At 42.2% G+C, this 144,179-nt stretch overlaps 1 protein-coding gene across 9 annotated transcripts; it reads left to right on the top strand.

The window, feature by feature from the left end:
* The first annotated feature begins 50,690 nt into the window (after nt 1–50,690).
* FGFR2 (fibroblast growth factor receptor 2) lies at nt 50,691–139,160 on the top strand. Of its 9 annotated transcripts, none has more exons than XM_076339144.1 (19): nt 50,691–51,128; nt 55,522–55,778; nt 71,410–71,676; nt 72,364–72,438; nt 79,664–79,833; nt 86,969–87,092; nt 105,075–105,265; nt 107,879–108,023; nt 110,197–110,393; nt 117,227–117,295; nt 119,930–120,081; nt 123,551–123,672; nt 124,313–124,423; nt 125,196–125,386; nt 128,937–129,059; nt 130,432–130,502; nt 132,343–132,480; nt 133,302–133,407; nt 137,196–139,160. In XM_076339144.1, exons 2-19 carry the CDS (start codon nt 55,604–55,606, stop codon nt 137,358–137,360), a joined length of 2,592 nt encoding a protein of 863 aa, XP_076195259.1. In that variant the 5' UTR covers nt 50,691–51,128; nt 55,522–55,603; the 3' UTR covers nt 137,361–139,160. The 9 variants fall into 9 exon arrangements, with proteins under 9 accessions (XP_076195259.1, XP_076195262.1, XP_076195260.1 ...); XM_076339141.1 differs by lacking the exon at nt 107,879–108,023 and adding an exon at nt 106,104–106,251 and having other exon boundaries at nt 50,692–51,128; XM_076339143.1 differs by lacking the exons at nt 50,691–51,128; nt 107,879–108,023 and adding exons at nt 52,896–53,279; nt 106,104–106,251.
* Nucleotides 139,161–144,179: the final 5,019 nt, after the last annotated feature.

Here is a 144,179-nt window from a genome sequence, read left to right as displayed (position 1 = left end):
TTAGCACAGTGTTTTCAGAGCATTAGTGTTTCCTGCAGTAAAGACTTGATTCACTATTGTGTCATACCATGACTCCCCCGATACCCCTACAATGATATTTTTAGTTTCAAGTGAGGGTTCTGATGTTGTGCAATGCGCCGTGGTCACAAAACTTCTATTTTGCTTCCCCTAAACACCTCTTTATATCTTTGTCTTTTGGATCTTGTCTGCTAGTGGAGACCGAGGTCAATACTCTTCAAAATAAAATTGGACGGCATAATTATTGTTCCGGCTCAGTTAAAAGCTTGAATGTTTCCATATTAATGTCTGTCATTCTCTTATTTTGAGTGACAGTGCTTCTGACTGGGAGCTGCCAAGAACAGTTTGAACATTAAAGATGCATGAGTAAAAACACAGTATTTTTTTAAGCCGGTCCATTTGAATGTCTTAGAAATATGTGTTCATATCACATCAAAACTGCCAGCAATGGCAGGGTTTTTCCTTCACAGAAAGGGGGCCTTGTAAATAGTTGTATTCATTGGAGTTAAAATTAGGTTTCTGTGGTGTTGACTTGCAGCCAGCTTTTCCCACAGGGCAATTTATTTAAAAAAAAAAAAAGCCCTAAAATAGTAATGTGCATATGACATATTCTGTGAACTTGAGAGTCCATTTGGACTAAAGCTTTCTTTGTATTTCTTTCATCCATGGTACCTTAAAGGAAAACTGTGGCAGTAAGCTAACCTCCCTTTCTAACGCAGGGAGTGTGCAACATTTTTCTCTAATTTGAGCTTTTATAGGTGTATTATATGGGATTATAGTTAGAGAAAAGGACTGAAATTCTTCCTCGAACCATTGATCTGGGAGAGTTTGCCCAGGGCTTGTCCATGGAGATACCCTTGGTTCTCTCACTGTGTTGCTTGGATTTAAAAAAAAATAGGATTCAGATAGATGTCAGTGTATTTTTTTAAAAAGAAAATAGTAAATTTTATGAACTGACCAGTGCTTATGTGAATCACTGAACAAGTAAACTGGAATTTGTATTGCACATTGTGGTTTCCTTATTTTGCTACATTCTGAAGGCAGAAGTCCTCTGTTTCCCCACAGAACTGCCCACTTGGGTAACAATGAGAGTTTTCTTCCTGCCTTTTGGCCAGGGTCAGAAATAAATCTTGGACTTTCTCCCAGGCAGATATTGTTCATTTTACCTCTGTCTCCTGCTTTCTTCTGGCACGGCTCCACAACGCCTAAGAGCGTGGACTGCCAGCACACCACCAGAGTCCTCAGGAACAAGGACTCTCCCGTATCCCTACATATAGGAAGGGAGATGTGGTGTCGTTGACTTTCATGGGGAATTAGGGTCCACTTGCCGAGTCCTCTACCTACCTCTGATCTGGTCTGCCAATTGATCTTTTGCACAAGTCACAGGTGGATAATTATTTTGATTTCTTTTGTGAAGGGTCTTGTGGATATTGGTGGAAAAAGTGACTTAAGGTTCAGGTATTATTATCGTATGGCTAATTTGTCCATCCTACCGAGTATTTCAAGGGGACGAAACACCAATACTTGTATCTTTTGGCAGTATCTGCTTTGTGCAAGGTTTCTTATCCTTAAAAGCTATCTACTCACTATCAGTCCCAGATGGTGTTGCTATACCTGCAAATCAATTGCAAGTAAAATGAGCCTCCACATATGCACATTACATTATTTGATTTTGCAGGGAGAAAAATGTGCCAAATAAGGTTAGATTTCAACCCTCATTTTTTGGTTTCTGCTAACATCCTTGTCTGACTCACTGCTACAGCTGAACGTCGCAGGTTTCCCTGAGCAAAGTGCAGCCAAGGTGGAGTCTTAAAGATGGTCATAAATCAACCGAGATACAATAGCTCTCTTTTTGACACCTCCCGTAAGCCCCTTGTGAATTCCACTGGGTTAATTTGCAACATACTGTAGTTTAAAAAACAAAATCTGCATTTTGAGGGCAACGTTACTGAAGAGTCATTCATAAAGATCAGTCACCCAGAAAAAAACACACATCAAAGGAAAATCTTTGAACAGGACCTATGTTACTAACAATTATAAAATGAATGCATGATTCTTTATTATCAAGGAAGCTTCATAAATTTTATCATGGTATAGTAAGGCAGCATAACTAACTGCAGTGGCTAAATCTCCTTCCAGTAGTGGTCTAAATCATGAGGTCATAGATATGGTAATGCATGTCTTCTGTCCTCTGCTCGCTCTTCGGCTCAGAAGAAATACCTTCCCTTCTATACCTCCCACCTTTTTATTTTTCATTAGCATCCTATTAAAGGGAGCCAAAGAAGTATGAGAAACAGCATGTTTTGTTTCTTAGCATGCAAACTCCAGTTTGTCTAAAAGACTTATACTTATCTTGCAGACTACACCTAATTTTTGTTCATTGTTATTTGAGGTTTCAGTAGACCAAGAGCCTCTGAAGCCAAGTAGCCGTATCTGTCTGTATGAAGGAATACAGAATGGGCATATGAAGGTGTACAAAAGGAGTAGGATCAATAAACTGAAATGAAGATGCACTGAGAGTCCCTTACAAAGCTACTGAGATCTGTGATTTTTTGTTGTGTCAGACTTTGTCTAGGTTTTGAAGGGTTTGTTCTAAAAAATGAACTTCTCTACTTCTCATTGAATTCAATTAATGGCAGTGAATAAATGTGAATAAATGAATAAAGCATTCTCCACTCCTTTATTTTTAAAGCTTTGTCTGTGGTAAAGTCTCTCTGCATCTTGAGTGGAGAAAATGAACTATTCTGCTTTTCTTTTTTTTTTCCTTTTTTTTTTTTTTTTTTCAGGGTATGACAGCTAAACTAACATTTCTGCCTGCCAGCTTGTCTTGGAGTGTGAAATTGAATTGAGGGCAAGAAAGAATAGTATAGAGTCTGAAAAGCAAGCTTTTTTTGACATTTTAGGTGTGTAGAAAGACCTGTTTCTGTTTGCGTTACGCGAAACTTGTAGGGAGGGCTTTGAAAGTTCCCCCTTGCTTGTTTGCATTGGCAAGTATAGCAGTAAAGCTATTGAGCATCTGCCATCAGGCTTGTGTTTCTTCTGAACGGTGGGCTTTGGGAAGAAGTTTTGAAGGGGCTGGGGGGTAAATTCAGATTTAGCCAACCGGTTGGCTTTTTATTTATTTATTCATTTATTTATTGAAGAAAAGGGAGTTTGACCAGCTTCTTGGGCAAAGCCTGCATTTTAATCTGGCTCAGTGGAAGCAGGGACTGGAGCCTGCGTGGCGGGTCGCCTCCTCTCCGGCCGAGCTGGAGTGCTGGCATTTCTAGTGGAGGCAGAAAAGCCTTTCCCTTCCGCACACAACCTTTTGCTTCTTCAGTGCCAGTAAAAATAAGAAAACGGGATGGCTTAAATAGCAGACCTCCCTCAAAATAACTCTGTGGTCATGAGCTGAGGGCAGAAATTGTTCCTTCTCTGTAGCATACGTGAGATAAATGATTTGCGTGATTATTTCTTTCCCATGCCCCTTTTTTAAAAAGAGGGTTCAGATTTTTTAGCGGTTTCCTTCAAGGAAGTGCATGAGAGCTATTAAACACATATTGCTCTTGGAAATATCACTGGAGCCTTCTTTTCCTTGCACTGGAGAAAAGAAGTATATTAAAATATTTTCACTGAATGGAACTTCATTGTACTATTTTATTGGGTTGTTCTGCTCAGTCTTATCTATTCTTTGCCATTTTTAGCTGAAGTGGTTCTTCTGGCAACAAATCATTTTTCCTAATCAGATGATCTAGCCTGGGAATTTCTCTAATTTACTTCATGACATACTTCAGTAGGTGGAGGAATAGGGAAAACTGAGGAAGGCTGAAGCGCTTCTGCACACCCCCACTTACTGGCATCCTGAGATTAAAGTCCTTTTTCTCACCACAAACCCCTGACCCCTCCACTTTCTTGTAACTCAGCATCCTCTAGATGGCCCTTAGGCACAGCTTACCGTATGATATGTGCAGATAGCTTAATAATAGAGCTTCCTGCTGTGAGCGTCTTATGGAGTCTGTGAAATCCCAGAGGGATTCAAGGAAATCTGCATTATAATGCACTGTTTGGTACAGGTCTGTGCACTGAGCGGGTACACAAAAGGTAACGGAAACTAAATGTGTCAGGCATCATCTTTCTAATCCAATGTGGGGTCTGTTTAATCTCTTTCAAAGGATGTCTTAAGAACTCCCAGTGTCTTCATTGAGCGCTGGGCTTTCACCGCTGCCTGTATGGGGGCTGGGGCTGCTGCATGGCGGGGCTCTGCTGGCCGCTGCTCCACATCGTGGTGAGCTGCCGTAGATGGAGTTTTGCTTAATTAACACATAGAGGCACGTCTGCTGCTAACCCATCCTCGCCACTTGATTCAGCCTGGGCAGGAGGCTATGATACTCGGTCTGGAGGAAGCATCTGTAATCCTATAAACAGCGCGTTGAGGGGCAGGAGGAGAGAACTGGGAATTCACTCTCTTTCTGTCTCAACTAGGAAAAATAGAAAAGCCCTTATACCTGATACAGTCAGGGCAGAAAGTGTCAGACCATCCCAGCTAAGGTGATGCTAGCACTAAACTCCAACACCTTCATACATCTATGCTTTCACAGGCACCAGCTCACTTTACAAAAATTTAAGGCCTCCTGCAAAGGCCTCTGGCTCAGACCCCAAACTCTAGACTCAAGGTTCAGTCTATGCTTTTTCCTGTGCAAATGTCAGTCTCCTAAGCCAGCTATGGAAAGCTGAATGCCATGGGAAAGTGGAACGGTGTTTGGAATTGGGGGGTGGGGAGGGAATGTGTGTTGAATAATAATAAAGTCTTATGGCCCTGAAAGCTCTAGCAAGCCTGCAACTCCTGTTGGCTTCTGGAGAAGTATTGCACTTCTAGCGTAAGCCCTACTGCTTATGGAGTTATATTATGCCATGTTATATTATGCCATGTTATGTTATGTTATGTTATGTTATGTTGGAACCTGGGGAGGAGAAAAGTCTGGATTCTTGGAGGACTTAATGCGATGTTAACCAATAGTAAAGTAAGAGTAATATACCAGGAAGAAAATGGATGGGTTGAGTAAGCAAAAATGGATGAAAAAAGAAGAATTGGTACAGGCGGGCCAAACTTTTATCAATATTGATCTTTGCCTGCTTGTGTATTTTGCAATAGTAACTTTTGGCTAATTTGGACAGCATAATGTGTGAGAGCAAAGAGTAAAAATAAGGACCACAGGGGCAGAGAATGAGAACGGTGAATACATCAAGCAGCCTTTTTTTCTCAGTACTCAGACACCATCTTTATTGTAAAATTCTGAGTGAGCCTAGGAAGAAAATCTGAATAATTGTGCTGGTTTTGGCTGGGATAGAGTTAATTTTCTTCATAGTAGCTAGTATGGGGCTATGTTTCGGATTTGTGCTGAAAACAGTGTTGATAACACAGGGATGTTTTCGTTGCTGCTGAGCAGTGCTTACACAGAGTCAAGGCCTTTTCTGCCTCTCACCCCACCCCACCAGCGAGCAGGCTGGGGGTGCACAAGAAGCTGGGAGGGGACACAGCCGGGACAGCTGACCCCAACTGACCAAAGGGATATTCCACACCATATGACGTCATGCTCAGCATATAAAGCTGGGGGAAGAAGAAGGAAGGGGGGGACGTTTGGAGTGATGGCATTTGTCTTTCCAAGTAACTGTTACACATGATGGAGCCCTGCTTTCCTGGAGATGGCTGAACACCTGCCTGCCCATGGGAAGTAGTGAATGAATTCCTTGTTTTGCTTTGCTTTGCTTGCATGCGCAGCTTTTGCTTTACCTATTAAACTGCCTTTATCTCAACACATGAGTTTTCTCACTTTTACTCTTCTGATTCTCTCCCCGTTCTCACCGGGGGGAAGTGAGTGAGTGAGTGAGCGGCTGTGTGGGGCTTAGTTGCTGGCTGGGGTTAAACCATGACAATACTTAAAATGGCAAAAATCAGCAAAGGACACACAGTCCAGTGAAGAGTACACATCCTGCGGTAACTAAGAGCTGGCTGTACTGGTTGTGACTCAGTTGAGCTACACTATGTCTATGTATAAAAAGCTATAGACTTTGCAAAGACACAAAAGAAGGGGGGGGGTAGGAGAAAAATGCAGAATCCCTTTCTTTTAATCCACCTTCCAATGTTTGGCTTAGCTACAGTGTAAGTAATAACAAAAGAACAGTGTGTATTTATTAACTGAATGCTAAAACTTGTATATAAATGTCTATAGAAACAAGAAAACGATAACACTTGTGAAACCAGTCAAGCTCTGTCTCTCCTTGTTGGCACCGGGACCTCCAGTTTTGTCCAATTGCTGTCTAATAGGTCTTCAGCTGTGCTCCTGGGACAAAGGAGCTACATCTTTCCAGGGTATTGACCACCGCCACCACCATCTCCATCACCAACCTGCACTTCCTCAGACAAAGTGATCTGCTTCTTGGTCTGAGTCCCTGCGGCTGTGCCCAGGGAAAACCTGCACCAACTCCTATGGGGATGAGCCCATCTCTGCATTCAGCCAAGAACAGAGATTGCAGCAGAACCTTTGTGCATCATTAGTCTCAAATTGCCTCGGCCATTGCACCTCCCACCTTCTTCGTTCAGCTTTCAGTAGCACAGAAAGTGGCACTTTGGGTGGCCAGAGCCTGAAACGTTGGAATTGTTTCAGGGATGACAGTCACCACATGGGCCTTGATCTTCCAAAGACCCACCTGGAGTCCTAAGTTACTTTCTTAAGTGGTGCTTAGGGTGACGTTGTGGTGGTAGATACACCAGGAATGTCCAGCAGAGGAAGAGGCTAAAGCTGTTACCGTTGGAACCAGTATGTCAATAAAGCTATATATCAATACCTATTTACAGATTGACAACTTGGGACAAATTCTAGACTTTAAACGTTTCAGTCAATGCTTTGGCACTGGTCTTCACCACTCGAGGGCAGAGGCCCCAGGGTTTACTAGCAGGGCTTTTAGTTACCTTAATACATTTTCAGCTGATGACAGGCAACTGGAGCATACAACGTATTGCCCTTCTATATCTCTTCTGGCCTTTTCTGATGGTGTTGTGGTCGGAGCTGGTGGAAAAGATTCAATTGCAAAAGAAAATGTGAAAATACATTGAATATTTTTTAAATTGCAGACTTTAATAAAAATGTAGCTATCTCTTCATTTATTTGTTTTAAATAGCTCTTTCATGTGTTGGGACAAAGGGACTTTGTATTAATTGTGAAGTGTGAAATGTTTTTCTTCTTTGCTTGGGACAACAACTGGGAATACATGGATTTGCCTATTCACACTTTATTGTTATGACAACATTTTTTCACAAAGTATTTGAAAGCCAGCACTATGAAAGGAATAAAGTTGGCTATAAATCTGGAGGAGTTTCATGCTTTTGTTTTAAGCTTGCATGTATGAGCTTTGTCAAAATTGTGAGTCTTTCATCCATGGTGCCTGCCTGATTCAAGGGTTCTTTTCTTGTTCAAATATCCTTTAGTAAACCCCATTTGACTAAACGCTGTGCAAACATGAGCTGGCTATGATAAGAGTTCTACATGAAATCTTTAACATGCTTTGTCAGCATGAGTTTTTTTCAGCTGCGTGCCCTAGTAAATATTTTTTTTTCCCCTCTACAGTAAGTTCATTTTCTTGAAGTGCATTTCTTATTTATAATTGCTGTAATTTTGTGATGGATTTATGACAATAAGCCATTATGCTTTACGTGAAATGTTAATCCACTGTGGATTAGTGTTAATTGAAAAATACTGCCCTAGTCCAAGCTGTGTTACTAAAACAAGCTGCATCAGATCTTAGGTCCCAGCCATGACTGAGTTTGCAATGGATCTATTTTCTATGTCTCTCTCTCCTAAGTAAGTGAGCTGCCTGTCAAGCTTTCTTTAGCACCGAAATGCTAAAAGGCATTGTGAGGAATCTAATCCTGTAATTTTGCTAAGCACAGAAAAGGTGCTAGAGGAGAACACATTAATCAGCTTAATCAAAATTGAAAGACATGCTTTTTCTTTCAAATGTGGTTGTCATATGTGAGTACGTCATTGCACAGGCAGGAACTGAGAACAGAAGGGTTCATTTAAACCCTGTCTCAGCTCTGTAACATCCAGATAGTTGTTGAAAAAATAGCTGTTTGTCCTGTAACAAACTATTTGTATCATGCAATACGCAACCTATTTTCTCTAGCTCGTTTGGTTCTGCAACTGGTTTATAGGAAGAAAGAGAAGTAAAACTTTTCTTTGAAAAACTCTTTGTTTCGCTGCTGTTCATTCCTGTGTTGCTGTTTTAAAGCCTGAGCTTTTCCAGCTCCTATTCATCTCCGCTTACCTTTGCTTTTCTTGGTAAAAGTCTACATCGGCATACAGCTCTAAGACAGGAAAAAAGGAGAGATTTTACCACATGCCTCTGCTAAACACTAACTAATAACATGCTGGATATTTTCCACTCCACCCAAGCTGCATAATTGTTCACGATATGAAATGAAGTTAATTCTGTGTAATGTTTTGATGAGTAATTTTAATCAGGGTTGTGGAGAAACTGCTCTCAAGTCTGGAAATGTAAGTGCTTCCTGTAGTAAACAAATCTTGTGGTTTTAGTATTTCACTTAATTTGATTTTTCAGATGACAGAACATGTTCCTTCTCTTGCCCTATGGTCTTCAAGGCTTAGGAGCACTTTTGTAGCCCAATTTAATTAGTTCCTCCCTTAAACCAGTTAAAGGGGAGAGAGAAAAGAGTAGTTTTCATCTTTTCTCCTGACAAGTCAGAAGAAGTCTTGACTGTGACTTCTTTCATTTTACCTGTCCTTCACACAGCAAGTACGTGAGTCTGTTGTGATGTCCTCTGAAAATTAGTAGCTTCTTTGCAGAGTGCACACTGGATCAGTGTCTTGTTGGAAGAATACATGGAGAAACTGGTGAGTGCGAGTTGATTTGACACTTTTCAGCACATGGCAATGACTGCAGGCACCTGGAGCCAAATGGATCTACCAAGTAAATCTCTTGACTTCTGGCAGTGGATGCCAGGATGAATTTGGTCCATAGGTCTTAAGCAATGTTTATTGCATGCCCTAAGCTCCCTGGTGTTTTCAAGGCTCCTAAATACACAAGCTTTGTTCCAGTCTAACATCTGAAAGCAGTAAGAAGTTGCAAAATGAGTGGCTGGTGAAAGTATTTCTATTGCATAGTAGTTAACAAAGAGTTGTTCCTATTTGGGATGGAAGAGCCTGATCTGTTTTCTTCTTCGGCTATCCCAGACAATCTGTGGCTAAAAAGGCCAAGGTACTTAGTTGTCCAGAGAAAATATAAAACAGAAATTTGAAAATTAAATTTTTGTTTGCTAGGCATGTTATCCACAGGTGAATGAAGTAGGTCATAAGTTCTGTAAGAAATGCAAGAAAGCATTAAGGGAAAAAATACCCAGGTTGGTGGGTATTTTATTATAGCTATATTACAGTTTCAAGCTCCCTATCTCTATAAGCTCCTGTGTGCTGCCAGGCAATGTATCCAAGTGAAGGGGGAGCAGGGAAGAACAGACCACAGGTCACTGTGGATGTAGTGTATGTATTTGTGTGAACACCCAACACTGGTCACAAATGCAACTCTTGGAAGCAGATTTCCTGAGAAAATGTGAATGGTTGCAAATCAGGAATTCACGTTTTAAAAACACCCTCCAATATTTCCATGTAATTCTTTATTTTTATGATTTTTTCCATTAACAATCTCATTTCCCAGAATGTTTCCAGAGACGAAACACAAACAGGAAAGTCATGGTCATTTTAATATATATGTAAATAGGAAGACAGTGGTGTGACGCAGGGGTATATTAGCATTTAGCAATACTCCTCCATTTACTATCAGTAAGCATCATTTCACACCCCTGTTGGAAGCTTAAAGTACCGGTCCCATGAGCTATCCTGTCTCCCACTTTTATTAAATTTTTTGTCATAGATTTGTCCTTTGCCAAACACATTACCTGCTATTTTAAAACTGAGAATCTCCAGATGTTAATTTTTTGCTAAGCAGATTTAATGCCCCCCCTGAAAAATACCACGGCAAACAAAAGATGCATGCTGTTACAGAAATGACAGGTTTTTTTTTTTGGCAGGTATTCAATAGGTTGGGAGTGCAGGGAGTGCCTGTTGAAGTTCATGATTCCCAAATCGCAAGAAATGTCTTTTCATTCGACACTGCAGCGAATAGGGATGTGCAGCTTTTGCTACTGTGCAGCATCTGTGGTGTGGGCTTGGGGATCTGAGGGCAACAGGGGAGAAACTGACCTACCTTCCCCTACAAACAGCTCTAGAAAATATTTCGTGAAATCTCCTCAATTCTTACATTTATTTCAGCCTTAATTTGCTAAGAAAAAACATCTGTGAACAGTTGACTTGATGCGTTGTGCTGTGACATCCAGCAGCATCATAGCCTCAAACTGCAGAACTGCTCCACCTGCCTCGCGTGGCGGGTCAGCTACAAGCTAGTGAGGAAAAATGCTGCAAAGCTTGAAAGGGCTTGAACCTCTAGTCATTGGACTTTATACCTTAAAGCATTTCTCTACAGTAATTGTCCTCATTAATGCAGCATCTACCACTCGATGAGGTTCTTGCTGTCGCACCTCCCTCCGTTTGGGAGGGAGAACCGCACTGCTCCCATTTTACAGAGAAGACCTGAAAAGCAGAATTAAATGGCTTGTGCAATGTCTCAAAGGGGCAGAGGTGAATTCTGAACTTTGGTCTCCCGAGATCCTTGCCAGCATCGTAATTCCTTTTCCTTGTTCCACAGGTTTCTGCTGAATAAGCCCAAATGGACGAACATTATCCTGGGGTGGTATGCAGCCACTTCTGCTTGGCCCAGAAAATGCTGCTGGCTGGTTGGGTGAGGTTTGCAAAGGTTTCCCAAATGATTGCTGTCCATGCAGTGCTGGGTAGGGATTCATGTTACATCTGAAGTGCTTGTCAAATGCTCAACACAATAACTTGGGATGTGGAGATTGCAAAAAAATCATTGGGCTGGAAGGGAGTCCAAGGCATGCATGCTGCCAGGGTAAAGTGTGTGTAAAACATGTATTTAACAGAAGAGTACAACACTGATTTTCTGTGATCTGGATGACTTCACAAATCATTTTGCCACTACATTTTGTTACCTAAGCTGTTTAAGGAGATACTGCATATCCATTAAAAAAACCTTGTAGCTCAGCCTTCGCTTGTCCTTCATTGCATAAGCATGCCTGAGCTGTATCCATTTCATCTCAAAAGCATCGTCCAATACTGCCCTTCCCTGTTAACCTGATTTATTTCTTACTACATGAAACACTAAATTTTTCATTCAGCCTATTTCTTTTATCACCGGCATTTTCTTTGGTTCTGTTGATAACACAGTTACAGCAAAACAGAGGATTTGATAATATTTTAATATATTGGTTTCTTAAACATCATTAATGATTTCAACCTGCATTTTCTACAGACAAAGTGGGTTCTGATTCTGTCTGCAGTGTAGGGCTTTAACTTTGGTGAAGCTTAGAGATGTACGTTAACTGTACTCTTTGATCTTCTCCTCTTTCTTCATAAGTAACCTTCAGAGCAAGTCTGCTGGCAGAGAAGCTCGGCTAGAGGACATAAGTCTGGCTGCTTCATTTACGTGCAGAGACACTGGATCAACACCTGCAAGACACAGCTAGGAACGAAGATCACATATTGTAACATTCACTTCCCGGAGCTCCCCTGCCTACGTGGGGACAGAACAGATTGTCAGCTTCTGTTGCAGCCATCTAATAACCCACCATCTGTTTTTCATTTTTAATTTAGACGCAAGCAATAGACCTGAATCGAAACTGTGGTTCCAGATCCCATGAGGGTTGCTAGAAATTCTTCTGAGTTTAATAATTAAATAATCAAAAATTATTTAATCTCTCAGCAGAAATCCACCGAGCTGTGCACGTGCCTGCCATGAGCAACTGCACGCTCATTACCTCATTCGTTCCAGCCCCCGCACTGTTAGGACTTGTTCCTTGTCACATCTCAACTCTGTACCATAATTTCTTCAGGGCAAGGACTGTGTATGTTTGCCTGGTAACGTATCTATGGGAATAACATAAAACACTAATGGTATTAACAGCAAGTGTGAAAGGTAATTTGGAAACTGGAATTAATTTTGAAGTTTGGCTCTTCAGTTCATCTCAAGTAATCAGGCAAAAATCAAGGAGAAGAAGGAAACATCCTGCTCCAATATACTTAAAATTAGGATTTGAAATCAGAAATGCCATCAAAGCCATAATTGCTATCAAGGAAGTGACCAGTGAAATCAGCAGCCATGCCTGCACTGCTCACGAGCCCAGCTCAATGCCACCCCAATGTGGACACCAGGACATGTGCTTCCCTTCGGTGTCTCAGGGCTACAAGCAAGGGTGATGTGACCGGGTGGGAACAATGCAGACCCAACTAGGGATGTGGCAAGCAGCTTGGGTACAAAAGGAGGAGAGGTTGTGTTGGACTGCGGCATTGTCTTTGGAGCCTGGTTTTGGGATAAAAAAATGTTTGCCGGGTAGAAGTGATGACTCGGAGGGACCACTCCTGCTCCTGATTCCTCTCCTGTCCAGACCTGGTTCTCTCCCTACAGCCTGTCATCACTTTCTCCTCTTCAGCCCTGTTGATGCATTCCCAGCCTGCCTGCTGGCAGCCTACGATAGGTGTCTACCTGGAAAACTGAAGGAGCGTTGGTATAAGAGAATAATATTACCAAAATACAGGATTTGAGGGTGAGGCTTTCCAGGGACTGTCTCAAGTTACTCAGGACTGAAGAGTCATCAGGGTCAAGCTTTAAAAAGGAGCTAGTTCTTAAAAGGCCTTTTCTGCTGCATAAAGTGGTAATGCTAACAGGAGAAAGAGAAAAGGGAAAAATCTATGCTCCTGATGTGCATCACTTGGAGATAAAAAAAGCTGAACCAGCTCATATCGCTCCATGGACTTTAATGGGGCATTCTAGCTCAAATTTTGTGTTTCCAGAAGTCTGACACTTCCAGCATCTCCTAGCTCTGTCAAAATGAACGAAGGAGTTCATCAGTGGTGTCAGAGGGTTGAAAAGCATTTATGGGGTGAACAGGTGAATCTCTCTACAAGAAAGACAGTGAATGGTCCAGTCCTTTGCTTGCCAAGCATAATGCATATATTGACCATTGTGGGTCTACAGTACCCATTTTTTGTCGTTCTGTCTCCAGTTTGGGGAGCCAAATGCTACCTTGGGATTCTCAGCAGCATCTCAGACAGCTGCCAGTCCTCAGTAAAGAAGTGGATGTCATCAAATGAGGTAGACCTTCTAAAGGACAGAGTCCCTGACCTTGCTGCAGGGACTTCTGCTGTGTGCTCCTATGCTCCTTGGGACAGTAAACAGGGCAGAAGCCAGACTCCCATGGAGTGGAGCCAGGTTACAGGGATGAAGCAGAGCTGGATTTGCTGCAGTGCTGTGTCATAGCAAGGCCTTCGTCTGAAGACTGCCGGTGGGAGAGGTCAGCTGGAACTCCATGGCTGGATGTTGGCAGGGTGATGAGAGATGTCTCTCTCCTTTCGGCATCATGAATAGTTTTATCTGTTTTTATTTTTTTTTATCTCCCCTGACATGCCAGCATGGTAAACAAGCTGACAGCATTTGTCTAGCACGAGTACCAGCAGAGGAGAAGGGGAGTGGAGCAGCAGAACTGCTGAGAGTCATGAGGAAATTATTTGGGGCTGGGACAGACTTCCCTCTGGGTCTTACCTATGTTTTAAAACCTGGAATGTAGTCTCAGAGTTGATTAGAGGGAGCTTCTACCTTCCTCCAGCTCCAGCCCTACCCATGAGACGGTATCTGAGCTGCTGAGTTAGAGGGACTATTGTTGTCCCAGTGCCTCTGCTATTATTTCCCCCTAGGAAAACAAGTATGTGGCTCTGTGCATGGCAAGAGAGGATTTGAGCATTGCGTTCAGGCCTGGATCTCTGAATGGAAAGACTGAGCTCTGCACACCACTGAGCGAAGCTCCTTGCAGCTTTCTGCCCAGAAGCCGCGTCTCCTGTGCCAATCCTCAGCCGTGCCCAGCTTTCCCAGAACGTCCTGCAAAACCATCCTACTTTCTGCTCCTAATTGCAAGGAGCTCAAAATTAGGATTAGGATATGTGGGTATTGTCACGGTCCAGCTTTGGAAAAGCTGGTTGATAGGAGTACACCACTGAAAATATCCTCTATGGAGGTGATCCTGCAGAGGTCATCTAATGTGAAGGAAACAGCTTTTGTCTGAGTCTGCCAGACAACAAACGAAAAGATTTTTTTTTTTTTTGACGTTTCAGCTTCTGCCTGACTGTTGCTACCGTCCTATTATTTGCTGCATCATTCTTCATCCTTCAGCAGGAGGGACGTGGAAGGCAGCCCTGCTGTTTAATCACTTGCCTTTACTGCTCACTTGTGGCTAATACTTGCTCCTCAGCATTGCAAGTGGAATGCAGTAGCACTGCTTTGTGTTACCACCGTGTAGCTAAGAACCAGGCCAATATAATCAAAATCCAAGGCATTCCTTTCCCAAATGCACTTTACATGGAAAAGTACCCTTAGCTCTCCCTAGCCCTGAATACCAGGCTTGAGGGCTTCTTTACCTGCCAGTGATGCTGGGCAAGCTTACAGCCCAGATAAATCAGGCAGCTGGGGAATGGGCGGTGGCTCTTGTTTCACCACTTGAAAGGCAACTTTTAAAAATTGGTTGGAATTCAGCTTTTAATTTTGCACCCACAGGTTTGAACCCATAATCAGATGTGAGCTTGGATCTGCAGATCTCATCTGCTGCAGTATTAATGCTGTCACTATGCATATTGCCTGCCTAATACAAAAGAACAGTTAGATAATTAAATGTCTAAATGTCTTTAGTTTTTCCCACCACTACTTATGAACAGAGAATTAAAAGGTATTGGGTCCTCTGCACACACCTTGGGTAAGCAGATTCTTGTACCCCTTATCTCCTGGCCATTGATTCGGTATCTGTAAGTGCTCCCTGCAGCTTTCCCGTTTATCCCAGGCTGCTTTCCTAAGAGGAGCCCTCTGACATGCTACTCCAAATGGAACTGTCTGTTTTAAAACTAAAAACAAACCCCCAAACCCACACACTTCCCAAAATGAGACTTAATTTAGAGGGGATTCTTTAAAACATATTTATTTTCTTTCCTTTTCCAAATCCAAACTTCAGGAAAATTTAAAATGCAGCACAGGCAGTGTTCATGGCTCGGGGCTGTGCCTGTGGGCAGCCAGAGCCTCGGCATCGCTTCCAGGGGAACGCTGCTCCATGCAGACTGGCAGAAAATTGTCATTTTTACTGGCATTCCTGCCACAGCAGAATTTGGAGGAGGGCACGGAGAGGCTTTATAGCACTGCCCTGTTGTTCTTGTTGTCACTGGTGCAAAAAGTCAGTTAAATTAAAATACTGCAGCCTCTGTTCTCCACTAATGATGGGAAAACGGTTCTTTGGTCTGCTTCCTTACTTGAAATGTCACTCCACACCTGAAAGAAAAAGTAATGGAAGTAAAATGAAAAAAAAGAAACATGTTTTTTCATTTCTTTCCTAAGTGTATGTAATAAGTATGAAAGGGGAAGGTATATTTTTGCTGGGACACTAATTGAAGTAATCACTGAAATTTGCCTTTACTGCTGGATGACATCATATTCAAACAACGTCATTCACAGAATGGTGGACTTCACTCATAGAATGAAGTTGAATGGAGCAAAATGACTGGGCTTACCTTGAAGTAGGTGATTCTCACAAGTACTGTATTATTTTATTAAGAAAAATTAAAGTCTGCACAGAAGCAACCGATGCTTCATCAGGTTTTGGACGTCCGCTCACGTCTCCTGTGGGAGTACGGTCTCAGTGATCTGACTGATTTCCAGCTGGAAGCGAGTTGTCTGGGTGTGATGCCAATGCCCAAACACACTAACCGTGGTTGGTGGCTGGAGACTTCTCCAGAGAAGCCAGCAATGCCAGGAAGACATCACTTACAATGAAGTCATTGGATGGGAGTCACATTTTGTTCTGAGGTTGTGGTCTCAGCCGCGTTTCTCAGTCTGGATCACGATTAATGCTGTGTCCGGGCTAAAAATTTACATTTTTTTATAACTGGGCATTGAATTTGCTTCTATTTCCTGACTCATTTAAACCTGTGTCAGGCAAAGCCTTTTTCCTTCCCTGGAAAAGCTCTGTAAATGTCTTATCATGCATCCTTTTTGGTAAGCTTCTGATTTTCCTCTCCATCTTGCCTTTCATTCTGGAACTTGCAGCACATGTATATTTGTCATAAGCATATACTTCTTTCTATGTCTTGAGATTCATATTCTCCTCTCCATCCTTCAATTGCATTCATTACCTTGCTTTGTTGCAATTTAGACTGTGAAATCTATGGGGTAGGAAATTTTATTTGTGTGTGCAAAACACACACAGTGGTATGCAAACAATAATGCAGAAGGCATATTGTGTATTTTCATGGGCTACCAGTGTGTTTTCAGGAAAAGCTCTTTTCTGCAGATGGACAAACAGCATGAAAGTCAAGTGGAATTTGTATCTTTGTAACAAGCTCCCAGAGATTAATTACTTTGTGCTCTTTGTCACATTCGAACTATATGGAGCACCAATATCAGTTATCATGTAGGCAGTAGCTGGGTGGAAGATCACTCACAAAAACTCCAGGATTTGGGCATTCATAATGTTAAATCTAATGTTCATCAATTTGCTAGGAGCCATGAAGTGCCGGAGGTACCCACCTCCCCGAGGAGCTGTCACAACAGGACCCTGATCGCTCGCAGCCCACTGATGTTTCCATAGAGGGATGCTCACTCCAGCCTCTTGGCCCACTTCCCAGTAAGGATAATTGGATTTTTTTTTTCCTACTTGCATTTCCACTGCTTGTTAAATGCTATACAGTATTTACTCCACATTTGCTGGCCTTAACTGTTGAGCGGTATTGCTGAATGCTGTTACCTGTCCCCATGGTGGAAGTGGTGTGGGGTTTGTGAGGCTGTGCAGGCTCCTTCAAGATGAAAGACCCTGTCTTAGGAATATCGGGTTTTATTATTTATTTAAAGGATGTTTTCATGACACTGCAATTTCTAACCCAGCATGGTGAGGCCATAAAATAATAGTGGGTCTGTTTAGAAGAATGTGTTTTATTTGGCACATTTTGGGAATAGCAATACAGAGGAAGAAAATAAAGTTGCAATGTTTATGGCAGCTGGGTTCTCTGTCCGTTGGTAACCACTTACCACAAATAACTGCTTGCTGGTGCCCACACGTGATATTTTAAGATCTGAGCTCTTAAAAAGAAGCTCTTAAACATCAGCAATATTTAGTGCTGTACAGCCTTCTGGCCACCACATAATGACTGCAGTGTTTTTTATGAAAATGAAACTCATCACATTCTGGGCTTTGCTTTAAGACCTCACATCAATCACTCAACCCCAAGCCGTGCCTCACACCTTTTCAATTCCCACAGCCTTGTTCTTTCCGTTACGTTAGTCTTAATGTCTCTTTTCTGCCTTCTTCCTTGTTGCCTGCTCCTTGAGGAAATATGCTCTCTCCAAAGCTGTTTGCTGAACAATTCTCTTACTGATCCGGAGGAGAGAGGGAAACCTGGTCAAGTCTAGAAGGCAGACATTACCAGAGCACGGTTATTGACTGTTTCTTACAATAAAAACTAACAGGGCATAGGTAATGAAAAGATCAAGCAGCAGGTAAGACAAGTAAAGGAAAAATTATTTTTGTCCCATACAAAATTAACTGTGGGACTCATTGCCACGGGATACTGTGAAGAACAGAAATAGAAAGGATTTAAAAAAGGAACTAAGCGAATGAATGAAGTCTGGATTCATCACTTGTTATGAAACGCAATGACTCAGATGAAACAAGCTGCTGAGAAAGCCCCCAGAAAGCTGGTAGGAGCTGTGAGGATCAGGCATCCGCTGCTGGTCCTATAGGAAGTGGGGTGGATCTGACTCAGTCACTCTTACGTACTTTTCAATCATGCCATCCATAAGGCGTAAAACAATTACAAAATGTAATTACAAACTGTTACAAACTATATAAATGCAGTTAATTTAAGGTAAGCGTTTGCCTTACTGGTGAAATGACCCAGTTCTTTAACTTTTTAATCTCTCAGTTTCCTCCTTTCAGCCTAATAATTGTCTTTCTCCTACTCTGCCATGATGAGTTTTGCTTGCATGCTCCTCAGGGCTATGACTGTGTCTTTCTTTCTGTAAGGTTGTCTCACGCAACTAAAAAAAGTACAGTAGCTTTATTTATTCGCTCTTACTTTCTTCCATTCCTTGATAACCCCATACACTATGGCTCTCCCTTGCTCCTTAGTCTCCTCTCTAAACAGTGGACAATAAATACTGCACAAAGTCTTTCTATCAAGCAGGCAAATTGGTTGGACCTTTCCAAAGTGCTTGGTCCTGGCATAGACCCTTGTCACAGAGCCTCCTGGTGAAACTGGGGTTCAACAAGCAACGAGGCCAATGCTGAGTGTCTGAAAACTCTTCCCACCAGTCTATTTTGCTTTGAAAACCTCCCACCCACTGGTTGTTTTGAATTAAGGTTTTGGCCTGGGATCACTGAATTACACAACACGGCATGAGAATATTATTGCAAACAGAATGCAAAGCTGTTCTGTGGCCATTAGTTGCCTACACGGTACCTTAGCATCACTATACGCTGTGACTTGGATAGTGCAGGCTGCAGTCAGCTGAATTTCTTGCACTGAGACTGCGCTCTTTCCTATCTAGGATTACGATACCGTGAAGGAAATGAAAGGAAAGATAAGCCACTGCTTCAGAAACCTCATTTATCTTGTCCCTTCTCATCTGAGATGCTGGTATACAAAGAGATACTGATGAGCTTTGTTTCAGTGCCTTGTTGAGGACACCGGGCGGTTGAGCGATGCTTAGTGCTGCTAGTCACCAGATGTCCCGATGCTGCAGAGTGGGTGCGAATGCACCCACAGTAAACAACCAGGGACAATGGGGACTCTAAGGAGGAGGAATGGGTTTGTACCAGGGCTAGTAACTGTACCTGAAATAACAAAGGGGCAATTCAGCTCATTGGGACGGCATACTGCAGCACAGTGCAGAGAGAATGAATGAGGAAAGATTAGCAAGGCTTGGCTTGTGCAGGCTGGCACATGATAACATTATTGGTTCTGTCATTTGATGCCGGGTGAAGAATGCAGAAAGAAAGTGCTTTTAGTCAGCTAAGTTAGCATATGATGTTGGTAAGGTTATTTTCTGGTATTTTCTGCTCTGTTCCCTTTTTCTGTCCCCCGAGTCATTCCTCTTCTTTCATCTGGTGATATTCCCAGTTATCAGGCAGCAACACGACCGTGGGATTCCTAGCATAGCAGAGTCAGTGCTGACCCAGTGGGGATCGATACACTCACAAACTCCCAGGGTGGCTTACCAGCAGTTTGGGCAGATTTTGAACACATCAAAAACTGGGTGTCTGGCCTGGGGCATTTGTAATGGAGGAAAGGTAACTGTAACATCTGAGGAAAAAAATGGTCTGATGAAGTTTTGTACGCTGAGAAATTGGATAGCTCTGTTTAGGAGGGTGAGCATACATTGAGAAACCCAACATCGAGCATCTGGGCTTGAAGATGGTTTATACTCTCCATGACATACTTTGTAAAACAGCAATCTTATTGTAAATAGTAGCAGATAAAGGATTTTTAAAATGGCCCATTGCCATGAAGAAAAGGAGTTGGGCAAGCAAACAAGCAAATGCAGCTGAGAGAATGAAGGTCCCATAACTCACGGTGCATTTGTTTACTTACTTTGGCATGAGACGCAGGTGTGAGTTCATTCTTTGTTTCTTTCTGCAGGCTGGAAGAAAGCCTGCCTGCTCCTAGCCATGCAGGTAAAATAACTTGAGTACTGAAGAATATTCTTTAAAGCTGTGCTTTGCCACCTTTTTTTAATGAAAAGACACATGCCTTTTGGAAAAAGAAGTGCAAGGACCAGCTAAAGTTAAATAAATAAAATCTGCAAACTGTTTCATGCAAGGCTCTAACAATGGTTTTCATTTATTCTCCTCACCTCTCCCTGAAATAAGCTAAACTTTCAATGTTCATGGATTACTCTCCCCATTTTTGCTTCCTGGCATGGTTCTTTGCACATTTTCACCTCTCAGGTGTTGCAAATCCCCATGGCCCCCCTGACCACAGCCTGCAGACTCTTTACACACTCTTCTTGGTTATATTAGTCTTTTGAATTTTAAACCTTTTAAGGATTTTTTTATAAATACTTTTTGATCTTCACCAGTGTAGACCCTTTTACTGAGAGTGTAGCAGTATCTTCTCTGAGGGCACAGAGAATTTGGCCAAGTGTAAGAGCAGTAGTGAGGATGGCTGAGCAGAGCCCAGGTAGGAGCTGCTGGCTGCACAGGAACTGGTTTTGGGGAGGACTGGACACATCCAGCCCCAGGAGAGGGAGTTTAGTTTTCAGAACAAAATCCATCTGTGGGGAAGCTTCTCCTGGAGCTCCAGGTGGGCGGAGGTGCGCTTGCAGGGCCTGCTGGATCACAAGAAGACAGGCACTCAGGCCAGCTGCGTAACCTGAATACCTCTCTTGTGGGATGGATAAAGGGGAAAAAAGGAGTACTTGGAGACAGTAGAATCATAGGATAGTTTGGGTTGGAAGGGACCTCTAAAGGTCATCTCGTCCAACCCCCCTGCCATGGGCAGGGACATCTTCAACTAGATCAGGTTGCTCAGAGCCCTGTCCAACCTGACCTGGAATGTTTCCAGGGATGGGGCATCCACCACCTCTCTGGGCAACTTGTTCCAGTGTTTCACCACCCTCAGCGTAAAAAATTTCTTCCTTATATCTAGTCTGTATCTATCCCCCCTTTAGTTTAAAGCCATTCCCTGTTGTCCTGCCACAACAGGCCCTGCTAAAAAGTTTGCCACCATCTTTTTTTATAAGCCCCCTTGAAGTACTGATAGGCTGCAAGAAGGTCTCCCTGAAGCCTTCTCTTCTCTAGGCTGAACAACCCCAACTCTCTCAGCCTTTCTTCAGAGGAGAGGTGTTCCATCCCCCTGATCATTTTCGTGGCCCTCCTCTGGACCCGCTCCAACAGGTCTGTGTCTTTCTTATGCTGAGGGCTCCAGAGCTGGACGCAGTACTCCAGGTGGGGTCTCACCAGAGCAGAGTAGAGGGGCAGAATCCCCTCCCTCGACCTGCTGGCCACGCTTCTTTGGATGCAGCCCAGGATACGGTTGGCCGCCTGGGCTGCGAGCGCACACTGCTGGCTCATGTCCAGCTTTTCATCCACCAGTACCCCCAAGTCCTTCTCGGCAGGGCTGCTCTCAATCCCTTCATCCCCCAGCCTGTCTTAATACCAGGGGTTGCCCCGACCCAGGTGCAGGACCTTGCACTTGGCCTTGTTAAACCTCATGAGGTTCACACAGGCCCACTTCTCGAGCTCATCCAGGTCCCTCTGGATGGCATCCCGTCCCTCTGGTGTGTCAACCGCACCACACAGCTTGGTGTCATCTGCAAACTTGCTGAGGGTGCACTTGATCCCACTGTCTATGTCATTGATGAAGATATTAAACAGTACCGGTCCCAAAACAGACCCCTGCGGGACACCACTCATCACCAGTCTCCATCTGGACATTGAGCTGTTGACCACTACCCTCTGGATGCGACCATCCAAACAATTCCTCACCTGAGTAACCTGGGTGGACTGAGAAGCAATATCTGGTGCATGGAGATGCAGCGGCTGGAGAGCAGGGAGAGAGAGGAAGAGCAGGGAAAAAGAGGAAGAGCAGACAGCTGCTCTGTTGATGGTCTACATATTTGGCTAATGATGCTAATAAAATAGGATTAGCTGCTAGTCCTGGATTGATGGCCATGGCAACTGCCAGACACTCTGCTTCTCTTCTATGAGTAAATGATGGTGGTGGCACGTGGAAATTACTTTTTAAAGCTAATTAGCTGGGTGTTAAGTCTCATCAGACAGTTAACGTTTCAGGCAAGTACAACCTGGGTATAATTGCAGACCCAGTAAATTTGTTTGCCCCATTAATACCTGTCACTATCAATTATTTAATTCCTCCTCAGCTGTTTGAATGTTTGTTTCAAACCAGGCTTTACATGGACTTATTAATTTGTTTCTGGTACTGCCAGATATCAGGAGCTTTTTAAACCAGAAGGAGATGTGTTTCCTGCTCCATGAGCTCTATAATCTGGAGGTAAGAGATTAAGTGAGAGACTTGAGAAAGACAGTGAGGATGATGTGCTGATACATCTTTGGTTTGATGCTACAAAACCCAGGGGAGATTTCTAGTGGGAGGGCAAGTCCAGGTTTGAAAGGGTTGGTGTTTGGAGGACTTGGTTCAGGTCTCACAGATGTGACTAGGAGCTCCCACCGAAACAAACAGAGCCTGAGTCACACAGATGACTTCTGCTCCTGTTTATACCAGCAATGGGAGAACCATAGCAGCAGGAAAACAAACTCCCGGAGAGAGGACAGACAAATGAGACAGCCCCAGGGAGCGGAGTGAGTAGGAGCTGGACAGGGATGCCAGAGGGGAGAGAGGGTCACCTGCTCTGGAGCACTGGGGAAGTGCAAGAGGGGTGATTCGTCCCTGCCAGCCTGATAAGGAAAATAATAATCAGGAAAAATCTTTATTAGAGCTGACTCAAACATTTTTACCATATCTTCAATTGGAATGTTTGCTTTTACTGCTGTTGATTTTCTTTTTTTCTGGCTGCTGTGTCTCTGCTGAAATTTTTGTGGCACAGATGGCTCCCTGGTAATTTGTGTGTACGTCCTTTCAGGAAAAATATGCTCCTCCAGGACAGCTTTTTTTAATTTTTTTTTTTAAGTGACACCTGTTTGATGTGAGTATTAATTGAAGAGAGCAATAAACAAGTGGGCTGACAGGTGAAAACCTTCTCTTGATCTCCCTGTGCTTATCTTTAATGCTTTTAAGCTTATGGTATCAAAATAATTAAGGTGGCATTTCTGTGGTCAAATGGAGAGTGCTCATTTGGCTCGCAGCTCTTCGCAGCTGCTCAGCTGACATGTAACCAAGCATTTCTGTGCAGTGCATATGTGGCACGCTGCAGTCCTGGCGACCGAGTATAGGAGTTTATTTTGGAGACTGCTAATGGCTTTGTTTGCACATTTATTCCCTTTGCTGAGAGAGGCTGCAAGCTGTTACTGTGACCTTTTGTGTTACTATGATAAGAAGCTGTTTTGGAGGAAAGTAGGTCTGGTGCTTTGGACACCCAGGAGCCTTTGCAAAGGCCTTCAGCCCATCTACGCAGAGGGAGCTACAATGCTGTTTGCAGCTGGAATCCGTAGGCCGGATAATATTTGCTAGGGTATATATTTAGAACTTAGGCATAGGAATTCAGAAATAAAAAGAGGCTAATGTATATACTTATTCAAGGAACTGGATTGCTCATTTTGAGGGTCAAGTTATGGAGGCATCTCCACCCATACCAGGACTGCTTCAAGTTGATTTCCAATAAAGCAGAGACGCATGCGGAGGGCAATGCGCCTTCCTCCCATCTTTGCAGTGGAACCCTGCAAAGCAATCAGATGCCAATAAAAAAGGGGCTTTTTAGTTTCTAAAAGGAGAAATAGCAAACCACCCTGAAGACGGAGCAGCAGCAGACCTCACGAAGTGTTATTCTGTCTTCAGACCATCTCTTAAACATAGCTGCAAAAAATTAAAGTTTAAATGTTAATTTTTATATAAGAAACAAACTATAAATTGTGCTTGTTCTTTATTTTCACACTAGAGCTGCAATCAAGACATGTCATATTGCCCTCATAAATTGACCCCAAACAATTAGCTCTAATTTACTTTCAAGTTTTGGTAACATTGGTTTCCATATGTGTCCCCAGCTTCTATTAGTAAGAAAAGTCTAGTTATATGAATCATAATTTATGACAGGGAAAACTGAATTATGAAGACATTCTTACTGAAGGTTCTATGTGGTTTTTTTCTTGGTTAAATAAGTAGCTTGGAACTGGTCATTTCAAAAAGAAAGAACAGTGCCTGCTGCTTTTGCAGTGTCCTTTTCCGATTATGCATATAATAATATATAAAACGAGGCATATTTCCATAGCTGCCATTCTAGAGTGAACAAAGCTTGTTATTAGATGTCTAGCCTAGTTTGTTTGATTTGAACTGCAGTCAGAGGGATGAGTGCATGCTTGACATTTCTTCCGCAGTAAAATGTCTAAAGCAATGCCAGCCTGGGCTCCGTTATGGGAAAGTAGTAAAATCCATTCAGTATGTTCATGAACAACAATTCTAACTTTTAATAAACTTACAAAGTATATAACCGCTTTTGGCCACATATGCTCCATTTTTCTACTTTTTGATGTTTAAAAATAAAATAGCGTATGTTTTCTTAGATATAGAAAAAATACTAGCAAAATCCATATTTGTTTTATGCAGCTGAGCCTGTTTATATTGCCCATGCTAAGGATTATGTGCCCTCAAACGGGAGAGGAATCTTGTCTACAGCTGTTGTGGAGAGCCGTTATTGTAAAAGATGATGGAGAAAAAGTGAAGAACTTTCTTAATGAATATATTAGTAAGGAGAATAGAAGAGAGATCAGGAACAGTGACCTTAGCTCAGTTCCTTGAACCCTGGATGTACTTTAAGTACATCCCTGAGCTGATCCCTGTTGAACAAATAACATGAGCATATCTTTAAGTTTTATTAGCTTCAGTGGGGCTTACACATATGTTCAATAACAATGTATAATAAATGCTCTGCTGAATTGGGACTCCAGGTTTGCTTTTTAAATAATGGATAACGGTATTTGTCCAGCTTGTCCTGATAGATACAGATAAAACCACTCTCTGTGTTCAAAGTAATATTATCCATGCTTAAAAATGTTAAAGAAATAGACAAAGTGTATTTCTCCCTCTCGGATTCCCTGGAGACGCCTGTCTCATTTGACTGATGGTTTGCCATCCTTGCTGGTGCTTCTCAGTGCATCAACTTGAAGTATGGTGCTACTTAAAAGATCTCTGACTTGCCTTCTCTTTTAAGCCCTAAGATCTTCACACTAAGGATGCTCTATTTCCAGCTCTCAGTCCAGTTCCAGTAGGAAGTGGCATTTCACTGAAGTCACTGAGGAGCCACCAGCTGGCTAATGGGATCTACCTAAAATGTGGGCAGACTAATGTCACTTGTGCTAGAAGTATAAACTCTCTCTCTTGTTCATGTCCTAGGAAATCAATACTACAGCTGGGAAAAACAGCAGATCCTAAAAAACAGGGCAGCTATTTCAAGCTTCTTGATGCTACTGTAACTCAGTCAGGAGGGTTTGGCACTGTTGGGGCAGAGGAACACAAGGAGCTCCCACCTGGGACATTTGCACTGTAGGCATGCTCTTTGTTTCTTCATTCCCCACCCACCAAAATGCAGAGGAGAGAAAAGGGGGATAAAGAGGGAGTAAGTCTAATACACCTTCCAAATCCTTTGCTAGGTGATTAGCAGAACCTAAACTTTCTGACAAGAACTTAATATGCCTTTTGAGTCGTGGCTAGGATAGAAGATGCTATGGATTGATATCATAATCAGATATTCATTACTTTAGATATTGCTGTACAAGCTCCAGGCATTGCTGGTGTAGCTCTTTTAGTTAATGGAATTATTTATGTATCTTTAGGTATGCACAAATCTTTTTTTGTTACAGCAGTTAGTTAACCAGCCTAAAGGCCGATATAAATGGCAGATGACTAAGACCAGAAATTGGTGCACAGAAGTGGCTTGTACCACACACCTTTACTGCTGGAGCCCTGTCAAGGCTCCCTCTGACAAGGTATGTCGGGAAGGCTGGAGGGATGCTCTAACTCACACCCAGCGGCTACAAGCTCAGCCAAAACTGGTGTTGCAGGAGGCATCCTGGCTCTGCCTCTTTCCAGCAGCAGCAGGAAGCGGTTTCAGAGTTCCTCCTTTGGGTTCATGCCACCCAAATATGGATACTTTTTTGGTAAATAAAGAATGCGTGCAGCTTACTTTACCTTAGTAAATACAGCGTAAGCTTGACGCTAATGCAGAGTTCATGGCTTTGAGAGGCTGGTCTGGCAGCTGGGGAGCTACCAGCAACCACAATCTGATTTTAGGGTTTCAGTCTTTGCAAGCAAAGGCGGCAATATTAATGCCATCGAGGCTGATGAAGCACCACAACAACCATAGCAGGTGTTAATGAGACCAGTGCAGAGAAGATAATAATGGACCAAGAGCAAGAAGCCTACATATATTTGAGATCCATTTCTAAATGAAGAAAAAAGAAACGTTTCCATGCCAACTGCACTGGCACACGAGCAAGCCTGGCACAGCAGAAACGCATCCTCCCAGCGTTCACCTTGGGAGAGTGTCCTGGTTAGGGATCCCCCTCTCCACCACAGGGTCTTACTGCTTTGGGATTTTCTAATCGATTCCCTCCTCTGACCTTAAGTGAACCATTTTGGCCTGGCTCTGTAATGCGAATGTGTCAGCAAGAGCACTGGTGTGATGCAGGAGCTTCCATGCACAAGCAATCTCTTGGGAGGAGGCAGAGCCCTGCCAGGCTGCTGAAGGCTAAGTCCCAACATGCCAAATAATAAGGATAATCAATAAAAACTCCAGATGAGGAGGAGTGTACTGGTGGCAAAATGCTGGATGATGTAATTAATCTGTGGTACTGTAGTGTATGCACAATAACAACAAATCCATACGTTTTCCTCAAATTATGGAAGAAGTTGGGTAGCTGGGAACATAGAATAGAATCATAGAATCACTGAGGTTGGAAAAGACCTCTAAGATCATCGAGTCCAACCGTCAACGCAACACCACCAGGCCCACTAAACCATGTCCCTAAGTGCCTCATCTACACGTCTTTTAAATACCTCCAGGGATGGGGACTCCACCACTTCCCTGGGCAGCCTCTTCCAATGTTTCACCGCTCTTTCAGTAAAGAAATTTTTCCTTACATCCAATCTAAACCTCCCCTGCCACAACTTGAGGCCGTTTCCTCTCGTCCTATCACTTGTTACTTCGGAGAAAAGACCAACACCCACCTCGCTACAACCTCCTTTCAGGTAGTTGTAGAGCGCGATGAGGTCTCCCCTCAGCCTCCTTTTCTCCAGGCTAAACAACCCCAGTTCCCTCAGCCGCTCCTCATAAGACTTGTTCTCCAGACCCTTCACCAGCCTCGTTGCCCTTCTCTGGACACGCTCCAGCACCTCAACGTCCTTCTTGTAGTGAGGGGCCCAAAACTGAACACAGTATTCGAGGTGCGGCCTCACCAGTGCCGAGTACAGGGGCACGATCACTCCCCTAGTCCTGCTGGCCACACTAGTTCTGATACAGGCCAGGATGCCATTGGCCTTCTTGGCCGCCTGGGCACACTGCTGGCTCATGTTCAGCCAGCTGTCAACCAGCACCCCCAGGTCCTTCTCTGCTGGGCAGCTTTCCAGCCACTCTTCCCCAAGCCTGTAGCGCTGCATGGGGTTGTTGTGGCCGAAGTGCAGGACCCAGCACTTGGCCTTGTTGAATCTCACACAGTTGGCCTGGGCCCATCGATCCAGCCTGTCCAGGTCCCTCTGCAGAGCCTTCCTACCCTCGAGCAGATCAACACTCCCGCCCAACTTGGTGTCGTCTGCAAACTTACTGAGGGTGCACTCAATCCCCTCATCCAGATCATCGATAAAGATATTAAACAAGACCGGCCCCAGTACTGAGCCCTGGGGAACACCGCTCGTGACCGGCCACCAACTGGATATAACTCCATTCACCACAACTCTCTGGGCCCGGCCGTCCAGCCAGTTTTTCACCCAGCGCAGAGTACACCTGTCTAAGCCGTGAGCCGCCAGCTTCTCTAGGAGAATGCTGTGGGAGACGGTGTCAAAGGCCTTGCTGAAGTCCAGGTAGACCACATCCACAGCCTTTCCCTCATCCACTAGGTGGGTCACCTGGACATAGAAGGAGATCAGGTTGGTCAAGCAGGACCTGCCTTTCATGAATCCGTGCTGGCTAGGCCGGATCCCCTGGTTGTCCCGCTCATGCCTTGTGAGCGCCCTCAAGATGAACCGCTCCATAATCTTCCCCGGCACCGAGGTCAGGCTGACAGGCCTGTAGTTCCCCGGATCCTCCTTCCGGCCCTTCTTGTAGATGGGCGTCACATTGGCAAGCCTCCAGTCGTCTGGGACCTCCCCCGTTAACCAGGACTGCTGATAAATGATGGAGAGTGGCTTGGCGAGCTCCTCCGCCAGCTCCCTCAGCACTCTCGGGTGGATCCCATCCGGCCCCATAGACTTGTGAGCGTCCAGGTGGCGTAGCAGGTCATTGACTGCTTCCTCTTGGATTATGGGGGGTTCATCCTGCTCGCCGTCCCTGTCTTCCAGCTCAGGGGGCCGAGTACCCTGAGGATACCTGGTCTGCCTGTTAAAGACTGAGGCAAAGAAGGCATTGAGTACCTCAGCCTTTTCCTCATCCTCAGTGACAATGTTCCCCCCCGCATCCAATAAAGGATGGAGATTCTCCTTGGCTCTCTTCTTGTCATTAATATATTTGTAAAAACTTTTTTTGTTGTCTCTAATGACAGCGGCCAGATTGCGTTCTAGCTGGGCTTTTGCCTTTCTCATTTCTTCTCTGCACGACCTAACGAGATCCCTGTACTCTTCTTGAGTCGCCTGCCCCTTCTTCCACAAGCGGTAAACTCTCCTTTTTTTCCTGAGTCCCAGCAAGAGCTCCCCGTTCAGCCAGGCCGGTCGTCTTACCCGCCCGTTCTTCTTACGGCGTACAGGGACAGCCTGCTCCTGCGCCTTTAAGACTTCCTTCTTGAAGATCGTCCAGCCTTCCTGGACCCCTTTGCCCTTCAGGACCGTCTCCCACGGGACTCTCTCAACCAACGTCCTGAACAGGCCAAAGTCCGCCCTCCGGAAGTCCATGGTTGCGGTTTTGCTGCCTCCCCTCCTTACTTCACCAAGAAGCGAGAATTCTATCATTTCATGGTCGCTAAGCCCAAGACGGCCTCCGACCACCACATCTCCCACCAGTCCTTCTCTGTTAGTAAACAGCAGGTCGAGCGAGGCACCTCCCCTGGTAGGCTCACTTACCAGCTGTGTCAGGAAGTTGTCTTCCACACACTCCAGGAACCTCCTAGACTGCTTCCTCTCTGCCGTGTTGTATTTCCAGCAGACGTCCGGGAAGTTGAAGTCCCCCACGAGAACAAGGGCTAGCGATTGAGAGACTTCTGCCAGCCGCTTATAGAACGCTTCATCCGCCCCTTCATCCTGGTTGGGTGGTCTATAACAGAATCCCAGCAGGATATCTGCCTCGTTGGCCTTCCCCCTCATCCTTACCCATAGACACTCAACTGTACCATCATCACAATCGTTGAGCTCTAGACAATCGAAACACTCCCTAACATACAGGGCCACCCCACCACCTCTCCTTCCTCTTCCTCCTTCCTCTCCTTCCTTCATACATCTATGAAGTGACTTTTGCATTCAAGTCTGGATTGTGAATACAAACTGTGACTGGGTTGGTTTCACTTAAAGAATGAGAACAAGATGTCACAGATCGCTGTAGCACATGCAGCAAACTGGGCTCTTAGTCACTGTCAGTTGTTTTTCTGGTGGCTGGCAGCTATCACTTGAATTTTCCTAGCTAACTAGATTGAGTCCCAACCCTTAATGAATTTGTTATGGGGAAGAGACTGAGCTCTTTGTGCATAAAGATGTTTTTATTAATCACTACAAATTCATGTTTCTTTCATGAAATCCCCACTTTGGGATGTCTGTGGTGTCTTTAAAGTGTCTGTCTCAAGGAGTTTATATAAAGACTCAAGGTTAGTACCTGCTAGTAGTAGTTTTCCTTAATACTTCACATTAGACACTGTAACTAACATTTTACTATTTATTGGTTTGCTGTCTGGGGGAACCTTTACTAATTTTTTCTCTGAAGATTAATCAGGTCATCCAAAACAGACATTAATATGAGGATGAAGTCTTCTGTAAACAGAATTGTGTTTAATCTTCCCACTTCCAAGTGGTTCTCAGCACTGTTCCATTTCTTAAATCCTCACTGTGGAGTTCCTAACAGTTTATGATGGCGTGATGTTTTTAGTCTCTGTGTAAGAGCATGGAGCTACTGCGCTGCCATTTCTACTGTCAGCTGTTAGTCTGTGTTCACCACTCCTTGAATGCAATTAATTTTTGCATAAGGCTTCTGTTTTTCTGAAGATAAACTAATACAGTTTGCATGCATTTCCATTCCTTTTATGGATTTTTTTGGTGCATTTTCATTAAGATAATCTGTCAAATAAGTGTGTGACTGGCAGTGACAAACTGGCCCTTGTGCCATTATTGGTTCCTGTTGGGATGTTTTCAGTAGTGGTCTGGTAGCGTTAAAGATGAAGACGAAGGAAGACAATATGGTCCCAATGAAGCTAATTGGAAAAACTCCCATAAACTTCAGCAGAATCAGGATTTAATCCCTGCTATTTTACAGTAAAGCAAAGCTACATGGGAGAGAAGCCTTTAAAAAAATATTATTAGAGAACAGTTGTGATCTTACATGTCAAATGTATTTAATTATAAGGATTTTTCCAGTATCTCTAGAGAATTTAGGGACATTCAGTGGGACCTTCTTTTCTGTTTGGAAAATACTTTGCCCATTGTGGGCACTAGGAGAGGAAAAAATTGAAATAAGCTGTCTCCAATTGCAGTTGGAAATGTAATACAATGGGAGAGGGCTGAGACCCACAGGGAAGCCAGTGGCAGCACTCCCATTGACCTTAATGGGAGCTGGACCACATCCCACACGGCCTCGGAGACATTTGTGGGAAAAAAAGTCTACTGTAAAACTGAAAGATGAGAATGAAGAAACGCATGAATTTCAAAACTCTGTGGCTCAGGTGGGGCCAGTGCCAAAACCCACTGAAGCAAACACAAAGTCAAGGGTCAGGCTGACTTTGTTTGACTCGGTTATGTATGTCTTTTTGTTTTGTGGAAAATTTTGTCAGTTCGTTAGCTACTACTCTTAGAAAATACCTGTTCATCACGCCAATAATATACGTTAGCAACATTTCTCCTTTGTGTAACTGATATACTGGATTTTATCCAAAATCATAGGAGAGAGGTTATTTGTGTGTTTGCAACCCTCACTAATGAAGTCCATCAGGGGCTTTTGACCTCCGCTCTCCAGCAGTTCCCCACCTGGAGGTCCTCGGGGTTGTCTCCCATGGGATCAGCCAGCATGTGATGTGGGCAAGGGGGAGGCTGGCAAAAAGGGGCTCTACAATGATGGGGTCTCTGCTACTGCAAGGTGAGGTAGACCATGGTGGTGCTGCCATCTCACTGGTTTTAAAAACAGCAGAAAAATGAGGAGGAGTTTTCATTAGAGGTAAAATATTTTCTGGGTTTAAAATGCAGCTGAAGAAAAGCTTAATGCTGAAAAGGCATTTGCTTCATGTAGAGGAAAAGGAACGCCTAAAGGACTGCAGAAAGGGGGTGAAAATGTCTTCTACATCAGCAGTTCAGGGCCAGCAAAGGCCAGAAAGCCCTCAAGCTGCTAGTCTGTTTGCCATTTTGTGACATTATGGAAAAAGATCTCCATCACGGTTCAGTTCCCGGCAATCAGGTGTCCAGTGTACAAGTGTGGGCAGCGGAGAGCTGAAGACAGTATGAACACAGACCCTCATCCTGGGTACCGGGACAAGCTTTGCTCTGTGTTTCTCCAAGTGCATTAATTCTCCAAACTACATGAAAAAGTTTCCAGAACTTTTGACAAAGCAGGACTCACTAACACCAACTTTGCAGGAAATCTGGGGGGTCCTCACCCCCAAACAGCAGTCAGATAGGCAAAGACCGATTAAGGCATGGCAACATGCAGAAAGAGCACAGCTCCTGAGAAAAGGGTTGCTTGTGCTTTCAGAAGAACTTGCTAGAAGCCACAACGCGTCTTGGAAGGAATGGGGATCATATTTCAGCCTTGGATTTTAGGCACACGTTGTGACAGCCTGCGGCAGACATGCCAGGAACTTCATTCCGTAAATCACATTTCTTGCAAAGGAGGCCTCTGTGCTCAGTAGTAGTAGCATTTGTTTCTTCTTTTTCTTGGCTGCTTTGCTTGGAAGTAGTGTAAAGACTTAACCCTGGTGAGAAGGACCTGCAGAGAAATAATGGAGTATGTGAGAGCTCCGGCTTTTGCCTTGTTAAATGAAACTCAGTCTATATAAACACCCTTGAAAAAACCCACTGGTAATGCTGCAAACACAGGATTCAGCAGTGGGCTGTTTTCATTTAGCTTTTTGGCAGCATTTTTAACAAGAATTTGTTTTTTGCGACTTTCAAACCAGACACATCATCTTGGATGAACTATAATGGTAATAAAAGCATTGCAAATATCTCCATTTCTAACCCAGGTTTTGCTGGAAACATCTTACTACTTAGAGGAGAAATAGAGCCTTCATGTACCGAGTGTAACAGCTTGCTTAGAAGTGAGTGCGTACTAAAGCATATTCCTGTCTTTACTCACACCCCAGCTTTAGTCTTAGTGTTCCTCCTTTGGTTTGCTCAGTATCACACCATCTTGTTATGGGTGGCTTTTACTTTCATCCAGCCATACTGCAGAAACTTCAGAAGGCAGTGACCTTATGTACCTTGCCTTTTCCCTCTGAAGTATATGATGTGTTCAGTGTAATAGTGTTTCGTAAACACAAAGGCTAGCATCTCCATAAATGATCTGTTTGTGGAGAAAAGTATGTTCAGTCAGGTGGCGAGGGTGAGGAAGATCTCTGTTGTCAGGAAAGAAGATGCTGCAGTCTGCAGCAAGGTCTGCTTCAAACAATTCTGAATAAATATTTTGCGAAGAAACGTATATATGGAGCTATGATGTTCAGCTTGACTATAGTGGCGACCCTAAAGAAAATGGTAGTGGAGACAGTCATCATGAAATGGGTTTAATTAGCAAAAGCACCCAGCGATTTGCAGAACAGATGCAAGCAGCTGCGATTCAAAGTTCCTGCCTCTACCGGAGATCCTGAACCCCGTCATCAGCTCTCACAGGCAACCACCTTGTGTAATCCTCTGTGTATCTATCTAGCTCCAGACTAAGGCTAGGTAGGAATTTGCCCATCTGGAAATTTCTCTCTTCAGAAATTTTCTCTCTTCTTCTCATCTTCAGAATTTCTCTCAATAGCTAGAAACTTTCTAGCGTCCAGCTAACTTCCATGTCTTCTACATTTTCTTGTCATTGCCAGCTGATAAGCTTGGCACAAATTGTCATTGTTAATCCTGAGCAGCACAAGTCTATTCATCATGCTAATAAATTCAGTCTACTTTTTTATTCTGGTCTGTTCTGATCCCATTCTCCCAGAATGGATATTCCTATCTTCCCCTATTTGACAGTCCTTCCCAATCTTATGCTATCAGCAAAATTCATCAACATGCTCTAATTTCCTGTGCCGAGAATATTAATGAAAATATCTAATGTATTCAGCCCCAAGACCAAGTTCTGGGAGCTCTCCTTTTTGACTCCCTTCATGCTGATGGTCCCCCTTTCAGTTTCAGATGGTACCTCCAGCTTCCTCAAGAATTTCCCTCTGCCTCTCTGGTGAAAGAATTGCCAGAAATGCTGGGCTCTACCCATTCTTCTGCCCAGAAGCTGGGGGAAGCCCCCCAATGACCTGGGATGAGACTTCTGGCTGTTGACTGGGGCAAGAGAGGCTCTGCTCCGGCACGCTCCTCCATCCCTGGTGCCTCATGCCCTCGTACCCTGCTAGTTACTGAGCAGCCGCTGAAAGGTAGTAATGGTGGGTCACCAGACTTAAAATGGCCAAGGGTTTGATTTGTGTTTTAATTATTTTGCTATACAAAATACTGTAAGAATGTAAAGAAGCCCTAAAAAGACATAATTTCCATAGTGAGTACTCTGTTAGTATAGAAATGAGAAAAGTAACCAACTGTTGACTTCAGAGGCTCTGCTTCTAGAAGTCTAGAAACAGGTGAAGGAGGGAGTGAATGGGGAGATGACTTAGGTAAGGCAAACTCTGCAATGCTACTGTGTTTTATAGTCTCCTGAGGTGGCTGAAATATGCTGTAAGCCTTTGACATGCAAGGAACAGCCTCACTCTGTAGTGCAAGGCCGCGAAGTACATCTTTTTAAAATAAAGATGATCAGAAAATGCAGAACTCTTGAAGCTGGAACTCTCTCAGAGCCAAAACACATCTTAATAATGAAGAGTTGAGCGTGAAAATAAACTGCCTCTTCCACAAAATTGCTGGGTTTATAAGAATCATAGGTAATGGGATGTTTATCACCAAGATCCCTCCAGTACCTCATTGCTTTGCATAAAACACAGGCTTGCTGTCCATGAAGGTATAGATTCGGTATGTCATCAAACAGCTGCTTGTTACCAGTGCAGCTTTTTTCCCTTGAAAATGTGGCATCTGCACAGAGGAGCTTCCCCTGCTTTGGAGCAGAGCTTCCCTCTGAGGATGCCAATCGTGCCACTCTGCGCATACCCCAGCCGCTGCAAATGCAACCACCATTGACCTTAGTGGAAATCATCGCCTCCAAACTCATCACCTGTTCTTGTGCAGAAAACCAGAGACCTTGCTGTGCCCAAAGCTGTGTGTTTACTTTTTCACCTTTGCCCATCAAAGTGAACGGCTGTCAAATGTCAATGAATCGCAGCACATTGCAGGATATTTGAGTGTCACAACCTGAAGGAGTGAGAGTGCGATAGTATTGTTGTGCTGGTCATTATTTTACCCCGTGCAGTGTGCCATAAGGCATGCAGTGAGTTAACTTTGTGCTGTGCTATCGCTTGGAGTTACAAGTCAGCCTCTTTGCATGAACGCTGCCCACACAACTGGGAGAACTGTCAAGCTGCAACACGCCGGAGACACCGAGACACACCTATTGGAACGGTGCTTCGCCTCCCCCTTCACCTTTCCTTGCATTAGCCTTCAAAAGTTGAATGGAAAATAACGATCAGGTGCTGTATTGTTTATTTTCAATTTTCCTGTGCCAAACACAATAAACATTCACTACACTGTGAAGCGTAGACAGTCACAGAAACAGCCCATTTGCAGTACCTTTTCCTGCTGATTTGTGACTATGCATAGCTATGGCTTTTTGCACTTTGGGCTTGTGGTGACAACAGTAGCCTCAGCCCTGTGTATGCTGCACTGGGGTGCTTCAGTTTTATGTTAATATTGCAGTTTAATGATGTTTGATGCAGCATGGTCTATAGTAACATGGGAGATGGGATGGGGGGGCTCTCAGAGAGGTGCCTAAGCCCTTCTGCGTGAGCTGTGATGGTCTGAGCGCATCACTGGGGACCAAGAAATGCTGAGACACAATTTCATCCCAAGAGGAGTTGCTGTTGGCACTATTTTGTGTCTGCTTCCATAACCCATTTGCTGCGAGTCATCTCTCTCCTCTAGCCCGTTGGGGTATTTAATTGAAAAAGAAAATTGTTACAGTAGTGCTATAGGTGTGTAACCACAGGCTTGGCAGAGGGAGATGGACAGTACCCCAGCATATGAGGATAACCTCCAAGAACGAGGACTGTGCAAGGAGTCCTTGGCGGTGGGAACAAGCCCCCCATGAGCACTGCCCTGTGTGGCATCTGTGCCCAGGGCCAGGGAGTGGCCGGGGCTGCATCTGGCCCTGGGTTGGTGCCCTTTGGTTGGAGTGTGGGGACCAGGGAGGGAAATGGGGGAGCAGGAGTGACATATGGCTCTGAGGGCTCTTTCCTGCCTGGAGCCACCAGCAAACCTGGGATGTGCTGTCCCTGCTGTCGGTCATACAGCACAGCTGGTGCATGCTAGAAGCATGCTCCCACCACACTGACCACGCTTTATTTTCTTTCAAATGTTAAATTGGTCTAAATAAAAGATTGGATAACCAACCTTAATTTAGGTTACTCAGGAAATTCCTGTATAGTAAATTTACACTGAGTTTACTGGCTATTCCATATGAACTCTCTCTGACAGTTTGTGCGTCTCCCCACGCTCCTCTGCGCGGACAAACCATTAGTGCAAGGGTACTTGTGTGGGGAAAGGGTTCTTTAATGAAGCAAAGTCATAATGAGGTTCTGCGGCTGAAAGCTGAAGCTGAAGAATTCAGACCAGTAATAAGGTGTGCATTCTTGGCCACTGGAGAATTTAATATCTGAAACAATTTGCCTAGGGACATGATGAATTCTCTCTTTGAAAATTTAAATTAAGATGGGGTTATTTTTTTCTAAACAATCTGGTTCAACCAGAAGTTATGGTCTTGATGCTGGAGGTACTGGGAGCAAGTATGTGACCCAGGCGATGTAAGAGTTCAGACCAGACCCTGCAAGTCTCCACTTGGATGAAATAAAATGTTTTGAATGGTATATTAAAACATTGCTTACCCTTGCATTTTGAATCTTAACTCAACCTCCCCTGCATGAAGAAATGGGGAAAAAGTGAGAAGAAATGACATTTTCTGAATTGTTTCTTCTGTGATATATTTTTACTTTTTTTTTGTCTATTCCTCCAATAATTTCTCACTGACATTAAATGTGCTTGACCTAAAAGGAATCGAATCACCTTTGTAGAGCTTCCTGATCTCTTTTCTTGTCCTGGGGAATGGGTTACTGCCTGCCTGGTAGAATACCAGCACTAAGGGATAATTCACCAGGAAATACCCCAGGCCAAGTAATGAGCTGCGCAGGACAGCAGGCCTCTTTCTACTCATTTTCCTGCAAAAACAATCCATGTGCTTAAATATTTAAGGAATGCAAAATAAAGTGGTGGTAGTGAGTTTGAGCTATTAAGTATATTTTTTCTACTCTTCCCTCAGTATACTGCTGCATAGAGGGGAGTTTTACAAAAGCCCCTATGTCTGGCGGGGCGCAGACCTCCCTGGCTGGAGCAGGACTGCTCCTTCTCCTCCTGGTCCTTCATAGAGGAGCTGTAGGTGCAATGCAGTGACATCCAAACCACTGCTACCTGCCCGAATGGCCCCTGAATCCATGATCCCCTGCAGATGAGCTGGGACGACTATGGGCATGGAAATGTTTACTACACCACTGGCAGCTGGCAGGAGCTAACAAGGCTGTTACCATGGCTGTGCTGAACAGTTAGTAACAGGTTTTTGATGAGAAGGAAGAAAAAGGCGAGTGAGAAGAGGATCTTTGATACAATCCCATAGAAGCATCCCTTGCAACCCAAGAGTACCCTACATACTCTTTCAGCATTGTATAGATCTAGATTAATCTGGTAATGATGATCTAGATGAATCCTTGTGCTTATTATTTCAGCTGTTTCTATACAAGAGCCCTGAAGAAAAAGGAAAAGAAAGGCCTATATACGAGGTCTACTTGACTTTTCTCTGTCGCTAATGATAGTGGTGAATGAGTGTATACAGTGAGTGCCAAAATTAATTGTGTTGTATGTCAATAATGAGTCTTCTCTTAATACTCTGGAGTTAGTAAGTAAACAAGAAAGTGCTTTTTGGGGAAATCAATATAGTGACTCCAGTATGTCCCATGATTTTACATTTAAATTTATTCAGTCAGCTGGTTTGATTAGCCCTCAGATCATGTCCCCACAACTACATCAGTCAGACTCCCTCTCGTGCTTTAGGAAATCATTATAAGAAATGTTGCTAGTTATTTTAACTTGTTATTTTACTGTGAACAGAGCAGGGCTAGAGGAGAACTGAATTACCAATTTACTTCATGTGAAGGTCTTGTGGAAAGCAGGTAATGCCCAAGGGACAAAATACTGGAAAATGATTCTTAGATTTGTTATCATGTTAAAGCCAGGACCCATCATTTTGCCAATGCTAAATTATTCTTCGTTGTTTATAATGCAGCTTCACAAATTGGTATTACTTTTTCAAGCTTATTGCCCAGCAGCTATTGAAACTAACAGAAGAATTCATGCTTTCATTTCAAATATGGCGCACTTTGGGAAAAAATATATTTACCGACAAGAATTTTCATTTTTAAAGGAAAAAGAACACTTTACTGAAGAGTGTCTTGGGGAAAACTGGATGTGTTTATCTCCCTGTGTTTACAGAAAAAAAACCCCCAAAAACAGAGAGAAGAATTTTCCTTACAGAAGTTCCCTTTACTGGCAATGAGGTGCAGACCTGAAAAGCTCTGCTGGGTTGTGATCCCTGGTTGGCACTCAGGGCTGGCAGCTGGGAAAGTTTTTATATTCTTCTGCCTTCATGGCTTTCATCAGCAGAGACGTGCAGGGTGGCATTTTAAAGTTGTAGCGTGTCAGGAGACTATGTATTAAGTTGGGAAGAATACCCTCTAGACAGGCAAGGCGGTGAGATTTATACAAGGAATTTCAAAGCATGCAATTGAGAACTACGTGTAGGTAATTTTTGTTGGGCAGATGTTTCTTTATTGGCCTGAGACACACGCTGCATTTTAAAATGCTTCATGCTGTTTGGCCAGTAAATTATTTAATGGAACAAACAGTTAATCTTCAGTGTCCTAGCCTTGACTCTGGCTCTGCTCTTCAAGCTCATACTTACTCTAGAGCAAATGTTTCTGCTGACAAATTCACAGTGATTTTTCATGTTGTTGGCGTGGTCTGGCACATTTCTTCGAGGAAAACAAATCTTGATATCAAAAGGGGAATATTCATCTAAGGAGAAACTGAATAAAGGCTGACTATTTAGGTGTACCTTCCATCAGAAGAAGAAACTTGTCCTTATGTTTAAATCTTGAAAGACTTTACTGACTTTAAACAGAAAGAAAAAACATCTTAACATGAAAGAAAGCATGCCGTAAGCTCCTGACAAATATGTAAAAGCCTGTATGTTTGTACTCCTTCACAGACCAGAGCTGGAACCAAACAATGAATAAAGACCATCAGTAAACTTCCAGTAGATGAGGCACACGTGCGATGGCCAGAAACCCTCATCACAGACAAATTAGATGGTATTGCCAACTAGCTGCTTATACCTTTTTTTTTGATGTTATCGTAAGATGTAGAGGGCCTGGCATGCTAGATACATGCAAACACTGTGTAAGAGACTGCTCCATCTCAGATGAGTTTACAGTGTCCCCAGGACCGATAGCAACAGAGCTGGCACTAGACCCCAAGTCACGTCCAGACATTTTTGTCTGGTTGTAAAAAGGATTCCAGATTGATTGAAGCTTTTTTTCTGTATCCATTAACATTAACTGAAAGTGTCATTAGCATACAAATATTTCTTCCTTTTGCTGCTCTTCCGATTAAAGAATTTCCCATTTCAGGTTTTAGTCCAGCAGGTAATAAAATATCCATGTTTTAACTAACGAGGAGTGCTGACATGGGAAGGATGGTCATCAACTGGGTTATCAGGTGTGACCCTCTTGGGATGTGGGTTTCCCCGTGATTAAAAGCTCATTGCACACAACCTGCCTGTGCATTGGTGCTGTCACTGTTATCTGTGATGCTGTAGGAGTAAAGGGAGTCATGGCCCTGAGGTGCTCCCTAGTAATAGGGTCCACCCAATAATAAATTGATAGGAGCAGACATAACCAAGTGTGTATTATTGAGCCTTCCCCGCAGTACGATGATACGCTGAATGGAAAACTGATCTCAGGGAGATTAGTTGTAAGAAAGCGATACCCAGCCCTCACACGGAAATAATTTCCATTGCTTATCTGCAAGCCCCTCTGCAGTGTGGGTGACTTGAAGTCAAATATTACACTTTAAAAGACAATTACGTGTTCTTCACTTCCTCGAGCCCCTCAAAAGCCAAATAATGCTATCTAATCTAAACCACTCCAGCTCTTCTCCATCCCCTCAGACACATGCTGTGCATTACGTTTCTGCAGAAATTCATTGCAGTTTGGTTCAGCAATCCCTTTGAAGTCCTTGGGAGCTTAGCTGTACTCCAGCAAGCAAGGGTGTGTCTCCCAGCCAGCTTGCAGGTGACTGTAAGGCAGAAATTTATCCCAGAGGCCACAGGTGCCTCTCTGGGCATTTTTTTTCCGAGTATCAAGAAATCTCCATAATTCACCCCAGAATAAAGGGCTGCATCCTGAGGCTGCCACTTGGCCTGAGGTGCTGCTGAGTGTGAGTGGGAATGTAGTGTGGGACACATCACAGTGTCTTGTGGGCATGATCCATGAAAGCTTCAAAAAAAAAAAAGCTTCAAGAAAGCACTGAAAATGGTCATAGCTGTCTTTCGGTACAACCGAGCAGGTAGAAACAAAAGGGAGGTGGCAGGAGGCATCTGGCTGGCTCCCCAGCAAAATCCTGGCATTTCAGAGCACCGCAACCCCCCCAGGTGCACCCACCAGCATCAAACTTTCCCTGCCCAGCTCTGTTCCTGCTCTCCGGAGGGTGTCTGGACCCCGCTCCCCCTGCCCCTACCCCCAGGGTCCCACATCCATCACCATTCTCCCCCGTCTTTCCTGGTAACCAGAAATGCCTTAGCTAAAAATGCTGGAAAAATGGTTTTAGTGCCACAGGACAGAAGAAAAAAAAAGTCTGACATTAATCCTGAGATGAAAATGGCTGAGCAAGTATTTATGTTGGTTTAAGGCTGTTCTTGTTACATTCTTGAAACTACTGAGGTTATCTTGTAATCCATCTGAATTGCAGCTTGCGGCATTTTGAGCTAATTTTCAATTGTGCTACGTTTAACTATTCTTTACCTCCTTCTGCCTTCCAGTATATGTGGAAAAATGTACATCAGATTTTGGAACCCCGAACCTATGGCCCCTGAGGTGTCTCTGCATCAGAAAATGGAGACAGAGCATTCCTTGAGAAGAGAAATTTTGGGGGCTGAGGGGACTTTTGACTCTGCTGAAAGGTGACATTTTTACAGTGCTGGGTTTTGGCTAGAGGAGGGTTCAGTTGAGCAGCACTCTCTGTTTATTTTCTGAATGTTTTGAGTGAATGCACGCCTCTATAGATGTTTAGAGAGAGGCAGCACTGGAGATGAGGTTTATTTATTCACAAGATATGTATCATGCGAACAGCTGCAAACTGCTTCTCCTCACTGCTCTGTTAACACATTCAACTCCCACCCCAGCGGACCACCCGATCTGGCAGGGAGAGGTAGCGCAGCCTCCCCAAGAGCCGAGATCTGCATCGCCAGGAGGCTGCTGCCTCTTCTCCAGCAAGTATCATCCTGTTGAGCTTACCAGCTCCTGGAGCTGGAGCTCTGTGCAGCAGGCTGAAAAGTGGGTGAAAAGCTGGACATGAGCCGGCAATGTGCGCTTGCAGCCCAGGCAGCCAACCGAATCCTGGGCTGCATCAAAAGAAGCATGGCCAGCAGGTCGAGGGAGGGGATTCTGCCCCTCTACTCCACTCTGATGAGACCCCACCTGGAGTACGGTGTCCAGCTCTGGGATCCCCAGTACAAGGAAGACATGGACCTGTTGGAGCAGGTCCAGAGGAGGGCCATGAAAATGATCAGGGGGATGGAACACCTCTCCTATGAGGAAAGGCTGAGAGAGTTGGGGTTGTTTAGCCTGGAGAAGAGAAGGCTCTGGGGAGACCTTATTGCAGCCTATCAGTACTTCAAGGGGGCTTATAAGAAAGAGGGAGACAGACATTTTAATAGGGCCTGTAGCGATAGGACAAGGGGTAATGGCTTTAAACTAAAAGAGGGTAGATTTAGACTAGATAGAAGGAAGAAATTTTTTACGCTGAGGGTGGTGAAACACTGGCACAGGTTGCCCAGAGAGGTGGTGGATGCCCCATCCCTGGAAACATTCCAGGTCAGGTTGGCCGGGGCTCTGAGCAACCTGATCTAGTTGAAGATGTCCCTGCTCATGGCAGGGCGGCTGGACTAGATGACCTTTAAAGGTCCATTCCAACCCAAACCATTCTATGATTCTATGATTCTATGATTCTGACATGGACACATGGATTTTGGAAGTCTTTTTTTCCTCTGGTGAAGTTAATTTCCTTCTCCCACCATTCTCTCTATTAACAGAAGAGCTTCAACTGGGTGACAGATTTGTCAGATTTTTGGATGCAAGGCATGAGGAGGAATTTTCTCCTGGGCCTGTTTGGTGATCTTCTCGGCATCCAAGAAAAGGAAGCCTCAGTACTAAACCCTGGATGTGACATATCCATGGACCAGACAGTTCTTCCTGGAGGACAAAGCAACTGGATATCTCTAACCAGACAGAATCATAGCATGATTTTCCTCCGGGATATTTTGCAAGTCATTTCCTGAGGAAGGTGGGGTTAACCCCATTATTTTTCACATCCCTTTGGAAAATGCTCCTGGTCTGCTCCTTACACCCAAACCACCAGAATCAAGCAGGCCAGGGTACGTGCAGAGAAGCCTTGTATTTCCACATCATGTCCTGGCTTCATGACAGTTTTAGTGGGAGCACCATACGAGTGCCTTCCTTCCCTCCTTCAGCTTCTTTACCCTTTTGTCCCTTCTTCTGCCTCTCCCTAAACCAGGGGACGTGCTGACCCCTGGGCCCCACTGTGGCATGGGAGGAGACTGATCGCTTGTAGTTACTGCTGCCTGTTTGTTTGTGGAGACAGGGTTAAACAGTGTGTTATTTCTTATCTGTAAATAATGTTTTTCCTGTTGAGCACAATTACAAATGTAGCTCCTTTGCTTTTAGCTCAATTTTTCACCGCTTGCTTTCACCCCTACTCCCTCTTGGTTGCATGCTGGAGATCACAGTAGTTTCTGTTTAAAATGTTTCAGCTTCTCTGTTTTCCAGAATTTAATTGGGAGCCTGTTGCTACATGCTGAGCAGGGTGGGACCGCCGATTCCTTTTTTTTTTCCCCCTTAGAAAGTAGATTGCTGAATGTAAGGCTTCAGGGAATAAAATTTACAGGAGAGAAATTGCCTTGTATGTTTTTACCGTAGAGCTACCTCGCTGGCCAACACAGCATTTCACCCTTTGCATGCCGTGAAAAGCTCTTATGAGTGCTAAAGTTTTCTGTAACTGAGTGTTCAACGTTTTTGCAGTTCCTGACTCCTTACTACACTTTTCTCATCCTCTGTGGTGAAAATGAAACTCGTTGTTTTCAGATTCATTGCTGAATTGCTCTTATTTGCCTGTAATGAGGCTGAATATGCGAGTAAAAATTGGAGCCTTGTTTAAAAAGCTTGTTTTGGGAGATTTATCATCTGTCACTGATCATCATTATGGCCCTTTTCAAAGGACATGCAATATTTTGGGACCCATCCAGCCCAGGGAGACAGGGAGAGGAGGTGGCTTGTAAGAGGCCATCTCTTGCGAGCCCCCCATGGGGCACGCCCATAGGACAGGGTCCTGGGAGTCCCCAGCCAGGAGCCAGGACTGCCTGTCTGTGCCCAGGGTGAGGACCGCTGTGCGGGACAGGGGACAGCACAGAAGGCCACCCCCGTCCTCCCGCACATGCCGCTTCCTTGCAGGAAGCATCGTGGGGGATCTGCTGGGATGTTTTGCTTTTTTTTGCCTGTGTTTATGCTCTTAGGACCTGATCTTCCCAAACAGCCGAGGGCCGGGGCCAGGAAGCACTACTTCTTGTTGTGCACAGCCAGCTGGAAGGCAGTTCCGAGCAAGGTCCCCGAGCGCTCGGTGCTCACTCAACACTTCACAGCTGAGGGGAAAGCATGCGCTGCAAGGTGGGATAAGCAGTGTGCCGGCTTCACTGGCATCTGGTCAAATCGATGCTGGCTGGGATGTGTGATCTGGGACACAGCCATCACCTTTCCACAGCAGGGCGCGATGGAAAGCGCCGTGCGGTTTTCTCAGTCTCCAAGCTTTTGTGCAGCTTGCTCTCAGTCTTTGCACTCATGATTATTTCAGACTGAACGAGCAACAGCTCTAAGACTTTATAAACCTTGTTTATAACAGTCCTCTTTGCCCAAAACGCTCATGTTACCTGCTCATCAAATGCAAGGTGGTCAGATAATCAAGTCCTGTTGGCTCTACAAGGCTCTCCTTGGCAAATTAAAGAAGCACTACCTCTAGCTAACATTAGCAACCAGCAAAAGCATTTCTGCACATCCACACAGACCTGCTGTATTCCTCCCACTAGAGGACGGTAGCTGGTGTATGCAGCCATCAGTAGCATTTTAGAACAGAAGCAAGAATAAAACAGCCCTACCCTTCCTGTAGAAACATGTTCCTTTCTAGTGGTTTTCACATAATGAATCCCAGTGAATATTTAACTAAGTCTCCCCTGTAATCAAGTTTCTGGCCTCCTTACTTGTATCCACAATGTAAAACATTTCCTGATCCGTGGCATTCAGCAGCCCTGGGAGTCTCTGGCAGTATCTGTTTCTTTGCTCAGTTGACATCAGAAGAAATGCACAATTGTTATTGGGTTTTTCTCATCCAGCAATCACCGATACAACCTTTGTTATCCTTTAAGAGATGGAAAGGATCTTTAGGACCTCAACTTGGCCATCTAAATCAAAAGCAGCCCTGAAATGTTGCTGTATATTCATACATATATGAATATTCATTGCTATGTGTATGAATATTCAGTAATGCAAGTCTAGATTTCATGCAAACTGAGCTTCCCTGCAACCCTTCCTTTAAAACACAAAATTATGAAAGAGAAAAGTGTGTTTCTGGGTCTGTGTGAACAGGGAAAGAGGATGGTTTGGGTCTGTATGGTGACTTGGGGAACCTTTCTACGATAAAACCTAAGACTTATCAAGCATTGGAACAGGCTGCCCAGGGAAGTGGTTGAGTCACCATCCCTGGAGGTATTTAAAAGACATGTAGATGTGGCACTTAGGGACATGGTTTAGTGGTGGACTTGGCAGTGTTAGGTTTATGGTTGGATTTGATGATCTTAAAGGTCTTTTCCAACCTAAATGATTCTATGATTCTATGACTTTTGTTTAAGGAACTCCACATGCCTGTATCAAATAGCAAATCCCTATTTGTGTTTGGGCTTTACCTGCCTGACCATTGCCTTTTTATCCCATTTTTGAACTGCAGCTTGTGAACGTAGTTACAGAGTTAACAAACAAAGGCTGTTAAACCTCCATGCACCTCTGTTTACGTGAAGGCTTTCTTGGGCAGGTCACTGGCTTCTCTCCAAGGCAATCCAGTTTCTCAAGTGAAATTGTGGGTACCTTAATCACCTGGCAAAGTGGAGGAGGAGGTCATCTTACAGTGGGGACTGGAGCTGATAAAAGACATGGCTTTCACTGAGAGAGAGACACAGGAAGAAGCAAATTCCTGTGAAAACTATGGTAGGAGATAGAGGAGTAAAATTACGTGCAAAGGACAGGGAGAGAAGAGAGATTATGAACTGCTTAGGGAATGCTGACTTAAAGATGTTTGAGGGATGAGAAGAATGAGGCAGGGAGACAGTCAGAGGCATTTAGTGCTTCATTACCCAGGGTTGTGGAAAATAAAAAATGACGTTTATTTCATTTTTTTTTTTTAACTGCTACAGAGTGACTGTGCCTGTTTGTGTCTGCAGCTGGGCCTCTGAAAGAGTGAACTGGAAACACGGAGCTTGGCACTGCAGCGAAGGGTGTGGGAAGCAGAAAGGGTGTGCAGGGATTCGGTGGTGTGGGATGGCTGGGTCACAGGACCCTGCCCAGAAAGAACAGAATGCCTACACTGTGGATCCCTGCCGTATAGTTTTCTGCCCTTCCCAGGGTTTAAACTGTAACACGAACCCTGGGTAAGCCTGACTTCACACCTACTCTGAGGTTGTGCCTGAAAGTCACAGCACGCTTGCTGAACCCTGTGGTGTCACCAGAGAAGAATCTGATCTGATGTAACGTTGCATGGGAAGCTGCCACAACCACCAGTTGGTCTAGTTAGACACCAGAGCTTCAGTAAAAGAAACCAGCATGTATTGATCAACTGGAAACAGAAATAAGAAGTGCACGGGCCAACAAGCCAAATATATCCAAGATCCGTAACAGAAAGACAAACTGTCTTTGCAGCCTTTGTCTTCTCATTTTTGTAAGTCTGGCTCTGTCTTGCTGTGCCCTGCTCGGTGCTGAAAAGGGGTTTATTCACATGCTTTCTCTGAGGCCAGCTTTAGGGGAGCTCACTGTTAAAAGATATTCTCCGATGGATGCTGCTTTCCACTCTTTGAGAAAAGATACTATTCCCCAAAAGCCAGAGGTGCTCCACCAGGACAGCGCGTGACAAATTCTTTATGAGAGAATACATAATAAATTGAGGATTTTCTTTTATTTTGATTATTTAGTATTCAATATTTGCATTATGGAAGTGCCTGGAGGTTCCAGCTGAGATCAGTGTCCTATTGTTCTAAGCCATGCATAAAAACATGGTCAGAGATGAGGAGCTTACCATCTAAATAGATGAAATGGATAAAGGGTGGGAGACAGGAAGCGTCTATTATTCTCATTTCATAGCTGGAGAGCTTGGACACAGACAAATTAAGTGCCTTTCCCAGCGCTGCGTAGGAAAGCCGATGTAGAAGGGCAGAAAGCATCAGATGTCCAGTATCCCAGTGTAATACCCTGCTCATAACATGCCACATTTCCTGTTTAAATATATCTTGCAACAGTGTAGTAAGAACAACAAATATTCTTTGAATCTTTTCTGTAAGATGTACAAAATGAGAGGAGTACCAGAAAGGTTACATGGCTACAAGGCTTAACAGTCTGGAGGGAGTGTTGATACTCAAAATGCCATTACAAGACACTGACCCGATGGTAGTGAAAATAATCTTCTTTTTTCCAACTGCTTGGCCTTACTGCCTGAAGAAATATCTCTTAGAAGATTCTGCTGTATATAATGCAGAGAGAGATCAAAAACTGATAGGCAAAAGTAATTAATTTGCCACATTCTGTAGCTTAGCCAACATGAGGTTTTTTTTGTTGATAAACACCCAGTAAAACTATCCCCTTATGGGCTGGGAACTGCAGCCCTCGCCCCCCACCTTCCCGTATACACACTTTGCTGCAAAACAACTTGGTAGCCCATCTGCTGCACACTTTTATGGATAATTATTAGATCTACTGGCATTAAAATAAAGAAATTCTTATCTCAATTTTTCAGTTTAGCAGCATCTTGAAGTAATACATCGTGAGGACTAGTGATGGAAGTCTCTCAGTAGCAGTTTTTATCTTAGAAAGGGTTCGCATTTATATGAATATGACGTGACTTTCCCCTAAGACATTGACAAATATATGGAGCAACTTTGCCTACCTTTGAAAATAAAAAGATTTTCAGAAGTGGGTTCCTATGATTTGCTTCTTTGGCACCCTAAAAAAAAGTTCAAAGCTGCCAGGAAAGGGAGCCATAAATACTTTGGAAACCAGGTAAACATTTCAGCTGCCAGAGTTTGGGTTTAGGCACTTAGCTTTAGAAGAACTTTAAAAAAAAAATAAATCTTCGACAAGTATTTAACTGTATCCAGCATAGTCAAGCAAAAATTTTGGACAAGACAGCTTGAATAACAAGGAAGAAATGTTGTTTCCCGTTGTCTTCCATGGAGAAGCTAAACCCTCAGTGATGTGTGTGGCTGAATTAGGACCTAAAGGATCTCTCCCCATAGTTCTCTAAAACTTTAATGTGTGGGTTTTCTTTTTTTAAAAAATGTATTTAATTTTCTGTATTATATTCCTATTTTCATCAGATAGATAGAAATGTGACACGTTAGCAGGTCCAGCACCTGGAGAATAGACCAGTACTGGAGCATTTGCTTCCCTCAGGTACCTGTGGCCTCCCTTGCCATCTGTCTGCAATGTGGCAGGAGCTGGGGCTTGTTCCTCGCTGGGTTCCCATGGAGGAGCTGGTTTCCGTGGAGCCCTGATACACTAATATCTCCAGCACTTAAAAGAAATGTCAGAGACTCTGTAAGGATTCTGCGGAATGCTCAGAAGCTCTGCATTATGTTTTTTTCTAAGGTGACTTTTCCCACATTACTCAAAGGCATCGGTTGCCTAGCTCACCTCATCTCTCTGTAGACACAAGCTTTTTGTCTTCTGCTTAACCTTCTACCTTCATCCCTAAAAGCCCTTGAGTTGGGCTCTTGTGGATCCAGCTCAGGAGCAGCCTGAAGTCAGGTGCATCTTCACCTTACCCTGCCAGGTAAAAGAGATGCCAGGTGGAAATTAATTCATCTCCTCACCTCTGCCTGCTCTGCTGCGGAGATTTGGCTGAGCCCAGCTGTGCCCTCCCTGCAGCTGGAGCCCCTCGCTTGTACCATGCCCCTGTTGAACATTAACTGTATCCCTGCCTGCGTGCGGAGGGGGGACCAGGGTCCAGCTGACAGCAGTGACAAAGAGCTGGCAGGGCTGAAAGATTCAATTTAACTTTCTTTCTCCTCCCCCGCTTCCATAAGCGAGGGGGGACAGCACTGTTCCTGCTTTTGAAACTTGCGGTGCAAAGGAGCATTGGTGTCCTCATTTTCCTTCCTCCCTATTGATGTATCATTGCCAGGATGAAAAAGGACGTCTCAAGAGCTTTTGAAAAAATGGGTGACTACTCAAGACATTTTATAAAGGAGGAAGAATGGGAAAGAAAATAGGACTCGGTAGGGGGTAGAAGGAGCCTGAATGTGTGCCTTGTCTGTCTATTCTTTCACTTGAAACCTGGAGCTGTTGTTCCTATTTCAGTTCAAACTGTCACCTTTAGTTCATGATGGCTTTACTGCCCTTGCTCCTGAACCTCAACAGATTGGGGCTTATTTACCTATTCACACTCTGCTGTGGAACCTCATTAATAGGCTTATTAGCCACACCATTCACGTGCAGGAGGGCTCACAGAAAAGATCCCAGCCACTTTGAGAGGAGGAGGAAAAAACTGTAAAGAGATTATGCTCTCATTCAGCAGCCTAACTGCTATGAAAGGCTCCCTGGGCCCACTGAGATCTCTTGAAGCCTAAATATGATGACAGAATTGATCCCCCCCCCCCCCCCCTTTTAATTCCAAACATGCTTCTGCTTTTCTCAGATTGAGGAGTTGGGCTGTTGTGGGCCACTTTAGGAGAATGTGGCTCATTTAAGAGAAAAGGCTGCTCTTGATAGACTGCTATCTTTTCATCCCGAAAAAGAATAAATTCTGACAAGTGCTTCCAGACATTGGAAATAGGTGTTCTGATTTGTCATTTTTAGTGGAATGCTTCCTTTTCTTTCAGAGTATGCAACGATATCGATGAATGGGGAAAGGTATTGCAGCTTCCTGTGTCGGACAATAATTTATGTGAGAATGCATTAACAATGTTTTCAATGGGCGCTGGACATGCCTGGAGCTGGGAAAATTGGTTCTTGACTGTGACATCTCAGCTTCTCAATTAGAACATTCAGATGTCTGTTGCTTTAGGAACAAAAAAAAAATTAAACCTGTGTTTCTAATCAATTACAAATTTGCCTGCCGTCCCTCATAAAGCCTGCATTAGTGCTGGTGATGGTGGGAAAGTCCTTTCTGGGAGGTTAAGTACATATTCTACAGAAAACTTGTTTTCAAGTTTTCAGTGTCTGGAAGTATGCAAATAGAGAGTTACCGTGGCTGTGCGGCCACAGTCCTTGAAAATCCCCTTGATCAATATTGCACACAACATATAAACGTACAGTAGGGCAACGCTTAAATAAAGTAACATTAAATTGATCAGCACTGATTTAATTTGAGGCAACCAGCACTTATTGATTTTGTTGTCAAGCTGATTCTACAAAGCAAGCATTACACGGACTCTGTATTAGCAACCTTTTAGTTAATGGTAGCTAAAGCAAATGTTTTATTAAGCAAGTATCAAGCTAAGTTATACTGAATTTTGAATACCAATATTATGCAGTTTTAAATCTGTGTGTGCAGGCAAATGATGTTTGCATAACTATTTGACAGCTTTCCCTGTTTGGGCACCACACAGACAATTATTAAAGGTGCACTGTCAGACAAATTCACAAGGCTGTTGAAATCACGCTTTGCACTGAAAGGCTCCCAAACTGAGGGTGATTTTTTGAGTGGGTGTTATCCAATCATCCTCTCTAGCTGGAACAGGCCACAGGCCAGCCGTGGTTTCTGAGCCAAAAAAACTTCTGGAGAGGTTTTCGGGGAAAGTTGTTGGGCTGGTACCATTTTTGCGTGAGGATTTAGATGCTGCCCTGCATCACCCCGCTGTGTGCAGGGAACCGCCTGGGCCCAGGGAGGCACCAAGACGGGTTGGCAGCGCCACAGGCCAGACCCAAACCAAGCCCCCCCGGTGGGACGTGCCGCGCTCCCCATCTTTCCTTTCCAACCCGCTGGAAAACTTTTAGTGGAGCAATCCAAGCGGAGCTGTGCGGGATTCCTCCCCCTCCAGCCCTGTGACGGCTGTGGGATGCGCTTCCCCGCTCCCCTGGGGACGCGGCGGCCGGAGCAGGGGCACTCCTGCTCCCCTCTTGCCCGCTCTGTAATGCTGCTTCTTAGCGGCCACCTCCCCGCTTCGGTTCTGCTGAACCACGCCCCCCCCCGTCCCCGCCGGGGAAGGAGCCCCGAGCCCCGGCTGGGGTGGCGGCTGAGCGCAGCCCTTCCGCGGGCTCAGCTCAGCTCGGCTCGGCTCGACTCACCTCACCTCACCGCACCGGGCCGGGCCGGGCCGGGCGGCGGGGGAAAGGGCTCCGCGCCGCGGCCGCCGCCATTGGCAGAGCCGAGCAGCGCCGTCCAGGAAACGGCTCGGGTTGCAGCGGGGGGAGTGACCAGGGGAGGGAGGAAGGGAGCCGGGGAGTTGCGCCGAGAGAGGGAGAGGGGGGAGGAAAAAAAAAAAACCCAAAACCCACAACACCCACCCACCCGAGGCGGGTTGTCGGCTTGACAAAGCTGCGGCGGCTCGGGGAGGGCGGCTGGATGGAGCGGAGCGGGACCCGCGGCGCTCTGCTCGGCGATGCCCGCGCGGGGGAGGAGGCTGCTGGCGCCGGGCACGGCGGGCTCGCCCCTCTGAGGCGGTAGCCGCTGCAGCCGAGCGAGGGGACGGGACGGGACGCCGGGACGGATCCTGCCTCTCCTCGCCTCGCCTTCCTCCTGCTTCCCCCGGCCGCGTCCCGCGGGGGATGCGCCCCGCTGCGCCGCTGCGGGCTTGCCAGCCGGCCCGGCCGGGGCTGCCTGCGGAGTGACCGCGGCCGCGGAGGAGTTTCTCCCCGTCCCGGGGAGCCGCTGCTCGGCACCGCGCCTCAGTCCGCCTGTTGCGGGGGAGCGGACCCTTCCCGCGGAGCTTTCTCGCTGCAGGTAATGGCACCGGGCTGGGCTGGCCGGAGGGAAGGTGCAACCCCTAAAAAGCGAGGCGGTTGCAAGGTGGTGGAGGGCTGGGAGTCCCGGCGCTTCGCCCGCGCCGTGTGCCCGCTGCAGCGCTGCGGCTCCCGGCGCGGGGCCTCGCACCTGGTGGACGCCGGCACCGGGGCGGGCTGTGCCGGTGCGAGGCTCGGGCAGCCCCCGGGGCGGGATGCGGCGGGGCGGCGCGGGCTCCGTTCCTCCGCTGCTCCCCGGCGGGGCTGCGGGTCGGTCTTTCTGTCACTTGATCGTCTTTGCGGTGCGGGGGGGAAGCCCGAGCAACACCGCTGCCCGCTGGGTCCGTGCCGGTCCGTCCCGTCTTCCCCCCCCCTGCCCCGGCCGTGGATGCACGGATGTCTTTAGGGACGGTTTCCAGCGGTGACAGCAGGACGGTCAGCGGGGGGTGAAAAAGGGAGGCTCAGCCTCGGGGGAGCAACGCCCCGGTTCGGAGGCCGGCACCGGCTCGACGGGCCGGCCGGAGCCCGGCACAACCGAGAAGCGGGAGGTCCTCCCCCGCCGTGCCCGCCGCCGTGCTCGGGGGAGAGGGGCCGGCGGTACATAACTGCCCCCGTCTGAGATAAGGGGGAAAAGAAATCCTCAATGAAATATATATTTAAATGCAAAACGGCCCGTTCAAACAGGGACCCATTATGCGTTCGGTGTGAAACGCTATCAACATTTAAAACTTCATTGTCTCCTTTGTACCAAATCCCTGTAAATCTTCCACTAGCCTTTACTCATTTTCATCTGAAAAGCCTGTTTGGGCTGAATAGACAGCAATCAGCAGCCTCTGGACTTCTCTCTCTCTCTGGAATGTCAATTAAAATGCAGATTCCCCCCCCCCCCCCCCCCCGATCTCTTAGTGGCAAAAGACTTGAGAAAAACAGGATAGTCCTGGAAAGCAAATGAAAGAAGTTCAAACAATGAAAAAGTACTGAAGCTGCCAGCCGGTTCCCATTAGTCTTCCAGAATTAATGTTTAATAGCTGTGATGCTCAGATTTGCTTGGAGATTGAACTATGATGAAAAGTCTTGTTAGAGATATATGTGTGTATATATATATTTATAGGTGCACATATATCTCTGTGTGTGTATATGTGTCTGCGTATGCGCGTATATAAAGCTGTTAGCTTTAAAGCTTCATGTACCTGGATTTTTCTGATGAAGCTACTGGGCTTTTTAGGGCACTTGAGATTTCTTTGTGGGGGGAAGATCCATATTTCATTCAGATTTTGCTATTCCCTGCCTAATAGAAAGATGCTGAAGAGTTATACAATGAGCAATGTATTGATTTGGTTAACATACTCTACAAATTGTACTCTCCCTGGGGAGTGATAAACATCTTATAAACAACAATGGAAGTAGATTAAAAAGAACACCGAGCATTGAATTTAATTAATGCCACTGCTGAACAAGTACTACTTGTTTGTGTGTGTGAGTGTGTTTAAACTGAAGTACAGCTTGGAGGAATTTGGTTGGGCTCCCAAACCAGTCTGCTTTCCCATGCTTGTCAGTTTGGCAAAGAAATTTGGGCAGGTATGTGACGAGGTGAAAATTGACTTGATGAGCAAGTGGCAAGGAGAGCCATCAATCATTGGAGGCTGACAACTCCTCCCCAAAGTGTAGGCTGAGAAGAGAGACAGAGTTCCCTTTCAAGGGGAAAAATAAACACTACGTGTGGCTTTCACTGAGTTTGAGACTCCAGGAGGGATTATGGTATTGTAGTCAGGAAGCCAGAATTGTGGAGGCCAAAAAGCATGCTGGGGCTGTGTTCCAAACATTGAGATAGAGGTACATAATTATCCAGCGCAGGAGGTCTTTCCAGAGACTCGTCCCCCAGCAACTGTGGCGATTAAACTATGAAAAGAATTTGGTTTCGTTTCATCTTCGTTGGACTCCGCTTCTTTTGGGAAAGGGCAATCCTCGAACCCTGGTCACTGTCGTGGTGGTGAAAAGTGGTTTGGCTCCATGGATGGGTTCAGCGCTCTGATTTTTGCTTTGCTACACCTTTGCAAGCCACGGTTTTGAATTTTCTGCTGCCCTGTGGATGAAGAGGTGCCTTCTTTCTGCTGGCAGATGTTCAGGTGCAGAAGCTGGCAAAAATCTTCAGGTGAGAAGATGCATGGTCAAGTAGCCTCGTGCTGCACTTCAGGACTTAGGATGAGGGTAGGAACCACAAACGTCCTTTCAATGGTGTTTAATGTAGCCTAAAAATCTTAAACAGCTGAAATGTAAGTGGAATTAATGCTGTTAAAAAAGAGTCCGGAATATATGCTAGCATTCTAGTATGTTTTCTTTTTGCAAAATTATGATTAAATTTTACATTTATATACATAGCCTTTAATCGGGCTTTACAGGATGATTTATGGAAATTAAATTAGCATTACATCCAGTCTGTTAATTAGCGTTTCTACCCGCTTTACAGCTGGATAAACTGAGCTACAGAGCTGTGCCTGTCAGACAGCAAGTGGGGCGGTTGACCTGGGTGGTAGAGTCCAGGAGGGCTTGCTCCAGTCCTTAACCAAATGCAAACCGGTCCTGGAGACAGAGCTCTCTTCAGTTCTACACCTGCTCTGCGCTTATTTAGAGAAGTGCTGGGGAAGCTCTTTGCAAATGTTTTTGCAGTGGTCTGGTGGTGTTTTCACTGGAGATTTAATAGTAGTTGCTAGCTTGCGGTCTGGGATGCTCATGCGATGCTTAAATCTCTAAAGGAGGGACAGGGCTTTGAGCTGATACCAGCTGAGGTGAAAAAAGCTTGCCCTGAAGTATCAAGGATTCGCCTGAAATACCATGTATTAATTATTTTCCCCAAGTGCCTTCTTTATGTCATCTAAAATCTGTTTCTACTGACTCCAGAAGTTATTGTATGTAGTACCCAAGATAAAAGATGCCTCAACAGCATTTCTGTCCTTAGCATTGTGAACTTGCTTTGTACGTGCAGGTAGCAAAAGGCTAATAAAATCTGAGTAAACTTTTTAATGGTTGGCTTTATAAAGGGAGAATATTTGTCCATGTTTGTGTACTGTATGCTGAGGTACCACATCCAAATGACAGGGAGTTTTGAGAAGTTTGCCTTTATGGCTACACTTTCCCTTTTTTTTGGTGTTTTTGTTTGTTTGTTTTTAAAGGGTAAGGGCAGGAGGGAAAAGGAGGGTTTTTTATGTTATTTTTCCCTTCAAGATGAGTGCTCTCTAAGCTTCAGTTGGGTTTCATCACATCTAAGATTAATCATTGGCCAGATTAGAACAATTGCTGCAGTTACTTGTTTTATCCATTTACTGAGGTTTACCATCTTTTATTTTTGAAGCAGAAAATCAGGTCTAATTTTCTGGTCGAGCTGTTAAATCAGCCTGTGAGGATGTTCTTCTGCCCCTCATCTGGCATCTTAGTGTCGTGGCAACAGGGTCCCCTGAAGGGAGTGCCAGTTACTTTGGTACCGCTTCTCTTCTCTCTTCCATCAGCCCATGCCTGGATTACCAGTTAACTCCATCCATTTAAATTAGTTTTACTGTGAATAAAATAGACTTTTTTTTTCCCATCTGAAAAATATATATCAACAAGCATCATTGAGAGAGAGAGAGAGAAGAGAAACGTGTGTGCATGAAGTTTAGCGTATATGAATGGAAAACGATGCTGGGGAGGTCTCCTGAGAAACTGCAATCTGTACCACACTTTATACAGATTTTAATTGCCTGTGATGCAATGTAGCTAACCAGTATCCCTGCAAAGACTGGAGCCTTTCATCTGTACAGGACTCTCAGGCTTTAAAAGGACACTGAACTGAGTCAGAAGGTACGTCCATAGGGGAGCTGGAAGTCCTGAGGTGAAGTAAAGTTTTACAGATTATCCAAGTCTCAAGAGTATTTTTCAACTGTTTTTCTCGTGGAAAATTACTGAATTGTTGCGAACAGAGCTGGCTGCAGAACTGCCTAAGCGAAGGAATGAAAAACAAGGCAAACTTACATAAACCTTCAAACAATAACAAGAATATAATTTGTATAATTGTGGTAATTTTGCAGCATTACAGGTTATGTGCCTGCACATGTGTGTCCGTCTCGTTTTTGAAAAACTGTATATTTTTCTGTCAGTAAAATAGCTCTCTAAATATGTGCTGAGAAGTGATTTTGTGAAAACAAGGAGGACTTGGTTACGCCTCAGGTGATGATGGAAACTGCTAACAGAAAATGAAAAGTCACTCACTTTTCACATATTCTTGAAGCTGGAAAACTATTTTCCCCATCCTCCTCCTCCCCTCCCTCTCACCTCAGCTCTGTTCGGGGCTTTCTGAAGTCTTTTGGTTTGTGTTTTAAGATGTTTTCGCTGACAGTGTTAAATCTCTCTCCTTCCCACAGCAGCCGCCGTCGTTCCAAGGGAGGAGGTATTACCCTGGCCGAAGGCACTGCTTTCTCTCCATGCTTCTCTAGAGGTGTTCAGATGGGATTAAAGTCCACATGGAGATATGGAAATGGACCAGGAATTTACTCTAAAAAGATGGTCAGCTGGGATTTGGGTTGCCTTATCTGCCTGGTGGTGGTCACCATGGCTGGACTTTCCCTGGCTCGACCTTCGTTTAATTTAGTTGTTGAAGACACCACGCTGGAACCTGAAGGTAAATCACTCTAGAATCCTTAATTCCACAAAATAAGTTAATTTTAAATGCCTGAACGTCTGAAATAGAAGTCAACATCTTTATGTGCTTTGGTAAGTCTAAGGCAAGTAACAGATTAGCCCTCAAGAGTTATGTTTTTTGACTTTTCCTGCTCACACATGGGCTGTGTTCATGCAAGCGTGCCTTTATTTAATCTTACGCAAGCAAGCGGTGTCAGTGATTTCACTTGTATCGCGTTGTATAATCGAGTGTATGGCTGAAAGTTTTCAGGAATGGGTCTTTAAGGAAACCAGTCTGTTGCACTTACATACGCGTTACATGTTGCTATCTCAAGGAACGAAATGGCTGTATAGCTGCATGTCTTTGTGATTGTCTTAACCTGAGAAGTTCAGAGAAAAATAAATCCCAATAGTTTTCAATCATGTGGCCTGAATGTTTAATTTTGCCAGGCACTCTGCAAAAATGGTGTTGCAGCTTTATTGGTGTTTGTACTTAGAATAAATTTCCCTATCGCTGTTAATATCCAAGAACAATCGGTACAGTGTCTGGATTGCAAGTTCTAGAAGTGTAAATGTAGAGATCTGAATAGCAAGGACTGCAGTTTATTGCTGTGAAAGTAAAGGCTAATTGAGACCTTTACATTGGAAGAGGTATTTTGATAAAATCTGCTTTTTTGAGCCTGCACCTGTTGGTATGTTCTTCTAGGTATATCCATTCCTCAAGCTTTGCAAAGTGGTTTTCTTCTCTAAAGAGCTAAGCAGAAGCTGCTTTTTTTATTGTCGTGAGCTGATTGTATTTAACAATGATTTTACTGTATAGTGTAGGATCTTTCCTGCTCTCTGAGCACCTTGGGGGAAAGCGAGGCTTCCTTCATAAGGTTTTATCTGTCCTTTGGAGGAGCGATTACATTTCTAACTCAACTGTCAAACCAATATAATAGTCCATAGAGCATTTCTGATCCGGCAAGCTTGCTGGAGAGAATTTCGCCTTTACACATTCTACTACTCAAATCCACGGATACAGCTTTGTTTTTATTTAATACATTTTCATGCAAAACTTATTTGTTTCTATTCACTGCCTCTAAAAATAGATGTCACCAGCTAACATAGTTTTAGAATCCGTTCCAAGTACATTTTTATTGATGGCAGGGGATGAACTATTTAGAGACGATGAGCCCTCCTCCCTAGCAAGCATTCCTGAAAAAAATTAACAAAGTGTAGCAATATTGTCATCTGTCAGCCATAGAGATTGTTGATAGCAAAGATTTTTTTTTTTTTTTCCTTTTGAAGGTAACTCAAGAAATTTAAAAAAAAAAAAAAGCGCCCAACTCTTGTCACCACTTACTGTATGATTTGTTAATTGCAGATCTGGTGCCTTTTTGGCTCTTCAGAGGAATGACAAAATCATGAATAATTGTGATTTCAGATTAGCTGTTTGTAGTGAGGTCCCCTAGTTTTAGGGTTAAATCAGGAAGAATGTGATTGCATGATTGGTGGAGTATTTTACAGGGAGAATAGTAATATTTTTTTGAATGATGCCTGATAATTTTTCAGCTTTTCAGGGAAAGAATAGCTTTTATTATTTTAAAAAGCACAGTTTAAAGATATGTTTCTTCCACAGTGAATATCCGGGGGGTAGAATCTGGGTTTTATCAAAGAGTAAATTATTAAAAAGGATTTAAAACTTCTTCCATGGGCAGGAACGTTACTGACATGAAACAATTTTAGACGTGAGAACCTGAATCATTACCAGAAATGAGGGGGGGGGAAAAAACCAACCCCACTTCTAAGTTAATGTTATAATAAGAGCTTTTATGCTGCAGAATACAGGGAACTGTGTGGGATTTATATCTGAGATTTGGGAAATAAAACCTCCTTTATGTACTTTGTTAAACCCCTTTAAAAAAATACCAAGTTTTTACACAATCGCCTTCTCTGGGTTCTATCACTGCCACCCACAAGCTCTCCAAGCTGAAAACAAAACAAAAAACCCTTCAAAAAATCTCTTCAAAGACAAAGCAGACTTCTTTTTTAATTTACTAAATGCCAAACATTTTGGCCACAGTTAATTTAGGGGGTCAGGTGCTCTAATAATGTAAATTTTCGGTAGGGCTGCTGACTGTGCAGTCATTAGAGCTATGACATTTCATACCAGCTGAAAAGGTCGACAGGGCCATGACCTTTGGTGACATGTGTTGATCTGTTCCTTAGTCTTCCTTCATGGACGTGCCCTAAATTTTGTCTTTGTTAGGTGCTTTTATTGTTATTATTTATTGTCTTAGTGACTCGGAATATTCAAAAAGCTGTGTGCAACGTTAACAGGAATTGAGATTGTGGCTTTTCGTTCCTTTGATTGTAAAATGAATATACTCTTGTCTCTTATCTAAACATAACTTTAGGGACATTTGCAACTGTTTTCTTCAGAGTGTCTGGTTAAGTATGTACTTTAGTACAAGCAGTATTTATCTAATAGGATATTAGATATCCTATCTAATATATCACAATGATGTATTAGATAGGATATATCCTATCTAATATATCCTATCTAGATATGATAACCTGCACAATGGATATGTGCAGGATAGGTGCAAGACGCTGTCATGTATCAGGGTATTTTTGGTCATCCGCAGTCAGTCTGATCTCTTTGGTAGCACGCTTCTCTCAGGTGCTTTTATAAAACTCTGGATTTGTTGAGCTCTGAATCTCATCTGTGGCCATTAGATATTACTCTGGTACATATGAAAGTATTTACACTGAAGATGATATCTTGAGCCATTGTAAATTATAATGTCAATATTGATATCATGGGTGCTCACTAAGGGCTGGATCCCAAGTATGGCTGTTAATGGTTGTGGTGCTTTCTTCCTTAAGCAGTGATGGTAAAATCTGAGGCTGTTAAGCAGTGTGAGCAGAAACAGGACCTGTAGGAGTTAGTTTGGGGACTGTCAACTATCAGATTATGTCTTGCATCAAGTGTTTACATATATGTTTTTTATCCTAGGGAGTATAAAGTCTTTCTGCTTTTAAATATTTAGAAATAAGTCTACTTAAGTGTGTACAAAGGAGCCATTCTCTTTCTGTGTACCCAGGCTATGAAGGCCTTTGATGATAGTCAACATTTCAAAAGGGCTCTGACCGCACGCATAGGTTGAAGGGTTACTTTGTGAACTGAATAATTAGTTTAGACATATATTTGATAAATAGCAAGCTCTCCCTTGACCTTCCCTTGCCCAAGCTGTGTGTTATCGTTCTGCTGGGTAGCTAATTTAGTCTCTTCCCCACATGCAATGCCTTGATGCTGTCCTTGGAGCACCCACTCAGAGCCCTTGCCTGGTGTAGTAACAATGTGTTTCAGTTCTTTTAATTTAGGTCAAATTTCAAAGGACTAATTTAAGCCTTCCGCAAGGGACAGCCTAATTCTGTGTCCCTTGAAAAACACAGTAGTTCAAAATGGCCTTAAATGTGCGTTTGGGAGGTTCCTAGGAGCAGCGGTGAAGGAGAGACCTTCGTTAATGATATGTGCATATGGTGGGCTCTGAAGTGAGTAACGAGTTGTCATTTGGGTTTTAACTCAGTCACAGCTATTTGCTGGCACTAAACAACATACAAATATAAACACATTCAGTGCAGTACCCAGAGCAATACCCTCCTTTTTGTAAAAATGTTGCAAATATGAGCAATATACCTTCATTTTTGTAAAAATGTTGGCAGTGCTTAAAGGTTAATGTCACCTGTGGTCACAGTGGATAGCACAGTCCACTTGGAGATCCTTCGTTAGCTGCTGTGACCTGCCTGGATCAGGATGTAGGGTCTTGTGAGGTGCTTCTCAGGTTCCCAGGGAGTGGGCAGGGCTGCAGCATGTGGAGGAGGGATGCTGCGGTGGTGGGATGTCCCCTGTCCCACAGGGAGCAGCGTGCTCCCCATCCTGGGGTGCCCCCATGGGTCCTCTCCATGCCAGTGCCACCCTGCTGCGAGGTTGCAGGGCTGGTGGGACCCTGCGCAGTGGTCATCATCCCCGGGGCAGAGGCGATGGAGAAGTACCAGCATACTGCTTCCAATTTGGTAGGAAAAATAAAGCAAAAAGTTCACCCAGGGTTCCCTTGCTACCTTTTTTTTTTTTTTTAATAAGAGCAGTGGTTTTGATACTGCAAGTTATGATTAACAATTCAAACCGATTAGTTAAATTGGAGGGTTGTGTGTGTGGGGGTTTGGGTTTGGTTTTTTTTTTTTAATGGAAGGGCAATTATCACAGCCCATTATGGAGGAATGTGACATCCCCACAGCTTTGGGTGAGGGCTGGATGCCCTTTCAGAGATCTGGTTCAGTAAGTTATTTGGCCCAGTACAGGAATTGCTAGCTGAGATTCTGGGGAATTGTACAAGCAGCCAGATTAAATCAGTCTTAATGTGTCCATTCTGCATTTAAAATCCGCAGTCCTTTAGCAGAGGCATGGTCTTGAGTTGCAGACTTATTGGGCATGGGTAGGGTTGTTATTTACAGTCAGTGTTGATGAGACACTGGGAGTTGGTAATGTGTCAGTGTGGCAACTATTTTGCAAAGTAGCACAAATAATTGCACATTTCAGGCTTATCTGCCATATTTTACAACTACAGCTTTTTGAAGGAAAAAAAAAAAGAAGTTGACTTTTAGGAATTTGATTCCTTTAGTGATTTTTTTGGAGCCAGAAGATTTTCAAAGATGCTGAGTTGTGTGTTGTTTTTTGTTTTTTTTTATAAAACCACTTGTATAGATAAAACCCCAAACCAGCTACCAACTCCAATGGGTGCATAGTTTTCTAATCTTAAAATAGTCCTTCCTTGGCAGAGAGCCTGAAATTTGTTGCAAGTTATAGTAACTTTTTTTACAGGCAGGTTACAAACTTTTGAAAGCAGAATTTACAATGAAAATGCTGATAACTCCAGTTAGGCAAGCTTGTGTACGCATGAGATGATGGACTATTGTGGTGTTTTAATAATAATCATAGCATAGCTCTTAATGAGCATATTTCTATATCTAGCTTCCCAGCTTCAGTAGAAATGATCACTTGCCTTTATTCAGATACATTCAAAGATGATTATTTTCTTAGAATTAATATTTAGTTTAGGAACAGATGGGAGTGCGAGAAAAATACTTAACTGTCCCTTTTTCTATCATTAATAGAGAAAAATTCCTTACTAGAAGGGTCAGATTTTTAAGTGTTAAACATTTGTGAGTCCTCAAGGTTGAAGCTTTAGAGTGAAAGCGGAGACCTTCTTCGAAGCAGCACTCCTTAGGAATATAAATCCGTGTTTTTAAAAGAACCATCACCCACTTAGGCAAGTTATGTCTTGTCTATTTGTAATAGTGCACCTGGTGTGACTAGAAGAGAGAATTTACTTCAGTGTAGTTAAACAAGTGCAAAATTCATGCTGAAAAGACATCAGGAACCCAAAACATGTCTGAAATGAAGAAGGGTCTGGAGTTTTGCACCAATGTGACTGAGGGTTTGGTTCCCTGGTCACAGGCTGGACACACTGTACTCCTCCATCTCAGCTGGTCAGGTGGGAGCATCTTCTGCAGGGTCAGTCAGGACACACCGATTTGTGTTTGTGGTGGCTGTGGGAAACTGGACAATACTTGATTTGGCATGGAGCCTGCCAGGGTAAAATTATCCTTACAGCAATTTGGGAACCGATTTGAAATTCAGACCTTTGCGCTGTGTGTCTGTAGCGTTTTCTTTGGGGGGATTTGGCACAGCGTGCCCTCAAAATCAGAGATGCCATCTTGTAGTACCGGGGACTAAACTGGCTTTTAAACTGATTGAAAGAGAAGTTGGAGCAACTTTGAATACAGGCAAATCTTAAATAAAGACCAGATTTGCAAGAGTGCAGCAGCCAACAGCTCCTGTTATAATTACGAAACGTGCGCTGGGAGCGCTGAGCTGTTCTGGAAGTTTGGCCCTTCGGGTTTCAATCAGTCGAGAGCGTCAGCGAAACTGCGTCGGCATTTACTGCTTGGGGACTGTGCCTCTCAACGAGGACGGTTGCAAAATGAGATATTCTGTAAGAGGGGTAAATATTTATGTGGATTTTTTTTTTTTAAACTTTTAAAACCAGCTTATAATTCATATACCAATTATGTACATCTCCAGGTTATCCTGTCCCATCTCTTAATTATCACTGCTGGGTGTGTTGTGTGTGGGTTTTTTGGGTGGTTTTTTTTGTTTGTTTTTTTTGAAAAAGACTCCCTTTCTTAGGGGTTTTGTTTTTCTGAACCTACTTCTTAATATCAGAGTAGTAAGCACCTGGTATAGAGATGTTTCATGGGCTTCACTTTCTGCTGGTTCAGGTCCTTTTGCTGCTTGTCACCACACAAATGACATCATCCATATCGAAGAGAGGGACAGAAAGGCAAACTAAGTGCTAGCTGAATTCTACCGTGCTGCTTCCTTCACTTGTCATGCTATTATTATTTTAATTGTATTTTTAAAATGACTGTAAGTGAAAGCATTTGGTGAACATCAGCAAAGCTGAAGAGTTGTCAGATCTGACCTACTTTCATTCCCCTCCTCACATGCCGTTGCAAGTTGTGTGTAATTATTGCTTTTCCTCCCCCGCAGAAGAACTGGCTCATCAGTTTGGGACATTAACTGATGTCTAGCAGTCTCGCAAAGCGCCTTACGGTAGCAAAGCCACAAGAACTGAGAGGAGGGGAAAACTCCTTTGTACCAAGGAAACGGCTTGCATTTGTGAGGGCTTACTGGGAGGGCAATGTGCTGGGGGACTGGAGGGGAGGAAAAGGAGGATGAGAAGCTGGTTGGGGAGGAGGAAATCATATTTTGGCCGTATTTTAATTTTTTTTTTTGCTCCTAGCTTTTAATGAGTTTCTATTTTGAAAGGAGTTTTGTGACATGGTAGTTATCACCTCAGGCTGTCTCCCAGGGGGCTTGTGGCTGTTTCTGAGTGGGGTTTGGAGTTGGATGCTGTGGCTGGGCATGCCTTAGCAGTCTGCGCTGACCAGGACAAGTCTGTAGGAGGTTAAATTGTGGTTGGATGGAACAGAACTTGATCAGAACACCATGCTGCACCTTAGTTTTTTAAATGTAATAAAAAGTTGTGGTGTAGAAAAACCTCGTAAGGTTCATGATACTCTTTCTTTAGGATGGCCTATATAGGTGTGCAGGGGTACAGGTGAACTGCTGGCAGGACCGGCTGCTGGGCAGCAAGGGAGTGTATGCTTTTGCGAGGCTTGATTTGCAAGTTTGGAAAGTGCCCTGCTCAGTGTCTCTGTGTTGCAATGTTTAATTTGTTTCAAAGAAAGTAATATGATTTATAATTCTGAATGCCACCCAACAGTTCTTAAAAATCATTTAAAAACCCCAGTTTAAATTTTGAGCAGTTCTTGAGCTTGGTTCTATTAAACATAGTTTAATAATGAAAAATAATCCTGTTTAGATATTACAGTGTTGAAGTACCCAGATTTATCTGATATTGTTTACTCACCAGGGCAGCACAGGTATTTTAGGCATGCAGGATTAACATGGAGGCTCTAATAAATCTGCAGCGCACCACTACTCAGTAATAGCCCTTCTCCTAACAATTCCGAAGCATTTGAACCATCTTCCATTAGTATGGCAAAGTGCCCAGGAGCCACTGCTACAGTAAGGAGTGACAGAGGTGTCTGCAAGTTAAAAATAACCCTTGCAATGTAAATGGTTGTGGGCCACCTGGAAGTGCAGATAGCCAGCCTAGCTTTTAACTTCAGGGCTTGTTCTGCTGCTCCTTCCTTGTCCCCAGGTGCCACTGGTGACTGTTCTCTGTGAGGAGCTGGAATTAAATTAACTCTGATGTCTTTTGACTAAATGTTGCTCTTCGTTAAAAGGGAGCCTGATATGCCTTGAAGTTTTGGACTATTTGGAGAATATCCTATGTTTTACATGCGTTGTGGATAGGACTTTCAAAAGTGCTGAGGGGATGTTTTGGGGATATTGTTTCCAGTGACTTCTTTCAAATCCCACTTTAGGAAGTGGGGGAAGATGAATTTCAGGGGAACAGGCAAGATGAGACTTCCAGACGAGCTGCTAAACTTAAGAGGATTTGTATAGTCAAGTAAAAATGGGACCGTGTACAAAAGAAACAACTGCTGACTTGCTTATAGGGAATCTGAATAGATGTTCTCTGCATCCAGAACTAACACTCGAACATGAAATTGTGCAATTTTTAACCTCACAGTTGTAATTTATTTCTTTTGCATGTTGAGTGGTAATAGTCCCGAGCGTGGCCTTCTTTCTGGCTCCTTCCTTTCCTGGAAGGAAAAGGCTGTGTCTTTATGTTTGGATTTATGCTATGTTCTGTTATGTTTTTATGGTGCTCTTGAAATGCAAATAACCTGAAAAGAGCTACAGATTGAAATAGATGCAAGAAAATATTAAAACCAAGAAAACCCCTTTGCAACTAAATATACGTGCTCATACCTTTTCCCAAGGCTGTGTATTTTATATGGAGTCTTTCCCAAGCAGACTTTAACACTAAGTTGGACAATGGGAGTTGGTTAAATTGCTCTGCCGCTTGGCTATGTGCAGAATACAGTCAGGAAGATTCGATGTTCTGCTGTTGCTTAAAGTAGAAACAATGAGAAAATGATCCTAGTCTTGGATTCTGCTTTTTAGAGAGAGAAGGTTAATTTTTTTTCAGCTTTTCATTTGAGGTTCTGGCAAAAGGTGATACATTTCCCCTTTGTATTGTATAATAGATTACATGAGAAGACTCTTCTGTAATGAGTTTGAAGAGTAGTTAATTATTTCTGAGATTGCGTTACATGTGTGTTAGGTTTGTATTGTACTCCCCAGTACACTTAGCACAGAGACTATCACTCTGTTACTTTAGGCAGCTGATGGAGCTTATGGCTTGAACAGAAATGGTCAAGATTTGGTGCCTGGAGCCAAAGGTTCAAATCCTGGAAATGGCCTGGAGTTTCTCATCATACTGGTGAAATTATAAAAGGCAGCACAACAATTTTAGGGGTTTTGGCGTGGCTGCTCAAGGTTGGGTGTTTTCTCCCTCCCTGGTTACCAAGTCTTTGTGCAGAAGACATACTGATGCTTTGCTGTTTCTTGCTCTGTCCCCTATCTGGAGATAAATCCTATGGTGACTATTGTATAAAGAAGTCTTCATCCTGTAAGGAGTGGACTGTGAAGAATGGGGACAAACAGGAAGAAATTGCAGGGCAGTTCCCAGCAGCAGGAGGTGGCCTCGCTGGTCTCTTTGCTGTTTACTTTGAACTTGGCATGCTCTGAGTCTTCCCTGGCTTGACTTCCAAAAGCATAAAGCACACAGCCAAGCCCATGAGCATGTGATACTTGGCATTTTTGATGCATGTTGCGTGGTTGTGCAGCCATAACTTAACAATCACAACTATAAAGACAGGTAGGAGCAAGCAGGCTACAAGTTGTAGGAATTTTTAATCTCGTCATGAAGCCTAGACAAGTACAGTTTTTTTTCCTTTTGAGAAGGAGTCTTCTTCCTTTAACCATGGGGTGAGACACATCAACCCAACTGCTTTGCAGCCATCAAAACTGTGCTGAAATAGTTCATGCATCTCACCCCATGTCAGCCAACACACCAACATAGCACGGGACCTCATGAGGTTTGCTCCCACTGCTCTGTTCTGCTGGGTGTGATGAGGCCCTTGTGTCTGTAGCCAGGGCTAAATGCTGCTTGGGGGTAGTTAGCTCCAGGAGTTGCAGTTCCATGATTGCTCATCTGCCAAAGAGCATTACACAAGGCAGATAGATGGAATCATGTGGGGATAACTTTTAGGTGCATATGCAGAACTCTTCTCTTGGCCAGGGGGTCCTGCAAGTAGTGAAACTCTTTGCTGCTCACCAGAATTATTTACTTTTCTAAGTCTTCAAAGCTTAGGAAAACAAGTTAGTGCAGTGTAATATTTTCCCTTACCCGTGATGACATTGGCAAGTATTTCAACTGGAGGAGATTCACTTTTTGTTTATGATTTTAGTATATGTAACACTCAATAGGAGTTGACATGATGGTGGAGGTTCACGCTCTGGCAGGTCAGTGTGTCTGGAAGTTCTACACTTGCTAGAGTACCAGGCATGTATTATGTGGCAACGCTTACTTCATTTTGCAAATGTTCATTTCCAGGGCAAAAGGATTCTTCCTCTTCCTCAGATACTTTTTTATGGTCTGGTTTCATCTCTTCCACCCATCAGATGACTAGGTCCTTATAGAATAAGGATAATAGGGTTAAAGAAGATGCCAGGAAAAAATATCTCAATTTATTTTGGAGAGTCTGGCGCTTAACGTTTTGTGGAAGTCACTGTGCTTTCAAGTAGAGCAGCCCAGGGGCTTGTTTTAAAGGAACAAGTGAAGACTTAGAATCTGCCACATTTTTTATGTTTATAACTATCACATATATCTCCTGCTCTTTGGTGCTGTTTGAAGTTTTTCTACAAGACCTAGATCTTTTTGTCAGATTTGAACAATTAATGTTTTTATACATTGGGGGGGGTGGGCAATGATTCCTGCTCTTCAGGGTATTGTTCACAGTGACAAAGGATTTTTTAAAATTTTTTTTTTTGTGTGTTAAAATTATAGAAGGAACTTTAGTAACTTGGAAAGGAAAGTATTTTATCAGAACAGAGAGACTTCATGATTATGCCTGGCGGAGGCAGAGCTGGGCATAGCTGGCAGCTAGCTGACGGAAACACAGTACAAATAAGACAGCAGGAATCCAGTGATTTTGGAGAAGCAGAGGGATGAATTGCAAATGCTATTTTGTCCCCCTTTGTATAAGGAGATGTGCTTAGCCTTTGTGGCTTTGGTTTGCTGTTGGCCACGGTGACTGTCTTCCATTAGCTAGGAATGACTCTTTGCATTTTTAAACCAGTGGCTGCTTCTTCTGTAGGCTGAGTTTATCATCCATCATCAGAAGAGGACATGGAGCTATTCTTAATATTAGCCTACCAACTTAAATTGAGGGAGAAGCCCATCAGCTTGTACCTGGGAGGTGGGAGGGAACGTTGCAAACCTGACTGATGATACCTGGGCTTCCTGATCCTGCAGAGGCTGCCTCCTGGAGAAAGCGTAAAGGCTTGGCTTTGACTCACAAAGTCATGGGGCCCGTGGCTGTTCTGCTTCAGGCATAGCTCGACATCCCCATTCCATGTTGCTCATCCAGCGTGGTCTTGCTGGATCTTCCTCAATGACAGGAAAAACAGGAGAAGGGGTAGGAGAAGCAGGAGGAGTGGTAGTGGTTGGCAGCCTGGCGTTTCCTGTGGGGACATTCAATTTTGCAATGAACCTCTTGGATTCTTGACAGGTCAGGTCTGTTGACCCTTCTGGGCACGCTATGGTGAGTGTTTAGTTATTTACTAAAGCCTTTTGAAGGGAAAGTGGCTTGATGGGGTCTGAGGCTTTTGTGTTACGGAGAGTTGTGTGAGAATCTTTGCTGGGGTTAGCTATTAGCTGATTGTTTAATTATTTGGCTCTGTAACTGAGTAACTAAATGCCTTGAGCCTTAAGATAAGCAGCTCTTTGTTAACATTTTAATAAATGGAGGCAAATAATAATAATTTAAAACCTAAGGAAGTATAAATCTCTCGTTTCAGTGACCGAATCTTGAATAGAAGCATGATTTGGAATATAATTATGTATCTCATAATAATCTGAAATAGTACATTCAGAATGTCCCCAGTCGTCTATTGTGGTCTTGGTTTTTATACAAACATTATTTACTCCATTTGATGGCTGGATGGCATAAACCATGCTGCGAGGCTGTATGAGCAGGCAACGAAAAAGTTCACGTCTGTTTATTTAACAGCAGCTTGGTTTTCCATGGTGGTATTGTTCAATAGCTCCACCTATAAAGTTAAAATACATTGTGTGCACCGCTATTACAAATAAGGATGTAGCTGAGAGCAGGCAATAGCAGAAGCAAGGTTCCCTCCCTTGTCCCCCAGTGTTTAAGAACACCACCAGAAATTTTACACATGCCTTTGTTGCTTGTTTGTTTTTTAAGGGGTGATAGACAGGTGTTATTCACATCAGTTAATGCACCTTTGCAGTAGGAACTAATGCCACAATTATAGGATTTGCAGGAGAACTCGCTTAGAAAGGCATCCTGTGTTGCCTTCTCTCAGCTGTGCACAGCTTGCCCAGCAAAGGGCTGGTTTACAGGCTTATGCTGATGGCTGAAGGATGCAGTTTCAAGGCAGAGCTTCAGAGAGGGCTGGAGGAGCATGAAGGTGATACCAGATCATCAAGCCTTGCTTGGCGGTGCAGGCTCTGCAGGACTATCTACTCCTTCTCCCATCTAGCTATTTTCACTAAGGGAAAATTCAGGAGGATGCTGCTGAAAACACCAGAGGATGGGTACAAGTGAGGGCCAAGCAAACTTGCAGCATTATTTCTCTGGTATGCTCAAAAGACCTGGAAGCAGTGAAATAATCCTGACGTCAGCCTCAGGGGAACCATTGATTTGATGGTACAGCATGCACATGAATTCAAAATTTGTCCCTAAATTTCAGAGTGGTGTAAAAATCCTCATGCAGCATCCGGGAGAGAGAGTTAACTTTGCAGCGTAGGTTGTTTATGTGCTGCTGGGAACAATATAAACTGGTTGATTTTCACAGTGAAGCTGTTGGGCGGACTCATGCCTCAGAATCCCACCTGTTCTCTGTTTGCTTTTGGGCACTATTTCAAACCCACACTGGAAAAAGTTTATAGGCAAACATTATAAAAAGTGACAGTCTTAAGTGCTGCTACATTCTAGTTTGGCAACACAAAGGCTTACCTGAAATAACTCACTATTTCCAAACATAACTTCATTATTTCATGACAACGCTTTGTGCCGTATCTTTCCTGGTACTCTAGAGAAAGAAATGGAGGAGGATAATATTTACCAAATGTTAATACCTATTTGAAACTTGTTTTTCTTCAATTTACTAGTAATTTTCCTTGTAAGAGGAATTTTTTTGTAATTTTGAAATAAATTACTGTTCTTGAGTTTGGATTTGGATTTGCGTTGAAAGACTCTGTAAATTTGGGGATAGTAGTTCAAAAAGGGATGAAATCAAGGATGGGAGGTAGAAAATTATTTTCCTTGTAATTGTATGCGAACAACCGATCTGCCCAGGAGGACATTGCAACCTGTGTGACCATCCTGCGAGTTTCCTGGGGCTCTTCAGCAAAAGCCGCTAAAGCACTTAAAGGAGGGTGGAGTTATCTTCACCCACGGTGGCTTTTAAAAGGTTTAAACAAAGACATTTTAAAAGACTCCTGTACATTGTTGGCACAGCGTAAACTCTGTAAAAGAAATTTTCTTTGCAGGTAGAGCGTTACAAAGAAGTCTTAAAAACTTCAAAGTAAATTAGCTAGCTGGCTTCAGCTACTTTTTTTTTAATTTGACAGTGGAATCTGAATTAAAAAAAAATCTCAAGCATACACAAATATACTCATTACTGATATGAAATATACGTAGAGAGGAGCCTGTGCTCCTTCCAGAAATTAGATTTCTAACAGCATAGTATCATGCTCGGTGAAACACCTGCATTGCAGATCTGTGGATTCTTGACTGTATCAGCAAGACTGAATTAGTTTATAAGGAGTATAAAGCTGTATTGTAGCTTGTCCTAGACTTTGAGATGGAACTTTGCATGCTAGAAAGTTTAGAGACCTTGTTATAAAATCGAAATCCAAGAATCTTTACAGTCTCCATAATTGGACTTGTTTAGATGGTTTTATGTCCTTCTCCTGGCCGCCATCTTGGTATGATGCATGTGTCAAATCTGTTGTTTGAGAAAAAACATGTTTGCTCTAGGGAAAAAGCCAGGAGAAGCTTTCCTTGCTCTGCAAGGGCACATCCCTGGATCTGTTCTTCCTTTGCTTCGGGCAAACTCCCACTGAACTCCCTGAAATTACGTGATTCCAGGATGCATGGGATGAGAAATTGGGCACGCTATTTTCAGGTGCATCAGTATAACCCGATGTTTAAATGCGTGAGTGTCCCACTGTGGTGGCCACTTCTGGTACCCACAGAATATCTTGAGTTGAAAGGGACCTCTAAGGATCATCGAGTCCAACTCCCTGCTCCTCTCGGGCCTACCTAAAACTAAACTACTGACAGAGCTTCAGCATTTCCAAACTCCCGTCCACAGGCTAGCTCAGATGTCACACTTGTTTCAGACTTCTCTGTTGAAGGTGTGATACAAGAAATGACAACACCGTGCCCCGAGGATGAGGAACACAGGTTCATGGGTTTCGATATTCTTAGAAGCAAGGGTGGACACCGAGGAGTCACCTATTTTAATATTCCCTCAGACTCCCAAACAAACAAAAGAGGTGTGTATTTTATTTATAAATGCACACAGTGGTGCACAGTTGGTGCCTGCATGGGGAAGGATGTGTGCTGGGGAGCAGCTGTCTGTGCGATGTGACCCTCCTCGTAAGCAAACACAAGACGCCTTCATGCTGCTTTCCCTTATTTACTTTTCATGCCAGCCTTGGTGAGGCCAGGAGGCTCGTGGGAGTGGGATACTGTGGTTGTAGGGAGAAAGCAGTTACAAAAGCAGTCCCTACACTGGCACAGCCCGAGTGTGTCATAGGTGTGGCATGGGGGGTCCCTCCACCCTGTGCCGAGCCATCCTGCTGCCCCTGTAGAGATGGTCCCGAGTGCCCGGGGCTGCAGTTCCCTTCCCCCTGCTGAGAGCTGGCCTTGGAAAGGGGGTGATGAAGCTCTAGTAACTATAGGCAAATGTAGTTTTCCAAGGATGTTTTTTTGGAAAAAGACTGTGGTTTGACATTCTTCTCGTTATTTGGTTACAAAAGGGAACTGATGGATGAGCCATTTAGTTTCGAACTCCTGTATACACTGTGACTTTGAAAGCTTCGCTTGTGTTCCCAGGTGTCTGCTGTATTCTGCTCAGGAGAGGCTGTGAAATAAGAAATGAAGCAAAAAAAATTAAAGGAAAAAGTTGCTGTCACTGGGAGCAGAGTTGGCAGTGTAGAAGGCAAATGTAGAGACTTTGGGAAGGGTGCAGGGAGAAAAATAAAGGACATCATATGCTCTGTATAGGATCTTATGTTTTATTAGCTTAGTGAGGGTTTTTTTGGCCATTCTTTTCTTCCAACACAGCTCTTTTCAGCTTTTAAAAAAAAAAAAAAAAAAAAAAAAGGGCAACTTACAAAATCAGATCGGGAAAGATAAATATTCATTTGAATCATAGACCCAAATGATCAGATATAAAACTGAATTTGCTTTTTGAACTCCTCCTGCCTCCTCCAAATTCTTTGAAGCCCCCAGGTTCAGCAGCACTCATCTCCCCAGAGTCAGCTCGCTGTGACCAGTGAGAAGGGTCGTGCCTTTGCGTGGCACTCAGGACAAGGCACATGTCGAGACACCGATCAAAAGGGAACAAGCTTTGTTTGTGGTTAACTTCTTGAAAATAAAGCCTATCCCATACCTGCATGTGGTTCAGTTTTACGAGACAGATTGCTGGGCTAATCTGGATGAAACTGTTTTATTTAACATAACTTGATTTCTGTGGATGAAAAGGGCCTTCACTGACTTCTGTTGGCAATTCTCTCCTTTCCCTTCTCTTTCTACTTTTTCCTCCTTTCCTTCCACCTTCGCAGAGCCGCCAACCAAATACCAAATCTCTCAGCCAGATGTATATTCAGCACTTCCAGGAGAACCGCTTGAGTTGCGCTGTCAATTGAAAGACGCCGTCATGATCAGTTGGACTAAAGATGGGGTCCCTTTGGGGCCCGACAATAGGACAGTGATTATTGGGGAGTACTTACAAATTAAGGATGCTACACCCAGAGATTCGGGCCTCTATGCTTGCACTGCTGTTAGGACCCTAGACAGTGATACTCTGTACTTCATTGTAAATGTTACAGGTGAGTGAGTTAAACATAGGTTTTTGCATGTAGAAGCTGTAAAATGTGATATAAAGACACATTATGATATAACATGAAACAGTCCACTCGGGCACAGCGAGTTGAGCTGAGTTCTGTAGTTATTTCAGGTATTTTCCCCTTTGTCCTGACCCTTAAACAGACTCAGTTTGTATATACTCCTTTTACTTCGTGGGATCTATAGTGATTAACAGCTGCTGAATAGCCCTCTGTTTTATGCCACTATGACAGAATTAAATTATACAGAGTCTCTGTGATGATGATAAAACCAGTAAAAAGAATACAAGTTGTGTGTCGTCCCTCCCCTGCATCAGAAGAGGAAAAGGGGTGTCCGACATCCTTTAAGTTTAGAGATAAATCGTTTTGGAGACACTCAGTTCTGTTCAACTGAATGTCTTTTAAGAAAAATAAAAATTGTAAGTGGAAAGAGATTTTCGGAGTTAGCAAGCTCCCTTTGGAAACTTTGTAGCATTTCAGGATTATTAGCTAGTTTTGTTAGAATTTTATAAGAATAACACACATTTTGTGGCTGGATTTTCTTTTTCTATAGCTTCTGCACAACTAACATAACATCTGTTCTCCTTGATGGATAATCTAAGATGTAGCATATTGGTTTATTTGTCTGTAAAAGTAGGCTGGTTTAAAGACTTGATTATTTTTAATGTGCAGATGCTCTTTCCTCTGGGGATGATGAAGACGACAATGATGGGTCCGAGGACTTTGTGAATGACAGCAACCAGATGAGTAAGTAACAGTGAACTGCCAGAAGTCACTAGCAAGATCCATGTGGAAAATAATGTCCCGTCTTTTGCGCTCCTGCCTTCAGAGCTTCTTGATTGTTAACTGCATGGGCTGTCATATAGTGGTATCTTTGTCCTTCTCCATTTTCTGTTTCACATAGTTCGTAACTTGGAAAAGAAAAAGAAAAATAAACTAATATTCTTCTAAACACGCTTTACTGGTCTGTACTTTCTTTCTCCCTTCTTGCTAGCTTTTCTGCAGTTTTCTTTTTTCCTGAATTGAAGTTCAGTCTTTGTCTGGTTTAGACTCTCACAGATGAACTAACTTCCCCTGAACCTGAGCTGAAATTTAACAGAAGAAACAAAGATCCAGCTCACTTTGTTAAAAGGTGGTATGGAAACTTTAAAAATAAAATTAAGTTGTAATGAGGCAAATCCTTCAATCCTTAATCTCGGCAGAAATCTCCCCAGGGAGAATGAATTTGGAGACAATGAGGTTCTTTTGTCTGCAAAGGACCTCAAGGTTTGTTGCAAAGAAAGCAATCCAGCACTAAAACCACATTTTATGTTACTTATGCATGATGAAAATGGGCTGAAAGAGACTTAAACCTATCTGAATGTTAAACTTCAGTCCCTTTAGAGAATTTGGAAAGCTATTAATAGGCTCTAAATAGAGCAGTCGCTAAGAAAAAAAATATGTAAAATTCATATTGGTTCCTTATGCCCCTATGCACTGTTGCAAAACCCCGGCGGTGACTGGTAGTTTGCTATCGCTCGTGCTTTGTAAAGTCAATAACACACAGAACACAGAAATCCTTCATGGGGGATGTCAGCTAGTTACCGAATGCAGTAGCCAGGTAGTATATTTGCTCCTCAGCCTGATTAGTAATTGGCAGCTATACTGTATGCTTGAAACACTTGTTCGGATGATAAAAGTATGAGCCTGATTTCAGCTCCCCTAGTTAGTTACTGTTGTATATGACTGCCCCTGGTCTGAAGCTGTGAAACATTAGATGCTATTTAAAATGATCTAAGTTCTTAGCTGCCTGTTTGGCCCCTGCCATCTGTTAGTGTGATTAACCCAGTCTGATTCACAGGTGCAGCTTGAAGTGGCTGAGATTAAGCAGCTGGAGGCTGCTCTGACAAAGGAATGTGGTGGCAAAGATAATTGGCGAGTTTGGAAAAGGGACACTGCTTTTAAAAGAAGTTGTCTAGGCAAAACCCACAAACCCAGGCAACATTAGTGTTCCCCTGAAAAGGACTCTTGGGTAGAAATTCCTTTTAGGAAACATCCCTATGTCTGTTATCACTTTAGAGCTTTATTAGTGTCGGTCAGAAAAGGGCTTGCAATATTTTCGGTGTGTTAAGGAAGACAATTGTGCCTCTAATCTGTGCTGATGGCTTTGGAGATTCACTGTGAGCACAAATGGATTTTGGAAGCGCCTATAGCGAGAGAAAAGAAAAGGACCTGATCTTAAGGCAGCTGTGTTCTGTAACATCGTGGTAATGATTCCTGCCCTTTCACGCAACAGGGAGAACTACCCAGTGGTGTCTTCTGTAACACTAGTGATGTTCTTGTAATATGAGCTATCATTTTAAGCTACTGTTAATCAGTCTTGATTCAGGAGCTGGTGAAAGGCCATTGACAATTTCCATCTGCCAGGGATGGGGTGTGTACTTTAGCAGGGGTCAGTCACACTTTCCTTGCTCAAAATGAAAGATGCCTCTAGAGCGTGAACGTTTAAACATCTTGGATGGGAGGGGGAGCACAAAGTCTTGCAGTGTAGAAGGGAGGAAACGGCAAGAAGACAGATTGTGTCTGAGCAGAGCGTTGCACAAATAAGTCCTCATGAGATTGTGGGCACCTTGTAAAAAGCAAACCGCTGGGGCTTCCTGCAAGCTGCAGACGGGCGCAAGGAGCAGCGCAGCCTTCCTCCCGATGTCTGAGCGCTTGACGGGAAGAGCTGGAACCAGAAGAACAATTGGGGCACCACATCCCTGTAAGTAGTCTGTTTTCAATGAAAAGTTGCATCATAGTAACTCAGTTGGACTAATACAACGTTGCTGAAAGAGGGTTGTGATTTGGCAAGATCAGAGCTGTATGAAAGTTAGGGGTGGGACATGGTGTGGTGCTTTTGCAAACCACTGAAGCTCGCGTATCCAGTGTCTTCTAAGCCTTCCCATCAATATAATTTGCCATTCCCCTTCTAGATTTTTATATCGTGTCCAAAAGGCCACATTTAATTTAAGAAACTGTTGCAAGACAGATTGAAAAGTGAAAGAGGAGTTGTGGAGTAGTCTAAGTCCTCCCTGAGCATGCCATGTGGCAGGCAGTGGTGTGTAATGGTCAAATGCCCTTCTCCTGCCTACGTTAGGCAGAGCCTAGGGAAGTCCAGGACATCACAAGAGTTCCTGGTTGCTGCTCTTTTAAGAGAAAGAAGTCTTTAAGAGTTTCCTGAATCATGGTTTGAGCTCTGCAGATCTAAAACAATTTAACTGATAATTTACATACAAATTACAGCTGGGTTCGTTAAGGATAAGCAATGGAAATTGGCCTGGTTATGCCTTTACTGATAGAAACAAAAGGCCATAGTCTTCAAAGCTTGTTGCTTTTTGATGAAACAATTCTGATAAAGTCCAGCTGTCCTGGCATGTTAATTATGATGTGATGAGGCAGGAAATGGCTGTAGTGCCTTCCACAGGAAACTGAACCTTGGCATTCTCATTCCGAGAATTCCGCATATTTAAAACTAAAGCAAACCTTTTAGAGCTTTTTTATTTACGATGGTAAGTATTCTTTTAAGCTTTTTTATTTTCTTTGCCTCTGTTACAAATATGTTTTCAGAGGCCAAGGTTTTCCAGTGCAGGCAGAGAGGCTGTTGAGGAAATCTAGCCTAATTTTCAAGGCTGCCCAGAAAATGCAACTGCTCTTGAAGTCAGCGGAGGCTTTAAGTGGCTGCGAGGAGCAACTTGCTCTTGGGAGAGGAGGGCATTCGCATGTACACATGTGTGTTTGACCATTTGCCCTGTGTGTATTTTTAAGTAAAAGGCATGCATAGCAGATTTCACTCTGCGTTTGGTGTCCTTCTAGCTTGACAGATATTCTAACTGTCTGAAAAAACACTGTGGTAGATTTGTTCCAGACTGCATCCTGAATAGCTTTTTATTACTTCCAGCTTTTGTTGAAGGGATTAGTGCTCGTGGAAGGTGCAGGATTGCTTCTACTGCAAAATAGTCCCCTCTTTCCACAAAATGGCTTTGTTGGCAACTCAGTTTTTCCCTTTGTTGCCCTAAAGAGGTGCCTCATCTTGGTTCTGGAGGGCCACCTCCAAGGCTTTTTCTCCAGGACCTTGACCTGGGACTTTCTTTTACAAAGTTAAGGGCTGATCATCAGTTCCTACTGGTAGCAGTGGAATATACATTGTCATACTTGTTGCCTTGTCCTCATCATGATTTTGAGAGGTAGCCCTAACTTAAGGGATTTCTATAATCCTGGCTTGGTGCTGGCAAGGCAGCAGCTGTTGTGATGGTTGCACTGAGGTCCAGCAACAGTAATTTATTCTGGAGACCCCTGGGTAGCCCTGAAGATGCTGCTATTCCGCCTTGAGTTCTAGTCAGGTGACTGGAAGCTTTGTGGCTTTTTTCCTTATCACCCTTTAAACAATTTCTTCTGGGCCAAGCAATGGTAAATTGGCACCAAGAACAAAAAGTATCTAAATGTAATCCACATGCTGTTCTTTTCATGCCTTGAAGAATTTCAGAAAGGATGAAACAAGGTTCAAATTCATCAAATCCTGTAGAGTGGAAACGCACTCAAGGGAGCAGCAAAAATTGGATGTTGCCTAGAAGTGTTTTTTAATTAAAGGTCAAATACAATAGTACTGAAAACCTTGGGGGGGGTTGATGTGGTCATTTCAGGCGCGCTATTGCCTGCTCGAGGTGCTTGTCAGGCAGGCTTGGAGTTGACTACTGTTGTATTTCTTTGTATTAGGTAAGTCCAAATAAAAATCAAGGAGTCCTGAATTCAGTGAAGTGGTCCCCTGGGCTGCCTAATTTCAATTTCACATGCAGGAGATTTGCCTGATTAGATGTAATGTATTTGCAGTGGAGTGCAGTGTGGGTCAGCAGGATATTTTCTTCACTAATGAGAGCTCTAAAAGCAATCAGGAATTCCCACCCGTTCCCCTGCTGCTCGTTACCGCTATGTGCTGGAGTCTGCCCTGTTGTTACTGTGAACTTTTAACAGCGGTGCTACCTACTTCCACCTGTCCTGTTAGCAAAGATGGGATGCGATGGACACAGTTTGTGAGAGGAGTCAGCACTTGGTGGTATATACTTGTTAACTACGTTCATTATTGGGTTTAGTGAATCTGGATGTTTTTCCTCTCAAGACAAATAGGAGCAGTAAAAGGTGCTTTTAGGTTATGATAATTCAATCTATAAAGAGAAATGCTGTGTGTTAATAGGATCAGTCGCTGTATGAAAGCACAAAATGAGGGTGAGTGTTACCGTTTGTGGATGTTGCTGCCTTTTTCTCTTTTCCCTTAAACATATTGAGGAGCTGCCAATATACATTGCTACTACCTAGTGAAAAATGGTAGGATGTCTTGAAGCGTTTTCAGATGGCGTTTTCAACATGTGATGTCCGCATGTTTTTCTCCAAGCTCCCCTGTAATTCAGGAGCATTGCAGGTTATGCTGATGTGAGGGTTCTGCGAGGGGAAGCTTTCCAAGCAGAGTCCTTTCTCCCAGCCCAGAGAGTTTCCTTTCCCCTTCTCTGCCTGGCACAGAACTGAACCGCTTCTCTTCGTTCCTGCCTGCATCGTCCCGGCCTCTTCTCTGCTCCCACCTCTTCATAGAGCAAAGTTTTTTCCTCCCTGTGCATTTGTTGTGTATGAGTCTTACTGGGGTACTTCTCTTCCAGGGGCAGAGTTTTTTAAAGCGTGAAAGTTGATGGAAAGGGGGGTTATGCAAGAAAACCAGAGGATGAGCTGCCCTGTAATGCCGTACGGGCTGGTAGCTGAGTAGAAACCTGGCTGCATGAAGCAGCCTTGTTTGGGGAACTGTTGGTGGACGGATCCTGATCAACTCAGATGCCCTGGTCCTGGCCTGCACCCTGACGGGAGCTTCTCCAGAGCTTGGTTCATCCAGCCTGTGCTCACATGGGCGAGCTGTGGAGCCTGTGGTTCAGAGGTTGCGCTTGCCAGTGGATGCTTCCAAGCTTTTTATGCTCTATAGGTGTGAGAAAAGGTGCGTGTGATGGACGTGATGAGAAATGACCATGCTGGCTGCAAAGTTGCTGGGGCGGTGTTGCCAGTTTGGGGTCAAATCTAGGCACTCTGCTCTGTCTGAGATACTGATATAACTGGTTCGGATGGTTGATTGGCTTTGACCTGCCACAGTTTACTTTGACTTTGTGGAAGTTGTGGGTAGGGCCCAATATCGGTCACCTTACATTGCCTTGTGGAAGATGTTTAGCAATCCAGAGAAAATATCCTTTTATTATATCAGTACCAACATGTAATTCTGCCTTTGCCTGGTATACTTGTAATGTAATTTGGTCTTTGCATGTAGTAGTTAATTCCTTTGGTTGGCTTTGTTTAAAGTCTTCTGTTTTTTTAATGTGATCCTGGTCTTAGCAAATAATGTTAACAGTGCTTTTCCTTGCATCCCTAATTCACTTTAGTCCGTGTAACAATTTCTTAGTGTTGCAGTCAATTTTTCAATAGTTACTTGATTTTGTATTTTGATTACATGCACAAATTTGCTGTGCTTTTCTACTTCATTAATTTTAACACTAATTGCCACTTCGGGCAAAAAAAATAATCACTTATCGTTCTTAGCATCATTATAAGACTTGCTTTTGGAATGTTTTCTTTATACTGAGAGAGACGTTGTTAAAGGATTTATTCCTGTATTTTCTATCCAGCTGTATTTTTATTTAGAGAGGGGGGTGGCAGGATTTCTGAGTTTGCACTGATTGTAAGAACTGCTATAAATATTTGAGGAACGGAAGAGTTTGTTTATAGTGGAGTGTTAGGCTGCTAATGAAGGAAATGAAACAGGGCTGAGAGAAACAGTTATTTTTCTGGACCCCTCTAGTCCTAAAAATTCCACACTAATCTGATTTGCTTCAGGAAAACTCCATTGTAAAAGAAATTAATGTTTCCTACTATTAAACAGATCTTGAATCTTTAACTTTTTAAAAACTGTTATGGTGAGACAGCTGAAGCGATGCCATGAAGACGCTGTGCAACGTAGCCAAAGTGGTGCATGGATCCGGAGCATGGGATAACCTTGTATATGGATCTATCTATCCAAATTTACTTCTTGGAGGGTAAAAACAGATGGATAGTTGTATGTTTTGTTCTGCTGTGTTTGCTGTACTGGTAGATGACAAATGATTGAGAAGCTGGACAAGAGAGGGGTTTTCCGTGCACTCCTCATGCTCCTTGTGTGGACACAGGCTGGGCCAGGGCATGGGAAGGAGTGAGTGAGAGCCAGGAGAGTCTTGCCAGGACCTGGTAAAAGTGATCACTCCAGTACATACAGGCTCAGAGAGACACTCTTGTTTTGTGTCGTGGTGTTGGACATCGGTGAACATTTGGGCTTTGACAGTCTCTGGAGAGTGGGAAATCTCTGCGAAATGATCAATGCTATTGCTGTTTTGGTGGTCCTCCATTTGTAAATATATTTTAGTGGCTTCTATGACAGTAACAGCACAGCTCACATTGCTGTGGTACACTGTAAGTTTTAGTGTGCTGCCAGGCAGGTAGGTATGTTTATCCCCCTTCTAATGGATGGGGAAAGGTTAAGGCTGAGGCTTCCGACAGGTCTTCTGACTTGGTCTGTCTGGCTTCAGAGCTAGGGTCCGAGAATTCAAAGTTTGCGGAGCGCTCACAGTAACTCAACTTGAGGTCGAAAGCATCTGATCATTTGAGTCTGCTGAAAACTTGGTCCCTCTGTCTTACTTGACATACACAAAACAAAGGATATCTGTGGTTAATTACTGGAATTTTGTCATAAATTATATACTCAAGGCTCCAGACTGAGCTGTTTGCAAAACTCTGGTCAGCACTTGCGACATATGATTTCCAGTCGTGTACTCTTTCTAAACCACGCTGTCTCTGCTAAAACGAATACGTGCAGCACTTTATGTCTGTGGAAGGAGCTGGAAGGGGAACTCAGTTTCCAAGTACTGATATTTCTGGATGTATCTCTTTGAAACAGGGGCACCCTATTGGACACATACGGACAAAATGGAGAAAAGGCTACATGCGGTGCCAGCGGCGAACACTGTCAAATTTCGTTGTCCGGCAATGGGAAACCCAACACCGACCATGCGATGGCTGAAAAATGGGAAAGAGTTTAAACAAGAGCATCGTATTGGCGGATATAAGGTACATTCTCATGACGTGATTTTGCAATTTCTGTTCTTGACCAAGGCTGTAAAAAAAACCAAAAAAACAAAAAAACCCAAAACAAAAAAAACCCAAAAACAAATCAACAAAAAACAAAAAAAACCCCCCCAAACAACTTGCTGAAGTCAACAGAAAATCTTTTAATGGCCTTGGATCAAATGTAGAAGCAAAAAAAAAAAGTAATTGTTTTCTTCTGTGGAAGGGTGGATGGTTTCTTTGGCGGTTACTGAGCACTGCTTCTATATTTTGCTGTTTCTCAAATTCAAGCTTGTAGCATAGCAGTGCAGCTAAGGATTATTTATAGAGACTTATTTGGAAAACTAAAGACTGACTTTGCAAAGCGGAGTAAGACTATTTTGCTCTATTCATTTTCAGCTGCATTGTTAAAAATGACCATCCATTCTGGTGATTGTAGACAGTTTAATAAAGGAAGGGTTGGAACTCAAAAGTTATTATTTTCTATAGAGTTTATGGTCTGTGAAACTGAAATGGGAAGCAGAATTTGAGGGAAAGTAACAGCAATTACTTACAAGGGTTTGTTTGAATTTTAAACAGCTTCAGATTAGATGTTTCATTCTAAATTGGTGGTTACTGATTAAGAGACCGTTTTAGGGAGGCCAGCTAGCTCTGTGGGTTAGTGCACAGACCTTTAACCTCCCGGTATCTGCCTAGGTCAGCTCAGAAGTCAGGATTTGGTTATCTTATACTGCTCCTTACAGTGAATGGGAGTGTGTGACATTGACAGCAAATTGCTGTTCAAGCACTATCCTTGCCATCCTGCCCCATGTTTCTGAGTTACCGTAACCTCTTCTGCAGACCTATTATCAGGGTATTCCTCATGTACCCGACACCGCAGCAACTTCTCTCCAAAGATGAGAAGTTTCCAAGTTAGTCACCTTGTGTCGCAGTTGTAAGCCCCAGCCTAGAGCTGAGGAGCCCAGAGCAATTTGCCGAGTAATTAAGACAAAAGTTAACTGACTTTTCCAGATGACACAGTAAACTCGGGACCGAGTCCTGGGGGCTGCCTCCCCTGATACCACACTGCTGCCTTACCCCAGTGATTGCAGTATTTTCGGGGTGCCGTGTTTTACGATGCCGTGATGGAGCCAGGGTGTATATTGCATCGTGTGCTGTTGACTCAGATCCTGCTTGGTACAAAAACTATATTTTTCCAGTGCAGAGGAGGACAAGCTGTAGTCTCCTTTCCTCTCTAGCTAGATTTACTGTAGAAAGTGTCAATTTTTCCAACATTTGTGTTAGCAGAGAGTGAAGCCCAGAAAATCTCCCTGCATGAACGCTAATTGTCTAAGTAGACTTTTCCATTTATGTTTGCTTACACCGTAAATTACTGTTGCTTATGAGTGTACACCTGGCAACACCTTCTGCCTTTCATAATGCTATGGAGTGTTAATGAATTGGCTACAATTCAGTGATTTTCACCTTTCTCAGTGCTTGTTTAAAAACAAAAAAAAGCCAATTAAAAAAACCCCAAACCCAAACTAATCCTGTCTTGGAAAATAATAGCAACTGTTTTGGTACTAACTGAGACATTATTTGAACACTTTACATCTCATGAAGGGGGAATGCAGATATCACTCTTGAAAACCGTGAAGGAAAATGTGTGTCTTGCAAGGCAGGGTGGAGATACCTGATCTCTCTGGTTTGGGAGGATGATCTCTGGTGGGGTAAAACAGCCTGTGTAGGGCTCTGTGCTGCCACTGCTAGCCTGTGTTAGGGATCTGGGTGAGCTCATTTAGACTTGTGCCCATTAAGTGGCACAAATTAAATTTTTGCTCATGTGTATTAAACATATACAATTTCCGAGGTATGTATGTACTCTGGGGAGAAACCACAGATGCCTGTTTCTAAAGCCAGCTGGATAAGTGAAGTATATACCTATCATAACTTCTACATAAAGTACATTAGTATATGCCTAAATCATAACTTCTTACATCTCTTTAGTCTAAAGGAAAAAAAGAGGGGACACAGCTGTGGATTTTAGACTTTCTTGTTGCTCAGAAATACATCAAATTCTAAATGACCTGGAGGCATTTACTTATCATTGTCATTCTGCTTACTAAATCTATGTGTATTCCAGATTCTGTTGGTGTTTTGAATAACCATCTTTTTTTAAGGTGTAAAGCTTTTTTTCAGTGAATGGGTGTTAAAGAATGAGGTCTCCAGAGCTTCTGGAGGCTGTGTCCTCTTCTTGTTAGAGGTCGCTGTGGGCTTAGTTCAAAATTATTCTGGAATAAAGAGAGAATTGTATTTTCTTGACACCTCTATACCGACAAACTTGTAATGAAGGAATGCTCAGAAAGGACTAAGTCTTTCCACGTTGGTCTGTCTTCAGACACATATCACAGCAACTCATGACAATTCTTGTACAGTAGCTTGTCTTGAATCTGGGTGTTGCTATATGTAAAGCATTTCTGCTGGAGATCTTCATAATGCTTTGAGCGAGTAGAATAGCTGGAACCAAACTTGGCCGTCACCGGTTGATGTAACACTGTCTGTCCCTTTCGGAAGAGGCAATCATCCCTTCAAGACTTTAAGAACAAAGTAAAGGGAAGGAAAATGTGAAGCTTTCCAGTAATCCTCCAGCCATCTCTCTCCTGCTGCCTTGAGCTAAGAAATCTCTTCTTCGTATCCTCTTTATCGCAATCAGATAGTGGCCTGTAGCACTTTGTCCCTCTGACTGGGGAATGTCTTGAGCCAATTTGCACTCAGGCAGGCTAGAAGAAGGGTGTATGTGCTGGCCAAGATAGCTTCCAGAGCAAAATTCCTCCACCATGACTAATTCTGGGTGGTGAATTTCAAAATAGAACCATTTATGATTTTTCAAGGTATACCCAAGGTTCTTACAGCAAGGAGAAAAGGATCGGTTGTTGAATGTCTAAGCCCTTTTTAGTCTTTTTCTATCTGTCTCTAAAGTGATGATAGGTCTTGCTTGTGCATTTAAAGGCATTTTATAATTTCTTTGAGTGAATAATCTAAATCCTCTATGAGAGACCACAGGAGCCTTTACTTTCCTGTACACCACCCAGAAAGCAAATGTACTTCTATCAGTTGTTACTGTTTAAGTATTAACAGGTGTGTGTTCTCACATATGCATTTTGATAAGCTTCATCATTACAGTCATCGTATACACATTTAAATTCAGCCAGATAAATACAGAGTAAAGAAAGAGTTCTGACTCTATAGGAACTGTAAAAGCCATAAGCTTTTGTATGGATGGTTCTGCACTTGTTCTCTCTGCCTGAGCAGTACCAGTATATGTCTGAACTGTGCTGATTTTGTGGGGAATCACATTTTGGTTTCTAATCCTTCTTTCTTTTGAAATTCATTTAAAATTGACCCCTTTTTACCATTTTTTGCTAAGTGACAACTTTTAATGATGTATCTGTTCACTGAAGACATGTATTTTAAAATTAAACAGAACTGTCCACAATTTTTTATAGGGTACTCCAAAACCAAAACGTTTCTATGAAACACTACTTGCCCTTTCCTAGATTTCTGACCAATATTTCTTGGCATTTTGATTCCAGTTTAGATTTTCCACCTCCAAGCTATATCTTAAGGGTACAGTTGTATGCATTTGATATTGATAATTTAGTTTAAAAATTGAATTGTTTGGAGAGACTGTTTGGAAGAATAGTTTAAGAATTTGATGGAGAAGATGGCGAAAAAACCCACCTTAGTAATTTACTAGAAGTGTCCATACCTGGTCAGGAAAAAAAAATGTTAAGATTATATTTATTACCTCAATAAAATACCATTTTTGGGTATGAAGCACAGATAAAACATGAAAATAGGTATTGCAAAGCAATTAAAAAAAAAAAAAAAAGACGACAAAAGCAGTTATTAAACTGTGTCAACAAAGTATCTGAAGGGTCAAGCTGTGATTCGGGATACTTGGAATGTGGTTGTTCCCTGAATTTCCCTATGTCAAGAAAAGGCAGTGACAAATTGGAAGGGGTACCCTGAAGACCAGGTGATGGAGTGGGTGGGACTGTGTGGGTATTCTCCGGGATTTTGAAAAAACTCAATATGAAGTTAGGACGCCAGGGAGCAAAATAGCAGAAATAACAGCATAATAGGTGGCAAGGAGCTAGTCAGGTTGAAGAGCTGGAAGAGTTTCCTGCAACTGATAAATCTCTGGCTGTGGACACTTGTCCTTTGCTGGATCCCATATGCCTGGTGAGGATGCTCCCGCTTTCAGCGGCTTGTTGCTGCCTTCGTTTTTTTTCCTAGTGGCTTAGTTCACCTGAGCTCCCTAATATGTTCTGTCTGCCAGGTAAGCTCAAGTCATCTATTTAAACGGCTTAAATGGACCCAGTTGGTATTACCCAGGGAAACTTATTAGGGAATATTTGGACAGCTGTAGGACTGGTGTCTTCAGTTAGAAGGGCCCTAGTGAGCAACCAGGAGGGAGCTAATGGCTTTAACCTGCATTACCAAAGAGACCATCTATTTGCAACTTCAGTCACAAGGGTGGGGGTTTTTTTTTTGTTTGGTTTGTTTTTTTTTTCCCCCAAAATGAATATCACTGTTGTAGTTCATCCATACACAAAAGGCTGGTGTAAGACCTATGTACTGTGGAAGCACTGCTTTGAACCTCTTTTGAAACTAGCTTTTACATAAACTGGTGTGATTTTGGTGCTGGTTGTCAGTAATGGCACCAGTTTTGCTGCCCAAAGACAGGACTAGGGAGTGACGGCACATTACTTAAAAAGACCACATTAACAAAGCCTGTATGATCAGGGTGTTGCAGGGATGTGGCAGGACCATCATGTGTCTGAGAATGAAGGGTTCAATTTGGGAGTCTTCAGCAGAAGATGCTGTCATCCCCAGCAAAGGGGAGTTTTTCTGGGCTTTGCAATGCTGCACTTGTAACAGAAAGCACTAAGCCAACAAGCTGAATCTAGTTGAATCCAGATCCATGACATAAATCCAGTTGTGTGACAATGTGTCATAAATGTTTTGGGCCTCTACAGCAGTTGTTTAGCTTAAATTGAAGAGGCTTAAGCTGTTGTTTTATTATAAAGATATTATCTCTTTTCATTGGAGCTAAAAGAAGGGAAATTGCACAAATATTTTTTAATATTGCCATCCAGTATATCCACTTGTGGCTGTAAGTTAGTTATGTTTTCTTATTGAATGCTAAACAATCTCTTGTATTTTCCTATCAAATTAATTACTTACAGCTTGTTACCAATTTTTATTTTGTTTTAACTTCCACGGAACCATGATCTGTTCTTCCTGTTTTGCAGTCAAATAGGTTAAAAACACTTGCTCTGATTCTGAGAAGTGAGATGTAACTTGTAATGGCAAAAAGTTCAGGTCACTTTGACCAAGTCTCCCCCAAAATAGCTCCTAAAGAAGTAAAATATCCAAAATATGTAGCTGTTGTATTTGTTATTTACCAGTGTTTTATGACAGTAATTCTTCCTGACCCAAACTTTGACTTTCAAGGTTGCTTAGCAGAATAACAAGACAATAAAATAACCCTGATAAACTCTTTCTAGCTTCATAAACTTATTTCTTAGCTCTTCATAGTGTGAAAAAAAATTCAATATATAGTTTTGATGTATACCATCAAGATGGGGGGGCTGGGGAGAGCAGCTCTAAGTTTGGGCTGGACGTTTTGGGGTCGTGTCACACGTTTCTGCAACATTTGGTTAGCATCCATGCCCTTCACCTGCTGCTGGAGTCTCGTCTATGTTTTCTTTGTTTTTCAAAGCCCACATGGCCAGTTGTTAGCTAATATTAGACCGTAACTGGACAATAATAGTAATAACTAGCTAATGAGCTAATTACTATCTGGGGGGACTATAAAAGCCAGGAGCCCCTTACAGAGAGGACTCTTTTCTTCCAATCTTTGAACTGAAGGCATTTTTACCTCCAGCAGGTGTGAGAGCTAAGCTCTTGGCACCGGGGACGCAGTCCTGCATAGCCTTTCCCTGCTGGATAAGGACCTACACAATAGTCAGGCACGAATCAGGATTTCAGACCTATAGTTGTAATGAGCTTTTAAGAATGTATAGTTACTGGAAGTGTCGCTGAATGGTCCATAAATTTTTCTGGTGTACTACACTGAATTACTACTTTCCATTTGGCTGATTAAAATGACTGTACCAGATTGTATTTTTATTCCATTTGCTAAAATACGTACTTTGCAGTTTAAAAGTTGTACATTACAGCCACATAATGTTAAGATCTTTGAGCACTTTGTCAAAAACGTAATGCTAAAACAAAGGGCTAGTGGATAGCCAGAAAGGTCATTTGGGGAGCCAACTTATGATGCAGAAAATATATATATGTGTACCGGATGACTCTATATCCTTCCAGTATTGGGCTGGATCCTATTTTCTGCAAGATCAATGCCAACGCTCCTTTTGAGTTCAAATGAGAACAGAATCAGCACCTTTAATACATTCTGTCCAAGAAGGATTGTATGAAATAAATGTGTATCCTTATGCTCTGTTTCCATGAGGATTTTCTTCAGGCATTTTTCATGAGGCAGCATCTTCACGTCTGTCTTGTGGTACCCCAGAGCAGCAAGAGATGTGGCCATTCTATGTGTCTGTGGGAGGGATCCCAAACATTGCCCTTCTGTATTTTGTTTCTCCAAAATGCGGGCTGTGTAATTGAGCTATTAGAGAAAGATGGAGACTTAGACGTTAGGGGATCATATCCATCCCATATTGCTGGTGGGTAGTTAATATTATCAGATTATTGTTTGGAGACAGATGGGAAATATCCTGAGGGTGTGAATTTGCTTTAGAGTGGATTGAGAGGTAAAGCCTGGTAAGACAACTGCTGCTAATTGGTGCCATCCTCGTAAGCCTGGTAGGACTGAGTGTGCAGTGCTCAGATCAGGGACGAGGTAAATTTATAGCAGAATGCATGAAAGCTTTCACTGCTGCAGCTGTGCTGTACCTGATCAGGAATAAAGAAAGTATTTCAGTGTCCAGTACTGTAAACGAGCACAGAAGAGGCTTTTAAACATGGATTACAAAAGGTTAACTATTCAGAAAACAGTTCTTCTGGAGGAGGAGAGGGTGAAACTATGCTAGTGAAGTTCCCAACCTCTCTGCTTACAACCCGCCAGGTCCGCAACCAGCACTGGAGTCTCATCATGGAGAGCGTGGTCCCGTCTGACAAAGGAAATTATACATGCGTAGTGGAAAACCAGTACGGATCCATCAATCACACATACCATCTCGATGTTGTTGGTAAGTAAAACTCTGTCACATGTGAGACGATGTTTTTAATTAATGAGTTTCTCTATTAAAATATTTAGAACTAAGTTGATACATTCTGCATTAATTTTGAAGATGATTTCACAGTAGTCTAAAGATAAGATTTCACTACATAACTAACTGTTACATAACTTTATATATTCATCTGTCCCACTCGTGTCTGTAGGGCTAATCTACCCATGCCTTGGTGAGGTGTAATATCCATGTGTGCAAGTGAGTTCTTGTTGCTGTTATACACCTACAAGCTTACCGTGATGAACAAATAATAAATACTGATGCAATTTTAATCATTACTATTACAATTTAATTATTACTTGTACAATTGTATTAACACAAATTTTAATAACTCCAGTTATGAAAACTGTCAAGTGATCCTTTGGATTGCTGCTGTTATAGCTGAAACAATATATTTTTTTATTTTTTAATGAAAAGCTAGATATTGACTTTGAAACTAGCGCAGATCTGGAGCTTCAGGAAAGGTACTTTGCACTCACAGCTGTATAACAGACATCTGACTGTAGCCCGTTGTGTGGGCTGCGGGGAGTCCCTGAAACATAGGCGACAAAAATTGTGAAGAAATGGTTTTACTTGAGGACAAATTCTAAAAAGCTGTCTGAATTCTTAGTAGTAGCAAAGCTGCGATTCAGCAGGACTATTAAGCACATGCTTAGTAATATTAACTTAATAATACCAAAATCCTGTTGACTTTAATAAGGCTTACACATATTTATTTAAGTGCTTAGCTAAATTAGGGCTTGAAATCTCAGGAATCAATTCCATTCACCCCTACTCTTGCTGATTAGCCTGGATGGATGTGAGCAGTTTTATTGACTCTGAAGGCATTGCTGTCCAAAAGTAATCAGTTTGGCTGTTACAATAGGACCTGCTGTACTACCAGGGGATAGATACCAGCAGTACCTGCTGTACTTTGGGGATCTGAGCTGCACTTTCTGAAGTATGTCTTGATTGGGCTTTGCTCTCTCCAGGCTTGTGGGATGATCTGAGTGTCACAAACTCTGTGAATAAAACTTTTGATGATTAATTTTTGCTTTTAATACTGATTCTGATTATTGCAAGTTATTTTTGGCTGGTGAGTGGCAGCCCAACTTACCTTCTATGGAGAATCTTACTGTGAGTTTGGGTTTATATGACCAAAACAGTGACAAAATTTTCATTTCCTTATGTCTTGATTGGTTTTTACATGAATAAAAATGCATCTCTCGCATTGTTTTGGATGCTCTTTAAAAGTAGTGTCTTATTTTGTCTGGGACCACTTAAATCTGTGGAAACCCCCAAATCCAAAAGAAAACAAGAGCCAGCTTCTCAGGCAGCAAGAAATGAAAACATTCCCCACAAAAATGCCAGTGAGAGCTAGCCTTCGTCGAGCAGAGGAGGAAAAAGATAATTTTGTGATGGGGATGCCATCAGACTGAATCCCTACCACCAGCCTCAATATGTTGAAGTCTTCAAAGCCAGTCTGTGAACCACCCAACTCACCTGTACTTGGTTTTAGGTAGTCAACACTGAAAGCAGTGAGGATTTTTATAGCCTTGGCTCATCCTCGGTAGAGTGAGCTATGGGTATTGTTGAGGTGAACCAAGTGACTGGCCAAGTTGTTTTTGTTTGAACACTTGTTTAAACAAAGTTTATGGAGGGTGCAGCAGCAACGGCTGCCAGAGTTGGTAGTAAATTGTGTTCTGCGTGCCTCTGTCCTCTGCTGACCACCTTGCCGGAGGGCGCGGGCTGCTTGCGTGGGCTTGCCAGGGACAAGGCTCGATTTACAGAGCCTAGGAAGAATGTGAGGAGATGATGAGTTGTGGGATTTTTTGGAGGTTTTTTAGGTTTCCCTTTTTTTTTTTTCTTAATCCTTTGGGGAGCCTAGAATGACTCAACTTTGGTTTTGCTGAAAACTGTTTTTTAGTAGGCTACATGGGAGGAAAAAGCCAGTTTTGCAATATTGGGAGTTTTCCTTGCTGATGAAACAAAGCTGGTTAAAAATTCCCCTTCCCTTCTCTGTCCCCTGCTCTTTTTCCTTGTTACCACCCCAGTCCCAATCTGGCATGTTTCATGTTGACCGTAAATATCTTCACCCATTTTTTGTAACAAATGCATTCATGGATGATGCGGTCACTTGAGCAAATATTTGTCAGAAGCCCTCTCACCTCCTCTCCGTCTTTAAGCCCTTTGAATGTCTTACATTGAGGAATATTATGCAGAAGTTTATTTTTCCTGGCAGTAAATTATAGTGACCTGCATGAATGAACGGAATGGTAATAAGGATTGTGGGATTTATTTAAATTCCTTTCCTATAGAGAGGCAGAAAAGTAATGAGGTTTTTGAAAAGTGACTAGCGATTTGGGGTGCTGGGTACCCAGCTGATGGCATCCAAAGGTGCCCTGATTTTACCTGGGCAAATATTCAACATTTTCTGATGCTCGGGCCCTGTGAGACAGGAAATCAGAAGCCCAAGAGTGACTATTAGAAGTCACGACCTGCATTTTCGAGTTCCGTGTACTTAATCATTTTACTTCCTTTTTGCATTGAATTTGATGAGTTAGAGTGTAATTGTTAGTTTACTTTGAAAACATATGTATAGGAATGTGCAGCCTAAGATACCTGTGTTGAATTTACTGTGAGTCTTTCAAGAGATACTGCATTGGGACTTTAACCTAAAAGGGGGATTGGTGTTAGAGAGCTCAGCCATTTCTGTGTTGCCGAAAGCTTGTGTGGAGGTTGGGCATAAAATTGCTGAAGCAGTAAATTAAGACTGGCCAGAAGGGGAAACAGTTTTTCTAGTTAAGAGAGTTCTACAGATGTTAATTTTGTGTGGGGTTTTTTTCTGTTTTCATATGAATTTTCAGTTCCCACAGGGTTGTGGAGAGTTATGGATGTTTGTTTAGAGGCAATTGCGTATGTAGACCGCATCTTACAAACTTCAGGTTGTAATTTTAGGTCAAGTTGTGTGTGGAAAACTGTCAGTTGAAAGCCTCTGAAATTGCCTTTTCTATATGGTTTAACTGGTTCCAGAGTTGATTAAGTGTAAGTAATAGCAAATGGTATTAAACATGGTAACGTATTACACTAACATGAGCATCTGACTGTATGGTGTAATGTAGAGAACTCTCTGATTATGTCACAGATTTGGGAGGTATCCCAGCAAAAATCATGCCAAATAATGACACAATGCTAGTTAGGAATATCCAGTATTCCTTGATGCCAATAACTTTCCAAACCTTGAACTCTTTTGACAATTAAAAGCCTGGAGCCAGCAGGGCTGAGTAGTTTTCAGTCAGAATGTAGGTGTGAAGTATTCTCGTTTTTACCTTGTAATTACTTGCAAGAACCCTCTTAAAATAGTCAACTCAGCTCAGATGGTCTCATTCAAATTTACAAACCTGGCAAAACCATTGCACTGAAGTTTTTACAATGGGAGTAGAAAATACTGAAGAAAAAAGCAGCAAGTCGTTGGCAGCCTCTCTGTATTGCACAGGATACTTGTGCACATTGACAGCGTTAGTGGGGAATGAGTTGGCCAGGATATTCTGTCTTGGACAAAGTTGTTCTTTAAATGTTCGGGATACCCCAATCAACTGCCTCTTCCTCTCTCCTCCTCCTCCATTTCAAAACAGGGGCTTAAGCAGGCTGTATGCAGGGCTTTGCTCAGGGATACAAATGTGTTCTATTGCGGTAGCGGCAAATGGTGGCAATACAAAACTCCGTTAGGATCCTGTGAAAGGGGGATGAGTCGATTTTTAGCTTTTTATTGGAGTAGTACCCAGAGGCTTCAATTAATAATGGATACTTATTGTCCAAGGCAACGTGCCAGCGCACAGTAATTGCTTACAACCGAAATGCGGAGAGACTGGGAGAAGGAAATGTCACTGTCCATTCTATAGATGAAGAACTGAGCTGTGGAGCGATGAAATTTCTTGCCCTGGGTCACACAGGAAGCTGGTGGCAGAGCCAAAAAGTAAAGCTGGTGCTTGAATCCTAATCCAGTACCTTAATTAAAAGAATGTTCTTTCCCTTGTACAGTTTAGCCCATCAGCTGGTTTTTTACATGCAGCTGAAGTGCCTTTCTATTCTTTTGTATTTAACAGTAGGTAGAAACTCACATTTTCTTATAGTAAGCTTACTTCTCATTAAACATATATAAAGTCATGCAGTCTTAGGGGAGGATGATTGCAAACGATGTGGTTTTCACTTATGAGTTGTATTGTAGTGAATCCGGGTTGTAGGAAGCAACGTGGGAATGCAGCCACTGAGACTTGTATATAATTAGATCACTCCTGGATTGCAATTATCGCTAGAGTACAATTTCAGCAGCGGTAGTTCTGTTTAAGCATGGAAGTAACTAATTGAATTTATATTTTAATGGCAAAAAAAAGGTTAGTCTTTGAACACTCATAGTGCAGGTAGCCATTTCTGTCCTATTTAATGTCATCATCCAGGGAAACAAAAGATGGTTTGGTTTCAGACAAAGTTCAGCACATTGCCTCATTTACTGGGTTTTATAAGCAGCTGCCATAGCACGACACATCTTCCAAGAATGTGTAAGAAGACCCTGCTGTTTACTATAAAAATGAACATAACTTGTCACAAATATTTTTTTTAAAAAAGTCCTTTTGCAACCAGTTTAGCTGTACTTTGACCAGTTTCTAATTTACTTAATAGCCATGCCTTTGGTTCTCGTTACTGAGAAGTGAACTCCAGAGGTGGCAGAGTACCACGCAGTTGTCCCTTAACAGTAATTCTTATTTTCATATGAAAACAGTGTGAGAATAACTTCTCTTCCGGGAAGCATTTTAAATGACTCTCAGCTTAAAGCTTGTGCCCCAGAAATCTCATGTATGAGTGGTTTTACTGATGGGTGTGCAAAAAACTGCTTTTATTCTGAACTCTTGGAGGTTTAGAGGGCTTTAGACTGAATTTTATTCTTGCTTTTTACAGAAAGTTATTAAAAAAAAAAATCTACTTTTTTGCTATTGATACTTCACTGTTTATATTTCCCTTAGTTAAGGCAGAAGAAAAAACTTTGCTTTTGTTTCTACTCAGTTTTATTTTTGGATTTTCATGTGCTCTCAGAGTCTCTAGCTGCAAACATGGCACAGACACTTTTTTTTTTTGAAGACATGTTTCCATTTTGTCATTCCCGAATTCATAAAAACATATGCATTGTTATTTGCTTTTTGCCGAGGCTTGTTTTGTCAAAATAAAGTTCCAAATTAGTTTGACTTAACTATAGTACGTTCCTTAATTTCCAAAGAATTATTTTTAGGATTCAGGTTACATACGAAAAAGGAACTGACACCGACTAAATACATGCCTTGGACGTTGCATCACTAATGTCTGGCAGGAGTTAAATGTAGGTATTACAACCAAGCCTAAACTTGTATTTCTGGCAGATGTGCTTGTAGTTGTTGACTGGCTCTCTACATGGACAAGCTTTGGCTTGACGTCTTCACCCAAGTGCTTGTGGCATGGGACATGATGAGACAGGGGCTGAAAGCATTAAGGAATCCACACTGATGCTTGCCTTCAGGTATTTGGTTAGGCTGAGAGGGAAGAAGATTTTATTTAATGTACTGATAAGCCCGAGTGTGGACTTTACACCTGGCACTAGGCTTTTGGCAAGGTGTGTGCATCTGAGAAGAAATTACGCAAATTGTTTAGTGCTGGAAGCTGTGCGCTTCACTCCTGAAAACAAAGACTACAGTGTGATGGTTCAGCTAAGGGAAAATGAAAGCTTATGTTTCCCCCCCCCCCTTTCTTAATAAGGTAAAAATATTCCAACCCCCTAGTTTTATAGTGTTAAAGCTTCTGATTTCATTGGAGTAGTCTGGCTAAATTACATTTTATGGACAAATGCTAGTGTCATTACTTCATTTGCTGGGTGAACAGTGAATTTGTCATGTTTGGAATGCTTCCTGCAGAATCTGCTGGGGGAGAACTGGTCTCCCTGTCCCACTTTCTGTCTTATTATAGCCCCAAGGCAGGTATTTCTTTCTTTTGATGAATGATGAACAGGATATTGTTTCAGCTCTGTTATTATAATTTTTAATCATACCTTCTAATTCATGCAGTATCCTACTCGTAGAAATGCAAGTAGGAATTTGCAGGAGTTGTCTGAAGATGCTAACAAGAGTGTTGCCTTGTTAAAGGTGCAATTGACACATGTCGAAAGCCATGTCTGTGCCTAATCAGAGGGGCTTTTTGACCTGGTCCAGTCTTTTCTCAACAATTTTGTTACTGAAAAAAAATGGCAGTGTATTTGGCAGTAAATTGGTAAAGTTACGTCCTCTTAAAAAAAGGGGGTGAGGGTGGGGCGGAGCTTGAATTATCACAAATATAGAAAAACGTAAATGAACTGTGATACAGACTGGATGAATGGACCATATTAAAGGCAAACACAAGGTTATTAATCATGACTGCCTTATTAATGAGGAGTTTGCACCTGCATTTCTTCATGTTGTCCCCGAGTGTGGGAGGAAACGCAGAGGTGGGACAACTCTGTGGCTGTAATGGGATAGCTGTCCGTGGCGGGTAAGACGAATCCTAACTGAGACCACCCCACTGGTGTTTTTGGGGATTAAACTACGATTAAAAGAGATGTAGCAGAAGTGGAAGTGGATGGAGATGTGGTAGACTGGAGCGGTAGGCACTGGGGGTTGTGCATGATTGTATTTAGCTGAGGCTGGGGTTGATGGCACTGGGAAGGTACAAGAGTGAAAGGGTGTGTGTGTGTCTTCCCAGAGGTTTATAATGCAGAAGAGAAAAAACCTTGAGGGGTGGGTACTAGGGTGAGATAGTTAAGGGGATGAGAGATCTGGCAGTACCAAAGTGTGGACAAATCAGTAAAATGTGAAATTCTGTGGCTATTAGAGAAAAGGTTGCACTTACAACCTTCTTGTTGGTGTCCTCTCCTCTCACTGTTCTGCAAACCACTGTGTGACTTGAAATCCAGAGGTGGCTGTATTTTATAGGTTTTCAGGATTTTAAGTCATTAGGTCATCTTTGGATTACTACTGTTCTCATGGTGCAGCTTCAACAGCAGTTGTTCCATTTAAACATAAAAATAAAGTGAAATCTAATTTAATTATAATCTAAAAGCCACATTAAAAATCATAGTTTGTTAAGCACTTTTGAATATTGAACTGCTCTGTAAATATAAAATATTAAGATTATTTTTTCAGGTTGCTCTTTAAAAGGTTGCATGAATATGTTGAAATTTTTGGCTGTTCATGAAAGAAAAACACTGATACTGTCAGAACTTGAGCTGAGTGAAGAACTCAACATGACAGTGTATTAGTTGGAATAAAGTTAGTCTTTACCATTTTTTACAAGATGCTTGTGAAAGTGTAAAATTATGTATACTTTTAGGGATTTTTAATCACCGTCACAAATTAGATGATGAAAATAGTTGCTTTTAAGTTGTATTCTGCCTTTACACGTGAATATGCATGCATTTGGTTAGTGTTTATACCTGCAGCAGCATCATTTCTGCTATCAGATTGGATTATATACATTACTGAGCAACATAATTTCATTTCAGTAGTTGGTTTTAAATGTACCTTTCCTTTGATACCTGTGCTAATGTACTGTCTAGAGTGTTGGTGAAAACCTCCGATGTCTATGTTTGAATGAATATTCCAACAAATTACTTTTCCCGCCTCTTCAGTGAAATTTTCTCATAAAGCAGTTCTGTCACCTGCTGCTCAGCCAGAGGCTGGTGACGGTGCTCCCTTGGCTTGGGGGACAGCGTATAAATCTGCCAATGAGTAGGCACAATGAGGAGTGGTGTGCAGAGGGGTTTGTAAGGGCATCTCTCTCATTCACTATAAACAACTGAGAAATGTTCAGATGCAAGGAAATAGCTGTGCTGATTTTGCACGCGTCTGGCTTCTTAGGAAGCTGGGCTTTCGGAGTGTACGCTGAAAGGCAGGAAAATGTGGATGCAGAAGAGAGGTCAAGAACTGTAGAAAATAACAGAGAAAAGCTTTCTTGTTTTGGAACACAAAGTTTACGTCCAAGTGTGGCCAGCCTTAGTGCTTGCTATGAAAGCTCTTGCATCTTCTGTCTTGCAAACTTTACCTGGATTTACCTGAATTACTTGAAATATAATGACAAATGTGTATAATCAGGGTCCTCCCAAGAGCAGTCATCTTCAGCATCTGGTCCAACGTTTAGAACAGGTTATGGATTCTGTGTTGCAGAAATGAGTGTGATCCTGATGGAGGGACATCTCCCCTCCTGACATGGGACCACATGAGGCAAACTTCATCACCAGGGGAGGCAAGCCCGAAGGCTGAGTGAGGTCCAACATAGACATGTCTTGAGGCTGAGCCAGGGTGGTCCACCACAGAGCATTGAAACTCTGGGAGCTGGAGCTTCTCTCCTGCCCTGAGAGCCTGAGCCACAGGTATGGTCGATCAGCCGTGTCTAGCAGGGGAGGCAGAATACCATGGTCTTTCTGATAATTTCACGCCTGCATTCCTCAATAGAGCTAGTGTGCTGTGTAAGAAAAGGGGGAGAAGTGTAGAAATATAAGAGGGCTTTTAAAGTTTACATAATCTTTTTCCATTTTACTTTAAAGGCAGACCTGTTTTCAGGAAGGGAAATTTGGAGGATGAAAAATATGCTGTCAGGTCACAATAACAACAGCAGTAATAACTTCCACTGTGTGCTTTATGGCATCACTGGGTGCACTGGTGAGTTAAAACCACTGCAGCTGGGAGAGGACATCATCCCTGTGGGAGAGATGTGTTTTGCCAGGCGTAGGGTAAACCTTTGGCAGAGCCTACTGGAGAGCCCAGTCCAACGATGCTGGACCCCAGCATTATCTTTGGTTATTATAAAGCAACTGAGTGCTGGAAGCTGTGCATGGTACAAAGGATGATATCTCTGTGCATAAAAATTAGTGCAGTCTCTGGAAACGGCCAGAACAATAAAAATTTACCACTTGTCAGTGAGAAGTCACAAGCTGTTTTTCATATACTCTTGTAGCCTCTTTCTTTTAGGGCACACTGAAAAGAATTTCAATGAAAATTTCAGCTCCTCATTGTTTTGTTTCCCGTGTTTTTTTCAAACCAAAATAAGGCCTCTCCCCTCTTTGTTCGGACATGTATGAAGCTTTTGCTTATGCATGCACTGTGTGAGGAATACTGCAAGCGAGCGCCAAGATTAGTGTTGTACAACTCTTGCTGCTATGACTTTTTCTGTTCCACGGGGCTGATGAAACCCACACTGTGTCAGCGTGACAACAGGGCTTTGCTTTAAAGACAAACTGGTCTTAAAACCCTGTTGATAATTTCATGTTTTAAAACAAGAGCCTGCCTTAGCCTTGGGCTTGCTGGATGTTCCCGTCTCTTTTAACCGTCTGATATATGTGTGATTTGAAAGGATAGCTTTTAACTAGTTCTGATTATGATTTCCACCCCACCCCCCGCCACTGTTTTCACTGACATCAACGGGCTTTGTATCAAGCCAAATAAGTCACTCTTGCTTGCTTTCTTTTCCCCGGCTTGCTGCCATATGAGAAAGTGGTGTGCAGATGAACTTATGCTGTAAAGGTGTTATGCGAAGATGAATTTTAGCTAAAATGCATATAGGACAGCAAGCTGAAGCTATGCTGTAGAGCTATCCAAAGAGACAGATGGGATAACGTCAGTGGGAGCTTTGCCTGCTGGAGAAACCATGTCATTACTTCAAATAGGAGGTGAAGGTGGTGAAGCCAAGGACAAAGAGTTTGAATACACCTGATTAGTTTCTGTAAAGATTATAAAAAGGCATTGCCTTTTACTCAGCTGGCCTTGGTAAGTAGGAGGGCTTGGGTGGCGCAAGGAAGTTGGCTGGGGTGGCAAATGCTTTGCTATGGGTAGGAGGCTGCCTGATTCTGGTGTCTGTGACAACGTTTTAACCTTTAGAACTGAAATGCTTTAATAGCCAGTATTAAAATGTTTATAATTTTATGAGAAAGTATTCAGTGACAACAGGGGATATATGGAGTCTGGTTCCCTGCTGTCTCACTTTATGCTGACTGCTGATACTGGTCCACAAACCAAAGCAGAGATGGACATTTGGGCCCAGTAGTTAGCAATGATGAAGTGAGTGACACAGCAGCAGAAAGAAATGCCTCAAGTTTATATAAAAGGCTTCTAAATTTGAGGACAAAGGGAGTTTAGAAAGTGGTTATGGAGGTTAGTCCCTCACTCCATCTGCATGAGCAGATCCCTGAGCTGCTGCGGGCCTTGCTGGGCTCACTTGTGAGGGCCAGGAGCTCCAGCTGCAGTGATACCCCTTTTGAGCTCTTGGCCACCGAGATGACTTCTTCGAGTAGCATTGGGCCAATAGGAAATGCTATACATGGGGACTCCTGCTGTACAGAAACATTGAATAGTATGAACATTTGTTGGCTAATGCCTACTGATAAAAGATGCCAAAATTTGTAAGGCATGATTTCATCAGCACTGGTAATGCTGGTCTGATCCATAAGTTATTCTGCTAGTCTGCCTGAAAGGCTCCTGTTCTTTATCAAGCATTCTTGCCAGGGATGGTCTTTATCTCTTAGAGTTTAATGACAGTGATCTGTTATTCCTTGTAGCCTTAATACGTTTTCTGATTTTGCTGAGTTTGGGAAGAGAGCATTGTCCCTAACTTGATGTGGATGCTACCTTGGTGTGTATAAATTACCTAGGAAGCGATGATTTGAGGGATGTGTGTGTATGTATATACAAATGGAACATGACAGTTCAGCAGCATTTCTGAATTGGCTATAAACAACATGCAGTGCTTCATATTATGCAGAAAGGAAACCAAACTGACGTGCAGCTGATAGAAGCTGCTCAGCTCCTGGCTCACGTATATATAGTGTATGACATTAATTAGTAGAGGCATTTTGCCTACACCTGCTCAGTTGTTTCTGATCTTTTGAAAGAGCAGCCAGCACTCAACCTTACTGTTCCACGCCATGGAGCAAATAGTGGAGTTAGCAGTGTTTTCCTTCCAGCATTTCATAGAGCACAAGCCCCCATAAGCAATTGCTTATTGCTGGAGAAAGGAAGTGAAGGTTTGGCTTGGCCCATGTGTAGAAAGCTACCTTGAAGGAGGAAATTCCTGTGGGACTCTGACATCTGTTTGGTTAGACCCCTCCTACACCACTCTACCTGGGGGTATGGAGAGCAAGTGTAGTTTCGAATCGAGTCCTTTGTATGAACTTGGATAATGCTGGATTTATAGAGAAATCTGAGTTGCAATTCCTCATGCCTTGGCTGCTCCTGGAACTCTCCTCAAAAGAGCTCTCTAATTCAGAGAGCAATAATTAATCCAGCCTCTGAGTGCTCATGAACTGAGGCCAGATTTGCAGCTCGTGTAGGTGGGATCTTTCATGAAGGACAGTGATCCTTGTGTCTCTCCTTCCAAACTGCTTTCTTTGCTGTCATCTAGAGTAGCATAGAAACTTGAAAGGTCTTCGCTCACTGAAGGGTGAGAGATTGATAAGGATTTAATGTTTCTTTTAATGGTCGATATTTAGCCCAAATAAGTAGTGATCAGAGACTGATATCCTGTGGTTGGCCCAGTGGCTTTAGCAAATGCCTTCACCCGATGGTAGGTATCCACACCACCAAAAAACATCATCAGAGCCAGCAGTAATAGCATGTATGTGTACAGTCTCAACAGGGATGCCAAAAATTGAGCGTAGAGACAGAGTGACTTGCACAGGTAGAGAGAGTTGTTTCCTCAAACTGTGGGTGAAATGGCTGTTAGTGCCGCTTCTGAGAAGAAACGATATTTCAGCTTTGAGGTGGCACAGGGTGCACTGGGCCCTGTGGGAAGCTGGAGTTGTACCTGAGAGGTTTCACCTTCCTGTCAACTCCAGGCGGCGGTTAAGTCACCTGAGAAGTTACTACATAACTGCATTTTCTGTTGGAGCAGTTTTGGTAATCCCATGGGTATAGTTTGGAAGAGGGCATGAGGAGGGGGCTCTGGGTGTCCCAGAGATGGGTGACACCACTGGCTTCCCACTCCATGAGGCTTGTCTGTGGGTCAGTTGGTGGTGTGAGGGATGTGTTGGGCAGATGTGCATCTGTCTGTAAAGTTACCTGCCAAGGAAATCCCCAGACGTAACATGTTGGATAGGGGAGGACACATGCAGTTGATTTGGGGACAGAACTATGTAGCAACACGTTCTTCCATCAGCAGTGCTGCTCCCTGAGCTCGGTGGCCTTCAGGGACCTCCGGTGTTAGGTATATGGCTCAGTGGAAATGGTGGGAAAGTCCTGCGTACTGAAACACGGGGGACAGATATTTCAGTCCAAGTCTATGATGAAAAGTCTGTGATTGATTTTTAAGGCTGAAGGGTCAGTCTTGCAAGTTTGGAATGCTAAGCCAAAGACAAGGCAAGAGCCTGTGATTACAGTCTGGCCTAAAACACTGTAGGATGCTTTTGAGACCCATAATTTACAGGCTAATTAGCATTTGCCAAAGCAACAGATGTTGCACGATCGGAAGGAAGGTGGTTGGGAATGGGCAGTGTTTTCACCGAACAGGCTCCAGCCCGCTGCTGAAGACTTGCCCTGCTCAAAGTCAGGCAAAATTCAACTAGAGCTGAATGTGCTGTGCTGACCAGGGCAAGTGAAGAGGGCATGGCAGGTCTGTGTTTTCAGTTAAGCAGAGAGACAGCTGGAACTGCTTCATTTTTTATTCAGTGATGACTGAATACATAGAACCTCTATGGGCTATGGATCCAGAATGGTTACTGACGCACTGAGGGGCATCGTTTGAGGGAGCCCTCTATAGCATCACAGTGGCAGCCGTCAAGACGACTCCTCAGGAGTCAGTAACATTTCAAAACTGGTATTAAAGACTCTGATAAATGTGTCTTGTCTAATTAAAAATTGTGGAAAAGAATTAGATAACTTTTTTCTCCCCACCCCCCTCAATCGAGGATCTCTCCGTTGTCCCCAGAACTCATGTCTGGTCTTGCATTTGCTATTCAGCTTTTATTTTCCTAGGCTGCACTTGAATCACACATTTGCAAGGAGAGGAAACAAGCACATTCAAAAGGAGAAAATAAGAGTAGTTTTCATTTTTTATGTTTTTAAATGAATCAAATGCCTTATCTAAAGCCCATTGAATTCCATGTGAGTTTTTCCCCTGACTTCAATGGGCTTTGGTTCTGGCTTTTAGCTCCCATGAAAGGTCCTGAACTGTCTGTGCTAGGGTGACAAGGAGGCTTGGATAGACAATTACCAGAGCTCTTCTCAGCCCCTGGCACAGCCAGGTTGCTAAGGAGACTTGGCCTCAGGATGGGCCCCAGAGCTCACCCCTTCCGGGGTTATTGTCTCCTCTCCCTGCCAAGGCACTCCAGTAGCGGCAGAGCCACTCTTTCAGTCACAATGCACTCTACTTCTGCCTCTGGCAGCAGCAAATCCTGCCCTACATCTTCCCTCCGCCGGCATGCTCAGTGAGCAGCCTCTCTTCCCTCAGTTTTTCCATCCCTGCACTAGGACCGGAGTAGTGGGATCGCATCTTCTGGTCTCTGTTGGCTGTGAAACTTGGGTTTTGGCCCCTGTCACCCACCTCCGTACCCCAGCGTCTTCACCTCATACGTTTGCATCATGACTTTCCTGTCTCTCTCCTCTCTGATTTCCCTCTGTGTTGGCTGCAGCTGGTCAGCAAAAAAAATTGGAGGAGATAAAGCTGAGGATGGGAGAGAGATGAGGCCCTTTTGTAGGAACCACCTGTCCAGGGACTTAAACTTCTTAAAGAGCCAGTTCTCAGGACTCGTTGTGAAGTGTGCAGGCTCCAGTAGTCATTTCTAGGATAGTTCTTCCACTCACTTCGCCCTCCATCATCTGTGGCAGGATGGGCTCCCACCCACCTCCAGGTGTCCTGAAGGGCTGGGGGTTTCCTGGGCAGCTCCTTCTATTGTGCCAGTTTTTCAGAAACTTGGACTTTACCAGCTTGCTTGGATTCTTTGCAGATTTCTCTCTTGGAGGAAGGTATTCTGAAGTTTTAACATTAACAGGCTAAATAACAGGGTTTTTTAAGCTATTGGGCAGGTCTCTTTGTCAGTTGTCTTTTCAGATAGTGAGTCTGTTTGTCTGTAGATAAGCAAGCAGAATTGCTCAAGCAATTCTGAGCAGAAGTGCTGAAGCCCTAGGCATTTTTATGGTGGTGTAAAATTTAGATGCTTGTAGCCTTGAATATGATATACTTCACGTGAGCAATCATTTTCACTCTGCCTTTTGTAGATAATCGACTCCTTGAATGGGAATGATGTTGGTTTTGTATCTAAACTGCAAGTTGGAGAAAGCAAGCTGATGTCTGTCTCTTAAGGTGGGATCCAGCATTAAGCATGCTTTCTCTTTAAAAAGTATTATAAAGTTGGACTTTGGGAAGAACTAGAGTAAAAATGAAATGTAACATATGGAGACTTATACATAATTATCGGTTTGGCTCAATTACATTCAGATCAATATACAGAAAATATTTTTTGAATTTAAAAAATTTTTAAACATCCATTACATTTGCTTTTAAACATCTATTACATTTCAGTTGAACCAGGAAGGTCTGTTTAAGAAAGCAGGGCATATCTATGAAAAACCATGTAGATCTGTATGTGGTTCACTAAGTAACTAATATTTATGGTAATAAAATTAGTATCTACTACTTTTCATGGTCCTTATGATGTAGTGTTTAGTATGCTTCAAGACAGCTAATCTATGGGGTGATTTTCCGCATCATAGCATATGCTGTTGACTTGTTTTTGAAACGTTGTGTTAGCAGTGAGAGTGAAACACTAAAATTTCAGTGGTCAAATAGTAAAGATTTATTTCTTGAGGTTCTGATTCAATTCAATATTAATGAGCAAGGGGAATATTGAAATCAGTAGGGCTACAGAGCTATGAGATTGGTTGCCAGCTTGTTTTGTATGAAAATACTGTTTGAGTTAAATAACTAGAGATGTATATGGGCATTATAGTTTAGTGATGATCCTGATTATAATTATTAGGTTATGTAAGGCTAATGATAAAATTAGTTTCACCAGCCTTTAAGATTTTTTTAAAGGCAACTTTGACTCTTTTGCTAGTCTTTAGTAAAAAAGAACACACCATTTCCACCTAATATTAGTGTAGCCAGTTGTTTGAGTGATGATATCTGCTTACAATGTAAGGCTTGTATTTTAAACGTGAAATAGTGATGTGAGATTTATGAATGTGGGTTTGACAGTACCTATGCTTAAGCAGAGTCCTTAGGTGTGTGTGGTTTGCAGAGAAATAGGAAAGACAGGATAGCATCCTGAAATGACGATTTCCAAGAAATGATTCTGTACAGAATTATGGTTGGTCATTTGTAATTACTGGAAGATTCTCCATATTTAGTTATTTTCCCCAATACTGAGTGTATTTCTTGTGGTCCTTGGACTCCAGGATTGTCATGAAACCCTGCTGAATTTGCATCATGATGGTTATGTTCTTTTGTGCTGTTTGCCTGTGTGGGCATAGGAATACTCCTTTCTGCTGAAGTGGGGGAGTTGACAAACACCAATCATTGCTCCATATGTCGGAGGGCAACTAAAGTTTGTTTTTAACACATTTACTCTTGGAGAAGAAATTTCACAAATGTCTTACCTGTACATATGCACACACTTTATTTACTTTTTTAAAGGAATTTGGGACCAAGAATGTAAGAACATTGCTTTTACTTCTTTGCTTTGCCTCCTCTCTTTTGGTAGAGGAAAGGTTTGACAGTCGTCAATAAAAGATTAAATCATTGATGGCTATCGGGATAAACTAAACACATTTCGTGTGTTGATGCTGGCATAGTAGGAACTTTTCCAAGATGTTTCAGGCCTCATTCTCTGATTTGTTTAAGGGCAGAGAATAAGGTCACAAAGGAAATCAAACCCTGATGTGGAGAAATGAAACATGAGGCCTACTGACTTCTAAAAAACATTTTAAATAACATTCTCTAAGGTTTCATTTTATACTGAAGGCAGCTGTAATAAGTTTTGGAAGATGGTGTAAGGTTTCTATTAAAGAGAGATTTTTGCTTGCTGTTTTTGTACCCAAATGAAGGAGCGAGGGAGATGGAATTAGAGCTTATTTAGTATAAGGTGAGAAACTAAAAGTTCTCTCCAGAACTGTAAAATAGTAATTCATATGTTCTACTGTAATTTGCAAATTAAAAAATATTAAACTGTTCCTACATCTTTGAAAATGACACACATAGCCATGGAATAATTTAATAACTGCAACACAAATGCACTTTTGCCGCAAGTAAAATAAGACTGCTGCTTTGTAGTACGCTTCCAGCGTAGCCTCAGTGAATAAATTCCCAGTAGATGTTTGCCGCATGCCAAATATATTGGACTGTATAAAAGATCCCATTGTTCCATGGGCATCATTATTTGCTATTACGCTTGCAATGTTTGCTTGTGAAACAGTTTATTGGAAACTAGTATGTTTAAGAAGGAACGCTTGATTTGAAATTCGGTTGATTTGGCTCGTAATGTCAAAGCTTTCACAGTGTACAGCCTCTAAAAATAAATATTTAGGTCTGCCTGGTTTTTTTTACTTATCTTCGAAAGAATTGCTGGAGCAGGGGAGAATGGACAGCTCGGGCTGGGGATGGGCAATGGCCTTTTCACTTCTAATTCATGTGTTGAAAGTATATATAGGCCAGTATTAACTTTACATTCTTGTAAAAAGAAACGGACAGTGTTAAGTTTGCATGAAGAAGGTGGTGAGTTCCCAGCTAGGCTGATGAAACTGCAGCTCTCTGAAGGTTTTCTGGGGAGGGTGGTATTGTCTGTTGCACTCACTGGGTAATAAAGGAATTTGGTAACCAGGGTTGTAATTTTGAGGGCTTTCTCTTATGCGATGTTTGAATGAAAAGTTTTTATGCTTTGCCCACCTGCCTTTTCCAGCAAAAAAAGGCTGTCGGTGGCCCTGGAGGCTGGGGAGCTGGGCTCGTGCCCTGCCCACCACCCAGAAGATTTTAGCAGCTTTTAGATCAGGGTTAGTGAGAGTGGTGGAAAGTTGCCTTGCTGTCATAGCTGAGGGCGAGGCTCCCATCGATGCTTTGCCCAAAGGCTATGTATATTGCATCCACAAAATTGGGCTAGGAATGCTGGCTGTAGCGGCTCTCTAGACACCCAGATAATACAGGGTGCACTCGGTATATTCAGTGATGTAAGCTTGACGAAGAACATTTGATAAATGCTTAAGCAAGTCCATGGATTAAAAGCTCTGTTGGCTCATATTTAAATACACTGCAGTTTTCCAGAGAACTCTCTATTTCCCTGTGTCCTGCTCAGAATAAGAACGAACTGGTATTTCTGCTGCTGTGTCTGGGTAAAGTAGAGAGCAGCTATCATGGTAGTACTGGTCAGAGTGTTTTAAAAAGTCGAGCTGTCTGGTATGTGCATCCTGCATGAGGAGTTTCAATGCTGAGGCTTCTGCTGCTAGTTTTGAGAAATTCCCTTTGGTTTATTTTAATACATTAATCAGGTTTTTTTAAATTAATCAATAATCTTTCTTCCTAATTTGTGGAGGTTTAGTGCAATTAGAATGTTTCAAAACTCAGAGGTATTTATTACAATAGCTCAAGAAAAAAAAGAAGAAAGATCTTTTACTTCATTCTTGCTGAGCTGAACTGTGAAAAATGCTTAAAGTTTCTAAGCAAGGTTTCTCCCCTCCCCCCAAATAGCAACTCTTTATATTACAAGTGTAGTGCTCAAGTCATCTCCTTTGAACTGTAGTTTTTGTTATACGTTTTGGCTGCAGTGTTATTTCGGAGGAGTCAGCCAACAGGCTTACAGGGCTTTTTGGCTCGAGTTCACTTACAGTTTTCTTGGCAGCTCTGCTTCTTTATGCATCTTTATTTCTCTCTCTCTCTCTTCCCGCCCCCCCCCCCCCCCCGGCTTCTCGCTCTCCCTCCCCACCCAAACAGAGCGATCACCGCACAGGCCCATCCTCCAAGCTGGCCTTCCAGCAAATGCCTCTGCAGTCGTCGGAGGTGACGTCGAGTTTGTCTGCAAAGTCTACAGTGATGCTCAACCTCATATTCAGTGGATAAAACATGTAGAGAAGAATGGCAGTAAATACGGACCAGATGGACTGCCGTATCTTCAGGTTTTAAAGGTGAGGCTTTACAGATGCCGGTGATGGTGACAACTTCTTTAAAGCATTGAATTTATTTGATGTAAATCCTTCTGAACACCTCTTGAAAATGGAAGTGTTTATGTTACAAATGAAATAATGAGTTAGATAAACATTTGATTGTCTAAATGCTAATTGTGCATCTTATAGACACTGTTTTGCTTTTTTTACTTCCGTGAAGTCCTTTATCTCTGAATATTTCAGGCATGACTTACTCAGAAAAAAATGAAAACCCTCTTAAAGAACATCATTGATATTTATGTGTGGGTAGAACGCATCCAAACCATACCAGGGACAATCTACTCCATTTCTTTCATGTTTCTTCAGCCTCTTTATTTCAAAGTAATGTGACACCTGCTGCCAAAAGCTTGTTGGCAGGATTGGGTTTTCTGGATGCTGAGCCTGCAGAGATGTCCATTTTTCACTGGTGTATCGGTGGTGTCATTCCTGCCGGCAGGCGTTTTGAGCAAGCCTGACCAAAGAAACTCCAAAGTTTTCCAAGCTGGGTGGCATTGCCAAAACTCAGCGCGTTGGCGGGCAGGACAGCCAGCTCTATACCATCTTGTTCCACGTAGCCAGTGTACCGGCCCAGGTGCTTTTTCCCCCCATGCTGCTGTTTTCTAACTCCTCATGTGATGCTTTGGATTTAAAAAAAAAACAAACAACAACAAAAACCCCAAACCCTCAATGTTTTGACGCTGATACCTGTATGAAGTGGAAGGAGTATTCTTATGATGCGTTGGTGGTGGGACCATAGACAGATTGGTGTCCGTTTTGGGCAGCAGTGACATTGTTCTCCTGTGTTATTGGTCTATTCTAGCATTCGGGGATAAATAGTTCCAATGCTGAAGTGCTGACACTGTACAATGTGACAGAGGCGGACGCTGGAGAATATATTTGTAAGGTCTCCAATTATATAGGGGAGGCCAACCAGTCTGCCTGGCTCTCTGTTCTGCCAAGTATACAAGGTAACAATGTTTTTTAAAGCAAGCTGGATGTAGAAGCTGGAAAAAATGGTGCTTTGGGAGACTGCAGGCAGCTTGTAGGATAACTCTTTGGCCTTGTGGTATATGTGTAATCCTCCTTCGGTGATGCAACTGGTATTACACCAGCAGCCATGGAAAAATTCCCACAATATTTTGTGTGTGCCATAAGCACTGGTTTCCGATGCTGATCTTCATTCTCTCTTGTGTTCGGTGTCTTTGTGTTTGTGTCCAGTTTTGTTGTTAATTCTGCATACTTTGCAGTTCACATATAGGGTACTTGTTGAATAATGTAATTATGACCTAATTAGGGTGTATATTTTTTAATATATATATATATATATATACACACGTGTGTGTGTGTATATATATGAAATGTTCACAGAAGTACCCACTGAAGTGTAAGTCAGGTCAGTTTAGTCACTTACAACTTCCCACGTCACCTGCGACTGTGCAGGGTGGGAGGGTTTTCCATTTGTTATTCACCTGTTATTAACTGGGTAATAACCCTTCAATAACAATAAAGACTGGCAACAATGCGACTACAACTCACAACTAAATTTACTTTAAAATGGTCTGGTAAAAATGTGTTTATTCCCTCATTGTGTATTTCAAAGTATCATTTTTGAATGGAACAGAGAGAAAAAGCAGCAAACAATAATTTCTCTAAATCTCCATCATAGAGACCTTGACACTGATGCCCTGCTGCACGCCCATCTTGGGACAGCTGGAAAGTTCCAGGTCTAAGATTTACTCTATTTATATGAGTTTGGATAATCACTGTTACGCTGATTGGTTTGGTGCATAATGACTTGTCAAGCCAGAGATTTAGCAAATCTGGAAGGAGACCAGAAAAAAGAAAAACTTCCAGAATTTTTTTTCAGTCCCTAAGCTTTAGAAAAATATCTTTTATTTCCATCTCCTGGTTCTTGAACCTTTGGGGTCCAGCTTTTCTCCACATCTCTGAGAGCCACAACTGATCTTTTTTGAACAAGAGCTGAGATACCTTCCACTGTGCTTCTAAGCAAAACACCAAATATTACCAGACTTCATATTAAAATGAGATTTGGCAACACTGTAAAATGCACAATATTTGAGTGTAGTGCAGTGGATGATGCAAGGTCCATACACTGCATAAGACAGCTACTAAGTTGTGTCTTTTGGAGCAGAATTTGCCTTTTTTTTTTTTAATCCTTTCAGAGTATATTTTTATAGTAATTTTTTTCCTCTGAAACAGGTAACTACATGTGAAGGATCCCGCGTTCTGTCCTACTTTGTTTTATCTTTGTTTTTCTTCCAACTTTCATTTATTAAAAGAGAAGAAGGAAAAAAAAAAAAGCTTTGTGGGTTAATTTTTCCATGTCATTTGATTGCATGCATGTTTAGGTGGTGAGTTTAGGTCTGGTGAAGGGTGTTGATTACTTTCTGAGGTGAGCTGGGACCTGTTGGTAAACGCCTTTTGGATGAGGGATTGTGGATGGGGAAGGAGCTTTGCATCTCTACACCTCTGCCTTTACAAAGTGCAAAGCCCTGTGGCTCCATCTCCCTATCCACAAGAATTCTCTCAATGTCTAGCTTTTCCTCTTGCTTCCCTCTTTTGTTTTTTTTTTAGGCTGCCGGTGTTAACACCACGGACAAAGAAATTGAGGTTCTCTATATACGGAATGTAACTTTTGAGGATGCTGGGGAGTATACATGCTTGGCGGGTAATTCTATTGGGATATCCTTTCACACTGCATGGTTGACAGTTCTGCCAGGTATACACTGCTCTCTTTCCGTGGTTTTTCCTCTTTTTTTTTCCCCTTGTTGATTGCTACAGAATTAGCACGGCTTCTGTCTCAGAAAAGGACTTTTACAATGATTTTTTTTTTTTTGAACACAGCTGTCTCAAGCCAATGAATTGTTTTGTCACATATTTGCAACTCCAAAAACCTAACAACAACAACAAAAAAGGGGGGGGGAATGACTATTGCACTTAATTGAAATATTTTTACATCTGTTAAATGTTCATCAGAAATGCTAAGGAACTGCGTTTCCTTAGCACTTCAGTGAGATAACTGAAAATCAGCACATTAATCATTGTAAACTTTTCCAAGAGGAGGAAATTCAAAGTTTCTTATGAAGTTCTTTGGGACTAATTTGGCCACAGTAATGTACTAGTTCATTAAAATACCTGAGCTGTTCAGTGTGCTTAAATTCACTTTTACCTATCATCCAAATATCTTATGGGAATTCTAATTTTAATGCTAATGGATTGTGTACAGAAGCAGTGCCTTCCATATCTTGGGAATCGGCTCCGTGCATCTTTAAACATTGCATGCTCTAAGAAAACAAGTAGTCATTTGCTTTTACTGCAAAGCATGTCTTGCTGTTCTGGGGTTGATGATGTTTCTATCTTTAAAAGAAACAAACATCAATGTGCTTTATTGCCTGAAAATTGTTATCAGCTGTTAGAAGATGTAACTGTAGTTGGTTTTGACACTACTCAAATTTTCTCATTTATAACTGTTGGCAGCTGCCTTAGGGAGTTCCTTTGAAAAAACATGAACCACCTGAGGTTTGCTGGGTCATCTTGTGCTTACCATTTATTAATTGTTAATCCGAAGTAAAAGGTACAAAACCTGCATGTGCATATTGCTGAGGTTCATATTATGGGAGTGAAATGTTCCCACTTTCTGCAGATAATTTCTTACCCTTTATTAAAATATATTGAACAAGGCAACTTTATTACATCTCACTCTTATGTGAACTCCGAGCCTGCGTGGTCTGTCACCAGGCAGGCAAAGCAGTACTTGTGTAGAGCTTGCTTCTGCTAGCAGTGTTTGCATTTTGCAAGTGCTTGAACAGCATTTTTTTAACCGATTTTCTTGAATGAAATATTTGTATAAGCCTAGAATGAGGCACAAGAAAATTTCAGCTTGAACGTGCATTGCTTGCGGAGTGACCGCTGATTGCTGTGGAATGCTGTTTATCTGGGGGATGAATCCCAGATAAGGGATTAGGGACAGTGTTTGCACATATAACTGTCTTGAAGATAATTTCAAAATGGTTTCAATCAGAGTAACAGCTATGTAGAACCACTCCCACTAAAATCTAATCTCATAGACTGGTAACCACTGATGAGGTTACTTGAAATATGCAGTCCTCACAAAAGAGGACTCATTAATTAACGTATTGCTAGCAATTCAGCTTTCGCTTGCCTTATGCTTTTTATTCTGACACTGGGCTCTTCAAAGGACCTCAGGGGAGTTAGGCACCCGGCATGAACCACAGCGAGTTAAGCAGCTGGGCAGCCAGGTCCTTGAAACACTCTTGAAATCCCAAACTTGAATTTAGAAACATGATGAGGGACTGATTCATCCTGGCTTCCCTCTGTATTTTGAGACCCCAGTGAAAATTTTGGATAAACAGGCAATGCAGACTCAAGCCCAAATGTCTATTTGTGAATTTAGACACTTTTCTTTTAGGCTAGCTAATTCAATATTTTATCTTTAGATGTGTCTTTATGTGGTTAAAAAGAATTACAGTGCTTTTGAAGTTTGACTTGAGCAACAAAATGAACCTGAGCCTAGTTTGAACACTTCAGGTTTTTTTTTCCCCCTAAAATTATGTTTGATTATCCAATATTTCAATGTATATGTATCTACCTATCTAGGCAGACACATGTATATGTCTATATATGTATGCATACATGCACAAGCTCACACTCAGTGGCAAACTGAGAAGTCAAAGCAGTGATCTGGAAAGAGGAATTACTCTGAGATTACAAGATGGCCTAAACATTCACAGTATTTTGTATGTCGCACAGTCACTGCGAGAATTGCTGATATTTTACCATTTCCTGTTGTTCCAAGCACTGTACTGAACTATGCTTGTACCGTGTGCTAACTCTGTGGCATGATTGTTCCCTCCTAAAAACTTCCAATCCAGCTCCTGAAAAAGAAAAAGAATATCCGACATCTCCAGACTACCTGGAAATAGCAATTTACTGCATAGGGGTCTTCTTAATTGCCTGCATGGTGCTGACAGTCATCCTGTGTCGCATGAAAAACACCACCAAGAAGCCCGATTTCAGCAGCCAACCCGCTGTCCATAAGCTGACAAAGCGAATCCCTCTACGCAGACAGGTAACAGAAAGTAGATAAAGAGTTAAAAAAAATTTTACCAAACAACTAAGCCAGCACATCCTTCTGATGAAAGCTTTGGAAAGGGGAATAAATAAGCATTATACCAAATTGCAGTAGGGGTGGGATTCAATCTAGCACCTAGGATACTGGCATGGGAAGAAAGTGCATCTTAACACAGCAATGTGTGTCTCAAGGCAAGGAAATCAGGGCAGGGATGTTAGAGGAGAAATGTAAAAAATGGAATATGTTCTGTATTAGCAGTCTATAGATGGAAAAAATGTATTTAAAGTATTTTGGGGCCTGATCCCACAGCTCATTGAAGTCAATGGAAAAACTTCTACTGACTTAATGGACTTTGGAACAGAATCCTATTTAATTGTGTATTTATAATGTTTCTAAGGTGACTATTATTGTAGTAACTAGGTACCAGATACAGAGAGGTATTTTTCAGGAAGAATTTTGAAGACGGGGGGGGGGATTTCATAGCCAAGCATCCAGAAACCACCCCAAAATAGAAAAAAAGACTGTAATAAAGTAAAAATAGGGGAGATACTATATCAGATCTCAGACAGTTTGCTTAAGATGCTGATGCTTTTGAGTGAGGAACAAAAGCAAATGTCAGTTAAAAGGCATACAACAGCATTGCATGAAATATTTTATGATTGCTTGTGTCTGGCAATGAGTGTTTCTGGAGAGGACAATACCCCGAGCAACAAACCAGTTGAACGAGTAACAGGACTTTGGCTTTGTCACAGGCCATCACTTGCCAAAACAGCCTCCATTCCCACATACTATCCTCTCCTGAAAGACTTGTTTCTTTTGAAGCTGGAGTTTAATATGTTTTGATTTTCTTGCAGTAGGCCTTCAGGATAGACCTCTGAACCCACCAAATCCACCCCCAGGTTTCCGCCCTGAGAGGCGGAGGAGTGTTGGCATCTGAGGCTGTGGTTCACCTCCTTATTCAAAATGGGGACCATCTGCGGGGATCGGATCCAGGCTCTGGTCAGGGGGTTTGGATCTGAGGGTTTAGTTTGGGTCCATCTGCACCATGAATAGGTTGTGCAGAATTTCTGCAGATTGTTTTTACAGCCTGTCCAGAATATTATCACTGTCAGAGTAATGCATGTACCTTAAACATAGTTTTTCAGTGTGGGTGAGTTTCTGAAATTTAGATGCACGATCACACAGAGTTAGGGTGGAGCTTGGTCTTGGGATTTTGAACAGTATTATTTTTTTCTGAACCCTTGTTTCACGGTTTCTGAATCTCCTTGGTTAAAAATACTACAGAATAGTAATGCTTTAGCCATCTTCCTCTAAAGTGCAGTATTTTACAAAATCTTGAGGTGGGGGACATGAACTTTGTTTGATCTGAAAAATATTTGGTTTGTTTTATGAGCAAAAATGTTAATTCTTATTTTTTCTGACTTTGCCACTTTTTGGTTTTTTGTAATTTTATGATTTTACTCATTTGCTTGGAAATCACTGGGTAGAAGAGGGACTTTTGACTCTGAGTGTATCAGAAAGAATGATGAGCTCTCAGCTCAATTCACACATCTCTATGGCTAAAAATCTGTGTAGCTTTCTGGACAAAGAAGGCTTTTCAAATGTTGTATACTTAATCAGAGAGAGATACATATCAGCTGCTTAGATAAAATACATTTGTTAGATTTCTGCCTGAGTATGAAAGCATCATAATGACTCAGAGATAAGTTGATGGCATAAAAATTACCTAGGGTTTAGTGTGATCTCAGTTGTGTCAGTTGGAAATGGTTCCTCAGGGGGAGAGTGTTATTTCATTGCGTGTGACAGCAGTACCAACCACTGCCCTCAGTTTAGTTATTTATCATTAAATGATGCAATATGGACCTTCTCCAAAGCTATTGTTTTCACAGAGGGAAAAAATCTCTGTCTTACAACATGCTTGTCAGATAGGGTTTTGTCGGTTTATTTTGGTTTTCTATATTTTCTTAGCAAAACCGGCATTTTGCTTTTTAAAAGTGGGACTAATTTTTTGAAAAATAGTATATGTTTGAAAGTATGGATCTTATTTCAACCCCTAAGCAAAAATTCCACCACTCTCAATTCTCCTGAGTACTTTTTTATTAACAGGAGTTTCTCATTGAAGGTGTCTCTGCTTTCGTATCTTCACAGAGGAAAATATAACTACTATAAGCATTAAAAGAAATCTGTATTTCTGTTTTGATGATTTCACCGGTCATTTCACTAGTTGTTTGTATTAGCTTGCAGAGGCAGGATGAGATGAGCAGTCCCTGAAGACTTGCTCATCAACAGTGAAGATTCCTTAATTTTTCAGTTAGCATCTTCTTGGTCTCTATGGCTGCAGCAGTTGTTTAGTTTCTGCATCTTTTAAAGCTGGTTTTGGATTTCAGAATTGTTGTCGCAAATCAAAAATTAAAAAATAACCCAGGAGGTGTTTTATTTAATGGGTATGTGTTTCTGGATTATTCAACTCTATTTGGTTTGTTGTACCACGAGGCTTACTTTTTTGTTTCAGTTTATTTGCATTTCAGGAGATTGTATTTAAAGCCTGGTGGGGTTTTGTCACTAAACCTTTATTTATCTATTGATCACAGAAGGTTCTCCCTTGCCTTTGTGCTGTGCTGTGTGGGGGAGGAATAGGGAAAGTGGCCGAGTTGTTGAGAGGATGGGTGAGAGTGAGCAGGGGAGATGCTCGTGGCAGGTCGACTGTGTGAGCTGGGCAGAGATCTGGGGCTGGGTGATGGGATTTGTTGGAATTCCAGAGAAATGAGGCCATAGATTGGGGAATTCTTGATATTGTTTTCAAAGCTCTCTGCTGCTGGGTCAAGCTCCCTAAGGATCTGGATATGAAAATAATCCTGGTTCATGAAGAGGCATTTGCATGACTGTGATGCCATCTTGTCTAAGTGGGATAAGAGTCTTGCTGAGTAACATATGGTTTGGTTTGCAGGCCTGGATTCTCGTACACTATTTAGTCTGAGCTACTACAGGATTTTATCATTCCCCACATGCAGGCATTTTTTTCCTGCCAAAATGTGGTTCTTTTCACATTCATAGGAAGGGTCATGATGAAGTCAGGAATTATCAGTTCCCTCCCCCTACAGTCCTCAGCCTCACTAGGATCTGGTACTTGGTTTTTGAAATAGAAACTTCTTGCAGGGAAATCGGTAAGCAATTCCTCTTCTTTATATAAAAGCAGAGAGCTGCAATGCTCTGTTGGTATTAGCCATGTTCTGCATAGAAGTACCAGCTTGCAAGGGCATGGAAAGAAGTATTTGTAGGATTGAACATCACAAGCTGATTTGCAGTATATGCTTTAGGTGACAGGTTCACTGAACCAAAAGGTAAAGAGTAGCCTTCAATAGGATATACACCTTTTTTTTTTTTCCTTAACAAATAAATTATAATTAAAACAGACAAAAAGACAGTGCTGCTCTAATGGTTATAGAAGGTCCTATCTCTTGTGATTTGCCCAGTCAAAGTAAAGTACAAGTGTCTGTCATCACTAGAGCATTTCATTAGTGCTATCACAGTTTAATCTGTCAAATTTGGACCCCCTCAACTTGGGCGTATATATGTGTATGTGTATATATATATATGTATGTCTATATGTCCTTCCTCCTTAAATAGGAATGATTTCTTACGCTTAGTATTTTAAATACATTCCCATTAATTTATATCTTCTGCAATTGTTGATTCCTTCATAAAGATATAGTGAGCATATTTGTGATGAGCAAAGACTGATCAGTTTAAAGTGAGACTTACGCTCACCAAGCAAAATAGGTAATTCAAAATGATGATGGCAGCTGGAACATGAAAAAAAGAAAATAATCTGGAACAAGAAAGTAACATAGTATTTCACATAGTATTGAGCTGTAAAAAATATCATTCGTTTTAAGGAATAGACCCTGTAATACAAAGACTAATATACAACTGTCAGTAGGATATGTTGCAAGGGATTTACCTTAATACCTATTTTAGTTTCTTGCTTTATCCTTGGATTCCTCTATATGGAAACCATTGACTTGCCTAGTAGTACTCGTTTGTTATTTTGCTGTTGTGTAAGTGTTTCAAAAGGAGTGCTTTTCATGAAGGGGTGATGCATGTGTTTTAAATGTCAGTACTTAACATTAAGAATCCTCAGTTTCATGTAGTGCATTTAACCTTGTATTTTCCTAGATCCAGTCACTCAGATGGACTGTTTCTATCAACAGCTAATAGCATTACTTACTAGTTACATTTATATACATATGTGCGTATGACTTCAAATTAACTTTATAGCAGAGCCTTCAAAAAGACTGACAATTATAGGAAATCACTGCATGGCTGCTAAAATCTCCCAGCATGAGTGCCAGAACTGACAGATCTAGGCTTCGGGATATGGTATAAATCATCAGTGGAGGAAAACACCCTTCATAATCAATTACAGACAATTACACACTGCTCTGCGTCTGATTTTGCCACATGGCATTAAAAGATTCCAGCAAAGATTCATTTGTTTTAAATGCTCCGCTGCTTAGAAATGCTTGTAAAGCATTATCTCAGAGCTGATTAAATACAGCGTGTTGGCCGAAGGACAAATATGTTGTTAAAATGGGGATATAATAATGCATTGGTGCGTGAGGTTTGGACACAGTGGGTTTTTCTCCTTCTGAAGTGCAGATATGGAGCTAAAGATCTGTCTGAGGCTAGTACTTCTTTTGGTTCTGGCCTCCTAAAAGCAGAAAGGAAGCACAAAAAAGAATATTTTATGGTGGAGGTCTACCCTCCTGTTGAGGTTAACGTATACCACAATAGCCCTTTCAGTGTTCTGCTCAAGTCAAGCTGACTTCTGCCTTCCTTGCTTTAATTAAGCACTCAAAATACCTCTTTAGTGTAGTGTCATCACTGAAAATAGGTGACACCAACACAGTGAGTAGACCTTGAACATGTCTAATTCACCTACGTTAGATGCCCTTCCTTGCTTCTCTGTCCTGGCTCTGCTTTGTTCCTTTATCTCCAAGAAGCCCATGTTGGTGAGCTGGGTGATTGCCCAAGAAGTTAATGCGTTTTGACTTAGATGTCCAGCTGATGCTTCTTGGCACCTGGTAGACCCAAAGTGGCCCTGGAGTCTGTATAGTGGCCATGTACAATTACAAGCTTGCTTCAAAAACTCAGTATGGCCTCTATTATGCCTGTGTCCCATGTACCTTGAATCTTTGCATAACTGAAAGCAAAAAGAGCATCCACGTACTTGAAAGCAACTCTACACGCTGAAATGTGGGGTTCGTGGTAGGAGTGTCACTGGTTCTTGAACCTGCATGATAAGGGGTTGGAGGGCAGTGCTGCAGGTGAAAAGGGGAAAGTAGCAAGCTGGAAAAAGGCTTTCTATATGCTGTTACTTAAATGTATACATGTAGATTAAAGTTGACCGTGTCTACTGACCTTGGAGTAGGTAGGGTTTTCCTCATTCTTTTATAGTGTACTCTAAGGCAATGAAAAAAGATGCTTAAGGGATGAATTGAAAGGTTAATTCTTTACTATTGCAGTAAAGGTGAAAGGCCATTTTGAAACAGAAAATCTCCTCCAACCATAGGCCAGCCTGGGTTGGCTTCGTCTTTTCTGGAGCAGATTTTTATAGCCCTTGAGCTCCTGTAACTGTACTGCTCCAGTTAATCAATCAGAAGAATATTCCCTGGGATTGCAGTCCATTTTCCTTCTTCCAGACATTGAGTAGTTCCTCTGGATTTTTCATCATTCCTATCCACGCTGATGCGCTTTGGTTACCTACAGCATCTCTGGCCAATCATCCAGTTATTGTGTGAAGTAAACGTGCAATTGTGTTAAAAGGGAAATTGGCAGAGTTTTTAATCTGTTTTTTTTCTATACATTATTACTATTTAACTTCTGTGTTTGAAATGCATCACCAGTCTATTTCAGTTTATTGCAGGTTTACTTTTGTAGGTTTTAACCGTGCTAAGACTGTTGAATTGTGACTATAAGAGCTAGTGAAAAGATGAAACTATGGCAGATATCTGAACAGTGTCTAATACAAATATTGTATTCATGGAAAAAAAAGACCCCAGACCATTTTGGGCCATTTCTGATACGTAAGGGATATCATCTAAATTTTGCAGCTTCACTTCCATGCCTTCCTGATGTCCCGTGAAAACAATGACTATAATGACAAAGAAAGGCAAGAAAGTAAAGGCAATGTTAATAAGTAAAAAAGAATCAAGACTTGAATAAAGATCTTGGTAGAATGGCTGGAGAATAGTGGGTGGATTTTGGAAATATGGAGGAAGTTGTCATAGAGTATTAGTAAGTTTGTGGTGAGAGATGAAAAAATGGAAACTAGAAATAACAGAAAAATGAAATTCAAGGGAAGTCGTGGGGGACAGAGGAGTTGCCACATTGTTCGTGGAGATTTGCACATTTCTTAGTGCTGAGCTGGTTCATTTAATGAAGCATCATTTTAAAACCATAATGAAATAATGAAAATGAGCAAAAAATAAGCAAAAGTCTAATTCCAGCCCTGGTTCTCATGCTGGCTTGCCATGCAGCTCCAGCAGATGTGTTCCCCTCTGTAGACTGGGCATGGCAGCATCTCTCTAAGGACTCTGTTCAGTATTCACTTACTGATTTATTTAGAGCTACATAGTCTGCCTTAATAGTAGTTTTCTGTTTGTATCCCAAGTGGTCACCGTATTTATTATCCTAGAGGAATGTGTCAGGTACTTATATTTGCTGAAAGTAAATATTAACATTAATGATGGTGGGATGAATGAGGAGGAAAGTGGTCCATCTTTTGAATGGTAGCCTTATTTGTGCAGTTATACTCTCTTGTTCCATAGACACCACATGCAGAAGCTGGAGCTTCTGGTACCAAGAAAGGCCTGTCAGCTGCAAAACTGCTTGCCAAGGTTAATTTTTTGATAGCAATCCTTAACGCTTTCTTCCTTATGAAACCTCTTTCCAGTCTTAATCTCTGGTCTTAGAAAAATGTGTCAAGAAGCCAAACCCATTTGATGAGATGGATTTGAGGATGTCTACCTGCAAAAAGACCTCTCAAACAAAACAGGTGGTCAGAATCGTGATGAGAAATTTGTTTGAGCGCCTTAGCCTTGTCTTGTCAAAGTACATTGTGTAAGAGCATGACTTGCAAAAGCCTTTCAGCCCCATTCTGAGGAGCTCAAGTAATTCCGTGGGCTGAGACACTGTAATTGTTAATTGGACTTAATATAAGGGAGCACTAAGTTGGACTTATCAGGTGTCATAGAGACAAGAGGATTTGGTGTTCATATCACTGTGTGTCACTGATTTGTACTTTAATGCTATTGGGATCTATTTGCTTATAATTGCTTTTTTTATGTAGTTATAAGACCTGTGGAACAAAATTGTAGCCTGGTGACATTTTACATAAGCAAAACTGGTGTCAAAGTTGACGCCAGGTGATGAGGACAAAGGTCAAGAGTGGTAGTTATTCTGATGCTCTAGGCTTCCAGCTTGGGCAGGGTCTCAACAATGCTGGCTGAGAAGTACCTCCTGTTGCCTGATGCGAGGATGGGTACCAGCGATGGCATTGTGAAACAACCTTCATCCCGCCTTGGCCACCAGATTTGGGCTTGACCAAGACTGTCATGGCCTGAAGAGAGAAGGAGGATTCACACTTAAAGGAGGGGAAGACTGGCAATACAAGCATTTTTGTTTTGTGTTCATATTCGCTTGAAACTCTGAGGTCAGTAGACAGCAGGCTGCTGCTTGCAGGTTTGAGGAAGGAGCCTTATAGAAGATACAGCATTCACACCAAAACAAGTTTTGTTACATGGATGGAATAGTTGCCTCCTTTTTCAAAGCAGTTATCATTAAGTACCTTTGATGCTCTAAGGAAAATGTTGTTGAGGCTGATGAGAAATCATACTCCAAAGTGAATTACAATTCAAAGCATTAGACATTTCTCGTGGTTTAACCCCAGCCGGGTTTTCTTCTATGAAGAAAATTAACTCTATCCCAGCCAAAACCAGCACAACATTAAATTATTTTTAGGAGCTTTTCTCCACGTTGCCTGCAGAATCTTTAATTGAGAATGTAGTGAGCTGAAAACTTAAGTATCCCCCAATTATTCTGATAGCTTTTGATGTTTTCAATAATGAATGCTTAGAAAATATAGAATCGTAGAATTGTTTAGGTTGGAAAAGACCTTTAAGATCATCGAGTCAAGCCGTTAACCTAGCACTGCCAAGTCCACCACTAGACCATGTCCCTACGCACCACATCTACACATCTTTTAAATACTTCCAGGGATGGTGACTCAGCCACTTCCCTGGGCAGCCTGTTCCAATGCTTGACAACACTTTTGGTGAAGACATTTTTCCTAATATCCAATCTAAACCTCCCCTGGCACAACTTGAGGCCATTTCCTCGTCATATTGCTTGTACCTGGGAAAAGAGACTGACACCCACCTCACTACAACCTCCTTTCAGGTAGTTGTAGAGCGCGATAAGGTCTCCCCTGAGCCTCCTTTTCTCCAGGCTAAACAACCCCAGTTCCCTCAGCCGCTCCTCATAAGACTTGTGCTCTAGACCCCTCACCAGCCTCGTTGCCCTTCTCTGGACACGCTCCAGCACCTCAACGTCCTTCTTGTAGTGAGGGGCCCAAAACTGAACACAGTATTCGAGGTGCTGCCTCACCAGTGCTGAGTACAGGGGGACGATCACTTCCCTACTCCTGCTGGCCACACTAGTTCTGATCCAAGCCAGGATGCTAATGGCCTTCTTGGCCGCCTGGGCACACTGCCGGCTCATGTTCAGCCAGCTGTTGACTAACACCCCCATTTTCCGCTGGGCAGCTTTCCAGCCACTCTTCCCCAAGCCTGTAGCGTTGCATGGGGTTGTTGTGACCCAAGTGCAGGACCCGGCGTGAGAGGGTCCAACATTTCCTACACAGGAACATGCGTGTAACCTTGATCTGATGAAATATACAGGACCCTTTGCAAAAATACCATTTCCAATTAAAAATTCAAAATTTCAATTTAATAGTAACACCAAAAAATAGTAAATTGTGTGCTGATTTGGGAAGAGAAGTGGTGACACAGACAACTAGAAGTGAGTGGAGGAAGAGAGCTTATTGGTAACCTCTGCTCATGGTATAAGCTGCCCACTTGGGTATCTGAGGGTGGCGATGTAAATACTCTCAGTTGATTAAAAAAGTATTACTCTGATAAACAAAAAGAGAGAAAAGTTAATTTAATTTATTTTCTGAGTGAACGTATTTAAAACTTACAGGGTTTTCAACCTATGGGACAGACTTACAGCCTTTTCAGCAATTAGTCATTATTGTGCTTACAAGGGAGGGTAGATGTGTGAGAATAGTGCGCTAGAAACAAGACTCTAGGTTCAGTCGCTTTTTCCTGATACCACTGTTCTGAGCTGGCTTGGTTATCAAGTACTGCTGTTTTTCAGGTATTGGGTCAAGATTACAGCTCTGCTTTTTTTTTTTTTTTTTTTTTTTTTTTCCCCTCCTCTCTCTTTTTTTGCATCTTGTATTGCAACAACAGGTGTCAGCCGACTCAAGCTCCTCCATGAATTCCAACACACCTCTGGTGAGGATAACTACTCGCCTCTCCTCTACTGCCGATGCTCCCATGCTGGCAGGAGTCTCGGAATATGAATTGCCGGAAGACCCAAAATGGGAGTTTCCAAGAGATAAGTATGTAGCCTGTTTCTCTTAAGACTACCTACACATGTCTGAAAAACATGACACAGTATGAGAGGAAACATCTTTCCCAATATTTCCCAGGGTTTCTTTAGTTAAAAGAAAATCTCAATTACCTCCTCTGAAGATTAAGATCCAATTCAATTATCTGAAATCGGTCTTTTTTTAAATAGAAGCTGAATTTTCTCTGCTTGTCGTTCTGATTTTATTTTCAGATTACTGGTAGGTTTTCAGGTACCCTGCTGAAATGTAACTCCTCTGCTATGAAAGGAGTGAATCTGAAATGTTATTTCAAAATACATATGATTTAGACTGGGAAAGGTGACCACATACAAGCATTGTTCAAGGGCAGTTGAGATTTCCCCAAGCAATACCTCTGTATATGAAACCATGTTTCTTAGTGGAAATATTAAACTTAATTGTTTAATGTTTATAAAATAGATAACAAAATATCACGTAGGAGATAGTCTAGAATATGGTATTGGAGAATCTCTTCTTTCTGTCGGGACCTTCTGGGTAGGATTTTGTGTTGATTTTGTAGTAACCTGTATTGATGGAGATGATGGTTTTCGATTTAGGGGGGCATTTTGCATATTGTGTACATATATATACTACTTCTGTGGCTTAAAAGTATTAGGTTTCAAGCAGAGCATACTGAATCTTGATATATGTAAATTAATATGGCTACATAATATTTTCTTCAAAGTCTGTTGACTAACATGCAAAATGAGCTGCTGAATAATCTAATTAAAGCTGTAACCATATTTCTTAATATAAAAAAGACATGTGAAAGAAAGATAATATTAACACAGGTAGAACCATGATTATATATTAAAGTTAGTACTAACTTTAAGTCTTTAGGTGGCTTTGAGAAAATAACACCTTTTATTACGAACAGTTCTCTTTTGAAGTTCAGCGTTGTAACTTGTGATAGAAGAGCTGTAATTTTGAACCTTCTGACAACTGTTCTGGAAATTATTTTAATGATGTAGCTGAAAACTAGTACAAAATGCTGTAATTGCCACCTGCAGTATTCTAGTCAACAGCGGGGGCCTGTATATATACTTCTGTCAGCCCATACCCTGGGGGGATACACTAAATGCGGAAAATTTTAGTGCGCTAAACATTTAAAATCAGCATTCAGCACAAATGTAGGTGGAGCAGATTTGCAATGAAAGGAGGCTATTTAGAGGCAGTTTATTAGGTTGGGGGGCAGGAGGCACACAATGAGGGGTTTGTTACTTTAGTCCTAGCAGGGCAATAGCACATAAATTAACCAGTTTCCAATGCAAATGTTTGTTCTCTGCCAAGATCCTAAATTCAATTTTAGTTCTGGAGAAAATGCAGGATGACCTCAGCATAGCATACGCTGCCCTTCAGTCTTTGCACCTTTTTAAACTCGCGTTTGCTTTAGAAACCAATCCAAAACAGCTTGAGGAATTCTCACCGAGGCAAAGACTGCATTTGACAAGGAGTCTGCAGGCTGCCCTTGGGAGGAACCACCTCCCACTTCTGTCTTGTGCCTGAGCAGATAAGCAGGGTTTTCAAGCCACTTAGCCCTGTCTAACACTCTTCTGTTGATGGTATGACAACCTCTCCCTGTATTTCACCGGGGAAGACAGAAGCCTATGCTTTTAAGAATGAGTCCCTATATATATCGTATCTGTGAATCCTGGTTTTGACTGTGGAAAGGCAAAACCTTAAGAACTCAGTTATGAAAATGCTTATGTGAATGTGGCCCCTACGCTGGATAACGTTAGCAGCATCAAACCCGCCAAGCACCTTCCCTGATTTCTGCAGTGGCACTGCTTCTGGAGTTAGATGATAAATTTCTGCAATTTACGGAGCCTGAATGTGGCCCTCAAGCACTTACACTGGAACCAATAAGATTTTGCCCAGAGGCTTTGAAGTTTCTTTTTTATTTTATCTCTTTATCCTCCTAAAGTTGAGATCGACATCTCTGTGTCTGTATGTTACAGCTGACCAGGTTTTGCAACCAGGTGTATGCTCCACAAAATGCATTTTGCATAGCCCAGTTAACGACTGTTCTTTTTAAAAGGTTTCTTAAGTTGATACTGTGATTATAATTGGGTTTCAGTTTCCCCCAGTCTTTGCTTCCCTCTTTCTGAGCAGAGCCCGGGTGCTGCAGACAGGAGGCATCTTCTGTTACCCTCATACATGACATTTGTGGCAGCATAGAGCCCGCAGCCAAGAAACAGCCTCTGTGCTAGACCCAGCTGTGGGTAAATAAAGCATCTTGTCTCGCCCCTTAAAAGATCAAAGCACTGGGGAAATGTGTGAGGATGTCAGAAGAGCAATCTTGCTGTGGGTGGGGAGGCTGTGGAGAAGACGGCTTGTAGGGGATGCTCAGATCTGCCAAGTGCTTTGTCCTGCGGAGGTGCTGCCTTTGTGCCGCCGCTTGTGCGGCCAGGCAGGGAGAGCGTCGCCTCTGCGTGAGCCACACCAGGACTTGCAGCAGAAGAGCGGAGCCGGAGGCAGCGGCAGCCGAGGCAGCTCCTGGCAGCCATTCAAGGCGTGGGAGCATCACGGGCGCCTTTACCCAGGCTCTCGCAGCAGTAACTCCTCCCGAGCTTTCACCGCGCGCTTGTCACCGGCCTCTTTTCCCTTCCCCTTCTCTCACCTTCATCGTCCCTCCTCTCCCACAAGAAGGCTGCTGTCTGGCCACTTCATCAGCCACAAGAAAGAGAAATGGGTGTGATAATTACCCGCAGCTGCGCCCAAACATGGTGTCTACTGACTCGCTCTCTGTCCTGTCTAATCCCTTTGGCGCAAGAGATCATTAGGCAAATGTTCATGGCCTGCATCTCCAAATAGAAAGCAAGAATATGAATTTTGAGCTAAAATTAAGCTGCCTGAGAGCATGTTTGATTTTCCTTTCCATTTGCACTGTGCTGTTATATCACAGGAGTTAATAATATTTAAAACATCCCCCTGCTTTTAATACCACCCTTTACCACACGAGTCATCAGCTGCCTGAAAGTGACCACATGGCAACACACACAAAGAAAACTTTCTTTCATCTCCTTGCAGTCAATGTGAAAAAGAAGACGACCGGCCGTGTTACAGTGACAGGAAAAGCTTGCGTGTTACTGGCTGCTCCTGATTTCAGCCGCGGTCTGATGCTTTTTGAAAGCTCTGCCCCTCCATGCTGTGTCTCGCCGCCAGCCGTCGAGTACAGCCTCTTATAACAAGGAGAGGGAGAGCTTAAAAGCTGGGTTTAGCAACTGATCTGCCTGTATGAGATGCTCACTATATCGTCCCTAAGAAAACATACTGCAGCGCGCATGAAAACCGATGCGCACCCAGAGTCTCATTAGTTCCATGTGATAAATGCTTCATGCTACAGCAAGTTGTTGAAAGCTTTTTATATTTAGCCCTGGAATTTCACTGGCTGCATCCCTTCAGCAGATGCTGTGTGTTAATCTCCTGTTTACACCTCTAGGCTGACGCTGGGTAAACCCCTGGGAGAAGGTTGCTTTGGGCAAGTTGTCATGGCTGAAGCGGGGGGGATTGACAAAGACAGGCCAAAAGAAGCGGTGACTGTGGCAGTGAAGATGTTGAAAGGTAAGAAAATTGGGTGATTAGGGATCAGAATGGGTGATATGGCAGTTCTCATCCACCAAAAGTTTCTTTTGTGGCATCTGAACTCTGTCATCGGGGAGGGGGGGGGGGGGGTCAAAGAGCACATAGTTGACCTCAGCCTTCAGCAGTTTGGGGTGTAAATCTGTGCCCTTGACAGCCTGTTTATCTTGAGCAGTGAGTATTTAGGAGCCAGGAGATGCATTAGCATCGTGTGGGTCTCTCTGCTTTTAGTTCAGTTCATGTCAGAGGCTGTCCATGTGTAGGTCCTAGCCCATTCAGTCCAGGTGGTTGGTGCCTATTTATTTTGAATTTAATTGTAAGATTAGTTTGCAGGAAAAGCATAGTTATTGGAGGTTTGATAGCTAAGGACAGCATTTTTATGTCTGATATTACTGTGTTGCCTCTTAACATGTAACAATGAAGAGATGGTCAGTCCATCAAAGAGGTTGAGACTATTTCTTGTTAGGACGTAACGTATGACTGTGTAACGTACAGTGTATACTGGAAAACAAATCCCGTATTCTGCATTTTGAAGCACACATGTTTTACACCAACTGGTAAGCCTTAGTGAAGTTCAGGCTGGCACGCTAGAAACTATAAACTGAACCTGTCTCTTGTACAGATGATGCTACAGAAAAAGATCTGTCTGACCTGGTGTCAGAGATGGAGATGATGAAGATGATTGGGAAGCATAAAAATATCATCAATCTCCTTGGAGCCTGTACCCAGGATGGTGAGTAGAGAAAAGAAAGTAAACCAGGACTTTCCAACAGGTCTGCAAAAGTCTCATTAATCATAATTTTTCAAGAGTTTTTAAGGAAGCAGTCATGCCGTGATGGGATTTTTAGATATTTCCCTAGCTTAGCAGCAATATTTGAACTTCTGTGTCTCATTATACTTGCAGCTTTAATATGAGAAAGGGTACTATATCATATGAAAACTCTCTAATCCCTTGCTGTAGGGAGAAAAAAAAAAAAGACATTTTACAGGGGCTTTACCCACGCCTGTTGTTCTGAATTGTCAGTCCTGCTTTAGTGGAACTTGTATCCCATGAATTTGAAATGAGCGCTTTTACTCTCTAAAGACCACAGTGTTTTTATTAAAAGCTAATTATGTCATGTAAAGTGATGCAGAATGGCATAAAACTCTAGAAATTAAAAAATCTTAAGAAGCACTTTCCCCTTGTTTGAGATCTCATGGCATTCTTTGATTGAAAATGCTTGCTTTTCAGTGCATGGCATAGTCTGGAAGGAATAAGCACTGGCTCAGGGTTTAGGTGCTTTCAGCCACTAATTGTAGCTCTGCCACTATCCTGTTATGGAGCTTTGGGCCAGTCACTTCGCCAGGTCCAAAATTCCTTTTCTTTCAAGTTGTGCTTACTGATTTCACAGTTAAACATTTATTAATTTAGTTCATTTGTTATAGGACACTAAAAGCTTCTTTACATAAAAACATTTTACCCTTCGACCTTACTCCAGTTTTCACACGGTTCTGTTTATCCAAAGGTCCATTGTACGTGATAGTAGAATATGCTTCCAAAGGAAACCTGCGTGAGTACCTGCGAGCACGCCGCCCCCCGGGGATGGAGTATTCGTTTGATATTAACAGGGTACCAGAAGAGCAGATGACATTCAAGGACTTAGTGTCATGCACATACCAGTTGGCAAGAGGCATGGAGTACCTGGCTTCACAAAAAGTAGGTAGAACTCAGCAAATACTGCACAAAGCGCATGGTGCGTATTTGTTTGGCACTTTTCCTAGTTTAGTTTTGTTCTCATCTCATTTGTGTTCAAGAATTTGCTGGGAGAAGGACCTTTCTCAAGTTGCAATAATCCATACTCTCGAAAATCAGTGGGAAAGTTCATACACTTAAAGTTTTTAATCTCTGTTTAATGACATTGCTAAAATGAGGCCCAGAAAGGATCGTTTAAAGCAAATACTGTGTACATATCTGCACTTTGAATTCGTAAGCACAGGTGGTCACTTGATTACACAAGCGACATTACTCCACCCATGAGACTGCAGGCACCATTTCCCATGAGACTGCAGGCACCATTTGCCTTCTGTTTCCAGTCAAATCGACCAAATCAGCTCATGTAGTGATGTAAAATAAATTAATTCAGTTAGTGAAAGGATTTACAGAATGATAACAGGCAGAGTTGAGAAGACCACAAGATACCAGGGCAAAAATTGTGAACAGAAGAGGCAAAAATAAATGGAGTGAATTAGTCACTTAAATTAGGCGCTTTACTTCAAACTGGTGTTTGTCAGGAGAGCAAGCTTGTTGAAAGAATTTATTTATCCTGTCATGTCCCTAGACACTTATTTCTTCAACTTTTCTTCAAATGTTTTTTTTTTTAACCAGTAATTTGCTTAAATTATAGTTATGAAACTTTAAATAGCCCTGTATAACTAACTCTGTAAACATATTGTGGCTTTGTGGACAAGCAATCATGAATACTCTGGGTGGTGTTTGGACCCAATGGCTAAACCAGAGCACCAGATATTGATGTAAGCACTTCCTGCAAGGTGTGGAGTGGTTAGTGGGATTTGTACCGATTTCCAGTCGTGCCCACTCCCAAGTATGGAGCTGTTTTTAACCAAAGACCAGAGCTGAGTGTAAACCTCCATTCCTGTTGTGTAGAGTCATGATATTTTTATTGCATTTCTGCACTGGTAGAGGTTAGGGGGAGGGGAATCAAGGTCTAATTTTGCTTTTATTCTTTCATTTTGAAATAGTAATTCTCAGTGCTGTAGGGTAGACAGGGAGACATGCACGACACTAAGACAAAATCTTCTAATGTAGAAGTAAGCATGAGTATTGTATTAGGTAAAGCACCTTAGGATGTCTCTTTCTAAGATTAATGAAACATTTGCCTGGCAATGAGCCATGTCCCAAGAAAATAGAACTGTTGTGAAAGGAAAAAAACAAGATTTGCCAATCAAAAGATTTAAGAACAAGCATCCACCTGAGAAGCTCAACTGCTGTTGTAGGACACTGCCAAGAAGGTGTGCGCTTGCACAGATGCACACGGCGGAACCATTTCATCCTTGATCCAGTTCCTTTGCAAAAACATTGATCAGTGCTGCACTGAACTTGACAGAACGTGAGGCATTGCACGAGGCAGAGGGCAGAAGGAAAACAAAGGCAGCATATAGTAAAACTGCGCATTCAGGTTCTTCAGATATCCTACCATTTCTGTTTGTATTTCATTAGTTCTTTTCCCCTTAGGGATCCATTTACTGAGCTGGAGTAATAAGAGAGCTGGTCTTCTCACAGTATTTCCATCATGCAGGAACTGTGAGAAGGCCAGTGTTTTTGTTATTTCAATCCAATAAATGGCTCACTGAGACCAAAAAAGGAGGGGGGGAGGGGAGGAAGAAATATGTAAAGAATATTTTTGGGCACCTACTTTTTGCCTTACAAAAAGTTTTTGCCTTACAAGCAATTGTACCTTGGAAAGGGGATGTTGTTCCTAGGTTGGATGGATGCTTTTTAAAATTCTGTTGATGTGTCCTCTCCATCATTCCAGTACTGCGCAAGAGCAACAGGGGAGCTCCAGATACAGGGACTGGCCCAGATCATTGCAAAGAGACAGCAAATCATTAGGGCCAGAGGGTCAGCTATGAAAGCTGTCAGATATGGAAATCAATAATGGCACCATTCTGAAGATAGGAAAAGTCTCAGTTGTAAAACTGTAGGGTATGAGAAAGCAGAAATGTATTGACAGAAGATAACGGGGTTTGAATAATTTGATGTATTCACTCAGAGGTGTTACATGCCATTTGAGATGCTCTATGGTACCCCTAGGCTGCTGCTCTGGAAAGGCACAGGTCTGCTGTCGATCCTGTGTCATCCCTGGTAGTCTCATCAAGATACTTTGGATATCACAGGGCATCTCAGATGACAATGTGTACTTCTATTTGGGCAACTGAATTGAGTTTCTAGTGTCTCAGAGGATGTTCTTGTAGGGTTTGAGAACAGGGACAGGGAAGTAGGAAGGCTGGCCTATGTTGTTTCTGCTACCGTAGCATTGCTGATGCTGAATTAAAAGACTGATTTGATGCTGAAGGCATGTACTGTTGTCTGGTCCTGCGCACATGAAGGCATTGCTGGAGCAGGTTTTTCCTGGCAGTTCCCCATGACTAGCCCAGTGAGGAGCAGAAGCTTTGTAGGCTCATTTTACCTATGCAGGATAAGAGATCTCAGAAAATTGCCGGGGCAAGTTATAATGCAAGAAATAAATTGGCTGTTGTACAGTTTTTTTGTAGTGGTTCAGTCCAGCATGTCTGTGCACATGCTGAAATAAAGAGGACAACATAAAAAGTAATTCAGAATTGAGGAGGGGGAAAAAAACCCCAAGGATATTTAACTTGAAAAGTTAGTAGAATATCCCGGGGGGATTCCAAATGCAATGTTTCTTACCATGTCCCTGCTGCCATCAACCCAAATAAGGCTGGTTAAACACAGGAATAATATCCAGAGCAGTCACAAATGTCCTTTCAGTGTCAAGAATCAGTTGCAAGTTTTCAGGATAATGCTGACATGAAGGAAAAATCTCTGAGGAGATAACATTTTTAGTTTCAGTATCAAAGCTGTTTAAAAAGCAAACAGCCCAGCCCAGATTGTGTTGTTTTGATTTGGTTTTTTTGTTTGGGTTTTTTTTTTAAATTAAATTGTTATAGTCTCATGGTTGAAGTAAATACATGCACTCTAGACATCTAGTTTAAAATTATATACTGTGGATATAACTCATATTAAGATCTTTTATATAAAAAATGGTTGCACTGATCCAGACTGTCAGGTTTTAGCTCTGGTGAGATGATAGAATTTAAGAGAAGCTACTTAACAAAACGCTCATTAACAGTATTTGTAACGAAAGTGCTGCAATACCTGTACCTGGGCACCTGTAATGGAGAGTGAATCACAAACAGCGTGGCATGGTTTGGGTCACCACCCAGGCTTTCAGCCTCAGCAAAATATAAGTCTTAAATAAACCAGGCTTTTCTAAGAGGCTTCTCAGGGCCGTTGTTCAACTTGGAAACACCAGCTGAGGGGACGGATTGCAATGATTAAGACAATCCTATTTCACAGGCTTGTAGTAAACGTGTGGCTTTCCCACCTTGTGATTTAGGTTAAAATCTGTAAAGGAGACTTAGTTATGGTGTAGAAGTAACTTCACTTTTACAGCAGTTTATTTCAGTGGGCCTTTTTTTTTTTTTTTTTTTTCCCCTTTTCTTTCCAGTGTATCCATCGGGACTTGGCTGCAAGAAATGTTTTGGTAACTGAAAATAATGTCATGAAAATAGCAGACTTCGGTTTAGCCAGAGACATCAACAATATAGATTATTATAAAAAGACTACTAATGTAAGTGGATGGTTTTCTTATCTCTGGAAACAAGTGTTTCTTTCGATGGTTCACTTCAAAACTATGGTTATAAACTTAATGGGCTTCTTGTACAGCAGCCTCATTTTTCATCACAGGCAGAAAACAGGGATCAAGGACATAAGCATTTCTGTCCCCTCTTACAGTGACAGTTAGTTAAAAAGATAACCAAAGAGGCTGTATATTGTATGACTTATTAGAAATGCTAAAATACAAGAATTGTTTTTTGTGTGTCCCTGACTCAGTCATTTGAAATAAGTGGAAATATTCCTGTTGATTCCAGCTCATTTTGTACCAAACCTAGGATCTTGTAAAACACTGTATGAACAGTGCTAACAATAAACATAATAAAAATCCTATTTATGTGTGGTAATGCCACATACAGCTTTATGCCTTTTTGCCTGTACTTAGCTTGTTATGTACAAGTTATGGCAGTAGTATCCAAGTGGGGCTAGAGGTTGAGAAAATGTATTTTTACTCCCCACTCTGTCACTGTTTTGCTGTTTAACCTGTACCAAATCAAGAAGATAAAACATTTCAGATGTAGTTATTGATGCCTAGTTTGAACAGCTTATACCTCCTTCTCGGGGGATCTCTTAAGATCCTGATGAACTACACTTGGGTTTTGACGGGAACTTTGCAGAACTCATTCAGTTCTACAGACTGTAATATTTTGTATAAATATTAATTATTATTAACAATCATGTTAAGTGGCTTATCTATGAAAATAAAGCACTAAGTGATTAATGGCATTTTAATGGTAATATCTGCCTACTTCCAAAAGACAGAGCAACGAGGTACAGGTACGTCAGTACTGGAGGGAATTGAACCTTCTTCATATCAAATTTAGTGCGATTCCTGGGCTCTGAGCAGAGCAGACTTTGTGTGCAAAGCAACAGGCAGTTGCGACTGTGAGTTTTGGGTCACTGCAAAAGGTGGAAAGGAAAACAAAATTCTTGGGTTTAGTGATCAACTTATTTTTGCAAGCAGGCCTATTTTTCAGAGGATGATTGATTGGAATTTTGTCTTTAAAGAGCCATAGTGGAATGATCTTTTTAATTTTGATCTGCTTATCCTATTGTTCTCCTAGCAAGCAGTCTGGGAACTTTTGGGGAGCCCTCAGTGCTTTTCATTTTATCTTCAATGTTTATATCAATTTTTCTTAACGGTCTCCCTACTTTAGCCCATTTTACTGTTTTTTTTCCCTGAAAATTTTAAAGATAAATTATGTGCTGGTTTGCATTAGCAGGCTATTCTCTGAGAATTGATTCATATTTTTAAAAAATTGATGTTAAAATCATCCTGTAAATTGCTACCATTTTAATTTTTCTTCCCTTCCCTTCCAAACTTATAGGGACGGCTTCCAGTAAAGTGGATGGCTCCAGAAGCTCTGTTTGACAGAGTTTACACACATCAAAGTGATGTGTAAGTGTCCTTATTTGAATGGGGTTTTAGGGAGTGGGAATGAGGGTTGTTTTGGTTTGTATTTGTTAAAGTTTAGGATATTTTAAATGTATTTTCCTGTTGTCCTTTACCTTTAAGCGTTTTCATTCTGTTTCACATATTAATAGATGGAACAGGACTTGCCCTTAGAAAGTGAGGATTTTATGGTAGACTGCTAACCAGTGCTCTGTTACTAATCTGCCCAGCTTCAAAGCACATGAAAGGTGGAAAATGCTAACCTCCTTCTGTCAGTGCGGAAGTTTCCCCCCTTGAACTTATTTACGGATGTGCAGCTACAAAGAGTCTATCTAATTTGCTTGGCTTTTGACATACTCTGGACTTCCTTCAGGTTTTTAAAAAAAAAAAAAAAAAAAAAAAAGAAAAAAAAAGATAGAGAGGAAAGAAAGAAAGAAAAGTAAGTTCCTGAAAATTTCTTATAAAAATTTGTGCTAAGATTCAGTATAATAAAATATAGGCTGCATATACCAGAAAAGCATTCTCTGATTTTTAGAAGTATTGTTGCTTCCCAGCAGTACTTCACATGTAATAGAAAATCATTGGACTCTGACACTTCAAAATCTTTTAATCTGTGCACAGAGTTACTGGCTGATGCAACCGCTCAGGATTTATTCTGCTTCCTATTACAGTTTCCTAGGCCCATCTACAGTACTCGTGTGCATTGTGCTTGAAGTAGACATGTATTTTTTATGCAATGCAGATGAAGATCTTGTTTTTTATTTCTCCAAGAGAAACTGTTAACTGTAAAGGGCTGGATGCTTCCCAGCACAGGTGTAAAAGGTTACGCATGTCAGTGCAGGGTTAAAAAGAAAAAGGGCAGGGTGGAGAAAATAAGAGGTATCTCCTCTTTCTTTAACCTGGGTGCACTTCCTGAGCTGCTCTCCCCTTAAGAAAAGCGTTTACTGAGGCTTTTCCTGCAATCTTTACATTATTTACAAAGGAAAATATACACACAGGTTAAGGGTGGATCAAACTTTTGTTTTAAAATAACATCTTGGCAAAATATTTGAGTGAATGTGAAGTCAACTACTTCATTGGTTCAGGACTGAAAGTCAGTCTGAGCTCCTCAGCAGCCAGGGAGCACGAGGATTTCAGTGCTGGAACTTGGAGGCTCTTGGCCCAATGGTGGCTTTGAAGACAGGTAAAGATAATATTATTGTAAGTTTATGCAAACAGTTTACTAAAATACACTGCTGCGAAGCTAGGAGAGCTGCAGAGAAGCTTGGGAGCCAGTGCAAGCTGTGTGCTGTTGCTCACCTGGCAAAGCTGCCTGCCAAAGAGCCCTAGGTTGCCAGCAAGGCATGATGAGGCAGGCTCTGGAGGAGGTGGCAAGCTGGCAGGAAAACTGGCTTAGAATGATCCTACTTCATTTCCTAACAAAACTTAATTTAAAAAAAAAAAAGAGAGCAGAATGATGCAAAATATTTTTGTTTTGAACAGCCTGCTTTTTCCACAATATCCTGCCACATAATTGCAAACCAGCTCAGCTGTGAGTGTTCTGTAAATAATTAAGCTGTGAAGATGCAGTTCTTTGCAGTAGCCTTGGAAACTCATGTGCTCGGAGCACACCAGACAAAGGCGAAGAGTGTGTTTGAGAACATGCTCAGGTCAGCCCCTATTGCAGCCCGTGCACCTGATGCACTTCACGGATTGATGTCCTGCTCAGGGCGGTCAGAGTTGGGCAGATGCTGATTATTTAAGTATCTCCTGAGAGGAATTGGCAGTCATTGCATCTGCCGCAGACACATCTCGCTTTTCAGCAGTAAGGCAGATCTTCTAATGCAGTTTTCTCTTTGATTTCTAGTTGGTCATTTGGTGTGTTAATGTGGGAGATCTTCACGTTAGGAGGATCACCCTACCCAGGAATCCCAGTGGAGGAACTTTTTAAGCTGCTTAAAGAAGGGCACCGAATGGATAAACCTGCCAACTGCACCAATGAACTGTAAGGACCCTTATTTGCTGTACGAGGATGGAAGGGCACAACTGTATTGAATTCACATGGTTAATGCTACCCCTGGCAGAATCAAACATTTTCAGGATTGCTTTCCTCTAAAATTGTGGATATATGTGTGTGTACAGATATGTATAGAAAAGGTATGAAAAGGTCTTCAGGGAGTGTTTGACAGAGGATACTTCTTTACACACCCTGCTGTGATCCCATTGAAAAAAGAAGTGATCATCTACAAGCCAGTCTTCGTCAGTGTTTTTACACCTATATTTGTTTTATTTTAATCTCATTAACATGAAAATTCCTAAATGGCACACATACCACTAATCATATGTAAGGTACATCAGGCTGGTTTTGTACATAACAAAATACATCTGGGAACTTCTGCATTAACACAGCATTGATCTTCTGGTGATGAGGGAAGAGTGTTTTCCCTTTCTGATATTTCAGTATAGCCCTTAACTATTTTTTTTTCCCATTTTATTTCTTCACTTCGCAAAGACCGCAATCCCTAACGTGCAAAAATATTTAAGCATGTGTAATTTATTACCATTGAAATTCCTGGGACAGAAGGCTACAGAATCAGGTCCCCAAAAAGGTAATTTAGATACTGGGCAAGAGAGATACAGGAGTAGAAATGCACCTTTGAGGGAAGTGAGAGTATTGTGCAGTTTTTGGGAAAGTCAGTGGTCCATGTGTAGGGCTGTGGGTGCTCGCTGCTTTACTTGTGATGAAGAACATTGACTGTGTATGAAAAGGTTTACAAGAAGGACGCGTGATTTTAATTAAGCCAAGAAAATGTGTATTTCTTACAGCTATATGATGATGAGAGATTGCTGGCATGCTGTGCCTTCACAGAGACCGACTTTTAAACAGTTGGTGGAAGACTTGGATCGGATTCTCACTCTCACAACTAATGAGGTAGGTAAATGTTTCCCTCCATAAGCTGCTGACCAGGACAAATGGTTCAGGAGACAGATGGAATTTATTCAATTATGAAATCCTGCTCAAGTTCTCTTCTTGTTCTGTTTGTCCTCTGAGGTTACATGCAGCTAAACTATGTATCCCATGAAATCCTCAGTTTCTTGCCATTATGCCTTGATTTATGTAACTAAACAGAAACACGTCTTTAAAGTGTTTTTGTTTATTTCTCATTGCATCTTTTGATGTTTTTAGCATAGCAGTATCGAGGGACTACACATAGCAGGTTGAGAGGCAATGTTTATGTTTCAACATGAGTTTCACATGAAGGAGAGATGTAGAGTTCATGGTGTTTTTCATTTATCGACTCAGTTTGATTCCCAGGCATGATATCTAGGTCAGAAGAGGAGAAATCGTCAATGGTAGATTTCAGATTATATGCCTGAGAGTGAATTAGGTTCACTGAAATAGCTCTCTGTGGAGGGAACAAGGACCCATGGGGCACGTGCGAACAGCTATCCAATTATCCAAAGGTCCTGCCTAACGCTGCTTCAGGTTGGGATATATGAATGCAAAAAGGTTTTATTTGAAGAGCATTCTTTCAGAGGTCTGAGATATTATTAGTTTTAGCAAGGAACACACTGATTAGGGTATTCACACAGGAATCAGTTCTCTTATCACTAAATCACATGCACCTTTGAGGAAGATCACAAGTGAGGGAAATGTTGGTTCTTTTGGTAGAAACTTCTTTTAAGAGAAAATGCTTGGTGTCCCAGAAATATTTTACGAATTCCTATCATTTCTGACAAATGATATGTATAATGGGAGGGGGGAAAAAAAAAAAACCAAAACCCTTATAGAGGAAAGTTGCAACAACTTGTTTTGACCATTTCAAAATAAATTTTTCAGATTTGCTATGATTATAGCACTTCTTGGGGGGGGGGGGGGGGGAGTACGAAAAAAGATTTGAATTGCTTTATATTGGTCCTCAACATTACTTTCTAATTTTTTAGAATTGTCGCAGACATAAAAAATGGATTACTAAGCAGCATTAGGAAAGGCTGTATGCAATAGAGATGACAGGAGAACCTGAGTAAAGAGATGCCATTTTTTATGATGATCATTTGCCCAGTAGATACAATTCAAAAAGATTTTGGCGTCAGTAGCAGCTATAAATTATCTGGATTCTGTTTTGTAAGGTTTACCGTAAGAAGTGGCACCTTCAGGGATGGCTCAGAGATGAGGCAGGAATATGTGCTCCCTATGGAGCTGGTAACACAGCTCTGCGTGCCGCTACCATTTTCCCCTCATCCAGTACTGACTGCATCTTTTCCTGCCTAATTTATATATGATTTCACAAGACTGGTTGGAGGTGGGCTGGCTGCCACTGCAGAGTGCTGGGTGGCTTGGACGGGATACGCATTTGCGAATTCAAGAGGGAGGTTCTGGGCTGCAATTCTGAGCCTGGGAAAGGATATTGCTTTTTTGTGTGTGTGTTTAACCATCCTGCCTTCCCAATTCTGTACTGCTCATGGACCTGGAATGATCTCAAAGGTAACCTGAAAAGGCCTTTAGGGTTATGTAAATTGCTTTAGACGAGAATCGTAGGAAAAACGGCTGGAAAAAGCTCAGGAACACATCTAGTCCATCTGATTGGCCTACGGCAGGGTCCGCTATACATTTGTCATTCCTGACAGATGTTTATGTAACTTGTCCTTAAAGATCTCCACTGCTGTATTTCTGCATCACCCCTTGACAGTCTGTTGCTTTGTTTCATTAGCCTTACTTCTTGAAAGTTTTTCCTAATCTCTAATCTTTCAACATAAGATATTGCTTTTGTCCTATTTACCCTGGACAAAGAAAGCAAATTATTTCACTTGTCTTTGCAGCACATTTTATGTTCCTGAAAACTCGTCATGTTCTCACTCAGTGTCTCCTGAGAACTCCAGTGTGTCCCATTTTCCTCCATAACTTGTGCTTTTGAGACCTCAGATTTTGTGTAATCTGCACGGTTTTCCTGAAGTGCAGGTCCTTCAGGCATCAGTCTGACAATACTTCTGCTTGTCCACTCCACAGTGGCACTTTCCCTTCCCCCCTGAAATGACACTGTTGATACAGGGTCAGCCTGGTTTGCCCAACAACTCAAAAAATTGCTAGGGCAGCCAACAGTATCTTCTTCGGCATTTGTGCAAGTAATTATTTCTGCTTAAATGGTAATGTTTTGCTCCTCTCCATGCTGAATCATCACCTGTTGGGTTTTTTTGTTGCTCTTTTGGTTTTTTTTTTTTTGGGGGGGGGGGGGGGGTGGGTGTTGGGTTTTTGGATGTTTTTTTTTCCCAGAAGACCCTGTTCCCCACGTTTCTCAGAGTAGCATGCAATGTTTCCCTGATCCGCATGAGCAAAAGTCACCAAGAGTCAGCCTCATGGCTGTGTCGTTATATCAACACCAGGAACCATCCTGATACTGGAAACTTCTTATGCCCCTTTATGTTACTCTGGCCCTTGACATTGGATAAGGAGGCTGGAGAGGGGATAAGGATCCCGCCTTCAATACTGAGTTCGTAATTGAATTGTAGCAAGCCTTTTGATATGATGAGCTATGCCTGGTATTCCATGAGAAAGCCCTCTTTCTTCAAATACTGGAATACTTTCTTCTTCTGTCTATCTAGGAAGTGGTTGATTATTTCTGGTCATGTAGGACTGGTTTGCTAATATATAAATAAGGGTCAAGATTATCCTCATGGATCTTTTAAAAGCCTAGGCAGCGAGATAGTAATCATAGATCCAAACTGCCTTCTTTTGCTGCCTACTGTATTTGTTGGCATTTTAAAACTTACATTCCCCCCCTCTTTTAAAATGGTGACCATTTTTTAACTATAATATAGTAACGATTGAATTTCTGACTTAAAAAAATGTTAACCGAAGAACTGAATTACCCCAAACTTAAGCTTAGCAGCATAAAATACTGACTGAGGTGGAAGACTTGTCTCATCAGTACGATCATAACTTGTGGTTTAGCAAATGAAGAGATTGCATTTAAATGAATGCAGCTGCCTTTAGAAGTTGAAAGAGAAGGAACATTTCAAGAGGAAAAATAACTTTATTCTCCTGCCAAAACTGTTGTTTCTAGCAAAAGAGCCTTAACCCAAAAGTTGGATTCAGCAGATATTATTTCCTTTTTTAATGACTATTTTGGTCATGGCTACTCTGGGACACATAGACACATATGCACACGCACACACATACAAATATGTAGTGTAAAAATCCCAAACCTAGTGAATTTAATTTTGTTTTCCTTTCAGTTCTTTTTTGCACGTATGCCACTGCATGTTTAAACACAAATTTAATATCACAGAATATAAAACAGATATTCAAACTGACCAAAGGAATATAAAGTTGGAAGTATCTTTCCCTCTCCAAATCATTACCATGTGCTAAAGAAAAATGGTTCTATTTAGGATGAAATTTCATTTTTATCATTGCAAGTGAAAAGTCCTCTTTTGATGTGGTTGTTATGTTTATTTCCACTGACGCGGCTAATGCTGGTGGTGTTGGACTTTAGAAAAGTACCATGTTATTGGTTTGTTTTTTCTTTCTCTATTCAAGCTCCTTGTTTTATGAGATATTTAAGCAACAGGCAGTTTTGAATGCAATTGCGTTACAGAAATGAGTGTCATTTTTAAACTGTTTTTACCCACTATATAATCAAGCCAAATCAGAGCAGCGGTACCGTGTTATTGTCAGTTTTACTCACTGTCTAAAAATGCAATTTGTTTCTTTTGTCATAGGAGTATCTGGACCTCAGTGGACCTCTCGAACAGTATTCACCTAGTTACCCTGACACGAGGAGTTCGTGTTCTTCAGGTGATGACTCTGTTTTTTCTCCCGATCCAATGCCTTATGAACCCTGTCTTCCCAAGTACCAACACATGAATGGAAGTGTTAAAACATGAAAAGAAATCATACAGAGGAATAAAGAAACAAGAACATCAAGCTACCTACCATACACAAACCAAAATCTTTTCTCCAGGACCTTAATGTTTCTGCTTGTACATATGAAATATGGAAGAAAAAAAAAAAAGGAGGAAAAAAACCCACAACTTGGAGGAAAGCAGTCAGAACCTACATAAAGAATCTCATAATTTGCAACTTTTAAATATTCCCAACAAAGAAGAATGTTTGAGCTGTGTCTAGATATCCGTCACTATCAATTTTCTGGCTTCCTGTAAGCTGCAACAGACTTTGTTTGTACAATGGACCGGTTGGACTTGAGGCAAACTCTGCGTCTGCCTTCCTTGTTTATTTTGTAATATTTGGAGAAAATATATGTTGGCACACACTTACAGAGCACAAATGCAGTATATAGGTGCTGGATGTATGTAAATATATTCAAAATATGTATAAATATATATTATATATATTTACAATGAATTATTTTTTGTATTGATTTAAAAATGGATGTCCCAATCCACCTAGCAAATTAGTCTCTTTTTTAACAGCTATTTGCTAAATGCTGTTCTTACACAGAATTTCTTAATTTTCACCATCCAAAGGTGGAAAATACTTTGCTTTCAGGGAAAATGGTATATCATTAATTTATTAACTAATTGGTAATGTACAAAACAGTTAATCGTTTATAGGGTTGTTGTGTTTTTGTAATTTAAATGGCATTTCTATGCAGGCAGCACAGAGAACTAGTAGATATATTGCTCAGACTTTACTAGTTTTCAGATCTTTAAAAAAAAGAAATATTTACAGTATATAACTAATTTTGGGGAATTATACTTTTGATTTATTTGTGTTTAAAAACTGCCGTGTCAGATGATTATTCTTGCCAAAACCAAATCCTTTAACAAGAAAGTCTTTTATTCTCAATACTGTCACTTTAACAATTCAACTCTGTAGCAATGTTTCCCATGGCCAAAAAGCAGAATCGTTCCACACACACACAAAAAAAGAAGAAATATTAAAGAGGGTTCCTAAAGTAAGGAAAGACATGAATTTGTCTATAACCATAGCAGAATGTACTGCTCTAAAAGGAGCTGAGCTTCTACCCCAAGTTGCACATGTGTCAAATTAAGTACAATTCTCTTCACTGAGTTGGATAATAGGTTCCAGATCTTCTGGCCTGGATCTTTTGCCTTTTAGACTATCCCTCTATTGTAACTTAAGTTAAAAAGAGAGAAGTTGTTTATAATGACAATTTGCCATAGGAATATCAGCATCTTTTTAAGGGATTAATTCATGCTGACTCCAGTATTTCCTTCTGATCCATTCCATAACAGTAGGTATAGCACTGGCCTCTGCTAAAATATCACTGTTGTTTGTATCTTGTTACGGAAGTCTTGTGTTTTTACTTTCAGAACACTCACACTGATATGGCCATGCAATATGAATGCAAATTACACTGTTTTATGTGGTGGTGTTTTGGTTTTTTTGGTTTTTTTTGGTTTTTTTTTTTTAATTGGGTAAAAGTATTAAAATCTGTTAACTTTTGTACTGACAATAAAATGTTTCTACAGATATTAATGTTAAAATCACAAAATAAATGTCATGCAGCTTATTTTTCCTAATCCTTTGTGTCATACAAAATGGTTTCCTGAACATCAAGTGATGGAACACATCCAGAAATGCTTCCTTTTGACCTTATCGTAGATCCTATATTACAAAGCAATTCTTCCAGGAATAATACTTTTGCCTCTGTCTTATAAAATGTCTGCTCATGAATAACATTGGTTATTTAAGTAAACATACGTACAATCTTTGGTGTTTGTGGGGTGGGACACTACTGGAAAATGGTTTGAAGTGTTCATAGTGTAGACAAAATATTTTCTCTTTTTATTTAGGCAGGCTGTATCCTTTAATTAGTGAGGTTTCTCATTCATATTAGAGAGGTTGGAGGACCATTTGTGTAGAAGATTTTAAAAAAAAAAACATAATGGATGGAAAGACACAGTCATCATGGAAACAGTATAAAAGGGTTTTTTGGTTTGGTTTGGTGTTTTGTTTTTTTTTTTTACTTGAAAACAGAAGAAAGACACACTAAAATAGCTAGTGCTTGAAACAAAAATGGTCACATTACTGTTGCAGGTTAGCCAGAAAAGGGTAATTGAACCTGGTCTTCACCACATGCTGTAAAAGTGCTCCAGACACCAAACTATTCTTTGGTTTCTTTTCATGTCTTTCTACTTTGACCAGAAATACTGTACCAATCCCAAGAAATTTTCTAAAAAAGTGCCTGTTAAAAACTGGTGTTTTCCAACTAAGAATTATCTGATTGAAAAAATTCCCACTGTCTTTATTAAAAAATAACAATTCGCTTTCCCCACGACATCTATTACTATTACCAGCAATGGTAGCTACTGTAGCTGCATATTCTTAATGACACACGTCTTGTTTTAAGATTCTCTTAAAGGGTATCGGAAGATCTTGAATCTTGGTTTGCTCATATTGAAATGAATTTAAAAGCATCTTTACAACTTTGATATCTTTTTAAAATAAAAGTATGTAAACACTCAGAAACATGATGGAAAGGAGCTATTAAATAATGTAAACTTACTTGGTTACCCTGATTTTGTTCTAAATAGTTTATTTGCTTTTCCTTTGTTCATTTTTGGTTTAGCTCACGAAGATTTAGATTTGCACCTTGGAGATAGACCACAATTTCACAAATGTTGGCTGAAGTATATTCTGCCATTTTCCTAATTTTATAGTGTAATCTCTGGATTAAGCTTTTGTTCTTTCCTGCTGTCTGAAGACTTTCTTCTCCATTGCCAGCTGACTAATTTCCTTCTATAAAAACACTGGCTCTAGAGCAGGGCACAGAAGCACTGGATTTCTGGGGGAGAAGCAGAACATCCTCTGTGTATGGAGTTGCAAGAGGAAATTAGGCAGCAGAAAATAAAACCCAGCATTGAAATTTCTCTGAAGGGGACATATTCTTTATTGCCCTGCCTACCTTTGGCTCTTTTATGAGAAGAAGGGGTTAGGAATTTGGATTTCTAGCTCATCTGAAAATAAAGTTGCTGTTAATAACAAGCAATAATGAAGAGTTGCGTAATGTCAGGAAATGAATTTATATTGATGTGGATAATGAGGATTAAGTTCTGTGTGTAATCAGTTTCCTGCAACATCTAATTGTTTCTTGTCTCTTGTTTAAGTATTGATTCAAATCAACTCTGTGTAATATATGAGAAAATATGGATATAGAAACCAAATTTATTATGGCTCAAGTCCATAAAGAAGTTCACTCTGCCTGTTTTGGTTTTGCTTCACTTTTTTACTGTAATATGACAAGTAGCATGGGCTATATACATCAGATAAGAAGATAGATTCTATTCTGTCACTTTTTCTGTTGGTTTGATATCATTCAGTATCTGTTTTGTTATGCTTTTACAAAAGCAAGAGCTGAACTGTGTTCTGAGTTTCAAATTTGTCAAAAGACAAGCAAGTTTAGGTTTTCTTTCTGGAAGTAACGAGCAAATCTGTGTAGAAAATCTAGTAATTTTCATGTCTATCCATTGAAAAGATATTGAGAAAAGCACTACAAAAACCTGAGTTCTGGAGATAATCTTTTTAGTGAAAGATTCCATGATCTCAATGTAATTAATTAATCCGAGAGAAGGTTGAGAGTTGTGTCTTGATCAGGGTATATAAACTGCTGTTAGAGTAAAATACTTTTTAATAGTAAAGGTCTCTTCCATAAAACCTCCAGATACAGCGCCTGGAAGGTGGAGAAAGACCCATCCAGGCTAGGTGGAAAGGCACGCCTTTTGGGTGGTAGAAGTAATCGGTGGTAGGAGCAGCATGCTGATGGGTACCATTGACCTTCCCCCAGTTGGCGCAAACATGATCCCTTGTGGCTCAACAGTGAGCAAAATCCAGCAGTCAAGTGAACTGGTTACAATGTTCCTTTCTGTCCTCCAAGTCTGTGATGGGAAAGCTCATGTATGCAGATACTGAATGACAAGTTTTGGAGACTTTCCGTAGTACAGGAAATTTCAAGTATGTGCAGAGAGTGGCTGCTCGAATCAGTATGTGATTGTTATTGTTAAGGAAAGGTAAAGAAGTGTTAGAAGACAAGTCCTTTAGCAAACCTTCCAGAAACCTTCATATGCTTTAGTTTCATTTGGATGTTTATTGAGGGAAAAACTGAGGCAAGAAAGTTATTATTCATAGAAGGAAAAAAAAAAAAAAAAGCCATAGAAGGGAAAAAAAGCCAACCAACACCTGTTTTTGAAAGGTCATCTGTCCATTCTGTAATCAGGAAGTTCTATATCTGCATAATTTGGTCTAATTATTATAAAAATATTTCATTGATTTTTCCGCAGTAGATGTAATAAATTTGTTATGAGGACGCATAAGTTACCTCCAACAACTTGTGCTTGGAAAGACCGTCAGTCCTTCTGTGCCTGTAAATATCTCTGTGTACTTCTGAGCTTTCATTGCTGTGAGTCCTCAATGTTACGAGCAGCTTAAATGCAATAGACTTTGTGAAGCAAGTTGTCTTTTTTTTATCCCCTTTTACCTATGCAAAACTCCTGTTAACCAGATTTTCCATAAAACTCTTAAAGGAGAGAGAAGATGGAGGCAGTCATTCTCTTCACAAGGATGCATGGAGACAGAACAAGGGACAAGAGGCACCAGTTGGTTCAGGGTATTTCTATCTGGATTTTGGAAACAATTTCTTCACTGTGAGACCACTTGAACACTGGGATAAGCTGCTTAGAGAAGCAGTGGAATCTGCCTGGCTGTAGATATTCAAGACTTGGCTTGACAGGGCTGTGGATAACCTAATCTAAAGCCCTGCTTTCAACACAAGGTTGGCCAAGATGATCTCTGGGGTCCCTTCCAGCTGAGACTCTTCTGTGATTTTGCAAATCTGTGTTATTGGCCAAAGGTAACCCAGGTCTGCAGAGGAGTTCTGGAAAGCTGCGCTGGCTCATGTTGAGGTTGTCAGCGGGATGTATTGTTCAGTAAATTCAATTTAGTGATGCATTTAACGAGAGAGTGATCCCCCTCCCTCTCTATTAAGGCATTTGGATTTTAAAAGTCAGGTCCTGGCTTGCTTTTGACTATTACAGCTGGCCAAAAATTTTCTGATTGAATTCTTAAGCCGTGGAAAACAACACCGTTTGTCAAAAGCTTTCTAAAGCACGAGCGTCCTGCAGAAGATGAAGTATTTTGACCTTATCAGAATGATATGACCCTATCAGAGTCATCTTGTCAGAAGGAAATGAAGTCATTTTATGTTGCAATTATTTAATAGTAGACAATAATATATAAAGTCAAAGTAAGAATGGAGTTTTTTGATTTTTATCAAACCAAAATGGTTAGACTAACTTAAAGTGACACCCGAGTACTGCAAATAGTTGCACTTTTAAAAAGTTTTATTTCTAGTTCAGGCTGATGAACAGTTTTTTTCCAAGTACTAGAATTTATTGAGGAATACACTTCTAAGTATCAATGATGTTTATATTGCTCAGAGCTTCTATCAATATTTTGATGGGCTTTTTCCTGATGCACCAGCTATTGTCCCCTACAACCAGACCACTGTGAGTGATGCCAGGAGCCGGCATCTCTCAGGAGGGTTTGTGAGGACCCTGGTACTGTTTCCACTGACCCGCATTGTATGCTGGGACCAGGCTGCCTCCCCTGAAATAGTGAATTACTGGGCAAGCTTTTCCAAAGCATCAAAGGGTTTCCGGGGAGGACTAATATTTCCTTGTGGCAGAGGAGTAGCTCATCTCTTCTACTGTGGCATCATGCCTTTGAATTGTATGAGGCAACAAGGAGAGTGGAGAAATGGGACAGCAAACGAGAGCCCCAGTGTCACTGGTGTCTGGAGAAATCTGTGGCTCATTATACTGAACCAAAGTGAATTACAATTTACAGGAAAAAAAAATCAATACTGCCAAGGACTGTTTTAAAGACATCTCAGAGAAGGTAGCCAAGGTGCAATATTTTGTCAGACGTGTTTCCGTGGCACAACTATAATTTTTTTAAGGGTTATTCAGCAGCATACAGTACTTTCTTTTCCAAAAGTTTGTTGCTACAGAGGTGCACGAACTGAAAGCTGAATACTGCTGTATTGCTAAATTCAGTAAGTGATGGATCTGCCATGGGAATGATGGTTTGGGTATTCAGACGAGCAGGCTACATCCAGGTCCAGAAAGAGCGGGTGTGACACCACTGAAGAAAATGGAGTTTCATCTTCTTACATCATGCCTGAATTTCAAGCATTACGTGTTAAGTCCTAAGTGCCAAGAGCACTTGAGAACAGTTTGCCACCATGAAAGGTTAGTCCCCGTGCTCCTGAGGAAACTCTGACCACGCATACCTGCAGCTGGCCTACGATGAGGTTTCCTGAGGAGAGCAATTAAGCGCCGTGGCAGAAGGATGCCTTTGTTCTTTGCTCAACCAGCTGTTTTTGGAGAGGATAGGACAGAGCCCACAGTGTGCAGTTTCTGCTGGTGCAAAATTAGTTTGGAGATGAGGGACCTTTCCGGTGCAACCTTTGTACTGGTGGTGCAGAAGATGCATGCAGAGACCTTCAGCTGAAGAGAGAGCGATGGTCTGCCATAAGCGAGCAATACGCTGTGAGAAAAGAGGTGAGAGAAGAAACGTTGCGCAGTTGGCACTGGCTCTTAATTGGAAGTGTTTCCTTATGAAACTGTTCATTTTCTCCTCATCAGCTCCAGGAAGTCGCCAACCCGAATGCTTGTGTGCTCATCTCCTGTGGAGCTGCCAATGGGTTTGAAATGAAACTGCCA

The sequence above is a fragment of the Aptenodytes patagonicus genome, chromosome 5 (assembly GCF_965638725.1).
Source record: "Aptenodytes patagonicus chromosome 5, bAptPat1.pri.cur, whole genome shotgun sequence".
Taxonomy (NCBI): domain Eukaryota; kingdom Metazoa; phylum Chordata; class Aves; order Sphenisciformes; family Spheniscidae; genus Aptenodytes; species Aptenodytes patagonicus.
The sequence above is the reverse complement of the archived record's forward strand: the minus strand, read 5'-3'. Positions and strand labels throughout refer to the sequence as shown.

What these genes read in the sequence shown, in the direction of transcription:
- FGFR2 (XM_076339141.1), top strand. Translation starts at nt 55,604, where the DNA reads ATGGGATTAAAGTCCACATGGAGATATGGAAATGGACCAGGAATTTAC. An exon ending in TGTTCTGCCAAGTATACAAG is followed by an intron (nt 106,252 to 110,196) that starts GTAACAATGTTT and finishes CTTCCAATCCAG; the next exon opens with CTCCTGAAAAAGAAAAAGAA. An exon ending in CTGCAAAACTGCTTGCCAAG is followed by an intron (nt 117,296 to 119,929) that starts GTTAATTTTTTG and finishes TTGCAACAACAG; the next exon opens with GTGTCAGCCGACTCAAGCTC.